This window comes from Thunnus thynnus, chromosome 9 (assembly GCF_963924715.1).
Source record: "Thunnus thynnus chromosome 9, fThuThy2.1, whole genome shotgun sequence".
Taxonomy (NCBI): domain Eukaryota; kingdom Metazoa; phylum Chordata; class Actinopteri; order Scombriformes; family Scombridae; genus Thunnus; species Thunnus thynnus.
The window spans coordinates 27,577,278-27,689,059 of NC_089525.1; the positions used below are offsets into that span (position 1 = coordinate 27,577,278).

Below are 111,782 nucleotides of genomic sequence, written 5' to 3' on the forward strand. Positions count from 1 at the left end.
ACATACATGTGTGTATGAGTCACAACAATGTTTTGCAGACTACTGTTACAATTAATTTGTTTCCGTTTGCATGGGAAAATGTTCCTGAACAACACTTAATAGACTAATGTTTTCATGTTGTTAGCTTAGCTGTCTGTCTGGTTTAGCTAAAGTTAGCATGGACACGTTCAATGTTATAGTTGCTGACGAGTTAACTAGCTATTTTTCAGTTTAAGGCACGAATCTCCGTTTTTGTGCACTGTTTTGCAACATGACTTAACAGTACAAGAAATTTGTTGCTTTTCACTGTGTTTGTAATTTAGACTACTTTTGATAGTATTTTATGTATTTAGCCCTGCGATTCATATACATTAACCATCGACTGTATATAAATGTGGACATCATGATAGCTTCCCAAAGGTGAAGTCAAAACATCTCAATCACCCCCTGGTGGTTGGCTGAAGTATAAGTCATAAGTCCCACTCCCTCCATATTAGCGGATGGAACATGAGCCAAACTTAAAAAATCAAAGTACACATCAAATAAATTTTTCATTTTAGGTAGTTCTTATCATGCTGATGTCTGCTCATTTTTCTGATAAGTTTGTTTTTAATTTGTTATTTGTTGATATAGCTGTGACAGCTGCTCTCAAACCTCCGTCACTCTACCGCGCAGACTCTGGCTCCAAATGACATCACACAAGCAAGATGGTAGCTCTTGGAAAGGAGATATTTTGGCTTTGCTTTTGGATAGCGGTAGGAAGTGGAGACGTGTTATCCATATTTTTATACAGTCAATGGCATTAAATTACATTAGCTAGCTAGCTAGGTGGAAGCTCCATCTAACTTAACTAACATTAGCTAGCCAGCCAGTTCCATCAAACCCAACCTGAGGACAATCATTGCTTTATTACAAATTAAGGCTCATAACTTTGTTCTTTTGTTTAAGGTCTTAGTTTGTGTGCACTGAATTAACAGTAGCTACAAGTAGTCATTTGCTTTTTCATTGTATGTGTGTAGCAGCTAGTTCTCTAGCTAGCTAGCTATTTAATTTTACAGGCAACTTAGCTTACCCAAGTGTTTGTTGTTCTGTTAATTCAACATTAAAAGTTAAGGAAAGTATCATTTTCAACCACTTAAATTGAAGTTGGGCATTATTAAATAATAATTGCTTTGTATGTGTTCTCAGGGTAGACTTAACTAAAAATGAAATGGAAAAAATGAGATATTCAAGACTTCTTCATCAACAAGAAATCTCTGGCTCAGAACAAGGACAGTACAGGTCAGGCTGAGAGCACTGAAAGCAACAGTGAAGGTCAGGGTCAGCCTGAATGCAGCCACAGACCTTCACATGTTGAACAAAACTCCCAAGGCCAGGTGACCTCCAGGGGAAAATACAGATATGAAGAAAATGATTTAAAATATAGTTGTATTTATACCACATATTATATAATTTGTTGTTCTGCAGGATTTTACAGTTGTAAGTGACTAAATTATCTACTTTTAATTACTAAATTAAACTGATAGCATTGTGCACTGCGCAGTTTTATAATAGTATGCCTTTCTAAAACATCTGCACTTTATGCTATATTTTAAAAAGTATAATTTAATTAATTAAATTCAAAATATAGTTAATGAAGTGTTAACTATGTCAGTTAATACTTTTAACTGCACCCAGGGAGGAGACCACTGACCCTTATGATGACTATGCAGAATCAGACGACAGCAGCAGCAGCAGGAACCTCCCAGTTCAACCAGTGCCTACATTTGCTGCAACTAAAGGTCCCCAAGGTAAAATATTAATCCACTCAAAGTGTTAATTACCCACCATGTAGCAATATGTGAATTGCTAACCCTTGATTATCATTATTAAAAAATTATAGTAATAAATATTGCAATATGTGAAAATTGACAGTGCTGTAAACAGTGTGATTCTTGCACAATACATTGCACCCACTTCGTCTGCCTTAGGCTACTGTTGGTGAACTTACTAATTGCACATAAGAGCCAGATCCTATCATAAACAAGGGGACATGTCCATCAGCATTTTAATCTTGACAGTGCAAAATGAAAAAGGTCATATGCACCTTCCTTACGAGGTGAAAGGGTTAATGTAGCTAACAAAAGCATGATGAAAATACTGTGTATTACTACAATACAACTGTGCAACATAAGAAAAGTCATTGTTTACACCTCAGTAGTCTAAATATTGAAGAGAGATGTCAGTGGCAGCCTTCATTTTTGTTGTCGCTGTCGGGTGCCCCCCCCCAATTTAACTGTTGTTCCCCCCTGCGCCCCCCACCTGAAAATAATCTGGATCCGCCCATGCTGTCTGCCACAATGGTTTTTTTTGATGATACCACTGTATGGCACCAAAATCAGAAATGTTTAAATCCATCATATTGTGGCTTTAAGTCTTGTGGTTCTACTGTACCAGTCACTGTAGCCAATAGTGGTTTAAAGGGGACATATTATGCTTTTTGTGATTTTCTGTTATTTATATACTGTTATGATGTTGGATATCTATGGTAAACATGGTCAATGTTCCAAGACTTGAGACTAATGTATGTAGAAATGCTCCCTGCAAGTCAAAAGCCCAACCTGCTGTCGCAAACTGTTGGTTTGTGACGTTTTTTTCTACCTTGCAGATGAGCTGATGTTGGCTTGTCGCGCATGCCCATAAACAGCTGTCCTCTCCGTAGCCTTTGTTGCTAAGGTTGTAAATAAGGTTTTTTCCATGTGTTGTTTTTGCGTTGTCCACTCTTATATTTCGGATCAGATTCCGGCTTGAACATGTACGGATGTATTTGAGGAGTTGACATTTCGAGTAACAAACGAAATCGCACCGTCCTACCACTATAGTTTGTTTCATGGTGTGTTGATGTAGCCTCCAGAGTTGGTGGAGGTCTCATGAGGGGCAGCTTCTGGGAACCAATCAGAACAGAATGGGCTCAGTGGGAGGGGGGGCCTTAAAGACACAGGAGCTAAAACTGCCTGTTTCAGACAGAGGCTGAACTGAGGGGCTGCGTAAAGGGTCAGTATAAGACAAATAAGGAGTTTTTTAAATTGTATATCATGCAAACATATTCCAGTAGAGTCCCAGATTAAAAATATAGACCTGGTAATATGCATAATATGTTCCCTTTAAGGTAAAAACCGAGAACTGCAGAAACCTTTGTTGCATGTCACTCTCCGTCTCTCTCTCCCCTCATTTCCTGTCATCACTCTGTTGTCATGTGTCCAATAAAGGCGTTAAATGCCCCCCAAAATAAGTAAAACATTCACTGAAAATCTGATGTTTTAGATTTGGCTGTTAAGATTCAGAATGATTCACCCGTCACTGCAGCAGACAAAGCAGCAAGTATCCCCACACCCTCCTTTAATCATAAATTATGCCACTTGGTGCATAACTAGCCAGGTACTAAGATTCTGTCATTAGCAGCATTGACCGGAGGCAACACAATCAATACAATATTATGAAATCATGTTACACATAAAATGGACTGTTTATGAGCGCAACCTCATCAGCGGCGTTGTTCAGCATCTGTGTGCTCTCATCTGTGACCTTGAGACTTTAGATGTGGCTCAGGAGGGAAACATTTTAAACTTACTGATTTTTTATTTTTTTTAGACCAGCGAATCCAACCACGGTCAGTCGACCAGTTTATTTTTCATTTCAGTTCAGAGTTAAAACATACAGGTTTTAAATGTTAGCTTTTTACCTTTTTTTTTCAAGGCAAACTTCCTGATTTAAAAAAACAAACATGAAAGTTATTTGTTTCAATAGATGACCTGATGTCTTTGTGTTACTGCGTCCAATGCAAGAGTCAGCCTGCTGCAAGAATACTAATATCTCTTGTTAGCACTGAAGATATTTGACCCTAAGCTGCCACAGACTTTCACCTCTTTTTTTTTTAGGATTTAACTGTGTTTGAACGCACAAAAAGAGTCAAAACATGACCAATAGCAATATTTTTGTAATGTAATGCACCACATTTTCTTAAATACAACATAGTGCTGATATGACACAAACTGTTTAGTGATTGTTGTTAAAACTATTGAGCCCATATGCTGTATATCACATTACATATCAAACATTGCAGCTGATTTGTGTAGCCTATATGATCCGTTTTGGCACTGAAACATCTCCTCATTAAAGCCTCTGAAATGCTCAGAATATGGTGTTAATTCTTGATATAAAATATGTTTGGATTCTAGTGTTTTCACATATAAAATATAATGACTTTCTTTATAATTAGTGCATCTATGGACATCTGGACAGGGGAAAACAGAGCACAAGTTTAGTTGACACACACATGCACACAGAGATCTTACTTGAACTTTGCAAGAGTGCAAAACTGAGTGTAGGTCTTGAGGGAACAGGAAACGACTTCCCTCCTCCCCCTTCAATTCTGCCCCCCCTCTCCTCCCCCCGTCACTCCCTCCCTCCTCTGCCTCCTCTCCCCTCCCTCTTCCTCCTCCTCCTCCTCCTCCTCCTCCACCACGCTATAGCAGCGAACTAGGCAGGCCAACTTGCAGAGTGCAGCTCAGCCTCGACAGCGGCTGCTTCCCACTGGGGGTCTTCGGAGAGCATCGCACTTCCATGTGCGCTGCTGTGCCCACTGGATGTTGAAATCGCGCCGTGCGCCTCGCCAGGAGCCACCATGTCCAACCCAACCCACGACCCGTTCTACTCATCTCCGTTCGGACCCTTCTATAGGAGACACTCGCCCTACATGGTCCAACCCGAGTATCGGATCTACGAGATGAACAAGCGGCTGCAGACGCGCACAGAGGTGAGCCGACCGGAGATAACCGCCGCACGGTCCCGTTTAGGTCGCGGTACCGGTAGGAGGGTAGCGGGCTGTGGAAGTCCGGTACCGGGAGGAGGGAGGGGGGTGTGGAGGCTGGACAGGGAAGCTCGGGTCGGTATGAAGGTCCGTCAATCAGGAGATATGGATGTGATGCCAAAGTGCCAAACATTCCTGAGGTGAAAGTAAACAGGCTTCTCTGTGTGGACTTCGCTGCAAGAAATATCCAGTCTTTGAAGTGATCTGTTTCAGTGAGGAGACTTTGAATTTAAATTTAGGTGTTAAAGTAAAAAATAAAAGATGATATCTGGAAGAGATGATTTCACGTGGCCAATTAACTTGTTTAAAATTCGTCACTTGAGATGACTCGAGTGTCAGTACCAACTCTGATACAAGTGACTCACCTGAAGTAAGCATCACTTGTTAAGACAGTTTCATAATTAGGTGAAACTTGTCTTTAAAGAAATATTTTAATCAAGATTTTAAGACTCTTAACTGCACTATAATTAGGATGAACATTTTGTTTTTATTTTTATTTTTTTTTAATTTGACATATTTATAAAGAAAGTTAGCCTGTGTGTAACCATAACCAAGTGTTGGATTGAAAAAAAAAAATGCCTGAAAGAAGTCTGAAAGACTATTCAGGTCTAACCAGGCTGCAGAGACTGAGGCAAAGTAGCCTTTTCACGTGCATTTGATTAATTTGCATATATTTACATATTGTTGGTTTTTACATATTTGCATGCTGGGTTTGCTCTGTTAAAAACTGCAACAGCTCAAACCACACAAGCCCATCAAGAATGTAGAGAGTTTGCCCTCTCCAGTGAAGAGTTTGCGGTGTAACTGTTAAGGCTGCCTGACCTATGATTCATCACTCTGTCTGTAGATGAAGTTTTCTCAATGAAAGTGACCCTGATTGCAAATGAAGATGATCATATAATTGCATAAGGTTGAATTAATTTCATGTCATTTTCCTGATAGTAGTGTGCTAAGCGAGTGTGGCGTAGTGTCATTCAGAGTGAACCTTTGGTGATCCCGCAGTGAATTATACATAGCAAGCATCTGTCTCCAGCATCTGCTCACAAATGTGTAAATCTGCAGATAAAAAGTTCATCCAGCATGTCAAGTTCTCCTCGCGAGGTATCTTCACAGAGATGGAGAGCAGATAAAATGCATCTTGTGGCAGCTGAAGTCTTCACTTTTTGAACTATAACATGTAAGGGCTGCAACGAAGGATTATTTTTTTCATTATTGCTCAATCTGCTGGCTGTTTCTTGATCGACTGATTAATTGTTTGGTCTATAAAATGTCAACAAATGCAAGTTATCCCATGAAGACTTCTTAAAATGTCTTGCTTTTTTTGACAAACTGTCCAAAACCCAAAGATATTCAGTTTACTATCACAAAAGAGTTAAAAAAACGTAAAAAAAAAACAGGGCATATTCAGCAAAATAGTGAATTTAGCCATTTTTACTTTAAAAATGACTTAAATGATGATTTTCCTCACAAAATAAGTGCCGGTTAATCTATCAATCGACTAATTGATTAATCCACTAATTATTTTAGCTCTAAGTATATAATATTGTAAATAATGTGACCTTTGGTTGCTGTTGGAGGCTGTAATTTGATTCCCTCTGAGATACAGTTTTAAGATAAATAAGATAAATTTGTCCTTTAAATGATTTCATGTGAAAATTTTTGCTGTCGTTTTGGAAATCTTATTTTTTTTAAAGACCTCAGACCTCAGCTGAGTTACTGCAGCAGCTTGCAGATGCTGACTTGCGAGGAACTTGCAACTTTAAGCAGACCAAGGCAATGTTGCTGAGATGCAACGGCCCGGTCTGATGCATTATTCATGTGGAGTGGTCCAAGCCCCAGTGGACCTCAACTCTCGTACCACACATACCCAGACACCAAGTGCAATCACGATGCACACACAAACTCACACGCATGCGCGCGTACTGTATGTGTCTGTGCACACAGATATGGCATGACATGCACATGCGTTAATGTACTTCCAGACATATACGGCACAAAAGAAACGGCAGTTGATAATATACGTAGATGATATGAGCACACAAACATCGATTTGTTTTTCCTGTTATCTTCTTAGACTAAATTATATAATTTCCTATTAATATAATTTGTTTTTTGTTTCCGTCGGTGTTCACAGCATCCTCATTCTCCTCTTCGTTTCCTTTCTTTACCGTCTTCAGTGTATAATATGTCTTCTCTTTAGTGATGTGGTTATTGTTTGATTAAAATGCAGGTGGTGAGCATAATGAGGAAGAAGTAGTGTCTTAGAGCGGGAAATAAATGCCTCGAGTTTTGCAGTTTGTTTGCATCCAGATGTGCCATACAGCTCAGTTCAGGCTTTTAACGAAATTATATAGTAATTATCCTCATGAATGCAAAACTGTAGCCATCAATTTACACAAACCTAATGCATGGGAAAACATATCTGAGGCAAAGAAAAAGGTTGTAATAGAAAACTCCCTTTGCAGAGCTACTGTATAGGATGTCTTTGTCTGTTCAGTCTAACTAATACAGAGGAGGAAAACACTGTACATGCTTCATGAAAGAGACGCTGAGGCTGTTTACTTCCTGTTAAGCAAGGTTAGCCGGCTGGTCCCTTAATGATGATGTGCGGCTGAAGGGTCGTCGTGCTGATTCTTTCATCCCTGAGCTGCTGCTCTGTCCATCTCTCCTGCAAGATGACTTAAAAATTCAGCACACATTTAAAACATGACTGTGTCAGTATCAGTGCAGGGTCAGGCCGGCGTTGTTTCAAAACAGGAAGTTTGCCATGTTCCTTGCAAAAAAAAAAAAAAAAAAAAAATCTGGATTCCATTAGAAGAAAAGAGCTGAATTGTCCTGCTGGATAGTTTCTTGAATATTTCATCAAGGTTTTGCTGCTAGCAGCTGTTGCAGATCCATATCCTTTTGTGTTTCATGGAAGTATCAATTTGACAAACTCAGTTTTGAAGATATATTACAGTCTTAACCCTTGTGCTGTGTTGACATTGGCTTTACTTCCTCATTGCTTGGGGTCAAACAGACCACACTGCTGTATATGTAAAAATAGTAATCATGACTACAAACTTCTGACCTTATTAAGACCAAACATGTACAGTAAAATCATCATAAATTATTGTTATGACACCAAATAAGGAAATATTTTATGTTCTATATGTTTTATGAGCTATGCATGAACAAATCTATCATTTTCTTTGCTGAAAAGTCATTTACAGACAAAGAAACGTGCAGTATTTTGTCCTACATAGTGATGTTACTCATATTTGGAGTCAATCGGACCTGAGAGAAGTTAACTTTCTGTTAGACATCGTATGAACAAACTGTCATAAAACCCAAATAACAGAAATAAAAATTGACTTATTTGGGACTTGAGAGGGTTAGTGCTGAATAATAAGTACTGTCAACACCAATCACAGATATAGAGCGTATTAAAATATATTGTTTTCAGCCCTGTAATGCATCACTTTCTGTGGTGGACGTTTGAAATATGTCAGATAAAAAATCGTGTTTATAAACAATTCTTATAAAATTAGGAAAAGTCATGAAGTAACAAGCTGAAAAAACTATGTTAAGTATGTTTTTTAGCCGTTAAAACGGGCTCGGGGTCTCAGCTAGAGACATCAGACATTAGGAGCCTGGGCTTTTATCATCGTTATCTTCTCAAAAATTGGCTTTAAACATACAGCAGCAAGACAGAAAGTATATTTAACTGACCCAAAGAAATATGATATAAAGTGTTTCTGTTAGGTTTGCGTGTTAAGAGATACATTGAAGCCTCTCTTTGACTAAATTTGTTGCAACATTTTGTTTATCCAGTCAAAAATGATTTCAAGCTTGTAAACAGCAGTCTTGTCAGAATTACCACCCAAGTAAAGATGCTAAATATGGTGAAAAGATTGCCATTGTTAAGGATAAGAATAGCTCCGAGCGTACTTAACATCGTGCTTGCTTGCAGGCCATTGAAGCAAAATGACTCACTAGTTTTCATTCTCGTCATTCGGAGCTGTTTTTAACGGGGGGGGGGGGACTGACTAAGCCTCGGTATGAAACCACCTTTTATAGAAGTGTTGAAGGAGTCGACTGAAGTCACTCCTCTGTTAGAAATTCTTCCATTTGTCTTATTCATGAGTGTGCTTTTGAATTTGCTTGGCTGGTGGTGCAACTGCCGCTCGCACTGGCAGGCACAGGACTCAAGGACTTGACACTTGGAGGAGACTTACTTACCCCGAGAGGAAGCTATAGTCTTCGCGAGTATAAGTCACATCTATAGCGAAAGCTTTACGCTGCTAATCCCCCAGGAGTGAAATAACACGTTGTTAGAATTAGACAGAGACATGTTATTCTGTTTTTATCCTTTTAACATCTCACATGCGCTGTTGTTCCATAACCTGGAACTTTAAATGGATAATGTTTGCAGCGTTATAGTCTGTTAAAATCATTTTAAAAGGCAGAGAAATTACCTTTACAAGGAAAAATCCACCCCCTCAGATGCTGCTGTGCCATTATATACAGTTAATAGTCCATTTTGGGGATGTTCAGCACATTCAGTTCAATTGTTTTATGTTGTTTTTCTCATCTGTCTGTTTCCTTCAGCACCTCAGAATGAAAAACTGAAGTGTTTTCTTTGAGGTGTGGGGTGTATGTGTAGGTGGAGAGTGCTATATTGTAGAGCTGCAACTAAGGATTATTCTCATTATCAATTGATTAACCAATCTCCGAAAATAGTGAAAATTGTCTATCCCTGTTTCCCAGTCCGAAGTGACGTCTTCAAATGACTTATTTTGTCCGACCGACAGTCGAAAAACCCCAAAGATATTCAGTTTATAATGACATAAAACAGTGAAAAGCAGCAAATACTCACATTGGAGAAGCTTTAACAATATAATGGTTGGAGTTTTTGCTTTAAAAAAAAGACAAACTATTAACCGATTGTCAAAATTATTTCTAAAAAATTTTCCAGAGAACGATTAATCAACTAATCATTTGAGATCTACGACAGTGATGATGATATCAAGGCTGTAACCAACAATTATTCTCATGAACGATCCATCTGCAGATTACTCTCTAGATTAATCAGTGGTCAATAAAATGGGAGAAAATACTGAAAGGTCACAATATTTCACAATGACAGTTTCCTAAAGCCTGCATCTTTAAATCTTTTGTTTTGTGCAAACAGCAGTCCAAACCCAAAGATGTAAAGTTTAGTATCACATAAGATGAAGAAAAGCAGCAAATCCCTAACCACTGAGAAGCTGAAACCAGAGAAGGTTTGGCATTTTTATTTGAAAAATGACTCAAATGATTAATCAATGATCAGAATAGTTGCTTTCTCTGTTGATTGAATAATTAATTTGTTGTTTCAGCTCCTGATGATATGTGATAGCTCTGTGAAAAGTGTATTGTGATTCTGACACTATGATGTTTATGATTTCTGCCCTCCAATTCCATAATAGATAGAAATATCTAGACATGACCTCATGTTGTCATGAGGTTAACAAAGCAAATAGTTTTATCTTTAGGTGGGTCTCTTCCTCTAAAGCACGCCGAGGGATGGTTTCTTGTTCCTTTCTCAGTAACAATCTTTTCACCTGCCATGCACCCAAAAGCACACATGGAAATAAGGCAGAATAAAAACCTAACAATACAACAAGTCCTGTGTGTTTGTCTGGAATCAGCACTCACCTTTGAACTGATGAGTGTGCTGCAGCTTAAACAGTCCTGCTCCTGTGATGACTCGGGGTCTGTTTCTATCCCAACCTTATTACCTGCGCCATTCATACTTATTACCTGCCTGGCTGTATTTCTGCACCAGGCTGACTGCTATCCCATTACCTTCATTTTACACAATGTGAACCCGCTGTGACCTGGCAATCTAAACAGGCTTTGATGTGGATTTGATGCTATGCATACGGTGTGACCACATTGTTTCTGTGCTGTCGCTTGGGGGGCACTGGCCTCGGCGTACGGAGGCAGCTGCGATGATTTGTGGGGGAATTTGACACTTAAGCGTATGCAAATGAGGCAGCGGATTAACATTCAGAGGAGGAGCTTGGTCGACCTCAGCCGGTGTAAGGCCATTAGCATAGAAGACATTAATATTCAGCGGAAGAGAGCGGGGACACAGAATAATACTGTAAGTAAAACTACAACACAGAGGGTGAAACAGAGGGAAAACAAAAGCATTTTAATGGAGGCGCCATAATAATTCTCAAAGGGCTGCGTTCAGAAACCTCTCCGCTGCTGCTGACAGTGGGTCTAATGATCACACTCTTCCTCAGTGGACAGACATGTAATAACAGTGATTGGCAGGACATTCATTGGATTCTTGTGTCTATTGCACATAGTTAGTCTCATTCTCATTATTCAAATGGACCCACAGACCTGACTCATTGGCTCTACTGTGGAACTGGAGTAACTGGAGTGTTCATTATGGCAAAATCCCTTGTTCCTGTCAGGGGCAAAGTGGATCTGTTCCCATCAGCACTATGTGTCAGATTGACATGAATAGGCTTATGATGTAGAGGTCAAGTTGGCTCCAAGCTGTAAGGTTCACAGAGAGGGATTAAGATGAGCCACCAAGAACACACCAGGAGATTTCTTTTGGTGAGATTCAAAGGAAGTTTTTAGTTCACAAGACATTTAAGCTGTAACTAATGATTGTTTTCATTTTCGATTAATCGGAAGATTATTTTATAAGTCAAGTTTTTGGTCTATAAAATGTCAGAAAACAGTGAATATTGCTTATCCAAACTTCTAAGAGCTCAAAGTGACATCTTCACACAGCTTGTTTTGTCCAACCAACAGTCCAAAACACAAAGATATTCAATTTACTATCATATAAAACAAAGAAAAGTAGAAAATCTTCACATCTGAGGAGCTGGAGCCAGCAGAAAAGAGGGTGAAATGATTAATTGATAACAATCTTTGCTGATTCTCATTCTGTCTGTCTATCCACTAATCAATTAATAGACTAATGGTTTCGGCTCTACAAGCAATCATAGCGAGTATTTTCAATACACATCTCATGTTAAAAACAACATTTCATGCAACTGTTTGATGAGCTTTCAACAACGACAACAACAACAGGAACGAGTCTCTCACACTTCCCATTATGTTGCTGTAGTTTTCCCTGATTCACCCAGATATGGTTCTTCTTCTCCTCCTGAAGTATGAAGTGACAAATAAGAGTGATATTCAAACTTAAACGGAAGCATGCAGATATTTTGCATTTCTTATGCCTTTTAAACATCACTGTCCAGCTGTGTTAGCAAATGTGAATGTGCTACAAAAGTATTATCAGCAAAATGTTCATTATTGTAAGTATCAAAAGTTAAGGTATTTGTTGGGCAGAATGGTCTATTTCAGAGTGTTATATTATTATAAATTGTGGCTTGTCAGGCTGGAACTAATTTTAAATACTGTTGGATAGTATAATCTGTCTTGATGCATCATATTTTATAAGTTGATGATATGCTTTGTATGGAAGATTTGAATCTGCAACGCTATCAGATACATGTAGTGGAGTAAAAAGTACAATATAGAGCTGCAACCATCAGTCAATTGACAAAGAAATAATCACCAACTATTTTGGTTATTGATTCATCATTTTGAGTAATTTTTTAAGAAAAAATACAAAAATGATCTTGTTCCAGCGTCTTAAATGTGAATATTCTCCTGTTTCTTTAGTCCTCTATGATAGTAAATTGAATATCTTTGAGTTATGGACTGTTGATCGAGACATTTGGAGTTGCACCTTGAGCTTTGGGAAACGGTGACATTTTTTAGACCAAGTGATTAATCGATTAATCAAGAAATTGACACATTAATTGATAATGAAAAGAATCACTAGTTGTAGCCCTAGTACAGTATTTGCCTTTGAAATGTGATGGAGTATGAAGTTGCACCTCAAAATTGTACTCAAGTACAGTGCTTGAATAAACTTACTTAGTTACTTTGCAGCATTGTTTGCCCATCATGCAAAACATTTCATAAAATTCACGCCACGAAACTCCAACTGAACTGAGAAACATTTCAGCTTTTTTTTTTTTTTTACCCATCTGTTTGTTAACACTGACATTTTTTGCAGCGTGTGCCTGTGAAACTGGCTGAAAGTAATTACCAGAAAGGTGTTGAACATCACGGTGCCCTTATCTGAACCATTACTGTTGGATTGATCTACCATCAGGGAAAACAAGCCACTGTAGGTATCACTGAACAGGCTTAGAGTGTCTCACAACTGAGTTTTAATCACTTTTTCAATCAAGTAAAACTGAAGGAAATGCTTTTAAATCAATTATTTAAAAAGCATATTTTAGTTGGTGTCAAAGGGCAGCATTTATTTTTATATTGTACTTGTTATTTATACTTTTTTTGCATTCAAAACCAGACTCAGTGATGCTGGAAATATTCACAGCTGATTTATGAATTACTTAGTATTGATTGGGCAGTATAGATTTTAATATTACATATGCAATTATCAAATATATTTTACATTTAATGAGAAATTAAACCACAGAAACAATGGAGAATAAGTCCTAAATAACTCTATAACATTTGTTCCTGTATTTACTTGGCTCAGGACTGACTGAACAGCCTTATTATTTATTTCTCTATCAACCGAGTCTCCAATATGTGCTGTCATTATGACTCACAGCCTTATTGACAATGAAAAGACATCTGCTTTTGTGGAAATGTTGCTCGGAGCTCTTACATTAAAAACAAAAAAACATTTTACATTTTCATAATGCTGCCAGTCAGTGAAAGCAGTGAATCACATTAGCTTCTGCTTAACTCCCTGCCTACATACCCTCGCTAAATTAAAGAATAATACTGCTAAAAGGTGAGCAGACAGGCTGATAGTTTTGAAAAGAAAGAAAAAAAAGTAACTTTATCCTCAGAAAACTGTGGTCATGACTGTTAACTTAGCTGAATAGCTTTCACCTAGTTTTCATTTTATTCCTTAGAAAGCTTCTCTTTGGTGTATAATTACTGAGCAGAGACAGAAAGGACAAAATCTTACATGAGGGTCAGTTTACTGTCTAGGAAAACTGCATATTCTGTGCAAGTTAACATACAACTTAACTTTGCAGCTAAAACACTATCCAAGTTATTCCAAGTCACTTGTGACAGTAATTAACATCTGTTTATACAGACCACAGTGACAAATATCCAGATTTTTTTTTTTTTTTTTTAAATCTCAGGGGTGAAAACAAGTTTGTTTTCCTGTGCACATTACAGGTAGAGTTACAAGTCATACAGGTCACAGCAGACAACATCTGAAAAATACACAAACACATAAAGGAACATGTATTCAAGGAGGAAGATATTGTTGCTCTGGAGCCTGCCTAGACTGAATTAAAAAACAATGTATTTTATACAATTGATCCATTAATAAATAAAAGGCTTACTTTAAGCGATGCACCTGAAAACGCAGCCAATAAAACAAGCAATAAATATGAAATGAAACAATACATATTAAATTAAACCTTACAAATGATGCCAAAAACAGGAGTACACAAGTATCATCTGTCATTCAAAAGTTGTGGGTGCAAAACACCTCAATCATACTGCCGAGCGTCTAACTGGTCACTCAGTACACTTTGAGATGACCTTGAAACTGAAGTATGGTTACAACGCTTCTTCTACCTCCGAAACCTAATCTAGTCAAACCTATTATAGGATCGGCCTTCAGAAATCAAATATTTATTTCAAATCTGACATTCATCTGTGTTATAAGCTCTGTTTTTCCCTCCAATATGCAAGTAATGGGGTTATATTTGCAGGTGTTAGGTTCAGAATTGGTATAACCGAGAGTAACTTTAGGATGCTGTCATTTCATGAGGTTTTATACATTAAAATCAAATATACTTTTGCATTTATTGGAGTCTTTTCAATTGCTGAACATCTTAGTTTTCTGTATATTGCTTTCTAATTAAAATATTTACACAGCAATCACCTATTTTTACAATGCCTTTAAAGAGTTTTAACACAAAATATAAAATATATACATAAAATAATTATATAATGGCACATTGAAACATGATACTATTACACTATATCGTAGCGACATTAAAGATATATAAACAGGTTTGGAATGAATCTATTTGATCATGTATATATTATAAGTCTCTTTTTACTGTGTTGGTTCAGTAATATCATACTGTACATGGGATGCTCTGAGAGGATGTTCCCAGAAAATCATATGAAGAAAGAAAAGAAAAGAAAAAAAAAAAAAAAAGACCTCTGCTCTGGTCAAACAATAAGCGTCAGTCACATCCAGCAGGATGCTCGGACAATAGACCCACCTTTTTCCTGGCCCTTTCCCATGGTTCCTTCCAGGCTGCACTGTCGCTCAGATAACAGAGGAGACAGACGGGGCCTGTAGTCTGTCTATGTCCTGTTGTTCTCTCTCCCCCGATGTGGTTAGAGAGGCCGTCCCATAACGGAGAGGTCACAGGTTGGATCCTCGCAAACAGCCGTCTGTGTGTCCCGCAACAACCTTGGGTCACGTTGAAGGGTCTTTAAGTGAGACGCTGCCTTGTGGATTGTTTGCACTTATTCAAAACTAGTAATGTATCCTCAGATATAAAACATGGTGCCCACAACTGCGGGTTTAAAAATAGCAAATAGGTTCCTAAATTGTACTGCAGCTCTCTATGGCAGAGCTCTGTTTTGGAGCAAGACTTGTTTGAAGGATTGTGTGCTTCTGGCCAACCCTGATAGGGATTGTATCGGGATGTACTGTCTCCATATTTTCCAATGTTTGTTTTCTAATGACAAACTGCTGACATTTTTGGAACATTTTTAGTTAAATTTGCACTTGTTTGATGTCCTTAGATGACATTCTGAATCAGCTGTCATCCTACATTTTTGCTCTGCCCACCTCTACTCTGTTTCACCTGCACAAGGTTGTGTGCAGACTGATAGTTAGCTGGTTGAAGGAGATTTTAATTAGCTTTTTTGGCTGCCACTTAGCCAACTCTTGTAGAAAGCAGTGTAACTCTTGTTTTATGCTGAAAAATATTCAACCCAATGATATTTCATCATTATGTGGTTAAAAAAAAAAAAAGCCATGTTGCTTTATCACCCTGCACCAGATACAGTGAACACGGGGGAGACACAGAGTGCTTCAAGTTAGTTACACCAGGAGCCAGCTACTGCTCTCTGCTGCTTTCTGGGCGTTTCATCATTTTGCTGATCAGCTGTTTGACTCTGATGTAGTTTACTGTTTTTCCTGTGAGATGAACTCGAACTATTCTGCATAAATAGGGAATGGACTACAGAATATCATCGGCTGGGACAGTTTTTTTTCTCATTTACTTATTTATTTTTTGTGTGCATTTAGTCAGAACACTTGCTGAGCATGTTTTCGTTTTTTTTAGCAACTGTTCGGTCCAGGCTGGGATATGAATTCACAGTTCTCCTCTGTGCGATCCAGCCTCTAGGCCAGAATTTATGTTTTGTCCGTGCTCCTGTTGCTGGTTTGAATTTTCCAAATACCAATCAGGATTTAGCAACATTTAAATCAAAACGTGATGAGAGTTGTTGGGGTTGTCTGCCTCTGTCACCAGGCCACTGTCAATCAGATCTGATCAAATCACTCCCATACAGTCCTGAAGAAGATAGATTGGAAGGTGGAGACGGAGTTTTTGAGTGTTTAACTCTTATAGAACAATATCTATGGAGGTTCAAACTTTGATTGACTTTGTTGCTTTGATTAATATGTATTATATTTACAGAGAAATATAGAGACTTTTCATGTATTTCAACGTAGTAAGAAACAGTAACTGCCATATACGGTTGCAATCAGATACTTAAAAAATTGAAATGTAGACTGTATTTTGGTTTTTGACAGTTAAGGAGTAGAGTTAAAGTCATTTAAAACACCTTCTTATCCAAGATATTTACTCTACTTGTTAATTTATCATGTTATTAAAAATTTTTTGAAGATTTTGCTTAGTTTCAGAAATGTATAATTAAAAAAATGTATACAACAACCATACATAAATCTATAAAGTTGTGATAATTAGCAAAGCAAATTTAATTATGATTTTAAAAAAATATGAAGAACCACTGACAAAGTTCTTGATCTTTAGTATTCTTTATAAGCTCTGACCATGTGGATTATAAATAAACCACCACTGTATTCTGTAACGTCCTTTGTGTTCAGCTCTCCTCAGCTCGTCACATTGATCACACTAACGAGCGACAGGTGAGGGTGCACATTAACAAGACTTAACCACGGTGACATTAAAACACAGCACATTCGCTTAAACTGAACAATATCTGTGGATTTGATGAGATCCAGTATCGATCGAGTTTTTTCTTAGGCGGTGGGAGGAAGTGTAGCGTGTGTTGATTTTTTATTGGTCTAATTAGCGCAGTAGTGGGGGAATACAGGTTAGGTTGGGTGTTAGCAGTGTGTCTGAGTGAGAATCCATCCACATCCTCACTTCCCTTTTTTCTTTTAATTTCTCATGGGTGCTGCAAATAATTTTACTTAGCTGCTTTGTCATTCGAGCATTTTATTGTTGTTATTGTGTTACCATTTTCTTACCTATTGATGTTTGTTGTCACTTAACATGATGCCCTGAGGGGTGTTTCATAAAGGTCTGTCTTTACCCTGATCAAGGTGGGAATGTTGTGCCTCACCGTTCTGTATAAAGGGTACAAAACAGGGAATTCGGGGGTATTGTTGTTCCGCCATTAAGCCGGCAGCAAAGGTAGTCACATAGCTGGATCGACGTCTGTGTAAAAGGGGCAGTCAGCATGGCGAGTCTACACACACTAGACGTGCTGTTGTTTTACACGTCATGCCTCTGATTCTGGAAAACCGGCATGCTATCTAAAATCACACACATGGGCTGGCATTGTGCTGGCTTTGTTTGGCATAATGACAGGGCTTCTTTATGGCAATATTTTTGCGGGATCTCTGAATAAAAGGGGCTTTAAATAAACTGAACCAGGATTAAACTGTGTCATAAAGACAAAAAAAAAAATACATATCATCAGACTAATTCAAGTCTAGTTCAAGAACAGACTTTGCAAAACAGACCCAAGACATCAAGCACAGATCACATAGAGTCTCAGTGGAGTATAAAATATTACAGTAGAAATGTTGGAACCACTGCAGATAAAAAAGCAAAAGAGAACCTCTGGTAAACTCAGGCACAAACACAACTCCATTACAGTTGGGGAAAGATGGTTGGGGTTAAAACTACTACTTCATTAAGGTCAAGGAACAACTGCAGTCATGGTTAAAAGAAACTAACAATGACTGTTGGAAGGAAACAAACAGTGGTCTCTCGTGTTTAAGTCCGACCTCCCATCCAGTCACCCTGACCTCCTCCCTCTGTGGAGTTTGCGGCTCTATGATAATGTCACCTGACTTTCTCCTTTCCTCCCGACGGGCACTGAATAGCAGGAAAATTAAATTTCTCAAAATGGAAAGTTCTCTATCAGTTGGATTATGTTACTTGGGTTTGTACAGATGACACGACAGCCTCCATACTGTATGGTGAAAACATTATTTAAATACATTCAGATTGGCTGTCTGCATTTCTTGTATTTTTAATTGAAAAGATTTCTGCGTGTCTTTTTTATTCAATTTTTGTTTGTCTCCATTTAGATGAGATGATTTTTAAGCAGCTGAGGTGTTTATATAACCTTAACACATTTCAGTTTTTACTTCAAATAGCTTGATTTGTCCAAACAGTCCAATACCTGAAGATGTTTAATTTACTTTGATATAAAACACACAAAAGCGGCAAATTCTCACATTTATGAAGCTGATTCTGTTTGGCATTTTTGCTTAATAAATTACTTAATTGATTAATTACTTATTAAAGATGATGTTGATTGATTTTCTGTCAAAGTAATACATTAATTGTTTCCGCTCTGAATATGTGTTGAACATAAATTTGTAGTGAAATTCATTTTTAGGATCTTAGCTAATGCCTTCAGCGGGTGTCGCTTGCAGTGAGTGTTCTGTATTTTGCTCAAGGGCACTTCGGCAGGACAATGGTTATTGCCATAATGGAGATCAATCCTAACCTGACACACCAGATGGTTTGTTACACAGAACCATCTGACAAGTCATCCTTGGAAACTGTTTGGAAAAGGGCAGGCACTTTCAAAAATTACTTGGCAGGTGATTGGATGAACCATCTGTCTATCACCGTCTATCACTGTCTTACCTTACGAGGCAGCTTCATTTGTGCGAAAATCCTCATTGGATGCCGATTTGTCCGAACTACCGTTGTTTCAGACAAAAGCGCATAAATTGAAGCTTGACAAGATGGATTCTCACGTCATCTTGTGATGTCGTGATCTCACAAATCCAGTCGCCTCGCATGGTAAGATCAATCTTGCGACCATTTAAAAGCCAGTATCTCTTATGACTTGGCCACCTTGCTATCCCAGCAGTTTTGAACACTGCAGCAGCTTGTAGCAGCTCCTCTTCATGTGTGTTTCTTGCATTAAAACAGGAGACAAATGACTTTTGTATATTAACCCCCAAACCTAAATCTATACTGTAACACAAACAGTGTCTGAACCGGTTTTGTGACTGCTGCTTGTAACTTCTGACACTAAAAAAAGAGAGAGAATGGGAACCATGCCAAAGTAAATTGGAAGACATGTAATTAAACACGGGAACTTCTTCACTCACTTCATTTATAGGGAGAAAGTTCGTTCCTGGTAAATGTGCAGAGGCTGTTCAAGGGCAATGGCTTTTTTCCCCTCACTGCATTCATTTCTCTTCATTTGCATAATGCTTGGCTGGTGGCTGTAAGGTGGCCAAATGCAGCAACATGTTACAGTAAGTTTTGCATCATATAAAAACGATTAAGACCCAAGAGGGTAAACCTGTGTTGGTATCACTGACTCTGACATGATTAAAGCGATGTTGTCTATGCGGTCTAAAGGAGTGGTTCTTATACTTTGTCATCCTAAGCACCCTTTAATGGATACAGTACCTGCTTGGTAAGGGTTTGTCCTGCAGACCACCAAGTGTGGGGATGTATTTTGCACAGTATTCACAGCACGGAGAAAACAGAGAAACCTCAAAGCCAAGTCAATCTTATGTTTGATAGGAGCAATGTCTCAATGTCTCTCTAACTTTGATTAATGTAGTGATTATTTTTTAAGTAACTGATTATTTGCTTAATCTATAAAATGTCAAAAAATAATCAAAATTGGCAATGACATAGTTCTAGAGTTCAAGATGATCATATTGCTTGTTTTGTTTGACCAACAGCCCCAAAACCCAAAAGGTATTCAAATTACAATGATTTATAATAGCAGCAAAAACACCAAATTCTCAACTGTGAAAAGCTGAAATCAGCAATGATGACTTTTTTCACTTGATAAATAACTTAAATGATCAATTATTCAGTTTTTTGTTGATTCATTTTCTGTTGATCAACTAATTGTTGAATTAAATGAGTGGTTTTAGCACTAATGTAGTAAATTAAATACTAAAAGTTATATAAAACTTATATTAAAATGTGAATACTTAGATCACAGACATTTCAGATGTGAAATGTCCCCCTGTAGAATTGCAGCCACAAAAATCAAGATAATCGAAATTGTGCAGTTGAAGTGCAACTTTCTCTGAGACTTCAATTTAAAAACGTTCTTCTGTCAATGGCCTTCAGACAATCAAACAAAGGCTATCTTACTAAAGATCCTTTCTAAACATCCAGAGTCTTTGCTTCTGTTAAGTTGCTCTGCTCCCCCATAACCTGAAGATGTTTGAATCTTTGGCAACAGTAAAACTTTCTTGGCTCACCAGTCAGCCGGGCCACATGCTATTCAGAATCAGAAAAACTTGATTAATTTCCCTGTGGGGATCAAAGTTTTTCTGATTCTGATTCAGGAGCTGAATGGGGTTTCAGACATTGGTAATTCTCCAAGGTCAGGCGCCAGACACGCCTACACTTCTTGGAGGCTTTTCTGCCATAAGACGCTGGAAGCAACAGCAAAAAAAAAAAAAAAAAATATATATATATAAATAAAAATACAGACTAAGAAACGCTTGCTGGAAAATGGTTCATGTTAAACATAGCAACATTAGTGGATTATGGAGTGTTAGAAAGAAAGAAAAAGAAAACTGAGGTCTTCTTTTATGCTACTGTGTGGTGTGTGAATGCACATAATTTCTTTACAGTAGATAAAGATGCATGCAGTGTACATACTGTACAGCATACTGTATGTGTGAGTATATTTGTGTATAGATGCATATGTACAACACACAGGAGCGTTGTTGTGCGTTTTCATACACGGTTTGTGTTTTCTGTTACCACATTGTTTCATCTGCTTATATCCTGTATGGAAGTTTCTATATGCGAGGACTTAACCCTCAGCTCTGTTGCTATTTACAGAGGATCCTCCCTATGCTGTCCCTCCAATCCTCTGGATTTCCTGTAAATCCCCAGGGCCTGGCCAGCGCTGGTGATTTGTGGTTGGCTAGTGGGCAATTGACACATTGATAAATCCCCCTCAGATGTGGTGCGATCCGTTTGAATCAATAGAGCCTTATCGGCTGACGGCCGTCACGGCTGCGACCGGATGTCGGTTCACCTCGGGTCCCTCGGAGTCGGCCTGATTTGTAGCATTTGACAACAAACATCGTCACGCCACGTGGTTCGTCAGAGAGTCCGCGGGCGTAAATGAAGGCAGGACGTTGTCTGTCAGTGAGCAGCAGCAGAGGATGAGAGACAGACAGAGAGAGGGAGGTGGATATGAAGAGAGACAGGCAGAGACAAAAAAGAGAGATAGAAGGATGGAATACTGCAGATTTCTTTGTTCATAGTAAATATGTCTTTTATACCCTGTAAATGTAAAGCATTTCCTGCTGTAGTCGAGGGATAGAAATTTAAGACAACATCCACAACACCATGAGCCTCCTGTGACGGGTTCAGCTCCAGCCAGAGGATTCATATGGCTTGTGTCCACTGGCCAGGCTTTAGCTGTTCTCCGGCCCGTCTGGCCCGGATCCAGCTTCTCCTCTGTCTTTAGATCCAGGCCAAACCTGGCTGGTCCACGGCTCAGCCAGCCACGTTTCACAACTTGGCGTGATGCTGGCCAAAGCTGCCCAAAAGCTCCAGTTTGGAGGATTAATGTTTACTGACTCTAAATACAACTTTCTATGGATAAAATGGGAAAGTTTTGAGCAACATTTAGCTTTATTAGCTCATGCTATAAATGCGTATTTAATTAACAAAATAAGTGATTTGGAGAAGAGAAATGAAACTGCCAAGTTCCATTTGTTTTATTGTTGTGACTGCTGAAACTAAATGCTGTTCATGTCGCATGAAATGTGCTCGTTATTTTCAGATTCCTCTGTTGTCTGGGTGGGAGGCTTTTCAACAGAGACACAAACTAAACCATATCATCTATGGTTGAACCCTGCTGGGCCGAGCAGAGCTAATGGAGACAAGACAATAGACACACCACTGTCAACTCTTCTCTTTGTGAAATACTTGCTCTTTTTTTCAATTGTTGTAAGCCCAAGCCAAATATCAGTAGACAGCCAAAATGAACCACGTTGAGTAAGACAGAAATTATGATTGTGTATAAAGGGTTAGTTTCAGGAAAATGCTTGGGGAGGGCACTTTGAGAGAAATTATATGAAAATAATAGTAAAGAGTGTGTAAGAAACACACCGTTGTGGAAAGTAGAAGTGACATGAGCCTGAGTGAAACATTGTTCAAATCAAAACGAGCAGGAGGTTAACAAACCCTCATCTGTAAAACTGAATAAGAGGGATTTTAAGGAAGACGGCATTCTGTAAAACAGAGGAGTGGGGGCTTAAGTTAAACACTTTTCATTAAAACAGTAAGAGGAAGCTTAATGAATACTGGAGTCTATAAAACAGAGTGATGGGAGCCCTCAGGATGACAGCACTTGAAAAATTGATCTCTAGCAGTAAATCCGGGCAGTTTATGGCAAAATGGGGGATCACACTTGCTCATGAAATCCGCTAACCTGTTTTAGCAGCAGGGAAAGTTCATCTGAATCATTCGGGTGAATACTGTGTAGTGTTTGGCACCAAAAATATAAATGAAGTTCCTGAAATTAAAGGATAAAACTGGTGTTATTCTTTATTTTTTTTGTCATTGTCAACAAATTCAATGAAAAGACCAAAATCAACAATAAATTTATCCCACTAAGTATTATCTGTGTAACCAAAGCCTGATATAGATGATTGCTTGAAAAGTAGTAAAAGTAGTAATTCCACGCTATAAAATTACTTCATTACAAGACATGCACAAGTTTTGCATGCAAATGTTTCTCAAGGAGAGAAGTGTCAACTATTATAATATCGGATTAATATTACTGATGCATTGCTGTGCATTAAAGTGGAGCTAATTTTACCTACTTTACACTGTTTGGTAATTTAATTTGTAACAATGGATCATATTTTATAAGCTGATCTTATGCTTTGTATGCAAAACAGCTGTAAGATGAATGTAGGGATGTAAAAAGTACAATATTTCCCTTTGAAATGTAGTGGAATAGAAAGAGTGTTTGAGTAGATTTCCTTCCACCATTGGCCAAAAACTATTAAAACACATACTTAAATGATATTTAGTTTTGTCTAGTTCATAGGAGGCAGTTTAAATATCCATAAGTTTGACGGCAAGAGAGTCTTTGTGTTTAAAAATGTTGTATTTGTTTATATACTGTATGTTTGGTACCTAACTGTCTGATAAGGAATTTGTGTAAATTTTGTGTAATATTGTGTTTGAAATTGAATTTACATTATAAAGTCTTTTTGTAGTTTTGCTACATTTGAAAGTGAGTGCGTCTAAGCTAGTAAGTCTGTTGTATTAGCTCAACTCACTGTTATTTCTGTAGCGTTTAAGGAGCAATTAATATCCTTTGGGTCAACTTTGCTTTGCTAGTCTGAAGAAATGCACCATTAGAGTGTGAATTACGGTAGTTACAGAATATAAAGCGAAATATTCTTAAATTAAGGGGGTCACACAGCATTTCATGTGTGACTTTGCTGACAATTATGCTTATGTTTGATGGTGATTGTAGTAAAATGTCACTAATAATATTTCATTCAGAGTTAAATATGCAGACCTGTAGCACTCACTGTCATTAAGTAAGGTTAAAAAGTGGTAGGCTAATTCATGACTGCAGTGTACAGTAAATACTAATTTATTATCAGTATGAGGTTTATGAAGTTCTTGAGATTGATTGGAGGATACCATGCTAGTATATACAGTTAGGATATTAAAGGAAATTAATGTTTTTGTTTTTCTTCTTAGCTCTTACAGTGCATTCATAGAGCTTCAGTAGTGCATATTTAATTTATCGTGAAAGCTTTTATGAACCATTATTTAAAGACTAAAACCATCATGTAATTGAAATGCTATAACATAAATGAGCCACACCATTGCACTCTGACATTCTCCTTCATTACCATGAACAGGGACACTGTAGTTTATTTTGAGTTGATCCCACATACACGTTTCCGCAGCAGGAAATTAGTTGCGAGCACACAAATATGTATTAATCTGATACTGAAAATGGTTGAGTAATGTTTGCTTGACGTAAAATGAAAGTATATACTTAAAGATTTAAGTTTTCAGTTGGAACTAACAGGTACAAGAAGTTAGAAAGCGTTGAAAGTAGAGCTGCAATGATTAATTGATTAGTCGATCGACAGAAAATCGCCAACTTATTTGATAATCAAATACTCGTTTTAGTCCATTTCCAAGAATGCCAAACATTTGCTGCCTGTAGCTTCTCACATTTGAGGATTTGAGCCTTTTCTTTATTCTACATGATAGTAAACTGAATGTGTTTGGATTTTTGACTGTTGATACGACAAAACATTTTTCAGCTTTTTCTGACATTTTATAGACAAAACAATTAATCGAGAAAATAATTGGCAGATTAATCGATAATGAAAATAATCATTAGTTGCAGCCTTTGTTGAAAGAAGGACTAACAAATTGTTGGTTTTGGTCTCTTAATGGGATTTGTTGATAATAAGACAATGTAGAACAATACCAGACTTATCCTTCAGTGCTAACGACAGATACTATTATGTTTGTTATATTTGTGAGCTATTTTAATCTCTGAGTTATATTTTAGTGATGTTTTTTTTTAAATTAATCCCAGCGGCAGAGTATATATATGTATTGAATCGAACAGGATCACCCATCGTTGCACAGTAAGATCGTTAAGAGCTGTGTGTGCGTGTGTTTGTGTGTAGAGTGTCTTGTTCACCCTTCGCTTGACTGTCAATCCCAGGAGTACCCGCCCCCTCATGGTACTGGATTATGTGTTGAACTCAATCTGAATGCTGAGTAGCACCAAAGTCAGCCTCTCTCTGTGTCTTTTTTTTTTTGTCTCTCACTCACCGTCTTTCCCTCTCTCAGTTTTGTCCGGGTGTGCCACTGTTCTCCATCCGTCTTTCTGAAATAGATGTATTCACACAAAACAGACACCACACACCTGCTGATCCTCACAGTATGACACAGTCGGTCAAACAAACACACACTCAGACAGACACACACAGATACACACGGCAGGTCATGCAGTTCATTCCCACTGGACAGCTGGTCAGTGGTGTGTGTTTGACCAACATTTTTCCATTTCAAATAAAGGCAAAGGTGTTTTTGTTTTAAAGAAAAAAAAAATATGTGTATGTGTATGTTGTAGTACCAGCCATTCTCACAATTTGCACACACACATGCGTCATGCTCCTTTAAACACCACATACAGACATGAATATGTGAATATGTGCCAGACAGTACTCTGGCATGTATTCACACATTCATTTGTTTTACAGTGAAGGTTTGTAATGTATTTTTGCTCTGTTCTGGCATTTACACAATTGCACTGAATGACCTAATGGGATCGCTATAATTACCAGACATTTTTTTGCCAGACATGATGTTTCTGATGCAGCTGGTTCGCTTTTTTGATGAAACTTGCATCATTGGCAGCATTTCAACATTGAAAGGCCATGACTGCTGTACCACTGCTATAGATTTTAGAAAACTTTGTACTTCTGTATTTTAAATTATAATCAGTTATATTTGATTATTGTTAAGGTAACTTATTACGCAAAATGCCAAACATTTGTACGTTAAGTATATTTCAGGTTTGGACTCAATCAAGCAATTTGAGGACTCCACCTTGGCCTCTGGAAAATTGTGACAAGCATTTTTTTTTTTACCATTTTCTGATATTTTATAGGTAAAATAATTAATCAGAAACATATTCAAGATACAATCAATAATGAAATCATTGGTAAAAATAGATTCATAATGAAAATAATCATTAGTTGCAGCCCTACTTGGATGAAGAATGTATCCTGTTATTGATTGGCAAGCATCATTCATGGGATAATATTAATTTGAACAGAATTACAGTTATGTACCAACAATGGTAGCATTTTGTAGCACAAAATTAGATTCCTGAAAGTAAAATTTCGAAATAAAAATCATAGATTTGAATGAAAGTAAATATGGATGAAAATAAGTATTCATTTGCCCTTTTATGAACCCTTACAAAAGCAACAAATGTTAATCTGCCAAGATGCCTCATTAATGCTAAAACTCCCTTGTTCTGTGTAATTCATAGTGGAGTCTCATTTCTGTCTGTATCCACAGTCCAGCTGACTGGTGGCCAGCTACAGCACTTCCACTCTAACTCATAATCACCTATTGATTGACCGGCAGGATGAAGGTCCAGGTTCAGGTCCTCCACACCACATCTCTTCCTCTTTGCATCAGGCCCATTGAGTTTGAGACACATTGACCTGCGGGGCGCCCTGGTCGCAGCTTATTGGGCTTGACACTGCTCGATGGTGACAACACTAATTGTCAACATCTGGGAAGTGCTTGCCATCTCTCAGTCCGACGCAGAATGAAACCTGGTGATCTGTCATAATGTGTCACAGGAAATTAGCATCGGTTGAATGTCGGTGCATGAATGGGGGAGGGCAGGGGGAGTGGGGGTCATCCCGCCAACATTATCTGAGGTTGAAGTGTTGAGGGGGAAAAGGGTGAAAGGCTGTTAGTGGATAATTTCAGGGCAAAGAGATTTACATGATTGTGTTCCCTCACTGAGTCGCTGTCTCTGCTGTGATGAGATGACTAGTGCTTCTGTTGCTTATACTACCACTACTGCAGTTACAATTACTACAATTGCTATTACTATACAGTTACTACTGTTACTGTAGGTTCTACTAAAAGTACTAATAGACTGTTAATAACAATAATACAATAACAATAACTATTGTTACTATTGTGTTGTACAGCTGCTAATACTACTCCTAGTCTTACAACCATTGCTGCTCCACCACTGTACTTCTACCTCTACCACTATCACCACTACTTCTTTCAATGCAACTGCTATTACTACTGCAATTGCTACTACTGTTGTTACTATTACTACTGCTACTTTAAGAATACTAACAGCCAACTACTAGCAGTGTTATAACAACAACCTCTACTACTACCTCTACTACCACCAATATTACTAGTATTTAGATAATACTAACCGTTCTGCCTCTACTGTTACTACAACCACTGCTACTAGTATTATTATTCTACTGTTACTACTTATACTAATGGTGCTGTTACTGTCACTGATACTGATACAACTAATACTACAACAGTTACTATAACTGTTGTTGATATTACTACTCAAGCTACTGTTTCTACTATCAGTACTGCTATTACTAATGATACTGTTACTATCACTATTGCTGCTACTACTTCTACTAATAACTACGACTATAAGTCCTGCCACTACCACGATAATAATATTAAAGTTGTACTCCTTAAGAGTTCCGTCCTGGTTGATTTGGCAACACCTGTGGTTACTGTGGTAACAGCAAGTGGGATTTAATACTATAATGAACACTGTTTGAGCTACTTTGTCAGAAATACAACAGAAGGGCAACTTGTATATTAATTAATTATTATTTTAATAAAGGAGTCAGTATTTCACCAATAGCATGGTCTGTTTGAATTAACAGTAAACCCAGTAGCTCTTATGTAGTAAGCAATCTGAATCCAGCACAGGGATGGCAGACTCGGCCACTACCAAGACTTGGGTCGCTGTTGTAGAAAAAAACGCTAAAAAAAATACATAGTGTCAAAAATGGAGTTTGATTCTTTTAAACGGTGAACTCTGTGACAGTTTAAGTAAAATTATTTGATATTGATACATATAACTATTGAAAAATAATAATAAAAAACAGAAAAACACTACTATAGATAATAATGATAATGGTTCTTTTGAAGGTACAAGCTAAAATGATCCTCACCTGTTGTAGAAGGTAGAAGGAGCAGTAGTATATTAAAGCTGCTGGACCTCAACTTGTATTTCAGACTTGTAGGAGCCTCAGGCAGGGCTCCTCCAAAGTCCTGGCTCAAGAAACGTAAAGGCTGTTACCAGGCTTTGGCTTTACCCCAACCTGTATGGGAGGCCTATAAGCCAGCAGCCAGCATCCTCTTTAAACCTGATTTTCATATTTCATTCTTTTTTTAAGCTTTTATATTTTTGCTCTTTTCTCTCTATCCCGTGTTGTCTTTTTGTTGGCTATGTCTTAATTTGTTTATGCATATAATGCATTTGACCATTTTACTATTCATACTGGACCATTGAAGAAAAAGACCAAATAAAACAATCTAAAATAAAGGGAATACTTGCCTCGCACTGCTGACTTCATTTATCAAAAAACAATGTTCTTTTTTTTATCTTGTCTCATACAAAAGCATGCATGGTCACAATATCTTTGTCTTATCAGAATGAATCAATATTGAATTTATGTAAAAAAAAAAAAAAGCAATAGCATGAAAGCAACAACCTGGATAAAGGAAATTCACTGGGTTATTAAATAATAGAGGAAAATCAAGAGTTTCATACCAAAATGAATCTGCAATATGCTGCTTTTAGAGAACAGGAAGGTATCTGAAGTACTTTTACACACTATATTCCTGTAGAATATATTGTTTATTTTATTGTTATTATTATATTTATTCTTGTTACCTACCTACCTACACTGTATATTCTGTATTTAAGAGATGCTGATGCTGATAATGATTCTTTTACAAACCACATATAGTACATTGTCTTCTTTAACCCAGAGAAAGACCTACTTCTGTCTATCTGTAATAATGCCCCCGTTTGTCTTCTAACAGGAAAGTGACAGTTTGTGGTGGGACGCCTTTGCTACAGAGTTTTTTGAGGAGGACGCCACCCTCACGCTCTCCTTCTGCCTCGAAGATGGACCAAAGAGATACAGTAAGACTCCTATAATATTTCAGCAGACCACAGATAATACAATCATCTCATTTTTTTAAATTCTCAAATTTGTGATTTTTAATCAATTCGGCCATTTTTTTACTCCTCTATTTAAGAAGAGCACAATATTTCAGTTGAAACACATTATTCTTTAGCTGAGTGTCAATCTGAAAAAACCTCTAGCTGAGTGGCAACTGAGTGGCACTCAGTTTCATGTGCCTTCGGGCACTTATTCTCGAAGGTTTCTCCTTGATCTACTGTGGCTTGGATTGCACCTCATTTGTATGTCGCTTTGGACAAAAGCGTCTGCCAAATGAGTAAATGTGAATGGCAGTTGGAACAGTTCAAGGCTTGAAGCATTAAATGCAGTGTTTCCCACAGGTTGAGAATGGTGGTGGGTGGTGCGGCATGTGACGGTGCGGCGTGTGACGGGCGGGTTCAGTAGCCCAATAAACTAGTCAAACAAAGGTTTATGAATAACTCTATTTATTGCTGTCTGAAATTATCTAATTTTGTTTCCCAACAGCCTACTGTCTGACATTTTCATTGTTATAAGAATTTGCATCCTACCTATGATGCTCTTTGACTCTCTTCATCTTCTTGACACTTAGAGCTGGGAAACTTTGGGAATCTCCCATCAGAACCGATTCTCAATTCAAAACCAATTCTCAATTGAATGAATAGAAAAGGGGGCTCCTGATCCTCTTACTGGGTGCCAAACCATTCACTGGTATACTTAGTCCACTGAAATATAATATGAAACATAACTGGTAATTAAGATAAATGGTCAGCAACCTTTTTATTATAAAAAGTTAACTGCATTAATTAATGAATTAATTAATGTGAAAGCATGTCAACAAAATGAGGGGGAGTCAGGTGCAGACTTTTACCATTAAGCAAGGTAGGCAACTGCCTGGGGCCCCCAGCTAAAAGCTATAGTTGGAGGCCCCAGTTATAGATTTATTATGATGTTTAGATATGAAAACTACAGTCCAAAGCACTTGAAAAATGCACAACTGTATACTTCTGCTTCAGAGGAAAACATTGTACCACTACATTTACCTGACATTTATCTAAATGTTACTGATACTAATAATACTTACTGCTACTAATAAAATATGATGCATTATTATTCATTAAACTATCCAGCATTATATAAGAATTAAAAGCTCCACCTTGAAGACAAATTAAGTACATGTAAATACATTGAGCTAATAATACCTCTGTTTCACTCTTCACTTTTCAATTAAAATTTGAATGCTGACTTTTACTGTTTGGTATAAATAGTTTTACTTCAGAAAAAAAAGTTTTGAGTACTTCTTCTATCACTGCCAATACTAACATTCCTGTTTAGAGAAACGGTGAAAATAAAGCAAGACAGAGTTTGCCTGGGGCCCCCAAATCACTAAATCCACCCCTGGGCGGAGTGCTCCATTGTGTTATTATTAACGTTATGTCTCCGGCAGTGGAGAGCAGCCTCTCTGCTGCTCCGTTAGCTCCGGGGAAAGACATTGTTGTCCAACACGCTGAGCGGGCGCAGGGTTTTTAAGATGAAACAGACTGAACACCGAGTTATTTTCTTCACTTCAGAGTTGGTTCAACTTGTTTAATGCTGCAGTGTGTGTTGGTCAGCCGGTCTTGTTTGTTACTGCTGGAGTTTGGTGCTCTGCTCCGCTAATGTTAGTCTCTGAGTGATGACATAGAAAGTTTACAATATACTTAACCTTGTACTCGCAAAGGTAATTATTTGGTCATTAAATCAAAATATTTTTGCTACCGCTGCCTTTTTTGAAGATGAACTACAAGATAACTCTAACATGTGCACGCTGTAGACTGCCTGGGTGCTGCAGTGCCCTCGCAGTTGAGTTTTGCCTTTTTCATTCTGTTAACATCACGTTATTATTTAGAAAATCGATTTTTGACATTTGTAAATTGATTCAGAATCGTAGGAGGTAAGAATTGAGATGCTTATGTGGGCTGAGGGTTCGCTGGTCTGTGTGCATTATGAAGTGACGATTGCATGTTTGGGATTTTATCTACCTTGGCCCAAATAGAGCCTATGCATGGGAAACACTGAAATGCCTCAAGTTGAATCATCAGTAGAAAAGATGAGCAACTGCATAAGAAAAAAAAACAGTGTACATAAAAATGTAAGTTACCTATGACCCCCAAGGAGTATTGTGGTAAGAAAGATCCAATCACCAAGCTTAAAATAGTTGCATGTAATACTAGCTAAGATTTCCACTTCATAGAAACATGTTTAAACATTTATCAGTTATAATCAGTTCACTTTTGTCATTTTGGAGAAAGTCAGCAAATATGGTGTTTTGTTCCCAACTGCAACAACAAAGAATTTGCTAAAGTTCTCATTTTCTTTCCAAGAGTTAGAGAACAAGATCGATGCCACCCTCATATCTGTGCGCTATGTATGGAGCTGGAATCGTTTAGTTCAGGGTAGCATTAAGACTGGAAGCAGTGAGATACAGCCTGGCTTAATCCAAAGTTTAAAAAATGCCAGCACCTGTACAGCTCATTATAAAGCATGTTGTATCTGTTTGTTTAATCTGTATCCAAACAGCAATGTATAAATGACAATATGAAGTTTTAGGGAGAGTTACTAACTATAACAATTTTTTAGTAAACTACAGTCACTTCCAGAGGTGGCACACAAATTTTGTGCGGTTATATAAATTTAGGGCTGAAACTAACAATTATTTTCATTATCAATTAACCTATCAATTATTTTCTTGATTAATCTATTATTTGTGTGCTCTATAAAATGTCAGAAAATGATGAAAATGGCGATCACTGTCTCTCAAAGCCCAATAGTGATGCCTTTTAATGTCTTCTTTTGTCCCGACCAACAGTCCACAACTCAAAGATATTCAGTTTACTGTCATGGAAACCAGAAAATATTCACAACTGAGAAGCTGGAACCAAAGAATTTGTAAATTTCCTTCTAAAGATTGACTCCAAAAGATGAATTAATCATCAAAATAGTTACCCATTAATGTAATAGTTGGCAACGAATCAATTAATCAACTAATTGTTGCAGCTCTATATAAATCATTCGTCAAGAAACAGTTGCACCGCCTAACTCTACCACAAATGTTTTAATAACTAAGCTAGTAGTAAGTAGGAATATTTTTGAACTTTGAACAGAGCCAGGCTAGATGTTTCCCTCTGCTTCCAGTCTTTATGCTAAGCTAATCTAGCTAGCTCAATACTTAACGTACAGACATGAGAGTGGTGTCAATCATAATCCTCTAACTTGCAGATAGAAGGGGATACCCAAAAAATGTTTAACTATTGATTCCAGTTAAGTTTCCAGGTAGGATGACTTCTTATATTCTCAAAGGCTCCTGCTCATTTATTAGACAAAGCATTTTTTAAAAAGGTTGCAGGGGCCTGAGTTTCAGGATTCAGGTTCACTTGATAGTGTACACATTGAACTCAAGCTTAGAAACATGCAAACTGCAGCTACAGTATGTGTCTTCAGCAGCAAATGACAGAGCAGAGGCTGTTATTGAGTTTGTGATATTGTCCCCTTCATCTCATCTGCATAGGTTCATGTTTTGATATCTGAAACATATTGAATTTCACACAGACATAGATAAGGACATGCTGCCCTGAAATGAGCAGATGCGTGTAGCGTCTGCTTTGTGTGTGTTTGTGTGAGTTAGTGTGTGTGTATGTGTGTGTGTAATTCAGCTCAGTCATGAAGGAGGAAGAGAGAGAAGAGGGAGAGGGAGTGAAGGATTGTTGTGAGCTGGGTCCTGGTTTGCTTTTCAAATGTAAAAATAAAAATCCCCAGTGGTGTAGAGACGGTAACCCTGTTCCCCCGGGAACGGGAGGCTTAACACCATGGCGATGATGACTCACCGTCAGTCGCAAGCCTTCCTCGATTCACATTCAGGTGCGCTTAGTTACACACATGCACACATACACACACACACAACCACATCATCCAGGAAAAATCCACCGCCCTCATATGTACCCAGCAACAGATTTGACTCAAAAGAAAAACTAAAAATGACACCTTCTGAAAGTGATGTTTGTCTGTGCTTCTCATTGGCAGCAGTGTATATAGGAAACAGTCCAGTGAATCACACTGCAATACCCATTATCAGACAGTATTCCAGTTAGTTATTCCAGTTAGCTATATGGTAGGTAGGAAGGACTTCAACTTAAAAGATTTTTTTTTTTTTTTTTTGAGGGGTGATCCTATTGGTTACCTTACTCAATATGTGATGGCAGCATAGACACAAAACTCATCTAAGAGTTCACTGCAGATAATGAGCTCTCATGCTACATGCTAACATTAGCGTATCTTAGCAACTGGCTTCATTTCAAATGTGAGAAAAACAAGGGAAAACAAACAAAACCATTTTTATAGCTTATGTGAAATACTGTATAAACTGTTTTGAAATGTATTCTATTTTAAGTTATGCATGTTTTCTTTGTTGTTGCTGCCACTTTTTTTCTAAGAGAAAATTTAAAAAAGGAGAAAATGAAAATGTATACTGTCAATGTATAAATGAAATTCCTTTTATAAATTATATGACTGCATATATGAAAAAAGTGCACCAAATATACTATAAAAATTATCCACTTTTTTTCAAACCTTGTCTATAGAATGTGAACATGGTTGGTGATAAAATGCACACAGAGGAATAATATATGTAAATGTAAATACAACAATGTGTTGCTCAGCATGTATCTTAGAGCGTTAGACACCTACAGTATTTTAATATGTCTATATATTTTTTTTAAGGGAAAAAGAAACATCAATACAACAGAACTCTCTACCTTTTCTCCCTGGAGCTTATTTCTTCACCTTTTCTATTATACAGAATCACTCTGGTGGCACAGGGATTTTCTATACTACTGTCTGTTATCAGGAGGCTTTGGACTCTTGTATTCTTTGTTGTTTTTTTTATTATTTTTTATTTTTTATTTTACTGTTTGCAGTCCACACATTTAAGCCTGCTCTGCTGTTGCACTCATTGTTTAGTCACACTGCACAAGAGCATCTGCCTAACATATAAAATGTAAATGTGACTGCCAGTGGCCTTACTCAGAAATAATCTTAGCTTGCAGCCCTGTGAAAAGCGCAGATATATGTAGTTATCGCCGGCAGGTCAGAACAGCACTGACCAGTGGAGATGTGAGGCTGTAGGAGGTGGAAAGTGGTTACCAGTGGTTAAAAAGGCCGACATGTTGGAAGAGTTACAACAAAACAAAACATTTCTCTCTCTTTCTTTCTCTCTGTTTCTTCATTTCTATATGTGAAGGACAAATTTTTTTGTAAAAAGTTTTCCACAGTGTGAATCTGAAGGTTAAAGCGGACTAGTGTGCAAAGATTTGTGGTTATTATTAGAGAGTTAAGTTTAGCTCTACAGTATCACACAACATATGTCATGACATTTGGAAACCGAAGAGAGAATATTTGTATCTTTAAAGATCAAACATACTTAGCAAAATGAGAAGGGCAATGTTTTATATTTGTCTTTGTCTACAGCAAAACACATATGGGTATATTTGAGGTTATAGTCGTTAAAATGTTTACTTAATATTCTATTAAAACAGTCGTAATGTATTTATTATTCCACAAAGGGACTCCTTGTGCAATATATGGAAGTATAAGTGTAAGAACTCCAATCCCTTTTGAAATTGAATTATATATTTTGAGTCATTTTGAGATACAGTAGCTTATACGATAATTACAAGGAAACAATCATTTCACTCCATTCTGAGGTGCTCTAATTTCATAACGTTCAGCAGAGGAAAAATTAGAAAAGCCAATTTACCTAATCTGTTTTTTTTTTTTTTTTATTGCATGGACCTGTGTTTAGGTGTTTTTGTAACTCGTCTCCAGCTGGTGTTCATCATGGCTTCTCAGAGGAAATAGATCATATTGGAAAAGCCTGTGTGTTAATTGTTGGGAGGATGAAAGCATTTGTTTCCTCTATGAGGCCTCTATCTCTTTCTTTTCTATCCTCTTATCCTTTTTTTGGCAACTGAGTTCCACCTCTTTTTCTGCAGTAACATAATATAACATATCATTTTACTAGATGTCTTAATCCAAAATACAATTTTTAGTATGTATTGAATCCAGACCGGGATTAACACAGTGTGGTGCCCTAGGGTGACCACACTTGAAGTTCCCCCCCTCCTCCCACTTTATACATAAAAAAGAGTATAAAGACCATAGATTCATAAGAATTTATTACTGAAGTACAGGCTCAACACACATGCTACAGAAAAATGTAAGACGCAACCAAAAAAACTGACACCGTAGATAGACGTGAGCCTACGAATGCCATACTAGTCCTTACATTGATGCTCCAATCTGAATGCAACACACATCCCAATGCAACTCGTCATGCTAAATATCATTATTTCAATCTTAAAAGGGCCTGTATGAGGACTACATGCCATGCCATTTCAACAGATGAATGATCACAGAGAGCCAGGTGAGGTGATGTGAAGGTATAAGGAATAGCACATTGAGACAATGTATTGCAATGCGTAGGCTATTAGAAAGTATGGTCATTTTGTTTTTCTTTTGATTTCAGAAATGGAAATTAAAGGAATGAAAACAGAATATTGATTTGATTTTCATTTTAAAATCCACAAACGAAAAGGCATATTTGGTTCTCCTGGTCAGAAGACGGCAGATAAAACATTTATAAAGGACCTGATTTTCCTTCTCGGTCTTTGTAAAACAGAAAATGAAATAGTTAACTAATGTATGAACTGTAGCACTCAGGAAAACAAAGGTGTACTTTATTCACACAGGAGGGTGGATTAGTAAAATGGTCTTTGAACATAGTTTCTATCAGCAATAAGTGGACTACTGTTACTGTTGAAATAAACAGCATCTCACTCTCTCTCGCTGCTCTCCATACCTCTGTGATGCTGAAAGACGCACAGCAGTGGCTACTTTTCAACTGCTTTCTTTCATTCTTATTATTCATATTCTTATTAATTAGAATGATTTTAAATAAAAGCTAAATCAAATTCTCTATAAATGTTGTATCTGCCGTTTCTGACCATGAAAACTATTTACGTTTTCTCATTTTTTTCACGTTGGTGCCTCCCAGCACAGCAAATTGGCTGGTGCCCCCGGGCATTCACCTGATGCGATATATGGATAATCCGGCCCAGACTGAATCTCCCAATGCTCGTAGAGATTTGGGGTTAAGACACTTGAAGGATGGCTGATGAAAGTGAGGAGAACTTATACTTTCCCTACTTCATTTTCTCAGTGATTGTGGGATTCAAACCAGCAACCTTGGAGTCACGAGCCTGCATTTCTAACCTCTTATAACCTTCTTTTTTGCTATAAACCATGAAGAATCCCCCTCACTGTTGCTTTAGTCTCTTTGGTAGGCGTTTTGGAACATTTACTCGATCATTTGTTTAGTCATCATCATTTAATAACTGATTAATCATTTAGGTCATATATCAAGTAAAAATGCCCCAAAATACCCTGGTTCTACTGTATCAAATGTGAGGATTTGCTGCTTTTCTCTATTTAAAATTATTGTAAACACAATATCTTTGGGATTTGGACTGTTGGCCAAACAAAACCACATTTTTCCCAACATTTAATTGACTAAATGAGTGATTGAAAAAAAAATATCTTAACATATTAATTAATTAACAAAAATAACCAGCTCTAGGTTGAAGTTATCATGAGGAAGGAAAGTAGCTTTAGTCGGTATAAGGTGTTTGATATTCAGATGTTGCAGGGCAGCTAATATAGACTAGATAGACTTTTACACTGTAACAGTGTTTTCCCCATGGCTTGTTGATTGTTTGTTTCTCTGAAGTGTTAGCTGTTGCAGCTTCTCAGATGTAAGGATTTTGAGCTTTTATTTCATTGTGAATTGATTACATTGGGTTTTGCAGTGTTGGTCGGAATAAAACAAGCGATTTGAGGAAGATGTCAACTTTGGCTTTGGGAAGATGTGATTGGCATTTTTCCACAGCATTTTTACATTTTACAAACAGAACAAATGTTTGATTAATTGAAATATAATCAGGTTACGATTAATCGATCATGAAAATAATCATTCATGACTTTTTAATGGCTGCAGTAACTAGTAAATCCCAAAATTTATTGCAAATGGTAAATGGGCTGCTGAGCCAGAGTCATCCCCCTAACATATGAGCAATTGTACTTTTCTACAAGCCAACTAGAGAATCAGATATTTGTTTCCTGGTAAAATGGTAGTCGACAAACTTAACAGCCAGAGCATGTGATTGCTGAATAATTTTCCACCTTGTGTCACAAATGAAAAAGGAGCCTCAAACTTCACCAGATCGTCTGTTGTGTCTAATTGTAATCTACATGTATCAGTAACAATAAGCATGTTGGAAGACGACATAAGCAGCTTATCCAAACAGACTGCATTATTTCTCGCTGCCTCATCTTGTTCTTGCAAAGATCTGAAGAGCACTAAATGTGAGCAGTGAGAATCTGTAGTCTCAAACATGTCATAATATTTTATAGCGTCTTTGGAATTAAAAGTTATTAATGTCTTGTATTGCCACAACAGTATAGTGCTTTGATAAAGTTAATATTTTTAATGTGCGCTTGGGAATCATATTTCATTGTTTCAGGGAGAGTTTTTTTTCGTGCAGATTTGTGTACCGCTGTATGAGTGTAAAACAATCCTTCATCGGTGCAGGCCAATTATTGTTTTCTACACCAAATATTCAGTAACACTATCTAATTATACCCCCAATTGCCATGGCTTAAACATTCGCCCCAGTACCTTGTCTGGCTATGCAATCTATGAGGCATCTGATGAAAGCTGCACTCCATGATGCAATCAAAGAGCAAGGCTCATTTTAGAAGTAGTTCAAACAAGAGAGGGAAAACTCTGCATGTTTAGTGGGCTGGTTCAGGGCAAACTGGGAAAGTGATTCACAACACATTTACAATTCATCTAGTTATTCTTGCATTGCAGCACGCAATAATTGCAGTGATAAAATGACCGCCGCTAATAATCTTTAAGCAAGCATGAGGACATAATGAGGAGGACCAAAACACAGGGAAACAGCTTTAATACGTGTGAAGGAATGAACCGGTCTGCCTCTGCTGTGAAGTAAGCTTAACAAGGAACACACTTGGTGCTATAAATTAAAACTGGGAAATTTTAAATCAACAAACACCTTATGTGCAGTTCTAAGCATCCTAATATTTATATCCTATCTTAGCCAGGCCCCCAAGTACCAACAACATCATAACAAGAAATTTTAGAAAGTTACTGCATAGATCAGTGTGATTTTATCCTACTTTTATATATAGTATTAGATTATTTCTCTCATAGGCTTTAGTCCAGTTAGACACATATAACATTTTAAATTTTCTGTTTAAATTATGACTCAATGTTGTATTTAGCAGACGACATAATGTGCTGTTTTATATCATTCTATACATTTCCCCTCATGAAAATACTTCTGAGAGGTATTAATTATTTAACACAACATATTGGATCAAACGGTTTTCTTAGAAACAAAAGGAATTTGCAATTTACTGCAGCAAAACTTTAACATGGCACCAATGGAAATGTAGTTCGCATCCAACTACACTGTAGCAGACCTGAGACAAGATAATTAACTTTATAATATAGCACCTTTCATGTTTTGTTATGTGTCGTGTTATGTTATGTGCATATTACCAGAGAAGTAAGGTCTTTTTGTCACAAAGGGTTGTTAAAGCTGCATTAACTGATTTTTGGCCGATAAAGTGCAGAAAATAAGTGGCAGAGAACACATAGCCCTGACATATGCTTGCTTACCTATCTTTCAGCACAGAGCAACATTGTCATCCCTCTCGAGCTAGATTTCTGTGCACCCCCAGGAATCTTAAGTCCAATATTTGCACTCCTTATAACTCTAGTTTGGTCTCCACCAATTTCTGAGAATTATATCTATCTCTTTTGAATGCTAAATGTGCTACTTCCTTAACCAGCTAGTCATTAACTCTGTTTTTCTGCCATTTGGTGCTGGACAAAAAGCTCACACGTAGGTTTACTGGAGCTAATTTGCTAAAAAAAACCCCACAAAACTGTTGCTGGAAATGAGGCAGGTGAGAGTGGTGGGACATTGTTGGGTCATAATTATTTATTGGTTCATCCTCTCACATTAAATTCCACATTTCACTCAAGATACATTTTTAGTTTAGTTTTTAATGCAGTTTTCCAATGCTTTCATTAGTTTGATTACAAGTATCCAGTTCAGAAATAAGATGCACCACATAGCCCTCATTGGCCAATCATAAATATCTCCTTAGCAAAGCCACGTAATAAAGTTTATTTCCAGCTTTAGCCCATTTCTACGGACATCATAACGTTATTGAAATCTAATGTGTCCTTTCATATATTATATTTAAATTATGTTAATAACAAGTCTTAGCCAATAGATTTTAATGATGTTAATGATGGAAACACATCATGTCTCGGCCCCATCATCAAAATCATGTTTACAGACAGTTGTGTGCTGGTCATACTGTATCTGTGTGAAAGAATCCGAATGGAGGTCTGAGATAGAAGGATAAGTCTAGTGCTGTGATCTCCCTTTCTGTTGAATAAAAGATTGACAACGGAGGACTGGTTGGAGCAGGGCTGTATTATTGAATTGGGTGGTAAGATGAAAAGAAGGAGAGGCGGAGTCCCAAAAGAAGGTATGGGAGCGGTGCAGAGTCGGCCTGCACGCATGTTTGTGTGTTCCTGTGTGTGTATCTATGCCTCTGTATCTGTATCTTATTGCGAGTGTTTTCTCTGTTTAAGCGACGGGGAATGTTTGTATGTGTGTATGTGAGTGTTGGTTTGTGTGTGTTGGTTTGAGAGTTAAAGGGGGATCTCAATGCTTCTGTGGAGGGGGTTGTTTTGAAAGGAGGAGGGGAGGAAGGGGGGGGGGGGGAGAACGGTGTGTGCGGAGCTGCTTTACAGAGAGATGGATAGGATGGATTGAAAGTGTAGAGCGGTGATTGGCAGGCGGGATGATGCGGCCCTGGCTCAGCTGCAGCGCTGAGATGTAGGCTGCTGCTGATTGACAGTCGAGCCGAGCCTGGGAACCACAGCGCTGGATCGGCCATAAAGAGAGATGGAGGGAGAAAGAGAGGAGAGAGAGAGAGAGAGAGAGAGAGAGAGAGAGAAAGAGAAATTACAGATTTAAACCAAAATACTCTGCATGTAGCCTTAACATTTTGCTGTGTGTTCTGTTCCTGGATAGTTCTACACTGCCATCTATTGTAAACCACGCTGTTGGTATTTTTATGATATTTGACCGCTGTCAATGTGCTAATCAAGCTTCAATGGATTTAATTGTATTGAAATGATGGAGTTGCAGAGAGTAAAAATGAGGACAAAATGACAGCAAACCCTTTGAAAAAAATACACAATCAGTGAGCCGTGTGCAGGGACAGCACTGTGAATCTTATGTATATGAGCAGGCAAAACAATGTAAGTGCCCTCTTCGTCCCCAAGAGCTTATCAGTTAGTCTGTTGATAATTATTTTCCATTAATTGAGTAATAAATTAAAAGTTTAGTCGCCAGAGTGTAGGTAGATGTCTTCAAATTACTTGTTTTGTCCGTCTTAAATGTAAAGATATTCAATTTACAGTGATATTAAAAAGAGAAACATAGCACATCTTCATATTTGAGAAGTTGGATCAGGTGAATATTTTGACTTAAGTGATTAATCGATTAACAAAATTGTTTTCTGTCTATTGACTAATCAGTCAATTAGCAAATATTCGCAACACTTTTTCAGCCCTTGTTGGATTGTTGTTATTCAGGTCTTTCAAGTGTTTGTCGTAAAGTACTTGAGTTTTTCTTCAAGAAGCAAACCTCTTTCAGAGATTTAGGTGGAAACTCTTCTGAAAGTGTTTGGAGAGGCTGATTGATGAGGCTGTGTGAGTTGTTTGACTTCATCCTGGTGTTCATGAAGCTGTTTTTTTTTTTTTAAATATGCTAATTACTTTTTTTTTTTTCCTTTGCTGAGGGATCGAGGTTTTGTGTTTTTTAACCCTGTGTTATGAAACTCAGTACACTGGCCTTGGGTACAAGCAGCTTTTGAATGACAGGCATCCTGTAAATACTGGCTTTGTGAAGCTCACAGCACACAGGTTTTGATGAAGCTGGGTGATAGTCTGAGGTGCTCATTTCGTTCTGTGGTAACAAAAAGTCTTTGTCTGTCTCAGTCAGTAAGGTGTGACCTAGAGGTTCACACCGCACTGTTTTTTTCAATCCACCGGCTGCCCACTCCAGTAGGATTACCGACCATTACCGGCCGCTCCCGCAGATCCATGATCCCACTTCTGCCTGCTCCTGCAGAGCTTCCGAACACTCCCGCTTACAACATGCTTTCTTGTGAAATTCTGTCTGCCCCGTCCTGCAGGGGCAGTAAGACACATGTAGACCTTATGGATCTTTGAAAATCTAAAGAAATGCTGTGACAGTTACTCATCTATTAATATTTTAATTGAAAATAAGCCTCATTACATTCTTTAAACGTTACAGATTGTGTATCTGCTCTTCTGGTAGTTTATGTAGTTTTTCAGAGCAATGGATACAGACAAGATGCTGGAAGGTCGTGTATCAGAGCAGCTGTTGTTTTTGGTTTAGAAATAGAAAGTTTATTTTAATGTTATAAATGTTAAGACCAAAAGAGAGAAACCAAATTGAATCATACTGTAACTTTATTTGGTGCTGTACTCTAAGGTGCAGAAGTAATACTACTAATGAGCTTGCAGGACACAACAATTTAATAGAGATCAGATCCAGACTGCAGAACGTACATTTTCAAATTATACTACAAAAAGTCCAAAAATAAAAGATATAAATTCACATAACTTACATAATCACATTTTTAGACATTCATGCTATGAGAAAATTCATGAATTACTCAAAAAGCAAAACTAGAGAAATAAGATAAAGACTAAATAGTCTGTCTTAGTCTCTTGTCAAAGCTTTTCAGACAAAGTTAGCAAACTCAAAGACCTCAAATTAAACAACCAAGTTTTTACTGAGTTGCAAAGTTTAGACCAATAAAACTGGCCTCTCCTATTTTCATACATTTGATTTTGTCCTGCACTCGTCCCTACAATGATGATAATGGCAGCTTGTGCCACCTGTATTATAGAAAAAATTTCCTGTGGCCACATGTTGAGTCCAGTTAGACCTGTGAGATCCTGGTCCCGTTGCAGCTTTCTATTTTGACATATAACTACAATTCCACTTAACTAATGCAGTTTGTCTGTTTGCCATTTACTTAGCAGGTCTTGTGAGTCCCCTATTTAGTGTTTCTTAGTAATTATTAAGATAATCAATCCCTTCAAAGTCTAATTGCAGGTTGTGTTTTGCTATCTTACACACTTTTCTAACTTATTTCCCAATGGCCATTAAGCCTTTGAGTTGACCAATTTGATTAAGTCAGTGCCAGAAAAGAGTTTTACTATTTCTGTCTGTTTTTCACCTGGTGATAAACCTGGTTTTATTCCCTCTCTACAGCTGGCCTCCGCTCCTGTCTGTGTGTGGTTTGTGCAACCAATCAGATCTGATGCCACCAGTCTGAGTCAGAGTTGAGTGAAGTGAACATGGCGGCGGCGACTACACATTATCAAATAAAAAGTAACAGGATGTTTATATTAGCAAGGAAGCAAGTTACCTATGAGAACTTACCTATGCCATACAGTGTCCTGGAGAATTAGTGAGGCGGATCAAGTCGGTTCGTTTTAAAGGCAACAATTATAAAAAATAGTCGCTCGATTCCTATGACAAGAGGCAGTGGCACCTTGTCTGTATGTAGCTGACAACCCCCTATCAGGCCCTATTAATGTATTGGCAAGACAAAAGAAAGGAGATACTTACTGTCACATGAATTTCCCCTTTGGTTTGAATTTTCTTCTATTTTTTTCCTTCTTACTGCTTGTTATGTTAAGAAAAACTATTATGATAAGGGCTTAACGATGAACAACATGGCAACATACTGCTCTTTGTGGTTTTGTAGAATTGTTTCCATCATATGTTTTAAGTGCATTCATCATCATTTATTTTCTTGTTGTTGTTTAATTTGTTGTACCGTATTTTAAACATTTTATGATAATGAATATTCGGAGGCAGTCACTTCCATTTATGCATGGAAACAAACCAGCTGCAAATACAACTCTAACTCTGTTGGAAAGAAAACAATTTATATGTTACACCCTGATACACAGTAACTTTTCTTGCCATAAATTAGCAGTTTAAGAGGAAAACCGATGCAATTAAAATGAAGTAGAAATCACCATCAAAGTGAACTCAGAGTAAGCAAGAGCCAAAGAAAGAATAATACCAGAGAGACCGTCTATTCTCTTCTCTTAATCAACCTTTTGGAATCATGCCAATCAATAATGAAGCCTCGAACTGATGTGAATTCAGTTTTCTTTTCTGTTATTCTCATGACGATTTTTTAATGCAGCATGTGTGAATCCGTGGGTGTAAGCACAGTGTGCATTTTATCTAAGACTCTGATGAAAATATCCAGTAGCAGTGGTTTTGTTGCACTGTGTGACCAGAGAAGAAAGAGATAGGCCTTTTAAAGACATAATGTGGTTCTTCTGAGGCTGCTGGGAATGGTAGCCTTTTTGTTCTAAAACAATATCCAATATCTAAAATAATTGACGCCTACTCTTGCAAAAAAAAAAAAAAAAAAAGAAAGAAAGAAAGCCTGCTGGCATGAAAGTAAAGCACATTAGGAGGTACCTGCAATTCATTTGAACAAAACAACACAGAGGACTCCTTCCTTAAAAATATTATGGTGTGCCATTACTTCACTAGCACCAAGTCAATGTTTGTTTATTGAGTGCTTTCAACTAACAACAAATGACACCAAGGACAAATAAAACATTGAAATAACCGTCAGTTTTAAGCGAAAGCACCACCAGAGTTTGTTTGCATATGTGTGGAATAAAGTGTTAGAATAAGCAGAAAACTCTTATTGTGGCAAACAGTGTATTAAGTTTCTGCAATATGCAAGTTCTACATTTATCTGAAAGGGAATTGAACCTGACCTAGTTACTCTGGCAATAATATCCAAGAGGACCTTTTCTTATTGGGATTATGGGCATGACAGTGAAGCAGTGAGCTATGACGTTTAGCCGCTGGCAGGAGGGCCCATAATTTACCATAAAAATGTCCTATTAAGTGTTGCAGACTTTTTTTTTTTTTTACAATAAAGACTAATGGCTAAAACTTTTCTTCACAGTAAGTGCATGCTTCAGAGTGAAGGCACTTAAGTTCTCAGTAACCAAAACACCTAACATGGCAACCAGGAAGAAAATCATGAAATACAACTAGATACGCATTTTGACAAGATCATCATCAACTCTGTCGTAATGTGTCAGAGTCCAGACTGAAACTGGATGGGGACATCCTCATGGCATACCACATCAAAGAAAGGTCCCTGACTTGATCCTGGCCGGGGACTTTTGTTGCATGTCAACTCCACCTCTCTCTGCAAAATACATTGTCTGTTTGAATTTCCCTTTAGAATAAGTTTCCTAATTTCCATGTGTTTCCTAATCGGATGCTCCTATCGGCGAGACGACATAATTTGTCATTGTCTTCCAAAACAGTTACAAGTACATAAAACAGTTTTCCGATCTGACGCTGCTGTGGTTTGGTTACATTTAAGGAACAAAAACTTACGGTTGGGGAACAATCGTGACCATAGTTAAAAGAAACCAATGTCGACTGTCAGTAGGAAAGTCCAAACTTTTGTTGACCCATCCAACCTTCCCAACCTCCTTCCTCTGCAGACTAATGTGCCTCTTTTCCATAGACTGTATATAAAGATGGATGCAGGGATGTGTGACGCCATCCATTGGTTTGCATTGGAGCAGGTTTGAAGCCCGGAGTTGCAACTTATGGTCAGCAGCATCTTTTCTGTTTGGAGCCAGAACCCTTCAAATAAGGTGTTGCCTTTCATGCTCTGGAAACACACCGTGCTACCTTGGACCGACGCAAACGCTAGCTAACTGGGAACACAAAGCAGTGCATGCTTGGACTAACATAAGTTACTTTAGCTTAACTGTGCTAACTGGGCAGGTATCGTAATCAAGGAACATTGTTGTAAGTGCTGTTGTGGAGCTTGTCCTAGAATATGGAAAATAAAACCCAGGAACAGGCTTAATTTTGTCATAAAGACGGATGAAAGAAATGTTGAAAGAGAGATTGCATTGAGTTACAAAAGCTAGTGGAAGAGAGGCTAGCCTGGTGTGATGTCAGGTCTTTAGAGGTCATTAAGTCTATATGTTGTTTTTGGGCATTTGCTGAAATTACTGATGGTTTTTTTTAAAGGTTAAAGTTATTTTGTCTTTATTTGCTGTGAGGTGGTTCTTAGATAGACAGGGAAAACCCAAAGTAGCCCAACCCAAGGCTCCTGCTCCTGTTCTGCAGTCATTTGCAGATTTGTAATGCAATAATAAAGTCTGTATACAGACTACTTGGAGAGTGGTCAGTCGGGTTGGTTTCCAGGTGGCCTGGTTGAGGGTGGGAACCATTGTATGTAGCTAACAGGAAGGGGGGGAACGGCTATCGGAGGGCACCAGCTGTCCGTAAGGATGGGCAGGTCCCCTGGCTTCCTGTTTCTCAACACTCTGTGCCCCGGAGCAAATCAAAACCAGCTTCCCCTTCCAGTTTGAGAAACAATAGATGTCGCACACAGCCCTCCTCTGCTTCCATCCTCCTCTCTGCCTTTCTCCTTCCTCATCTTTTCTCATCTTTTTGTCTTCCACTGTTTCTCCTCTTTGCGTTTCATCTTCCGCTCTCATTTTTTTCCTTGTTCTCCACCCACTTTTCACTTCAGTCTTTTTGTTTTGCCTCTGCCATGTTACCATATCTCTCTTTCTTGTGCTTCTCTTTCTCCTCTTTACCCTCCTCCTCTCCTCTGCCTAAAACTCCTGCTTTCTTTCCTCTTTATCTATCATCCTTTTGCTGGCCACACCTCTTCTTTTCTTATCAGTTAAAGTTTATGTTTGTACAGTAAGTGCATATTAACATGTAGCCTACTATGTGTGTTTTTGTGTGGTAGTTAGATTGTAAATGTACTCAGTACAACAGTTTTTTATTGCCCGGCAAATTGGGCAACACTGGTTTTTTTTTTGACTGTTTTTGTTTTTGTCACCTCATAAAAATGCTGCATGTGCAGCGTTGAGAGGGAAAAGCTAATGATTTTATGAACAATATTTAAAACATACAACTTCTAAAATTCAGATTCTGTGGAATACAAAGAGAGCCTTATTTGGAGACAATGAAATACTGGTCTATCATAAGAGAAGAAAAAACATTATAACATTATTTGAATTTGGTAACTGTGTGTATGTGTTAACTATTACTACATGGATTTTGCTTCTGACTGAATTTACATTTAAAGTATCCTGGGAAAGTCTTCCCATGAGGTCTCTTACTGTACAAATCTGCAATTTGTTTTGCTGAGATGGAATTTGTGAATGTTTGCCACAAGTCATGATGACAAACATGAACTTCATGAAAAAATGAGTGAAGTGCAACACGAGCTTTTAACAGTAGAACATTCCAGAAAGATCAACAAGATGGGCTTTAAGAGAGAGAGAGCGAAGCTGTATCAATAATGAATAGAATCTTCATCGGCACACTGGAGAGTAGAAGAAGAATTCCACCAGGAAAACATGCAGTGTATGTGTACCACTCACACACACACACATACACACACACATACATGCTGATACACAACACACAAACACAGTGAGGCAGTGAAAGAGTGCTTGTAAATGCATACACATACACATTTGCAAACCTTCACAGACACACATATGCACACACAGGTAGACAATCGCAGTCTCAAATGCAGAGAGGGAGGAGAAAATGTGTTGGCATACTGCAAGTACAAACACACACACACACACACACAGAAGTGCACGTTCACAGTGCAGAGTTATTGACACATGGAGAAATCCATATTTATATATAATACAGTGTGGTGGAGACCCATCAGTCTCCATAGTCTATGAAAGGGCCTGCACCGCTTTACTTAAGGTATTAAATGTTTATGTGGCGCTTTTTCATCCCTCAATAACCCGTCTTTCAACACACACACACACACACACACACACACACACACACACTCACACACTCACACACTCACAATGGTAGTAACGCCTTCCCAAATCAAATGAGAAATTCACAAAGTCAAAATGAATTCTTTCATTCTTTTCATTTTTTGTATAATATATGGATTTGACAACAAATGGCACAAACATACAAGGTGTATTTCAGTGCAGACTTCATGGTATTGTTACTAAAAATACAGTGCAATGAATTCTTTCTTGTGCAACTATGCACCTAATTTGCAATAGTAACTTATGCTCACTGGCAATATTTAGTGCCAACACAGGAGGAACTTCAATGTCCTTATAGCTTAGTGCATTGATTTGGCTTGTGACACCTAAAAATGAGGCTACTTGTGACCTCAAGTCACAGGTAGCGAATGACCTTTGTGTGGCCGCAGGGTAATTTTTCTTAGATTGCTGCTTTTGGAGGATTTTTAGAGGCCCTGGAAATGTAATTTCATCAGTTTCATTCAATTTTTATCCCTTTAATCATCCTGTGACCCCTAAGATTTATCTTGAGAGACCTTAAAGGTCCTGACCTCGAGGTTGTGAACTACTAGCTTAGTGAATAGTTGAAGGTGGAGAGGATGGATGGTCATACAAAGAGCTTGACTTTGACATCAGAGGCTGAGATCCATGTCCATGTTTTGGTTGCCACAAGCAGATACTGAAGGGAAACTGAAAGCAAATGTTGCCAATTAACATTTTACAGGTATGTGTAATCGATAGGCTGAAGTAGAAATCACAATTGGGTTTGAATTCTCCACAAAATGTATTCAACTGATGCTAAATACTTTTATACGAACGTCTATGGAGACACTTCACTGTAGTTGCACCCTGGTGGGTAGAATTAATTTATTTTAAAGAGTCCAAAACCACCCCTAACAATCCTGGTTCCCCCTTCTCCAACCATAACCCCCCCCCCACCCCCTCTCACGTGAGCTGCCGAGAGCCTAGCAGGTATCAGTGTCTCTTTTAGATCAGAGCTCAATTATCAGAGGCCAAACAGCGCAAAGCGATGCTCATTACCATTGATTCGGGCTCACCGGGAGTCTGAGTCACACAAGGGCTGTGTGTGTGTGTGTGTGTGTTTTTATTTGTGTGAGCTGTTAATTCACTCTATGAGGATCCTGTGATCAAGTGTGTGGCATCTGGGTTAAGCACTCAACGTCCTGCAGTGTGAGACAGTATTTCACATTTGTCCTTCACAATATGTAGCTAGAGTTTGATATAACTGATGGTGAAAATGATGCATCTCACCACTGAGTTCTGGTATTTTTCAGTGATACACTGTTTGGCCCCCTATTTGCGGTGTGTAGTGGTGGTAGGGTCTTTGTCTCTTCCTCCTGTGCGTGTTGTGTCCTCCCTGCGGAGCTTCGCCCTGGGGGTCGGTGCGGTTAGGGTGGGGGGGGGGGGGCAGCCCCCTGTTGAATTATGGATGGAGGTGAAGAGGGGATGAGGGCTCGCCTCGAGGGGACATACCCCCCTCCATCCCCAACACTTCCGACTCCCCCCCCCACACCCCTCCCCCATCTTCTCTTTTCCCTCCTGCTTCCCTCTCTGCCCAAACAGTCACCATCCACGCGTGGCGTGAGGTTGGATGAGGGTGACTGGAGATGTGTCTCTCTCTCTCTCTCTCTCTCTCTCTCTCTCTCTTTCTGTCTTTCTGCTTTGCTGTTTTCCTTTCTCTCTTGTTACCATCTCGTCCTTATCTCTCTCTTCCTCTCTCTCCCAGATTTCAGTTGGGAAAGTCAAAATGATAGAGGTCCGTTCAGCCGAAACTGGTGTGCAGATGTTGAGAAAAAGAGACAAAGACATACAGTATCTTGATTTTTTTTTTTCCAGGAGTAAATTACCAACAGTACTTGGCTGGTGGAAAACCTGGAAAATGTACAGCAATGTTTGATTAATATATATAATGTTATATGTTAATCAAAGTGTATATTTAAATATGTATTAACAAGCTAATTCAGTTCAATCGCTCAACATAACATTAACATTATATCATCGTATTTCTTGCTATTTTTGTCATCCTGTTCTGTGTTTAATCAAATGAACGTAACCACACAGCCAGTTTTGAAGAGCTGTTAAAGACATGAGCTCTATCTGAGAAGTAGCAACTGTGACACTGAAGTCACATAATAAAATATGTGACATTTTCCAGCATTGTCTGCACACGGAGGATTGTTTGGTGCACTCAGCCCTCTGCTGTTTTAAGACCAGGGAGGAAAGGCTGGTCCACCTTATTCCAGCTTTATGGTTTATTTCTTTTTTTTTCCCTACCTTTTGTTTTTAGCCAGCAAACTTCAAATGAAAGAGATCTGTACAATCAGCATATGAAAATGGGCGAGTATTGAGACATTTGCTTGTCATTATTTCCGACTAAAACAAAGATGCTCTTTTCCTCATCTTTGCATTCTTGTATCTGGTTTGATCTCTGAATCAAACTGCAAAGAAAATTAAAAAAAAATCCCTTTCCCGATATCAGCTTTGTGAGTGAACTAAAAACTCTCACCAGTGTGACTTCTAGGATAATATCAGTCATGATTTGGCATCATGACTGAATTTGAAGATTGGGCTGATTCTACATGCTTGACATTTAAGAGTCTTGATCATAATTGGGCCTTTGTAATAAGAAATATCATACAAAAAAGGAAAAGTAGAAAGTAAACAATAATACAGACATATAGGTATTAGCCAAGATTGTGTATCTGATGAACAGAACGAAACATGCCAAGACATACTGAATGAATAAGAAGGGAAAATATGCGAGGGTGTACTTTTTTGATTAACCCCAGCCCTTAGGGACACGGAAATATGTTTGTTTATGTGTGTGTTTTGTCAAGCTAGCTAAAGCTAAGCTAAGCTAAACTCATTGTAAGAGTGTGATCTAAATAAAATGCAGCTTTTTTTTTTTTTCATTTTAGTATATTGAGACATCGGTATGTCTTCATTGTCACAGTTTGAACACATGATTTGAGTGACAATAACTTTGATAATGGGGAACCTCTGAAACTCAGCATCACAGTATTAAACACCGACCGTTCTTGGCTTTGCCACCCAGCAGCTTTCCTTTTTGAAATGTAATTTTGAACTACGTGAACAGATGTTTCCTCCATCTGAAATGCAGCAGCGTCTTAATGATGTGCTTTGGCTCGTGCGTTTGGACAGTTGTGTAAAAGAGGTTTTAATGAAATCTATTATTGTTTTTCATTCCAGGGGTAGTGAGGGTGGGGGGTGGGAGGGGGGGGGAGTGTTTACCTCACAAAATAGAATACAGCAGCCCCCAAAATGACAGGAAGTACAGAGAGAGAGAGAGAGCGAGAGAGAGAGAGAGAGAGAGAGAGAGAGAGAGAGAGAGAGAGAGAGAGAGAGAGAGAGAGAGAGAGAGAGAGATTGAATTAAAGTTTTATGACTGATGAATATTTCATGTTCTGGGCAGTGATTCCCACATTCTGCTGCATGTTTGTGTGTGTGTGTGTGTGTGTGTGTGTGTGTGTGTGTGTGTGTGTGTGCAGGCCCCACTATGTGTATGTGTAAGTGTTCCTCTAGAATATATAATATTCTCTACTGTATCAGGACACTAGATCTCCTGTACTGTAAGTTGTCTTTCTGTCACTATGCAAAGTCACTCTTACTTTGGTCCTATATCTTTAAGGATGTTTATATGATACTCACATATGTAAGTGTATGAAAGAGTTTTTTAGCTGCTGTAATTGTTCCTCCTATCCATACTGGCTGTGAAGAGACCCTCTCGTAGTGCAACTACACCTTAAAGGATAGAGAACAATCATTTTGTACCAAAGTTTATTCTTTAGTTCAGCCAAAGCTGTTATGAAGCTTCAGCAGTCTGAGTTAGTTCAATGAAGTGCGCATCTTCATCCTTGCTGCTGCATTTTTTTCCCAGCAACAAACCTACATGCAGCTATCGGGAGCTGCTTTTATACTTAACATAAAGGAGGAAAGCAGTTCCTCCTTAAATGCCTACAGAAAAGGCTTTGATTTATAGTTCAGAGTCCGATTTTGCCCATTAATGACACCACTGCAACACTAGATAGATGTATCATACATGATATCGTGCTTTAGTTATATTCCCCACAGTAATTGTGTTTGATTTTTTTTTCATTCACGATGTGATATAAAGCAACTTTGGGAAGGTTTGCTTTGTATCATTACTGAATAGGAGACCAACCAGGAAATTGCCGAGTTACTTTCTTACATTCACCGTGATAGAGAGTGGTGGATGTGGTGAGCAGGAGGTTAGTTTGGAAGGTTTTTGACTTAACTGTGTGTTACTGAAAAGGAGAAGATTACCGAGCCTTTATTAAACTTGCTCAATGTTGGTGAGGAGATACAGACCTGATGTGCAGCCTTTGAGTTGTTTTGAATAAACTTTGGAAGCAGAACTTTTGAAGCACACTAGAATATGAGCCTGATACCTTGGCAACACACAAAGTACAGATGAAAAACACTCTCCGATATCAATGCCTTTACAGTTTCAGCCACACACCATGTCCAACATGCTTCATGTCGTCTTCACTGTTAACAGCCTCCACCGGAAATGTGTAGGAGAAAACACAAGCACCCGAGGCCGATGAGTCACCGTGTCTTGTGGTCTCCTATGTCATTGCTATAGCATCTACATGCGTAGGTTCTGTAGCTTTGCTGTAACCCCTTAACACACAACTGTAAATCTGCCATTACTCAGACTGTTGACGCCACATATTAGCTCCAACTTTTGAGTGCATTCACATAGCGACAGTAGAGTCACACTACTAATGTATTGCTTCAAAGCCGGTATGGATAGGAGGAATGATTACAGAGACCAAGAACTAGTCTCTGTCAATGTACAGAGAGTAGAAGCCTGTGACTGTTGTATTAAGATAAACTTGAAATAATCCAAATCTATCCATTAAGATTCATGTGCATGTTATCTCTTTTTTTTTTGTTTTGTTTGCATCTTTGTTCACGTCCTCTGTGATGCACATTGCGATAATCCTGTTTGTCAGAGGTTTGGCAAACAGTTAACTCGAGTTGACTTAATAAGTTTGCCAATGATCTAATACCCCTCCCTGTTGACCCAGTAATGGTAGCTCATGATGGGTATTTAGATAGAGATATGAGTCGATGAAGACAGACATTTGTTTGCCAAGTAGTGTAGGCTCTGCTCATCCATTGATTAAGCTCACAGATCAATATGTCAGTTCGGTTTTCATCCGTGCATCTCTCCTCTCACCGATCACCATCAACAGTAGCTTACACTGAGCGGTAATAATTGATTGTAATAGTATTTTTAGCTTAGCTTATTGATTACAACACATACTGTAGGTCCAAGCAAGCACCGGTTTGTACACACATCACAGGCTGGAAAAAAAAAAAAAAATCAATACTACCTATCTGAGTCTGTTGATCTACTCTGCTTTTCAGAAGCCATAATCTGTTTGCTTTAGCCCAGTCTTATGTATAGGTTAAGTGATGTCCGACTGGTCCTGAGGGTACAGTGATCGTCCAGTAACTTGAAAGTCAGTGATGATCCTCGAGAGAGTCACTAAATCCCTGCTCAGTCATTTTAACCACTGGGGACTGGAATCACTTGAGAGAGAGCTGAATGTTTTAAAATGTAAAAATGTAGAGCGCAAGTGTAAAGACGGTCCACTGGGAAAACATACACCACTTCAAACACTACACTAGATACATGAGCTTCTGCCAGTGATCCCAAACGTCAGCTTATGTTGGTTCTTCATTTAATGTGACATGATGTGATATTACATCATGATAACATGACATGACATGACTCTGTATCACGGAGCTCCTCCACTGTACAAAAACAACACAAAAATCACATTAATGACATGTTTCCTTATGGTGAATATGGCCACTGTAGTTTATTTTGACTCAGTCCCACATACACTGTCCTGCTGCTGTAAATACTCACCAGCTCACCAAAGGAAAACTAATTTGCGTCTGAAAATAATGCCCAACAAATACGCAATTTACTCCTGTTTGAGCAATCTCGAAACCCATCGGCTATCTCTGACAACGATTAGCCTCTGAGGCAACGGCTAATATTTCGGGGGCTCCAGTGTAGCAAGCAGATGTCCGGATAACTGATAATGGATATCTGGGATATGTTGGCTAATCTCTATAAACACATATATGCATATGAATGCAGATACATTTTTTAAAAAGCTAATAAAAAGCTAAATCATTGTCAGACAATAGCCAATGGGTTCCATGATTGCATTTCAACCAATGCGTTCTGCCTCTTTTGCTCCCCACACGGACTGTTTACCTGCATGCAATCAAAGCCCGCTCAAACGTGATTAGTCAGTACGACTCGGACACTTCTGGTACCAAAACCTTGGCCCATTGCCTACAGATTCTGCATTTTTTGAGTAACTTAAACTAAAAAATACAGTGTCCAGTTGGTTTGGGGCTGAGAGCCATAGACATTTTTGGGAAGTCAAAAAGTATTGAGAGATAATATAGTATAATGTATATAGATAATATACACATAGAAAATCACAGCCTTACTCATCAAGTACTGTAAGCTACACACTGAACTACTCATCAGTTTCTTAAGTCATTCACTGTACAGTGTAAAGAACATAATTGTTCTATTGTCTATACAATAAATGAGACCCTCTATCTTTCGATCCCATAAAGAGCTAAGGAAAATACACAAAACACAATCCACTTTAACGAGGAAAACCTCAGAGAGATCAGGGATCCTTCTTCCAGGACACAAACATAGCAGTTGTTCAATTGCAATATGGAAAAAAAACTGTGTTAAATATTAAATAGATAAAAAGTAAAGAGTAATATAAAGTACATAAAGTATAAATGTAAACAAGTTGTAAAATGTAGACAGGAAATTTGTCATCTGTCACTACTTATTATTCATTTGATACATCTAGTTATATTTAATCATTATGGGTAATGCTGCAAATAAATAAACAGGATTTCTTTATGACAACATCAGAATTACACAATTATTGCACACGAGTGATGAAGTACCGTGATTTTTTATTTTTTTTCACTGGATCAGCCAGTAACCGACATACTAGTCTGTTTTATTTTATTAACAGTTTGAGTTTTAAAAATGAATTTCCAATACATACCTATATAATGGTATGTACTATTACTTTATCCATATGTACTACGCTCCCAGCAGAAACAAATGTTGAAAGAGGAAAAGTCTGTATTGAATAGTGGAACATGAACTATCACACTAAACTTCTCACCATAAGTCCCTTGGTTTTTCCATGACGCCACAAATGGAATTGAACCTCTCACCCTGTAAGTGTTAGTGTCCTCCTCTTTTCATTGAATCTCAAAAAAGAAAGTTAACTCCCAACCCTGTAAGTGCCTTGCTCTACCTATTGAATTCCATTCAAATGAGGCAGCGATTGTCTGATGAATATTTGCAGGATGCAGACATTATGGATCATCCACAATTTCTCCTTGCTCTCCCCCTTCTCATTTCCATCCTTTTCTCTTCTGCACTGCGGAGAGCTGCATTTGCTGCATAATCGCCCACTGAGTATCTCCCGACTTTCTCGCCTCTTTCTTTTTTTCCCCCCCGCTTTTTAATTTGGCTTCATTCTGTGAGCTGTTCTCCACCAGTACAGTATGCGGTTAAGTCATCAACAAGCCGGACAGGTTGGACGAACAGCGCTGACAAGTCTGAGTGTTCTGGGTTTGACTAGTTTCACTTCAAATTGAGATAATGCCATTCATAAAAAAAAAAAGGGTGACATCTTTTCTTGCAGGAATGATTGATAGAACAAAATTAGACACAAATGATGGCGCTTTTCAGAGGATAGTAGTAGCTTTAATCTGTTGCTCACAAAATGATTGCCCTTCAACATAGTAGATTGTCTGTATTTTGCAGATATTGAGTGATGAACTTTAAGTAATGACTTCTAGGTAATGACTTTATTTTAGAGTAGAACTCTCCTTGTGTTTGCTGCCACATCGAGGGTGTTTAGTGACAGTTTGCCGCACATTCTTTTATAGTTATTACTCTTTCATCCAGACATGGTTTTAGCCTCTTACTCTCAACTTCATGAAAAGATTGATACCTCATTATTGGTTCAGCATGAAATTCTGGGGCTGCTTTGACTTGAGAACTACAGTATTTGTGCTTTCCTGTCTGTCATAAAGACCCCTTAGTGCTGGTTTGAAGCATTTATGATTGAATATTTGAGGCATTTAGTATGAAGCTCATGCAGGTGAGCTTGTGGGAAATATTTTCTTCACTTGCAGGCTCTTGGACAAGTAACATGTCAGAAAATTGACACACCGCGTCATAAGGGAAGGCCTAACTGTCATTTCATTTTTTATTGTTCTTTTTTTGTTGAGGAAGTGTTTCATTTTTTTTGAATATTCGTCCCCAGTTTTTAATATATATGATAAATATACAAATTCATAGATTGAAATGTAAATACTCTCTGTAAGATGCTGCATAATAATATTTCTTTAATTAAATGTAACCATTCTTTGATTATAAATAGAAAATCTTAAATTGAAATCTATAAACATAGTAATAGATGGTCTGTTTCCTCAAGAGGGATGGAGGAGGTGACGGTGTAGTTCACTTACTGCATCTCTGCATGTGTACATATATCTATCTTTGTTCATGCATGTGGGTGTGCATATTGTTTACCTAGCTGCCTCTGTACTCCCTAGGTGCATCATTACTGTAAATGTATGTGCTGTGTGTTCGCCTATGTGTGTGTGTGAGTGTGATAGTGGACAACACAGATTCAGCCAGCTCACAGCATACACTGTAGCTATACTGCTCTCCTATACACCATACACACAGACACGAAACACACACACACACACACACACACAGTATGTACATGCCAGCCCATGAATACAATGTGTACACACACAAAAATCTGATTATAGCACAAAATATCAAAAAGTGCAGAAACTTGGCATGGTCCGATTCGTTGTCTTGTTATTCTTTCATAAGATAATTCCTGATTTTACTCATAATTGCTGTTATCAGTGTTAGTTTGTATTTTATTTGGGCAATTCTTGCATGGAAATATTTAAAATTAAAAAAATTTGGCTTCAGCTGTTCAATGAAAAACAAGATTTTTATTCCTCACAGCAAGGCGCAGAGCAAACTATTACTTTGGTATTGTTAAGGAAACTTAATAGTATCAAAAAAAATTTAAACAACAGACACGTCTGGTGATATTCTTTCTGTTTCTCACTGTCAGCAAATCCCATGAAATGATCAAAACCAATATTTTAAGTATTGTCTGTGTATCTAAAGCCTGATATATCTTATTTCTCTGTGCCATTGAGATCCATTGTTGTCCAAAAGTTATTAAAATCACATCATCACTGTTGCCCAGGGTTACATGTTCCCTCATTACCATGAACGCACACAATGTAGTTCATTTTCAGTCAATCTCACATACACCAGCCTGCTACTTTAAATACTCACTAGAGCTCCAAATGTGTGTTAATCCGCAGCTGAAAATAGTCCCTTACAAAAACACTATTAACTCCTGTTGCTGTCTTACAAAATCACTTTAAAATGGCTTTTTGACCTGATTTAAAGATAGACATCTTCAGTAGGAACTAGAGCCTGACCGATACTGGATTTTTGGGTCCAGTCTGACAAAGATATGTAATGGAGGCATGATATTTTACAGTTTAACAATGAACTTTATTGTATAAAATGATGTCAGTGCACTGAAACAGTAAACTTCACTGGCTAGGAATTCAATAATTATGAATAACTATGAATAAAAAAACTAATAGAACCAAAAAAACATATGTATGTTTATATTAAACCTGAATTAAGAAAAAGGATCAAATAAACATAAAATGCTGCCTATATAACTTAAAAAAAAAATTAAATATTGGAACACATCGGATAACATATATGCCGATACTGATATATCTATAATATGTCAATATTGGTCGATAATGTTGGCTGACCAGTCACACTCTAATAGGAACTGATGGGTTTGGGGCAGAAAAGTATTGAGAGAGGGACTCATTCACTGTTGGTTTTGGTTTACAATAAGAAAAATACAGAATAATGCCAGCATTATCCTTTAAATTATGTTTTTTATTCTGTGTTTATCACAAACATGAACACATACATCTGCACATATTGTGACTGTTTGATGTGTACATGTGCTCATAAAAGGTTGATGGATATTACTCTGCATATGTGGTTGAATCTGCTCTTGAAAATGTGTACGGGCCTGTATGTACTCTATGTGTGCTCACTGTGTGTGTGTGTGTGTGTGTGTGTGTGTATGTGTGTGTGTGTGTGTGTGTGTGCGCGCGCCACTGTACGACTGTACGCCAGCCAGCGGCCTTTCTTTCTTCTGACGCCCTGCTCTCGCTTCGGAGCAGAAAAATCGCTCTTTCCGTCTCGCTGGCTGACGTTTCTGGCAGGAGTCCTGGGGACCGACAGGGGGAAACAATCCCAACAAAGTGGCATGAATTAATGTGACTAATTAACACCGCGTTAATTATTTGTAAATTGCATGTTTGGGTACACATTACTTGAGAGGCATATGCTGCTTGTCGTGTTCGCCCAAACAAGTGCCAGCTAATCTGTATCTCTGGAGTGCCCCGCGTCTGAAGACGGGCCAATCAGCACGGTGCAGGAAAAAGAAAACACATGAAGAAGAAGAGGAGAGAGAGAAAGAGAGAGTTAGAGGGGAGTGGGGTGAGGTGGAGAGGATGGAAAAGTAAATAAGATCCCCAACAAATATACTGTATGTCATCTCCTCTTGGCTCTGTGCACGTTTTTTTTTTTGTCCAACTGCAGTTATCCGTCTGAAGTTTGTTCGGCTTGCGCTCTGTTAGCGAGTGTGTAATCTGGCTGCTTATTAAAAGATAAATGATAGTATTTTCAACATGGGGCTACAACATGGGGCTAATCAGGCTCTTATTTTTTGGCACTTGAGGTGAACGACTGTGTTCGTAACTTTGTCTCTTATGTTACTGTGGAGCTTTCACTTCTATCTTCTGAGTTTACTGAGTTTACTTTTTTTTCTTCTTCTTTTCTTTTTTTTTTTTTTTTAGCCATATTTTGGTTTTAGTTAGTGTTAATGTGGTGCTTTTGTGTGGAGTTTGTATTTCCTGTTCCTGCTGGTTTGTTTGGTAGCAGCAGTTTTTGTCACATTTTCTCCTACTTGTTTTGATCTAAAATCTGCACCTATTTCCTCGCCCCCAGTGGATTGTAATTAGTGTAGAAATGATTAGCCAATTAATCGATTGCTCAGTTAACCGAAAATGTATCAACAACAACAAATTTGATAATTGACTAAAAATTATTCATCAAGTGGAAATCTGAACATTCACTGGTTCCGACTTCTCAAATGGGTTTCTCAGTTTCATATAATTCTAAATTCAATATATTTTATTTTCTGGACTGTTGGCTGGACAAAGTAAATCATCTGAAGACATCACAGTGATGTTGATTATTTTCATTAATCTTACCATTTTTTTTTCGATTAATCTTCACAAAGTTAAACATGCTCATCAAAAGTTCTGAGAGTCAAGTCAAGTCAAGTCCATTTTATTTATGTTTCCCAATATCACAAATCACACAACTGCCTCATGGGGCTTTATAATCTGCCACAGGGTGCCATCTTGGAATGCAGTATCCACTTTTTTCTTATTTTGTCAATTATTTTTTTACTAAAAGCAGCTGCATCCTACATGAACTCGCACTTTTCAGTCAAGTTGGAACAGTTTGGCTTGTTTCATATTTTCCCACATGTTTAAAGTGGATGAGCTCAGTTGGAAAAATGTGATGTTTCTGTGCGCCAGTCAGAGTTTAGCAAAAATTTGGATCAAAATTTGTTGACAGCTGTGGGGCTGATTGCTTGTGTTGCCAGCACTCTCATGAACAGTGATAAAAAAACACACCCACACAGTCCTGATTTAGCAGTTTTTTGAGTTTTAAACTCATATAAAATATTAACTGAGAATGTTTGTATGTAATGTTGTAAAAACTTAAAGTCCCTCTCCACTTGAATATTTGTTTTCCTTATTGCTACTTCAATTGAATGTTTGAGTTTCACTTTGTAGAACGATGTACAGTATGTGCAGAGTTTGACACTAAAAGGATGTTTTCACATTTATCCTCTGAAGGGGGAAATTTTCTCTGTGCCCACTTGAAATGTGAATAAAATGAGAATAGCTGGTCCACCTTAAAGGTCAGTCCACCTTAAGTGAGTCTGGTCAGGTTGTCGCTCACTTCAGGGCTACATAATGTGTTGAACTGCTGACACAGGCATTTTCATTATTTTAACTTAACCAGTATGCAGTGTAGGTTGAACAATAGCCAGCAGTAAATTTAGGGAAGGCTTAGCTTTCTCTAGCCTACGTTACCTGCCGCCGCTGAGTGTGCCTGCGAGCATGATTTGTGACATCACAACTAGTTGGGAGCCAAAATGGTGATCCAGTAGGGATGCAGCTTATGCAACAGATGTGGATACATAGACTGAAAATGGACTTTACAGTGAAGTAGGAGACATCTTGTGTCCGGTGGTTGAACTGACTTGAAATGATTTGCACATTCATAGATTCTGGATTTTTCAATGAGGGAGAAGAAAGAGATTTTTAATGGGGTGATTAAACTTTTTTTGTGGAAAAAAGTTTAATTACCCCACATCAGACACAAATACTCACTCAAAGCACAGTATTTTTATATGTCTTAAAACAGGAGGAGGGGATCTTTAATGTTATAGAAAAACACTTGAAATTTGAGTTTTCAGGGGTTTTATTACATCTATAGAAATTACCCACAATGGACCACTCAGAATAGTATTTGCAGTCACATGCAGAATATTTGATAGCTCAGTGAAAAAATTGTGTTCAGTATGAAAGGCTTGAATGGATAGACCGTTGCTTGACTTGCCTTTAAAAGTGCCCTTGATCAAGACACTGAAGCCTGCTGATTTATTGCCAAGTCTGCTCAAGTGTTTGCCTAAAATGTAAATAAAGAGTAGAGGAGCCTAGAAAATATTTGAACTTCAGCCTAGAAACTATCTGAAGAGAAACACAAGACTACTGTGCTTGAAATGATCCAAGACTTGCTAGCATGGCTAGCATTACATGCTTATCTATCACTCTGTCACCCCGGGCTACGCACACTGGGTTTTATTAGGACAGTTTTGGTTGAGAGGACGCAACCAAAACTCCTGCATGGCTTGGTGAGGTGGGCAAGAAGCAGATCTGCGTATCACCTGAGCCTCCCTCACCCACACACACACACACCCTCCCCTCTCTTACTGTCTCTCGCTCCTATTACCCATCAGTGTGTCTTCTTCCCCTCATTGACAAGCCCATATTTTTTTCATCTTCCCTCCTAGTTTTTTTCTCCCTTGCACTCTCTGTTTCTCTCTCTCTTTCATCCCTCGCTCATTTTTTTCTGTCCCAGCCCCCCCCCCACCACCACCCTTCTGCCCCACACACCTCCTCCTCCCCTTCCTCCTCCTCCTCCTCCCCCTCGTCTCCTCAGAGCTCCTCCGCATTAGCAGTCAGCTCCACTCCTAGACGTACTTTGTTTTTCAACTGTGGTGTAGACCGAGCGAGGCAGGGAGCGAGATAGAGAAAGAGAGGATGAGAGAGTGCAGTGCGAGCGAGAGAGAGAGAGAGAGAGAAAGAGAAGGAGAGAGAGGGGGAGAGAGAGAGAGAGAGCATCATTTACACAGTCATCCACGCTGAGCGGACCCGGCAGTTCACCCTCCCTCTCTCCTCTTCCCCCAGCCACTGCTCACGATGCCAAACATTTTATGTGTTATTTAGTCATGCCTGACTTTATCGAATTTGAAAAACATGCCAGTCACGGGTACACTCCCCCCTCCCCCACCCCCCTCCTTCCCCCCTGTACCCTCACCCTTACCCAACCACCAACATCATCCCCATCTCTCTCTCTCTCTCTCTCTCTCTCTCTCTCGCTTTCTCTCTCTCTCTAGTTTGAAACTCTACCATCCAGGTCTGACCTCAAGAGCCTCTTGAGCCACTGTCTTTGGGGACATTGCACTTCTAAATGAAGTTTTATTCCCAGGCTTCACTCCCCCTCCTACTCCTCATCCACACACACACACACACACACACACACACACACACATACACACATCTACTCCTGACCACCCACCCACCCTGGGGGAAGGGGAGAAAGAGCATAATTCTAGCCAACAGAGTGTTGACTCTAAGATGGATTATTTCTGCTTGAAATCAGAGGCCATGTGCTGTTGGATAATGTGGCTGTCCCGATTTTTTTTTTTTTTTCCAGCAGTGTTCTAATGATGGAGATTTGACGGGCAGGAAAATGCAGAGGAGCAGTTCCACTAGGCGAGGAACGAGAGGCTAAAGGAAATCCCAACATGTTCCCCTTTATAATCCCAAAGTCAGGATTTACTGTATGGTTGTTTTGTTTTTGCTGGTATTTAACAGTCTGGTGTAGCTCAGTGGATAGACCGGGTCACTAAACTTGCCAGGATTAGAGGGTTGATTCCCAGTTGAACCAGCAATGCCAAAAAGGAAGACAAAGCTTAGAAAAAATATACTCATGATGTTTTAAGGGCTGCCCTGGATAAAAAGCAACCACTAAGTGGCCATTCAACCTTTGTTTTTTACCTGATATATATATGTTGTAGGATATGCCCCTACAGCTCAATTGGATAGGCTCAAGAACCTTTGGTAGAAGCTGGACATTTTGAAGATTTATCCAAAACTTTATGGCGTCAATATGGTGTTCAGGTGCTTAAACTGACAGCTGGTTGGTTGGAGGTGTGTCCTGTATAGTCGACTGCATGTTCAGCTCTGTAGCTGGTAGTTTGTAATCCTTTTTGGCTGTTTGTTTTCCTGATGAACGCCAATATTTGGACAAAAATCCTAGTTTTTTCAAATTAGCTGAGCTATTCCATAATATTACTGCAGTTGAACCCCCCTGGCAACCCTGTCTCCTAAGATTTCATTTTGGTTAAGGTTGAGGAAAGATCTTGGCCTTACTTTAATACTGATAAAGTCAACAGTGAGTTGAAACATGAGTGAGGATGAGTTTGCTGAATTAATATTTAACTGCAATGACAATTCTCTTAAAGTTTAAAGTAATTGAAGTGCTTTTGTTGCCTAAATCTAACCACACACAGGACCCAGGATGTGAACCCTGCTCTTTGGTGTTACAGTCTTGTACCCTATATACCCACCATCCATCCTGACCACCTCATTACGACTTCTGCGCGGTATAAAAATGTAGCGCTGTGTACAAAATTTTACATCTGAACATAATCCTGTCAGCAATTATGTTCCCTTCAAAATGTAACTGGCAAAACAAATAAGTAGTATATAAACATAATTTTAATTTTTATTGGTTGAGATAAAAGTATAAGCATATTGTGGGCAACTTCCAGCTGTGAAAGTCTGTCAGTTGTGTGTTGTTGCAAATTAATATTTGTGAAGCAAATCTTTCCCATTTAAAAAGGAATCAGTTCAGTTCAGTACTTTATTGTCCCACTGGGGGAAATTCAGCTCGCAGCAGAGCACATATAAACAATCACAATACACACAAACAGTAAAACAATAAAATCAATAAAAGATGGTTTTCGTATAGGATAGCACACACACATAAAATCTGTAAAAAGATGGATTTTGTATAGAATTGGATAAAGTGCTATAGTGCTAAATGTGAGGAAAAAAGTGCATAGGTGCAAGGTAACAATTGCCTTTTGTGCAAATTAAGTATGCATATTGCACTAGGGACAAAGGAAAATTGGTAGTGTATATAGTGTATATATACAAAGTGTAGATATACATAGTGTATATATACAAACTGATTCCAAAAGTTTAGTTGGTGCTTTTCAGAAGAAATAACACAAAACCATATCAGTAGTACAATATGACATTACCTCATCCTCACCACACTTCTTTTTTTTTAACAATAAACTCACATCTGCATGTATCAATGTCTGCAAAGATCTCTTATAATCATATGAGAGATTGGCCACAAGATGGCATGACACTTAAATAAATCAGATCTACTGTAAGAACAGAGAAGGAACATTATAAGTTCACAGCCAGCAGCAAAAATGCCACCTAAGGAACAAACAGTTACTGGTTCAGATCCTCAGTGCAGCTTAGTGAATGAGTAGCAATTGAGGTGCCATTGAGCAAGTCGAGTTGCTCGAGTGGAACGGCCCAGTGATGTTTGGATGAAGTCCGTGGTTGCAGTGTAGCTCTCAGGCATGTATGTGTGAAGCAGGGTGATGCTGAAAGTGAGTATCTGTGTTCAGCAGAAATCCTATAGCTGGAAAAATAAAGGCTAGAACAGGCTCTTTAAGGAGAAATGTGCTGCTGAGATGTGGTGTGGAGATGGTACGGCTCGTTCTGCAGATTGGGTCTGCACAGCTGCTCAACAAGTAACAGAAACTGCAATACTGAGCTCTGCAGTTACCAAAAGAGGCTGCAGTTTTTGTCCCGAGTGAAAGCTGTTTGACGCTGATCTACATATTAAGTTGTGCATTGAAGACAATCTTGCTTTATATTCTGAGTAAATCCTATGTATTAACATCTAATTTTTGACTTTCAACTCACGTTATTTTTACCAAGCACTGAAATGAAACTGTGCCTACACACTGCAGAATATCCATCTTAACAAGTCATGCAATGAAGTATGGACTATAATAATACTTTTCTTTAGAGGTGAAATAATTAGTTGATCATAGATTAATCAATCAACAGGAAAATAATCAAGACATGTGGACTTTGGAGCTTGTGAAGGGAACATTTTAGACATTTCACAGACCGAGCGATTACGTGATGAATCGATATAAATAACCTACAGATTAACTGATAATGAAAATAATCCTTAAGTGCAGCCTACTTCTCTTAGTTAAGTTAATAGCACAGCTGTTCAGTAGATTTTTGTCAGTATGATATGATGTTCTGTTCTGATAATATTAAAAAAAACTTCCTGGACTGTACTCTGGTGGATAGAAGATGTGTAGCAGGATTTGAGCTTCTTAGAGGGAGAGGTGGGATTTTCAGTGATGTTACAGAGGCAGAGAAGCTACTAGAAGTTTAGGTGAGATGGTGTTGCGGTTGAAGACGGTGCGTTGCTTTGTCAGGGATAGATTTGAAATGTTTGATGAGGAAATTTCTGCATGAATTTTCATTTTTATTTGACTAGTGAACTTGATAACAGGCTAATAACAAAATATACAGTATATTTTCATAAACGGTAATTAAAGGTTACAAAAGAAAGGCCATTCAGGACAGGATTTCATGCTATAAAATGCATCCAAGTATTCAGGAATCTGTATCTTGCATCACAGTGCATCCATAATGTAATGGGAAATGTAAGCCTCTCTCTCTGTATCATCCATTCTTCTCCTTGAAGCCGACTAACACAGAGGAGATAGAAACCAGACGAAGCCTGAGGGCTATAAACCACTGAAGACACTCTCTCCCTCCCTGACTCCTCCTCCAGTTTTCATCATGCAGCCTGCTCATTGTCTCTTTAGGCTTCTGCAGAAAGTTTGCACTGCAGAAGTTGTCCATCTTAATAATTCAGTTTAATACTAAAGTCAGTCATGGAATCACATTATTCTGAAAATATGTGAAAGTTCTCTCTTCTTTGCCGTGCGGTCTCTCTTATATGAAGAATATTCAAAAGTGAGTCTAATATATAAAGTGTTATTTCTTAGAAGAAGTGGATTTGGTGGAGAGCACCAAATTCATGATATTGTCAGTCAGTTTCAAGAAAATCTTTCATCTTCAGATGTGTTGGAAAGTGTTGGATTTACCTTTCTGTGTGGAAGATTTATTTGACACTTGTTTCAAGGAAAAATCAGACTCAATCTAGGAGTAAAGGATTTGGGTATTTCTTGGAGAGTGAGCAGATTTCCTGAAGGCTGTTGCACTCAGTCTGTAAGTTTCAGGACAATCCGAAGGTTTCTGTAAAGCTATAATGTGCCTGATGCATTGAGAATCTTGATTCATAAATTGACCTCAGCTGCTGCTTGATTGATATATTCAGCCAGTTTATTCAGAATTTGTTGCTAAAAAATGTTGTCAGTGGTTTTTTGCGAGATTATGGTTATATACATAATGTGCAGCATCATTAGAAAGCCGTTAATGAGACTGAATGAATGCACGATCTGTATTTTGAATGTGAACATTTTACATGCATGTTTTAGGATATAGCAGATATCCCTAAAATATGTAGAGAGAGTTCATGGAGTGCATGGAGTTCATGGAGTTCAACAGGGTAAAAAGCAGAGACTCCTGCATTTCCAGTTGTAATGAGTACAGAGGTTGAAGTCAAATCAATAGACAGCAGACTTAACAATGACTTCTGTGTTCAGATTGATACTATATTATAAAAAGGAGGAAAGAACAGAAAAGCAGAACATTCCTCTCAAAAGTTTAATTAATTTGATATGTTCCTGCTGCCTCCAAAGAGCCTCAAACAGGCAAAAATGTTTATCTTGATTTTTTTTTTTTTTTTTTGTAATTTTAAGCATTTCAGAGTATATTGACAAATTCTCCCCATTTCCGTTTCATATTGTGTCCTCTTTAATCTTTCTTTTTGTATTAATTTGAATATAATTGACTTGCTATTGATGTCATTAGGAGTTAATAAGTTTGTTCATGTTTGTTTACAGTATATGTTTGTGTCCAGTATGATATCCAATATTTGATGTCATATCTTTCTGTGCCATTATTATTGTTTTATAAATCCAGCTTTTGTAGGACTAGCACTAGCACTACAGAAAACACTGTTACTATTATCAGTAACTGTAGTATTATCAGTAGCAGTTCTAGTGGAAGTAGCACAGTAGTAGGTGTAATCAAAGTAGGATATCAATCCTCAATACTTTTTTTGACGTCAACCAAAATGTCTCCGTTGTTGATCAGACAGTTTCTGATTAAAACCATAATTTTGCCATTTTTGGATAGTGTTTTATTAAGGCAAAGATCTTGTACAACTGCTTGTGTTTGGGCAACATTTAAAATTGAGACATTTGACTTCTTTTGTTCAATAAAAAAGTTTTTTTTTTTTTTTTTTAATATTGCTACATGTTCATCTCACTACAATTGAAGGAATAGTTTGACATTTTGGGAATAACACGTACTCACTTTCTTGCTGAGAGTTAGATGAGAAGATTGATACCGTTCTCATGTATGTGCGTCAACTTAGAGTCACATGGCGATTAGCTTAGCTTAGCATAGCATAAAGACTAGAAGCAAGGGGAAAGAGCTAGCTGTCCAAAGTTCAAAAATCCACGTACCAGGCTCTAAAGCTCACTACAGTAATAAACATGTATTTTATTTGTTTAATCCGTGTACAAACATAAATGTAGAAATGGGAGACAGGGTCAAGCTTGCTGTTTGGCCCTGCTTCCAGTCTTTATGCTAAGCTAAGCTAATCTCTTGGCACCAGCTCAGTTCTGAACACAAATGAGAGTGGTATCGATTTTCTAATTTAACTCTTGGCAAGAAAGCAAATTTCCCAAAATGTATAACTATTCCTTTAAGGTATGGAAAAGACATTGTGTTGGTATTTGTACTGGAGCTTAGGGATCGTATCAGCACTAGTACAGAAGGACTATATAGAGCCCTAAATCATAGTGTGAGCAGTAGTAGCCTGTAGTTATATAAAACATAGAATAGTAGTAGTTACAGTAGTGCCAATAGTAGTCTTAAAATTGTACAGTAAGTATTGCAGTAGTAGTAATAGTAGTAATAAGCCTAATACTAGTAGTAGCATCATTATAGTCTATTAGTGATATTGTGGTTGAGGCAGTATTTAATGATGTCACCCTCCTCTCTCTTATCTAAGCCCACTGTCTTCTCTTCAGATTATTTCACGTTTGGTCTCCTTCTATATTTAGCAGCTCTGCCTTCTCTTTTGTCTCCCTGCAGCGATCGGTCGGACGTTGATCCCCCGTTATTTCAGCACGGTGTTCGAGGGAGGGGTCACCGAGCTCCACTACATCCTCAAACACTCCAAGGAGTCTTTCCACAACTCCTGTATCACCCTGGACTGTGATCAGTGCACCATGGTCACCCAGCACGGGAAGCCAATGTTTACAAAGGTAACACCTGACCCTAGAGCTGTCCCACCATGAATAATTGATCACAAGCTATGATAATGGACCTAGAGAGGTGTTTAACTGGTTAAAGATCAAATCCATTTTCACCCTTTGATTCTTTTTTTCTCCCTGTTTCATTTTGTCCCTGTGTTTTCAAGTCATACCTGTTGGCCTTACTGTAAAGTATGAAAAAACTCATCTAATTTGCTGCACGCTTATTTTGCTTTAGCTATTTAGCTTGATAAATTTTGAATGACAGTCTCTGATTTCGGAAGGAGGGGATCTTTCCCAGCACCTCAACAATAAATCCACTTCTTTAGTTAGTAATTGTAATACAGTCACTTTATGACACTATCAATTGATTCTGGCCCCATTCTCGTTACAACACAAGTTTTGCCCTTTTCCAGAGAAAATCCAGTAATTCTGACTCCAGAAAAATGGGGTGTATGAGTCCAGGTTTGAATGCATTTTTTGAATTTGTAAGAGGGGTGTATTCAAGCTAAAAGTGGGTGTTATGTTGTTCATTAAGGCAATAAAAACATAAATAAACTAACCACAATTAACTAACTGCAGTCACATTGACTGTTAAATTCTAGAATTACAGTATCTTTGATATGTAGCTGAAAAATGAACCTTGTGCATGTTGGCGCTAACTAGAGCTTGGTTGATATGGACAAAATCAAATATCACGATATTTTGACCAAATAGCTACCTCAATATCGATATTGTCTTGTAGGGATGACTACCGGTGCTTTCACAAAATATTTACACAATGAGATTTTTGATAAATAATCATCAGTAATGTGGATATGATGACTAAGTAGGTAAAGACAAATTATAGAACAGCTAGGGCAGTCTGGTAAGTTCAGAAAATGATATCACGTTACTGTAATGCAGCCGTTAAAACCAGGAAAACTTATGCTATATCACAATATTACGATATCCAAAATCTAAGATGATATCTAGTCTCATATCACAATATTGATATAATATTGATATATTACCAAGCGCTAGCACTTACCAGTGTTTACACTCATGCAAGAAATGTCAGACATTCTCATATGCACTTATCTGCTTGTTGGCCTTCTCCCAGACCCTAAAATCCAGTGGCATTTCTCATGTTAAAGATGTCGGCAGATTTTAAAGCTCTCAGATACTCCAAAGGCAGTGCTAGGGGACATGAATAAGATCTTTGAAGAGTATGGTTCAGTTTGCACTGCAAGAGACGCACAGAAAGAAGTTAGAAAAGCAGAGGAAACACAAATTGCGCAGGTGAGATAATCCAAACCTGACACCGAGGTCTTCTGAAAGCACTAAAGCTGAGCTCATCTGCTTTTGTCTTTGGGGAGAGAATCCCCCTGTGCCGGAGTGAATATCTGCTTCACTACAGTCTGATCCAGATGGCTAGCTGACTCTTAGTGTTCTTCTGCTGACTGTCTAAATGAATCTGAGGCCAGATACCTTGTCAGCGCCGAGCAGCCGAGCTAAAGGGATTCCATGTTCCCTGTACCATGAACCCTGAGCTACAGCAGCGGACCAGATTGTTCTGACATTAAACAGCTATACGCCCTCTTGTTTTCAGGACTTGACAGTATGCACTCACTCCTTTGTGTGTGTGTGTGTGTGTGTGTGTGTGTGTGTGTGGTGTGCAGAGTCTGAAATTAACTTTTTGGCTGACCTGCCAAGGGCTGTGAGACTAAAAAGAAAATTAAAGAAACATTACGGCAAAAAAAAAAAAAAAATCTTCATTTTAGCAAGTAATTTTGTCTGTTGTGGAGATCTAAAATCAGATTTTCTGAAAAGGAATGAACAAAATATGCCAATGGGTTTAGATGATTGTGCAATTTTCCAATACAAATTAATCTGATCAAGGATTTCTTGTTATCAGCTGCCATTTTTATTGATACTATGGCAGCGATTTGCATTTTTCAGTCTCAGTTTTGTTTTGTTTCTTAATGTTACATCGTATTTTGAGAAAATTCATCATAGTAGGGAAACAAAATCAGGATAAAATAGAACAGTTTCACCCCACCGGCTGACTTTTTTTTTTCTTGTTTGCAGAGTTTTAAGGCTGAATTAGAGACTAAATAATGTGATACAGATGATTCAGTTGTAAGGGGTTCCCACTAGAGCCAGAACGATATTGGGATTTTGAGGCTGATACAAATATTGATATTTGAGAGTCTAAAAAAATTTAGAATGACATATTGGCCAATATTATTTTTCCCCCTGTGTAAACACATTATTGAAGCAAACTTCAAGTTACCTTAAGAAATATCTTTATTATTTCTGTATTGCAATGTCGTCTTACGTATCAGCAGACATATACAGTACGCCTGCTGATACTGATTCATCTGCAACAAGCTAATATCAGCTTCATTCTACTTTACACTTACATACGATGTACTCTTGTGCAACACTGTATAAATAAAACACATTATTATTGACTGAAACCCTTTAATGAATCATAAAGTTAGATCACTTAGAGCACTAAAGTTGCACATGTATTGGCTGTTTCATTCATATTTTATCTATTTTTTAACAGTTTTTATAACTGTTTCGCCATAAATGGTCAATTTCTTGATGTAATATTTCTGATTCAGTGACCCCTATGATATGATTTCGGCTTGATTTTTGTGTCAATAAAGAAATTCTGCACAAAACATTTAGAGGCTTTTGCTGTAAATAAAAAACTTATCTACACATTTTACATAGAAACATTCATATGCACATATAGAAAGATGCTATAATATATCACATGTTGATATTAATTCTTATTCTGTGTGATCATTTACATATGAAAAGTTTTTTTGCTTAGTGCAGTGCAGGACTTTTATATACCAATGTTAAACCTTACCATCAGACTCTGTGTCTTTGTGTTTACATGTTAGTGTATATTTACATGCATGACTGCTTCCATATGGGTTTGTGTCAAGGGGTTTCATGAGGTCATGTCATCGTTTCTGTACGTTTGGAGTAAAGATGATTTGGTATTCATGTAGTGGTTGGTTGGTGGGGGTTGGGCACATGTACAGTGTGTTTGTGTATGTGTGTGTGTGTGTGTGAGGGGACTGTTTGGGCTCTTTGTGCTATCATATCAGTAAATGAGTATGAAACATCCCCAATAACACACACAGGAAATGTCTTTTTATGTTTCTGTTGTTTGGTTTTTTGTAAACAAGGCTCCGCAAACAAGAGGAAAAAAAAAAAACAAAACATAATATATTATGTGTCCGATATTAACCATACAGAACAGAACAGTCCAGGCCTGGTCAACGAAAAGCTAAATTTGATGCTTGCAGCGCTGCTCTCTTTTCATCTTCACCTAAATTGGATGAGAAGAATTAATTCATTAGAAAAAAAAAAAAGAATTCCAATAACTGAGCGTGTTCTCCCTGAGCTCCCAGCAGCAGCAGCAGCAGCAGCGAGCCTGCAGCTCTGGAGGCCCGAATCTCAATCAGCTCTGCCTCGCCTCGCTTTCCTCAACCACCACCCCTCCTCCCCCACATCCCCCACCACCACCACCTCCCCCCCGCCCCCCCTCCTCCTCTCTCTCATCCCCCTGCCTGCCTCGCTCGCTCACTTATTCTCCCCTCGCTCTCTACTCCACCGCTCTCTCTCATCCCCCCTCTTCTTCTCAACCCCCCCCACCCCACCCCCCGCACCCTCAACACACACACACACACACGCACACACACACACACCCGCATCCTTCATCCCTAGAGAAATCATCCCCAGCTCCCAACTCGCTCTCTTGCTCTCCCACTCTCTCTCTCTCTCTCTCCCTCTGCCTCTATCTGTATCTTTTTTTGCCTGTCTCTCTCTCTCTCTCTCTCTCTCTCTCTTTCAAAAATTCAAATTCAAAATTGTCTTCCTGGCATGAGCATATTTAAAGAATAATTCTGATTTGTTACAACGTGGGTCTTATTTTCGTAGATTTAACCATCATTCCTGTCGGTAAAAACAGCACTGTACTCTCCGAGTTAATTGGTGCGACGTGGGAATGCGGTGACATCGGTAAAATAAAGTCAGACTGTGCAAGGGAAGCAAATGGGCAGACAATCAGACAGATTTTTTTTTGGAAACTAATTTTTTGGGGGGGAATTTTATGCCTCATTATTAACGCATAAATAACAGAGAGATGACAGAAAACGAGGGAAACAACATGCAACAAAGGTCCCTGGCCAGACTCAAACCGGGTACATTGTGGTTCACGATTGGTCATTAAACCTCTCGGCTACCCGGCTGCCCAGCCAATTAAACAAACTCCCGGGTTGTCCAAAGATATTTGGAAGGCAAAACAAAGGCGACCAGTAAAATTATTACCCAAACTGTTTGCACACTTCTTGCTTCTTGGTTCAACTTTGACCTACTGTACTGGCCTTAGTTGTGCAACCACAGTTTACCTGTGCAATGAAGCATTATTACTAACATTTAAATGCACTGACTTTTGGTTTTACCTCCAAATGAGGCGGTTTAGATCAGTGGTTCCTAAACGTTTTAAAAACAAGACACCTCTTCATATAGATATTCATCATGTATAGCTTGCTCTGACTTTTGCTATATCTGACTGCTTAGCATCTGGAAAACCCATGAGGAGCATGGGTGCATGAAAGCGTTTTCTCTAAGAAACCTGCAGCTATGAGCCATCATGTCACCAATCTCAACTGTGCACATATAACAGGATTTTCAATAAGGTGTTTTCAGTGTTCTTTCCTTATCCCTTCTGTTTTTATCTTTAAAAATATAAATAATGTAGTCAATGCAACTGTAGCCTTTTTATTTATTGTGCTAAAATGTTATAAAAATTTACATTACATTTGGAAATGAACAAATCGTAAGGCTCCCCAAGGTCCTGTGACACCCACTTTGGGGACCAATGCCTTGTTTACTAAGTGTCTGATTACCTATAATTGCGTTTCTTGTCCTGTCTGACTCAACTGTAGTAAGTCACGATGTTCACAGATCACAGCAATAAAATTGGTGACTACGTTATGATAACTGAGAAAATTATGGCCAAAACTACAAAAATAAGCTGTGACAAACGAAAATTACCTGTAAAGTACTGCATTTCCAAAAACAAAGTCAACAAATGATTAGCAGATTACCACATATCATACTATAATGAAACAAAATCAAATTGTTGAAAACTATTAATTTAAAAAAAAGTGTAAAGTCTAAACGTTCAACAATTAAATGTAATGGAAATGGTGGAAGCAGTGAGATCCAAAAGGAGGCAGTTTTAGAAGGAGCTCAGCACAGTTTCATGTGTAGTTTTCATGTGTTCTCTCCATCTCCACCCCTCGTCTCTGCTCCTCTGGTCGAGTTCGACAGACAAACGAATGGGTGGGACTAGCAGGGTGCTAAGAGTGGGCGGTGTTGCTCAGGTGCTAGTGGACAATGTGTGCAGGGAGGTGTTGACAAGGTGACACAGGGTGCCAATTTGACCCAAATCCCCCAGCTACCCAGCCGCCCCCGGTATCCCAGCACCTCTATTCACTACCCAGCAGGTCTTGCTTTCCCTGGCCAGTGTGTGTTAGCTCAGAGCCCACGGCCCTTGTTACCGGTACCCAGTTGGGGGTTTCAGCATGCTGGGAGGAGAGCAAAGAGCAAAAGGCGAGTTTGTGACACAGTGATCTCAGCTCAAGTGAATTTAATTCCCTGAGTGGATTTTTTTTTAGAAATTGACTAGTGCATGTGTCATCAACAGCCTGTGTTTTTCTGGGCTTTGCCTGGGTTTTTGTTCAAAGTTTCTGCACATTTTCACTTCACCCTTGCACAGTATATACTTATGTTAATGTTATGATAGGAGACCTAGACCAGTGCTGAGTACCCTCACCCTTTAATGATTGTTATTAAGCTTTTGTTGTTGCCTTTTTTAATTGTATTATTATGAGATTTGTGATCTGTTTATATATGTATCTATGATATGACTTATGTGTGCATTTTAGATTTGTCATTGTGTGTCTCAGATGTTCCAGTAATTTAACCCCTTTTCTGTTTGGTTGTTGCAGCCTGCATAAAGATATCGCTTGTTGTATTGTTTATTTGAAGCCAAACAACAGTCTATGACTGAAATGTAGCTGCTTCTTTCATAAAATGTGTGCTGACAGTATGTGTCCACCACTTGTTCCAGAAGGCACCTGTCTCACAGGTGTGCATTCGATTATATTATATATAATTGACGTAATGTTGTGACATATATTGTGCACTACTACTGTATACTTATCTTAAAGACTAAACCTATACTTTTATAATTAAGTTAGATTATTGAAATAGGTCCTCAGCTGTGAGTTAATTGTCAACATACTGTTCATTGTGCGACCAATGCTGGAATTTTGAGGCTGATACAGCTGTTGATACTTAAATTTCTTTCTTAAAGTCTGGCAATGATATATTGGCCAGTATTTATTTTTAGACACGTACTGAGTGGAACATTTTACAGTTAAACAGTCGTTGTTCTTTGATGGACAAACTATGTGATGAAGACTGTTTCTAAATTTCCTGCAACATAGCGTCGCCATTTCTGTCCTGACATTGCTTGTTACTTATCAACCGACATATACAAGATTCGTGCACTGTATATCTGCATAAAGCTAATGTCGGCCAATATATTAGTCTGAGTGATTTATTGGTGTTGCTACTGTAGTAACTCAACATATTTACAGTGTCACACCTCACTTATATGTGCATTAACCATAAATAACAATAAATGTTACAATCCTAATATTAATGTCAAACTCCTCTGTGCTTACAGATACAGAGGATCATGTTAAGTTACATATTATAAGTCATGTCAGTTGCTTCTAGCTATAATTGAGCATTAAGTCAACTTTGATCCTATTTATATTCACCAAGTAGCCATGAATGCTGCATATCTCATAATAATCGATTTAATGACCTTCAGCTCCTCTGTTATTAATTGATTGTCATGTTAAGGAACAGTATTGAATAGTATCTCAGCAGCAGGACGCTGTTATTCTTTCTTGCTCTTTTCAGCCGGAGATCCCCTGATCTCAGCCCCGTTCTGTGGAAGATTTATGACCCTGCTCTTAAATCAATGGGGACTCTCTGTGAAGGGCTGTACCATTTAATGGACCACTTTTTAATTCAAGGGGATTTTCCTCCTTTTAGTTTTCATAAGTGAACACTATTTTGCTATAAAAAAAAATTGGTTTTGGCCATTGTGAGAAATATTAGATTTTAACCAAATGGCTCTCAGTATGGAGAAATACAGTAAATAGTTTTTTTTGTGATTGAATCTACACTGGAATCTGTGGGAAAGGCTGCCTTGGTTGCATTTGTGGTTAATATATCTCTGCACCAGTGCCACTAAGACAAATTCCAGCACATTTATTGCACTTGGCAATTAAAGTGATTCTTATTCTGGTTCTGATTTAGGCGGCTTATTCGTAACCAATTTATTTATCAGTTACGAGAAGCAGAAAGCCTGCAGAGAGAAATAAGAGCAATAGTGGAGGCAATGCTAAAGACACAGTTGGCACAATGGAAAAAGGAATCAATAGTGCAGCATTGTTTCACTGTAGGCTACTGCACCTGGAAAGCATCAGAAGACACTGGCTCATGAGTAAACGCAATTCAAGCTATTTCACTGCTGGTGGGTAAATACCATAAATCTACAGAAAGTACACTTTCAGGAATGATGTAAAGAATTACTTATTTCCTCATACATGCCTAAGTATTTGGTCTTTTAATAGGCTTCAACGGCCCGAGGGGCATGAAACTCATCCACACACATAATAACCATGACACATTTTATTTCAAAGGAAAAAAGAAAAAACACCAAGGTTGCATGTTTTTTTTTTCCACCTTTCAACAAGCAATTGGAGTGCTCAAGTGAATTAATTGCAGCATTCTTTCTTATAATTCAACATGAGCTCTAAACCTGAGGGTCAAGTGATGATTATTTTGAAGCCAATACTGAAACTTAAGTAATATGCATACATATGTTTTAAATACATCAAAATTATTTATTGTTCCTTTATGAGTTGAGACACTTCCTTTACTTCTTGAACTAAATTAACTATTTAAAAGTCCACTGCATTTACACAACGCTTTTTTTTAGCTCAAAGTTGATATTTTGGAGATATGTGGACTTCAAGGGAGAGCAATGCAACAAAGATGTGACTCTTTTTGAGTTTTTATTTACTGAAAGAAGCCTTCAAATCACAGCCACTTTTGCAAAAAAGGGAGCAGTGATGATAAAAGACATATATCACCAAATTTGGAGTTGCCTGGTTTACTCCCACAGTTTCTAGGAAGGTATTGTTTTGGTTTTGGGAGATGTTGCTAGCTAGAAAAGCAAAGGTCAATCTTTTTGCATCCTTCCTTTGACTGTGAACTCAGGGGTCAGCTGCTGGACAAACTGCAATTGGAATTAGACTAAATTAAAAAAATAAAATAAAGACCATTTTTATTGTCCATTAAATACCACGGATTATTTCCAAACATTGCTTTAGTCTAATCCACACTTATCTAGCTCAGACAAGCCCATTATCAGACCACGCAGATCCCAACTATCAAAGGCAAACTAACTAAAACTATCAGCACTGAATTATGTCAGTTATTAAATGAAAGTATTAATTTCCAGAATGCTATATATCTATTTTTATATTTTGTTCCTCATTCAGTATTGGGTTCCCTTTTTAGACTACCATTAGCCAAAACTAACATATAAAAAACTCTTTGATTTTTTTTTTTACTCATAATTTTACTTATTTTTAGATTGTTTAAACATGTTTACTCTGTTTATTTCCATGTATATGATTTGTTCGTGTGCTTTGTGCTTTATCTTGTGTTTCTGTTGCACTGCTACTCCATTAATTGCCCTTTGGGGACAAATAAAGTGACTGACTGATTGATATTTGTAAGTGCACCCACTGGAAGGAGATCATGTGTTTGTCCATGTGTGTGCGTGTGTGTAATATTGTTTGTGCACATTTATGACTGCATGCTCAAGGATCTCTTGTGGTTGCAATCATAAACAATTGTTTAAAAACCTATTTTATAACGCGATTCCTTATGAGCCTTTTGTAAAGCTTAGACTTTCAATTTTTCATCAGTCTTCGCCATTTTACGATATGCGTCACAACATAGCAAAAGAGACCATCATGAGACCTTTTGGAGGACCTGGTCAAGAGTTTGGCAGCATCAGTTTGGACCACTTGTAAACAATCCAGGGATGTTCTGCTGAGGCAAGTGAAAATGGAGCAGTCAAGACGGGATGATATAAAAGCATGAATTAACATTTTCATCTCCGCTTGAGACACAATGGGCCTGAGCTTTGCAGTGTTTCTCAAATGGAAAAAACAAGAGCGAATCAGACACTTCCCCTGTTGAGCAGAGTCAGAGCCTGGTTCATAGTGACACCCAGATTTCTTATGGAGGATTTAACCACTGAGGTAAAAGACTCAAGACCATCCCTTATCTTAGGTACAAGACTAGGAGGGGCAGTGATAAGGATTTCTGCATTTAGCTGTAATACCTTGACTCCACTGGGCCTGGCTGCGTCGCGTTCTGGCTGCGACGCGGTTTTGTTCCTTCCTTCGCGGTCATACCCCACTGCGAGAATTTCATAGGAGTGGAGTGTTTTGCTTTGGCAGAACCAGAAAGAAGAGCGCCACCCTGGAGGGGAGGGGGAGCCAGGGACCAGGCCAGTCATGGCAGCAGTGGTGTCATAAAATTTTGGGATTTTCCACTTCCAAGATGAACGTCTCGTCGTCCATGGTGACAAATATCCTCTGACTGGTTGACTTCTGGCCTGGTGCAACCGGTTATAACATGTTTATGTAGTGATGTGACCGGATGCTCTATGCTGTTGCTTTGTCTCACTTCCTGCCCGACTCAATCTGCTCTGTGCAGCTTGACACAGCTTCCATCAAAAATAGACTAGGCGCATATGTTTAGCGCAGTGGAGAGACGCTTCTTGGACACTTCTGAAACGCACTGCGGTAGCCGCTTCACAGCCGGAGCGCAATGCAGCTATGCTCGATGGAATCAAGCTGTAAGAAATTATCTGCTGTCCAGTTTTTTATAGCATTTACACATTATTTAAAACAAACAATTTAGCTATGTTTTGAGGGTTAAGTGAGACGTACAATTGAATATCATCTGCGTAGCAGTGATAGGAGATACCTTGAAGTGCCTTATTATCTGTCCAAGGGGAGGCATATACAAGGCAAACAGAAGAGGACCAAGGACTGAACCTTGGGGCACACCACAATACTGAGTTTCAGATGAGGAGGCGAAGCTGGCAACAGAAACTGCAAAACTCCTATCAGAGAGGAGCATCACTGCAGGGCTGACCCAGAGATACCCACCGACCAACCAAGATGCAGTGGTCGACCGTATCAAAAGCTGCACTGAGATCCAACAGCACCAACACTAAACATTCTCCTGTGTCACCATGCATCAAGATATCATTCAAGACTCTGAGAAGAGCCGTTTCTGTTGAGTGCAACCAGCGGAAGCCAGACTGAAACATATCAAAGCTATTATGCTCTGTCTATTGCAGTTGTGAGCTGCTTAGCAACCACTTTTTCTAAAATTTTGGCTACAAAAGGAAACCTGGAGATGGGCCTGTAAATTTGAGGTAGAGAAGGATCAAGGTTTGATTTTTTGAGAAGTGGTTGAATAACAGCTTGTTAGAATTGAGCAGGGACACGGCCAGATAAAAGAAAGTTGTGTATTATGGAGAGCACAGCACAACCAATAGAGCCATAGTGGAACAAAACTCTCTCTATATGTACTTATTGTAATCTCAGGAAACACACCATTGCACACAGAGTGAGAACATTATACAGTATCCACATTTTCCGTCGAGACAGCAGAGAAGCAGCTCTGTATTCAGGCTTTTTTGGAGCAGTCGAGCTTCTATTTATTCTTTTTTTTTTTTTTTTTTTACTGAATGTGTTGGAGTTAGCGGTGGAGCACGTGACTGGCAGGGGTAGGTGGGTGGGTGGGAAGTGGGGGATGAGGGTGGAGGGATGTGGAGGGGGGCGGGCGGTGCAGTATGACCGCTAGCCTCTTTCTTGTTGATCCTCAGGAGACCATCTGCGCTGGGGGCATTGATTAGAGTGTGTCTGGTGGGATTACATCTTTGCCGTTGCCATGCCAACTAATCAGCTGATTTTTTTCTCCCTCTCTGTCTGTCTCTCCATTTCTCTCTCTCTCTTTCTCTCTCTCTCTCTCTCTCTCTCTCTCTCTCCTCACTCTCTCTCTCTCCCTGGTTGTCACAGCAACGAAATACGGGAGAAGCGCAAGGGCCCCGGCAAGCGCTGCATTCAGCTAAAGGGGCGAAAAAATGTTTTTTTCCTCTCACTGTTTCTCTGTCTTCTCTCCTCTCTCTCTTTCTCTGTCTGTCTCTCTTTCTCTGTCTGTCTGTCTCTCTCTCCAGCTCTCTCTCTCTCCATACTCCTAATTGGCAACTCTCTGACCTGAAGTTCTTTTGTCTCTGGCGTAAACATACCCCTCTCCAGATTACATTTATTTTCACATTTTAGAAATAGCTGGATGGTTGAGAGGCCCAAGGACAGATGCTCTGAATGAGGGAAGCGAGCAGAGTAAATATTGGGAGCATAATAGCTCGCTCCATGTTACAAAGTCCTTGAACAAATTCCAAAACCTAGAAGAACCCCTTCCAGCGTTTTTATGAAAATCACACCTGGCCAATAAACACTGATTTCTTTTTGTCTCCATCCAAATCAGCTGACAGCCGCCTTCCGGCCAGTTAAAGATTCCTGAAAGAGATATCAGGCTGAGGAGAAATGTAAAATAACACCAACCATGTGATCTTTGTCCAGGTTTGTACAGAGGGTCGTTTGATACTGGAGTTTGCCTTTGATGATCTGATGAGGATCAAGACATGGCACTTTACCATCCGGCAGTACCGAGAGCTCATCCCCCGCAGCATCCTGGCCATGCACGTAAGTGTGACATCATTAACACACAACAAAAACTCAGATCTCAACATTTAGGTGTCACTTTTTGAATCGCAACGAGGGTCTGTGCACCCTGCCAAGACACTTTTTAGAAGCTATTCATGAGCATATGAAATTTAAACGCCAACAAAGCAGTTTGGAGGGATTTTTGCAAACCAATTTATTTGCAGACATCAAAGGCCACCGAGGATAAAAAAAAGGGCCCTTGTCTGAAAAGGGGGAGAGGGGGAAAAAAAAAACAAGGTCGAATGAATAATCTGCTTAATTCCACTAAGTGTAACACACATTTAGTCACTGGAGCCGTGGAGTGTGCTAGCTTGAGCTAGCAATAGGTCTTCTATTTTCAAATTATTTTGAACTGAAACAGCATAATAAAAGAAAATATTTCTGCTGTTGCCAGGGAACAAACATGACTAATTTTTATAAGCAAATATATATATATATATGTATATATATAGACCAACGTGAATATATATACACACACACATACACACATGTAAACTGCTGTATATATATTCACATTGGTCACACAGCTATGCAGTGGTGCATTTACAAGTTTCAAGGGCCCAATGGTCATGCAACCCCCTTAGTAAGTAAATGACAATGAGCCAAGAAAGAAAAATCTAAAGTGCTCTTAAGGCCTTTACACACTGGGGGCGTTTTTTTTCGTGTCATTGATTCGCACATCAATATATTTTTTTGAACTGTTGTTTTGGTCATGAGTACTTTCACACAGAACACGAATATTAAGTGGCAAAAAAGTGATGTAATTATTTTTTTGGAACATGGTCGATTTTTCTGAGCTTTCGCACTGCGAATAAAGGCACCAATCTATTCGCAATCAACGACACGTCACAACTCCTGATGACAACGGACCTGTTGCTCTTGTGTTTTTCTCATCATCATGTATTGTATGACAAAGGACACAGAGGAGTCTATTTCTGTCACGTTTAGTGAAGCATAATCTGCACAGAAAGCTGTTTAAATCACACAAATAGCCTGCTGTATGTGAGAACTTATTTACCGTATCTACACTGATTGATCAAGGCTCCCAGTCTGTCTGTGTGAGCTTGTCTGTTTCACTACAGGCAGATTCCCCTCACTCGCTACGGTGGGAAATAAAATCAATGAATCAATAAATACAAACACTGTCGATTTCTTCTCATAGAGGTGACATGAAAACTATTTTGGTTCAGTAAATTTCTGCTGTTAGTAAGCGTGGTGAAGGCAGTTTAGTCGGCCACACTCCTCTCAGCTCCCCAGGAGCTGCTGCTGACAGACAGCTGCTTCTGTGGACGACACCCCGAACGCAGGTCAGAGATCATCATCATCACTGGATGATGTTGAATTTGTCATTTTTTCTGAAGAGTGAGCTGTTTCAAATTCTTTCACAAATTCGTGTTTCTGTCGCAAATTCGTATCGCTGCCAGTAGGAACAGTTTTAATGCTAAATATTCGTAGGCGAGTATTTGGCATTTTTGTGTCATTTAGTCGTCACATCCCTGGTGTTTAAAGGCCTTTGCATGGGTTTTCCTTCTAAGCAGTTATATGCAGTACAGTTGCTTTCCATGCTGCTCCTCCCATTTGCTTTATAAATAAAACAAGATTCCTTCCTTCAGTATTTTCTATTTACCCCCATGGACTTAAAGGTGTGTGTAAGAAGCAGCTTTGCCTGTATAGCCAGCCTCTTTTTTGGCCAAATCTTCATATGAATTTCACTCACCAATAAATTGGCCCCTCTGGGTATTCACACTAATTCCTGGAGAGTGGAATATTTTGGGTATTGTGGGTCCTGGCCAGATCTTCAGTGGTTTTGTGCGAGTGAGTTCACTCTTTTGATCGTTGCTTGGACTAATGAAAGCAGATACAGACACAGGAAGGCCCACTTTTTGAAGTGAGCCGGACTACTACTGCACTTCTTCACCATCCCTCAAGATTAAGTGTTTGGAAAAGTTTGCTTTTATCCAAGTCTCCAAATGTTTAGAAAGAAGGGAGCTGTAACTGATACTGGCAATGACTGACTGATGAGTGATTCCTCAGATCAAGTTTGTGTTTGTGAGATGGAAAGAAATACTGGAAAGAGTTTACTTAATAATTAAGAGTAAATACAACAACATGATGTAAACACCTACTGACTGTAAGGAAAAGTACGTCCTTTCAACACAGTTTAAAATCGACTCAAATTACTTAGAAACCAAAAACCTATGAGGACAAGAGGAAAGAGTAAGTGTTAGTAAAAAACGTGCAGTATGAGAGAAACATATAGATATGTCTTCCCATGCCTGCTTTACATTTAATCATTGTTTAGGTCTACAAAAGCACTTTTGACATTAAGTAGCTTACCATAAATTCTCAAATAAAAGCTAGCATTCGGTCTCAAATAACAGCCTTGTCACACACATCTTCTCCACAGACTGTTTGTCATCACTTTATTGTCATTGTTACTCTGCTACTGACAAAATTTAAGCTTCATAACAGTGAAGTGATTTCAACTGTCATTTCAGCTCTGTGGTAAAATGTACAACACCGTCATGTCTGCACTTCCTCTAACGCCCACTAGATGCTGACTCCAAAAACTCAGACTGTACTGAAGTCAGTAACAAAAAATTGTCAATCCTATTTTTTCCACATGAAATGTTGGTATTAGCAGTTGATTTTACTGTTTTACTGTTTACTGTTAACATAATAATAAAAAAAGCAGTGGTGGAGGAAGTACTCAGATCCTTTTCTTAAGCAAAAGTAACAGTAACAGAATTTAACACATAAAAGTACTGCATTCAAAATCGTACTTACAAAAACTGTACTTCAAGTATTACAAGTAAAAGTATTTGTTATGTTGATGTTATATGAATATTACTACTAATGCCTTAATGTGGAAGCATCATTTCACAATTTTAAACTAATTTTAACTACTTTATATTTGGTTGGGTACTTTAATCCATACTATTGTGTCATATTTTACAAACTCATGGTATGTTTTGTATGTAAAATGTGTTTTAATACAACTGTGGCTGTCAAATAAATGAAGTGGAGTGCAATATTTCCCTCTGAAATGTCGTGGAGTTAATAAGTAAAATATCATAAAATGGTACCTCAAATTGCATTAAAAAAATACCTCAAAATTCTCCTCATGTACGGTACTTGAGAAAATGTATTTAGTCACAGTCCTCTACTGACAAGCAGCATCCTGACTTCTCTCGCATTAGGTTTGATTCATGTACTGTAGATGCCCACTGACATTGTCTTCGCTGTTTAAACTTCCTATTTGGCCCACCGCCATGCATCTTGAATTCTGAATGTGTTTTTCTAGAGTTTGTACTGGGTTGTTTGTCTTCCTCTGGCCTCTTGAACCGAGCGTCTCTGTTGTCCCTGCACCATATGTGCCAGTATTTACTTGTGTTACTTCACAAATTGTTGATACATCGCTGCACCAGCGCTGCCAAGACAAATTCCCGTACAGTATGTTTAGCCTAATTCTACTTGATGAGTAAAGTAATTCAGATGCTGATCCGCTGGCTGCCAATAATGCACACTAGTTCATTTCTCCTGTCATTCACGTTGGTCTGCTGACGGTACAGAAGAACTCCCTCGCTTCCCTCTTGACTTTCTCCACACAGAGATGCGACAGGAGATAGAATTATGCATTTTTCATGAGGCGGTGAATGCAAGTGTGCTCACTGCTTCTCCTCAGTCTGGGCTCTGTTTTGGTCTGTCAATACCTACAGCTTTTTTATGATTTGACTGCTTATTCTTGGAGTGGCAAACAAGCTTGGTGAATAATCATGTGTCTTCATTTTTTTTTTCCAATCAGATTTCGTTCTATAATTGCCATTTTTGTGTGTGTGTGTGTGTTTTTGTTCATTGTGCAGTTTTGATGGTCAGTTTTTAATCTTTTGTGGCAATGATGCAACTGTCAACGAGACTACATCACTTAGTAGCGACGCTTGGAATAAAAGGCTGGGAATTATTGGCTAGTCTTTTAATAACTTAGCATTATTAAATTAATTTTCCCTGCAGCCCAGACCCTACATACTCTATATGCACTCAGCAACATCATCAAATCAAGAAATGGAATGGAAATTGTGTGTAATTTTTAATTGAACAACAATAAGTAATGTTGATTAATTAGTTTGACAATAGTGTTAAAAATGCTTCCATTTACCTTCTTCTTATCCTTAAATGACAACACTGCAGTAACAATGTTAAGCACTTGCATTTATGACTTGAGGGTGTGAATGTGTCGATTGTGCATATCCAATGCACGCCACTTAGCCTAATTGCTTTTAGATCATTAGTTTTAATTAGTCATATTCAGCTAAATGCAAACATAACAATATACATGCACAATACATAACCTATATGTGCATTTGCCCTTAATTTTCATTTTGCTGCTCTTTCATTTCTCTGCTTCAGGCACAAGACCCTCAGGTGCTGGAACAACTGTCCAAAAACATCACTCGCATGGGTTTGACCAACTTCACCCTCAACTACCTCAGGGTAAGGGCTGTGTGTGTGTTTGTGTGTGTGCACGTGCACGTGCGTGTCTGACAATGTCTATGACTGTCATTCTGCTGTTGTGTTTGCTCTGATCTCCTCAGACTTGGTGCACACAGAGAAACAATTCATGTCCAGTTTTAAACGTTATAATTCATATTACTCATATATTCTGACTAAATCTCTTATATTTATGTATATTTATGTTCTTCATGCAGAATATCCATTTTTTGTCATAGTTAATAAGGTCCATGACATGTTTATATAGCATTCTCTACAATAAGTCTGTGATATTTTATTTCAAATATAGATCAGTGTTTGAATATTCAAGTTTCAATGAGTTGCATTTTCAAGATATGCTTTCCTGCTTTCTCATAATCAGTCTTCAGTTTGTTTAAGGTCATATCGTGACTGTATATGTAACTATTTTTCTCTTTTTTATTTTCATTTTTTACTGGAATTGAAAGCTTATGCTGTTATTTATGTGCCAAACACGTTTTATGACTCTTGGGCGTTTGAAACCTGAGTGTATAATTTCAAAAGTGCATGGCATCAAAACAAAAAAATAAGCACTTATTTCTTCTTTACTCTCTCCGTATACATGTTTTTCTACCTGACCGCAGCAATTTAATTTACGGAAATAGGAAGTATAAGCCGGCTGAATACATTAGTGATTATTTCACAGGGTTTTGTTTGTGTTTTTCAACGCCATAGTTGACTGACAGCTACTATTTCCAAATGGGAGAACAAGAGCGAGAGGGAGAGAGACGGGGAGAGAGAAGAATTAATTGGATACAGAAAATTAGCATAACATTAATGAACGCTCCCTGTTGAGACTCATAATTGTGAAATGGCGCGCGAATCGGGGAACGGCACCTCCGCTGCTTATAATAACTGAGAAAAACAGAGAGAGGGAGAGAGAGAGGGAGCAGGGTGGCTGTTTTTGTTTTCCTATAACAATGATTTTCGATACAAAAAGCAACTGTAATGCCACTGAAAGAGAAAGCACATAATTCAAGTATCTGTAATTACACACTAAAGATTTAGCTTCTGTTTTTTCTTTTATTTAGGTGATTCAGATGGTCAGTGCACAGCGAATAAAACAGGGATCATGCCTTGTTTTCAGACAACACACATTTCATGGATGAGGTTAAGTTGTTTGTGTCCAAACAGTCCCAGCTTTGCATTTGAAGAATGGTTCGTTCTATCGAAATGACTCGCATTGCCTCAGTGGTCTAAAACTGAAATATTTCACATAAAACCTTGTGCGTCTGGCAAATTAGGAATTGGCTGACTTTCCCAGAGCACAATGTGGTTTTATTTTAAACACTACAGAAAATATTAATTCTTAACGAGGGATTGGACTTTGTTCTGAGGTTTTCTTTAATTTCAGTAATAATGAAAATATCATAAACTACATTGCAATGCTATTTGGTTTATTGATAAACATGAGAGTTTTCCCAGGTTTGCAGTTTTGAACATTAATATGTAAGAATTATTTCATTGAGATTTTATTTTGTAAAGCAGTGGTTCTGACTTTTTTTGCTTGTGACCCTAATACTACCTCAGTAAAGCATCTAAGTAATAATACCTTAACAAAGCATCCCTTTTTAGTTAGTTTCATGTGGATACTATTTTGAGGCATGAGGAGATAAAACTACATAATATTTGACAAGCAACAAAGCAAACATTACTGAAAAGTGTGTAAAAACAAACATAATTTGTGTAGCAGAGTTTTGATTTTCTTACTTTCACTCCAGTAATCATCTCTGGATCCCTTAGAATCATCTCATGACTCTTTCTGGGGGTCCTGACCTCCAAGTTGGGAACCACTGCTGTGTGGTTACTGTTATCTATCATGTCACACACTTTGCAAATGATATTTTCCCCCACTGTTATCTGAGGTTGTCAAGGTAAAATACACCCTTTCCTCACATTAAACTGGCAATAATGTGTCTCTGGAAAAGGCCTTTCCCAGCATTTATCAGTCCTTCCAAAAAAGACTGACGGTTTCCTGGCTAAGGGGTTACAACCAGCCTTTTTCCTTCTCACTCACACATACACTCTGTCTTTTTTTTTTCCTTTGGAGTATTTAAACCCTTCCATGTATTGGAGCTGCCGGCTTCCTACTATTCAGCCTGAAAATAGCCCTTGTTTTCAGGCTGAGAGCCAGGGCTTGTTGGCTGAGCTGGGGAGGGATATTACTGTGTCAGGAGGGAACTATCAGAGGAGAACACGGGATTAGTCTGCTACAGGGATGTTCACTTTACCTCGAGCTGCGTGGCATCAAAACACTGCCGTCCTAACAGAGGGAATAGAAACAGACATTACTATGTTTATTCAGGGTAATTTGGCGTAAGCAGCTGAGTCTGTGTTTGTTAGAATGGCTAGTTTGAAACCCCTGACTGAACATTCCTTGTTTGAATATCCATCACACTAAAACATTTTTGGAAGGATTCCTGGTGTTGTAAGGTGATTTGTATAAAACCCTCGAAAACTGACAGATACAGTATCCTTCAAAGCGCTGTCATTGTTTTTTTTTTTTCTGTTCTTTTCAGCTCCAAGCTGCCGTACAGTATGGCTGAAGTCAGGATGAGCATGTTGATTAGAATTGACATCAGAAATGTAAGGGTGGTGGGATGTTGAAGGTCAGATGAGATCATTTGAGCATGCAGTGAATGATTAACAATACTGCTTCCTCCAGTAACGACTGTCAAAGTGCCCTTGAGCAACACTAAACTCACACCTACTTCCACTGCAGCAATTTTGACCTTACATCACATTTTGACTGGGAAACTACCCAAAATACAGGCATTGGCCATATGATTTAAATTAGATTGCAGCTACAACAACCGTTTGTTTGTTAGCAAGACTGATGACATTTACTACATGTTTCTAGTATGTTCTTCTTTGTGGGATTGGTAGGGTAATCACTTCAGCAATTCTTAATGCAAAGTGGGTCCAGGAATAAGGCTGTCCTCCCAAGAAAAACGACAGCATCAGTCATTTCAGCAAATGCCTAATAAGGACAGATGTTTAGGTTAAGAGACAAAGACCTCTAACGGCTGTTGTAATTATGAGTCTTGTCTGTCGGGAGCAAAAGAGGAAGTAGCGGGATGTCATTATAGATCCTTGATGGTGGATAGATGGGTCAAGAAAACATCAGACATTGACATGGGAGACCGCTAATCACATCTCCTTTTCAACCCTAACCCAACGTAGTTATTTCAATCAAACCACGACTGTTTCCTAACCCTAACCATGTTGTTTTTGTGCCTAAACCTAACTTAATCATAATCAAACAACAAATGATTTCATCCTGCTGATAGGGGCGTCAGATCAGAAAACGATTACGTGTGTCATTCAGGGAGACGATGACGTATTTTGTTGTTTAATTTTGAAAACTCATCGCTTGGAATAGTAGGTCTGAGTTGATTTGGACTTGTTCTGCTGGGTAGATTTTTCAGCCCAGAAATGTGATATAAGTTTAAAATATCCATTAATGGAATCTAAGTTGTGGCTGATTGTGCAACAACGACAAGAAAATCTATTCTACACAACACCTGATATGTATTTGTGGCTGCTACAAGGTGAGCAAAGGGCTCCAATGTCAGCAAGTCCTCATACTTGAGCAAACTAATGTGGGTTGTTTCTCAGTTCATGCCAAAACAACACATATGATCTTATGTAGACACAACAGCTTGTGCTCATGGTCACAATTGGGGTAAGATCAGTAGTTTCTTACTTGTTACCCTAAAGAAAACCAAGTAGATGATGACATTTCATTACAGTTTTTTAGTTTGCTGAAAACATTAATTGTAGATAAGTATAAGTATAACTGTCAAATTTTTCAAGACAGAAAAAAAGGTTAGGGAAAAAAACAAAACAGTTAAATCCAGTCAGAGGAAAACACAGGGCAGGTTGCCTGGAGTTTGATCCCAAGATTTCTTCCCCTGTGATTGGTCCAGCACTGTAGACAGACCAGTGATTGTCCAATCATCATCCTCAGATGGCACAGACAAGCATCTGGATGGTTGCTGCTGCTGAAGAAGGCGGGCTGACCAGCTTGTAATGTTATCCAGATGTTATCTGGATAAGCTAAGCCTGATGTATTCAAGATGACAGGCTGACCCCTGGTTCCTCTCAGTGCAAATCACCAGAGATTTACAGTTTTCTCCAGACTGACTATTGTACTTGGGGCCTTTTAACTGGAGAATATTGTTGGAGCACAGTGTGGGAACGAGGAACCATTGTGTGTGTTTGTTGGGTGTGTATTCTCGCATGAATGTATGTATCGTACGCATTTTGCTGTGAGTTGTAAACAGCTCAACAAAATGCTGCTCATATTAAAATGTATCCGCCTGCCCATCTTTCTCTCTTTATCTGTCTTTCTTGTGCTTCTCTCTAAAGCACTTGACAATAAACCTGTTTTTTAAAGGTACTTTATTAATAGTGTCCATAAAAACTAGATTTACTGCACAATTAATCACTTAAAGTCACTCTGTGGGTGATTAATTGAGCAGCAAACACAGCCTTTTTATGGGCATTGTTTGCTTTAGCTTGATAAGAGCCGCAGCAGTCAACAATACACCGTTCTCTCATCAAATGTTGAATAAATCTACCTTAACTGAACGTGTGGTTTGTCCTGTTGTGTCTGCAGTTGTGTGTCATCCTGGAGCCAATGCAGGAGCTCATGTCAAGGCACAAGACCTACAACCTCAGCCCCCGCGACTGTCTCAAGACATGCCTATTCCAAAAATGGCAGAGAATGGTAGCCCCACCAGGTAACTACCTACTATGTACTGCTAAAACATGTCTTTACTGTTCAAAAGTCGGTTGAAAGCAACAGGTGTGGATAGCTTTTTTCAGTAAAACACAGAATTCAGACAAATATGGGACATGGACCAATGTGAAAATATGTGTTTTGGGTTTTATTCAGCAAAGATTTTTATGAAATCTTTATACATCTGCTTTGCCTAACAGTCCAGAGAGTTCTTGTCCCAAACAGTGTCAAATCCAAACTGGATAAATGCAACAGAAAATCATTTAAATTTTATAAAATGTTGTGGATCCAATCTTAAGTGTTAATGTTTCCTTTACAGAGGTTTTAAGTGACTTGCTTTCCTTTAAAAAACAGCTTTGATTCACTTTTAATTCTGTGCCGTCACTCACTTTGTAGGAATATGAATATTTTTTCTCAAGACGGTGTTTTTATTGCATCATTTATGTTTCCAAATTTGCCATTATATGTCCTAATCCCTTAAATATGTTTTGCCTGTCAGGTATGTGAAATTAATCAGAATTCAGGGCTGCCTCTTGAATCTCAACCTCGCCCATCTTAACGGGCCTCTCAGCTTTCTATGATTGATGTTTTAAGGGTGGTTTTTGAAAAGTACCAGGCTTAAATTGGCTGTGCTGTCTTAAGCTGGGGAGAAGTAAGCCGAGTTTTTTTGGACACATTGTAGTGGCTGCAAATTACAGCAATGCTTAGCGAGGCGTGACGAGATGTCTTTAAAAACCAACACCAGTCAAAAAGCCTTTGACTCAGACCTGTGTAACTTTAATTAAGAGTGCGGGGTGTCATCAAACTAGTAGATCCTGCTCCCCGGCCAGCAGCTCCCAGGCGTCGACAACGTTATTCAAAGAAAAGAAAAAACAGAGAAGAAAAAAAAAACATGGAAAGCATTTTATGAATATAAAGTTGTTGGAAAAAGGACTCTGGTATTGATGGTTAATTGTGCACAATGGAAAGAGAACACAGCTTGATATTAAATGCTTTCTGGGTGATGCAGTTGTCATATATATAGCATTATGTTTGATTGATAATAAACAGCTTTATGTGGGATATTGTTTAATTTAAAATGCAGTCTGTGTTATTCAATATAGTTAATTAGGGAGCTCTGGTTTTGAGTCCATAAGTTGGTTAAGTTTTTAAATATTAAGTACAGCAAGTCTGATGTGTCCTTCATGTCAGTCTTCCTCACTTAAGACTGTTTTTCAGGGTCATTTCATGTCATCTATCTATATTTTGACATGCAGTTTGTCTGAACTTTGCAGTTTAGCTTGAATTGTGGTTTTCCTTATTGGTGGCGTGTTATTCCCCTTTTTCCTGCAATTCTTCTCCAGCCTGGAAACTGGTTGGGATTTAGCCAGGAAGGAAGCCACAGGCACATTTATGCTCTGATAAGTCCTTTTGGTGGAAATGGAAGTGATTTTAGTGCGTCACCGGCACAGCATCGAAGGAAACCAGTCGGATAACAGAAATGATTGTCTCTGACAATAGGCCCGGTTTTTGCACACACGTCTGTCAAAGTCAGGAATCAAAAGAGGAAAGATACTGATTTCCCTTATTTTCTTGCCTCTGATTTATAGTTTCAGTTTTGTTTGTATCATGAGTTGCTGGTTGTTGTAACAGAATATGAAAGCATCTCCCTTGGTGTGATTAGTAAGAACCTCGAAAAATGTATTTCATTTTCAAACATCTGTTTGAAGATCACAGCAGTGTTTTCTTGTCTCTCTTGAGATTAAAAGGAATAATGTTTTCTAACAAATGTTGGCAGAATTTGCAAAATCGTGTATTCATAAATTATGCACTACATAAATTATTTTGTAAATACTAGAAACACCAAGATCTCTATTTAACCTGTGTCAGTACTTCATATCTTTTTAATAATAATGTTTTCACTTGTGGTTTAATTGCACCGTCAGGAATTATGTATAGCTCATAATTGGAAAAACATCTTTCATTAAAGCATAAGTTTCCCAATGGTATAAAGTAGCATCTGTTTGGCTTTGAATGTTCACTTTTTTCCCTCACTTTTCTGTTTCTCTGGTCTCATTCTGTCTTAAGTGCTTTTAAGAAATTATTCAACCACCTGAGTAAAATAAAACTAATTTTGGCTCCGGTTTCAGCTGGACACCCACAGAACTTCAAAACGGAAATATTTCCCACAAATCACAAAAAAGGTATCTTTTCTCTTACGATGTCAATTTTCTGTAGTCTGACAGAAAAGCAGCATTCTAGTTGCTCGATGGAATGCCATGAAATACATTTTTGTGTGTTTTTAATGGATGCTCAACTGCATGTTACAAAATATTGCTAATACCTTTCATAAATAACAAACACAGGTTACATGTGCCAGTTAAATGTGTGTTCTCAAGCACCGGCTAACACATAGTGATTAAAACAGTAACACAACCAATCTCATCTATGGTGATGCATCAAATGTGCAACAATGGGTACGGTATAAAATCATATTCAGTAAGACAAACACAAATGTGCTTTCTGCCTCAGCAGAGCAGTTTTAATCTGGCTCATGCTATTGAGGAACATTGCAATCGGTGCAGCGCCGAAATCATTAACAAATTTACATTACGTTGAGCATCAGGGTCCATTGTAGAGCATTTATGCAAATGATACAGGGGTTCTTTCTTACTAGTGCATGTCTTGGGAGATGTTAATTCTTGTGTGGTTTCACCTCTGAAGAAAACAAAGCATGGATCATTGTAGGCTAGTCACTCTCGTCTGTGTAACGTGTGCTTTCGTTTACATGTGTTCTTTTTGCATGCATGCATGTTTACAAATATTTTGTACAATTTTTGTCTGCACGCCTCTGCATCTGTCTGAGCCTGTACTATATGACCTCAAACAGACGCACACCCACAGCACACAGCCCCACACCTTGTCTCCGTCTGTATGCATTATGTTCTTGGCATTGCCTCTGTTTCTCTTTGCTGGTCGCGCCAAAGCTGAGCCTGCCCGACAGACAACCACGAAGAGGAGGAAACGGAAGAACTCAGCCAGCAGCGCCAACAGCAGCGTGGGCACCACCGCCAGCAAGAAACGCAGCCCCGCCACCAACTTCAGCCTCTCCAGTCAGGTACCTGTAAGCATCAGCTCCACTCGGTTTGCTTCCTCTTTTCTTTTTTTCTCTCTAATTCCACATGCATGTTTGCAGGGTTACAAACAGGCACGAGAAATTCCTAATGGTATTGCAGCTATTAGGTTTAATTTATTTGCCCGAATGAGGGAAAAAAAACACCATGAGAGGAGGGTAGAAAGGAAACTCAAACCTGTGCGGTGAGACAAAGAATCCCAGAGGGACTTGTATGAAAACATCTCGCCAAAAGACAAAAGGGAAAATACATCAAATTTCATAAAGAGTGACACAAACGACATTAAAAATCATCAAAGCAGAAAATAGTACAAGAACAACTAAATTTATAAATAACAAGTAAAGTAAGTAAATAAATAAAAGGCTTCCTCTGCAGCTTTGCTGCAGGTAGTATAGTATCACTTACTGGCAATATAACTACTTCCATAATTTTCTACCAGTTTCTCTCTGAGCATACTACATGCACTTCAGAATATGTATGTTTAAAAAGACCCAGTTGACCTCGTTGCTCAACCAAGTGGTCGTAGCCTCAAGGTTTTAAAAAATATATATGTTTGAATCTCAGCACCAAATAGAAAAAAATGGAATGGGGAAAGTCACACTCTGCCCTCTCTCAGCCACCATCCTTGAAAATGCCCATGAGCAAGGCATTGAACTCAAAACTGCCCAGAGGAGCAGTAGCTTGTACTCTGCAGCTCTGCATGTTGTAGAAACATATTAAACAGGGCGCTGCTGTTAAAGAGATTCTCAGCTGACTTTTCCTGGATAAATAAGGGTTAAGATTAAAAAAACAAACAAAGAAATCAAATACTGAAAGAGCTTCATATGTCCAGTAGTTCATACTGCAGCCACTTTTGTAACATTTAGTAATTGAGTGTTAGTGTCTGTCTTGGGGCAAGAGCAGAGGGGGCTTACAAGAGGGTTTCTGTTTTCAGTAACATTTGCAGTTAAAGTGAGTGATCAGTAAACTCTTAACTGCTCCTGTAATACTGCTCTGTGGCCTGCAGAAGAAACTGGACATGATGAGAAGCTGAAACGATCAGTCAGTTCATCTATGATTCAATCAACGGAAAAATAATCAGCAACTATTTTGGTAATTGATTTATCATTCAAGTAATTTTTTAAGCAAAAATACCAAACATTCCCAAATCACGTTTCTAAATTGTGAGGTTTGTTGGTTTTCTTTGTCTTGCGTGATAATACAAAACAAGCAGTTTGATGGCAATTGATGACAAAAAAGGTTTGACCTGTATTGAATTTTTGAGGCAGATATCAACATCCATATTTGAGAATATTACCAAAATTTTCCCTTTTTTGTTGTTACAGAAACACTTATTTGAAATTCATGCACAAAGACCCGATATGTAACAGTAAACTTTACAGTAGCTGTAAATATAAGATGATAATAGTATATTTTGAACAATAACTGTAAACTAAATCTATATAAATAACACTTATTAATACAACACATATAATAACAATATTTAAAACATGAATTAAGATAAAATAAGGACATTTGCCAAAATGTACTATAAAAAACTAATATCTTTGATGAGCCAATATTGGGTGATAGTGTGGACATGTCAATATTTTATTCTGGCATCTACAATAAAGATATTTTTTGTATATTTTGTGTGCATTTCTACTGTAAATTTCACTCAGCAGATGCAGTATATGACCAAAGAAATTACTTTTATCTAATGTTATCCTAAGAATTTAAAGCTGGTTGTGGTAAAAGAATTCCCTAAAACTGTATTTAGATCAATGTCAGACAATTAAACTCTACAGTTATTAGTTTAAGATTAGCTTTTTATGACTGAATGTTCTATCACATCTATTCAATTGTAGAGTAAATCTTGAACACAGTACATTATTGCCTTTAAATGAGGAAACCTTCCATGAACTACATTGCCTTATACCAGCAGAGGACAAATCATAATCCTACATTAAACAACCCAATAACCAATAATCGTAACAATCGAAAGATTAACCCAGACAAGAAAACTTTTTGGAAAATCTAGTCTTATGATTCTCCTCACTGTGTTTCGGGGCATGAATGCATGATTTTGCCACATGTCTCCATAACAGGCCACTTGACACGGTTAGAGGTTAAACAGCCTCTTAAACAGCTGAGTATTACACCACATGCCTGGCACTCCCCTCGAGAATTTGATGCTGTTGCTGTTGTCTGCAGAGGCTCTACCTATTACATACACTGCTCATTAGAAACATACTGTTTTATATTTACACTGCTGCATCTAATTTGCTATTCTGTACCCATGCTGGTGCAGCACTCCAGTGTTTTTGAACATCATTCCAGTACAGCTTAAGTGTGCAGATACCAATACTGAAATTTGTCTATGTTAAAATTTAGCTGGTTGGCATTAATCTGTTCATCTTGTACATAAGACACAACACAGTAGGCAAAATATAGGTACACTATAGAACTTGTATCAACTCAATAAATCCTGTTTGGTTGAATAATTTTAGTACTGGGTTGACTGGTTGTCCTGTTTCTCTAATATTCCACCAGACTGATGTAGTTCAGGCCAGAAAACTTCACTTTGGTGGCTTCTCTCTCCTACACACACACATGCCATACTGTCCCTCTTTTTTGTGGACCACAGTTAGCTGTCTCGTCATCTTTTGAGATTTGTTGCCCTCACTGTCTTCCTTTCCCTTTCACACATATAGACATCACACACACACATATACACACAGCGTGCGCAATTGTTTTCTCTCTAGAAGGCAGTTTGGCTCTGTGCCAGCTCTCATTATCACCGATATCTGTATACACCCTCCACCCCCAGCCCCTTCCTCCTTCACATGCACACACTGTACTCCATCAATACCCCCCCCCCTCTCCCCCTCCACCACCCTCCCACACACACACACACACCAATACACACACACACACACACACACACCACCCGCACCACTCATGCCTTGCATTCACACACCTCTTAAAGACTGGCAGCGTGGCTGGTAACATGCTGGTTACATATGTTGCGCGCCTGCTGTCTTTGTCTGAGAAGTTGTTCGTTTGTGGCTGAGCATAAGCCTACGTGAGCCCAATGACAATAAGGAGTGGACCCTCGCAAAGGGAAGGGGGGGTTACCAGTCACTGGAGGAGAGGAGGTGCAGGGGAAGAAAGGTGGGGAGAGTGGCGGGGGGGAGGGGGGGGGAGGGGGGAGGGTGTTAGTGCACTCATAGAATGAGCAACACTGACCTCTAGTGGACTAAATTTAGAGTTGAAAATATGTTGATCCTTTTACCAAGGCAGGCCTCTAGTCGCAGGTTTTGCAAAATTATTGCTCATTTTCATGCTGAAAGTCAGTGTCAGTCTATGTATTTGTAGTACAAGACATACAGTACTGTGGACTAAACCCTTAATTAACTGTCCATCCACTGTATACAAACAGTAGCCCTTACTCTGAAAATAATTTAAAAAAATAATATTACAAGGTTCCATATGGAACAAGGAAATTGCAGTTGAACACCAGCTAAAAAACAACATCTGTCATGTGACACTAGCATTGAGAGCATGACTCAAATGATCTTAATTCACTATTGATAGGCACAAACAAGAAAGTCTTTATGAAAGAATTTATGTTTGATACTTTTCATTCAATATTTTTTTGACTGATCCTATTAGTATTCACTATGAATCCAAAGCCTGATATGTCTTCTTCCTTTGTGCCAAAGAGCCACACTGTTGCACTGGGTGACATGCTCCGTCATTACCATAAACATCATGTCATTCCCACATACACCACTCTGCTGGAAATACTCACTAAAGCAACAAATGTGTATTAATCCGCTGCTGAAAATAGTCCCCAACAAATGCACTAATTACTCCTGTTTGAGTGGCATTTACTAATACAGGGAAGTTGAAAAGTATTGAAAGATGGACAAATGCTTTGTTAGTTTTGTTTTTTTCATGGTATTTGATGGTACAAGAGAAATATAGAATATCAAGTGTGTTATCCTTAAGTTTTTTGTTTTGTTGTTTTTTTAAATTTTATTTCATATTTTGATTGTGAAATCAAAAAACAAACATACGCATGTCTGCCATTTTCTAACTCTGAATGCACAACTTTCTTGAGAGGGGCTTCAGTTATAAGGTCAGGTCAGTAAACTTACAAAAATATTTTTTGTCCAACCTCCAGACCTCCTTGTCATCATGGTTCAGCCATGTCTTCTTTAGATTCCCACTTGTTGTCTTGGAGGCCTGAGGAGGAAATATGTCATACTTGCTGCTAATCTCTGTATAAATATGCTAATGACACTGCTGAGTGAATGAAGAGAAGCCTCGATGGTTAGCTAGCACGAACGCTAACTCTTAACGAGATGAGTAGACGAGTAGACAGTATTAATTAGCTCACAATTAGCGCTCCCCAGTCCCAGACTAGCCACCAGCTGTTATCGTCGGAGGGATTTTTTTTTTTTTTTTGGCCCAAAATTGGCCAAAGGTAGGTTGACAGGCCCCCTCACAGGAACAGATGGTGAATGCAAGGCTTGTTGGCAATCGGCACGTTTTTAGCTAATGACTTAATTAGCTATGCAAATTGACAAATCAGTGTGGATATTGTCATTTAGTTGAAAAGCTCACCTAAATTAATTAGCCTGATTAAGGCATAGTGGGGTGTAGAAGTGGTCGCTAGGGGGGGTTTTGGGGATGGCTTGGATAAATAAACTGCTTCTCCCCATTGTTGCTCTTCACTAAAGTGTGTGTGTGTGTGTGTTTTGAGTTGGGGGGTGGAGGGGGGATTGAGTGTGCGAAGTTGTCTTGTTTGTTTGTATGTTTACATGAATGCTCACTGGATATGATCAAGTATGTTTGTTCCGAGCATGCGTGTTTATCTACATGGGATATGTGTGACCAGTTGTGGTGTTGTGTGTATGGTTGGTTGTAGACAATACATAGGGTTAATCTGAGTATGCATTCGAGTGCTTTTGTTTGTGTTTGTGTTCAGGTGTATGATTGTGTGTTAGGGTGTGATTGTACAGTAAGCTTATCTGGGGTTGTGTGTTTGTGTGTGTTGCAGAGGAGATGGCTGAGGAGAGCGAGCTCTCCCAAGCCAGCCAGCGTTGACACACATGGCCAGTGAAGCGTGCGCTCCATTTAACTGTACAGCTTCTTCCCAGGTTACGGTGGGTGGCGCTGGGCTTGCCAGCAGGGAGATGCTTAGCCAGTCAAAGGAAGATGTGATTTAAAGACTCATAACCCACAAAGAAATGCGGCCATGATTCAGACCTTATTGATCAGTGTTTGAATCCACAAATTACATTCCAGTGATTATTTGTCCACAGAATCAGATTCACTTCATTCACCGAGGGCAGAGGAATTATTATTATTAGGATTCAAGATTATCAGGATTCCTTCACATCACAAGAGTCACAGATAGCAGTGGATAATTGATAAATCTCCCTCCTTCCCTTCCTTGACCCGCTGTGAGAGGGCCATCTCTGTGAAATATGTCTTACATGATGAGTATTGATTGGGGCGGGTACAGAGCGCTGGGGGAATCCGCTTTCTGTACGGGAAGGTTTCATTTGCACAGAGTGCTTCGAGAGGGGTCGACCGTACGGATAGGTTCACTGGATACACCAGCGTCTTACCTAAACACACACACACACAGACAGACACACTCCAACTGTTATTCCATCGCAAGCAGGGGGTCTGTGTTGAAGCAGGAAGATGCGCACCTCCCATCGTAGGGGGTTTGGGTTCTCCTCATACAGCACAAACAAACACAAGCACAAATAGATCATCAACTATAACAAAATCAGCTGCTTGTTAATGTTTGTCTTTATGACCTTGTAGTAGTTTTGGCCCCCCTCTTTAAAAAGCAATCGATTAAATTCAAATCCTTTTGCTAAGGATGAAAATTCACGAGACGGACAACATGCACATTCATTAATTTGAAGTATTGCAAACATAATAAGATCTTTTTGGATGGGTGTGTGTACACTTGATATACAGATGGTGCTTTGGTCTGAGAATTAGATGAAACAGATATGCATTAATTTCTTCTCTGGTGATTTCTCACTCAGTTTAGCATATTCATTTTGAATCACCCCCAGGCTGTAAATGGATGGTCCTGCACAAAACCAAAAATATGTCACGGTTGCCTGTGTGAAGAATGAATTATTTTTGTATACTAGTTAGAGACAGCTTTAAAAATACATAAAACTAGTACAAACAAAAAAAAAAATGGGTTAATAAAGAAAGAAGCAAGAAAAATAAGGGGAAAATATGAATAACAGACAGTTTTCAAAAATATTTCTGGTATGTAACTTTTTTATTACCTACAGTATATTTGTACCTATCTACAGATTCATACACTGATATGTAGCAGGGTAAGCAATAGGACAAAAGTATATACTTACTTAATTTAAAATATTTTTAAAAATATTAAAAGTACATTTAAGTCAAGTCAAGTACATTTTATTTTTATAGCTGAATATCACAAATCACAAATTTGCCTCAGGTAGCTTTTCAGTCTATACAGCAATGCAACATCCTCTGTCCTTAGACCCTCTATTCCAATAGGGAAAAACTCCTTTAACAGGGAAAAAATGGTAGAAACTTCAGGAAGAGCGACAGAGGAGGGATCCCTCTCCCAGGACTGATAGACATGCAATAGACGTTGTGTGTACAGAATAGAATAAGACAGACAAATTACAGAGATACAGCATGGAAAACAGGATGACGATTATTATTATTAAAGATTTTTAATATATATGAAGAATGTGATCAAGAGGACACTGAGCAACTTCTAGGTGGTGCCAAAAACAATAGGACCTGAGTCATGCGACCTCCATCACCATGGAGACCTGGGAAGAGGACAGACTACACATAGACACAGGGGAGACTCACATCACACCATTCAGAGCAGGAGAGACAAGAAACCACACACACAGGGGAGAAAGAAAGATAAGGTCATCATTCACACAGGAGAGGGAGAAAAATGAGGTGAGGCTGAATCTCCTGCAGGACAAGGAACCGGATCCAAAACCTCTGGAAATGGTACAGACAGCCAGGGGAAGCAAAGTGGTCCCTAAATGGGCGATGGTCCCGCTTTTACATCCAGGCAGAGAAAATAGTTGCTGTTACTTGACCATAGACATTTATTTTTGACCTTGGGAACACATATCTTTTTTAAATATTGTAAATACGAGGTCCCCTTTCTTAGGTATTCCTGGATCTTTAGACAGTGTCAAGCAGCCTTTTTCAGTGAATGCTGTCATCACTGATGTTATTGATATTGCTTACTTAAGAGTATATACACACTTAGAAAGAACACATTTCGTGCGTGGAAAAAAACACTAAAAGCCCCACTGGATAAACAAAAAATGCATCATGGTCAAGTCAAAAACCAGGCTGCTGTTGTACATGAGTTCACTGCCAACATTCAAATAGCAAGTATGTACCACGAGGTGTGCCTCTAAGTGACATAAATATGAGTGTAACAAATAAGGATGCACAGCTAGAACATGACCTTTTAAAAGTACAAGAACATTTGTATTTCTCTTTGTTCTTGGTTTGTGAATTTGTTCTCCTTGTCCCTCTCTCTCTCTCTCTCTCTCTCTCTATCTCTCTCTCCAGGACGTGATGGTGGTAGGCGAGCCGACCCTAATGGGTGGCGAGTTCGGAGACGAGGATGAGCGCCTGATCACTCGTCTGGAGAACACACAGTATGATGCCACCAACGGCCTGGATGACGAGGACGACTTCAATAGCTCCCCAGCTTTGGGCAACAACGCCCCCTGGAGCAGCAAACCCGCCGCCGCCCAGGACAGCAAGCCTGAGAGCACAGCACCCCAGCCCTCACAGTAAAACAAAAGAAGAAGAAAACAGCAGATCCTTGACTCCATGTGGACTGGACTTTTTAACCTCTCCCCATTCCCCTGAGGGCAGTGCTTCTATGCCTCATAACATTGTACTGAATCAGAACCCCTGTCTGCAAACTAACCGCTTGTCCAGCCAAAATATGTCTGTCCTGGATATTTTCTTCTTCTCTGAATCACTGTAACATCTAGCAGAACACTGAGAACTGGCAGCATTGCACAGCAATATCCACATGTCAGAAACAACAAATGCATACAAGGCGTATGCAGTGATAATGTAAAAATAGCAAGGCGTGGGCATTTTTTTCAAGAATACAGTGGAAAATTGGGGATCAAATTCTCCTCCCTGGACCCCCAGATACAAACCTCTCATCTGGTGGAATACGACAGCTGTGATTGGTTGACCTGCAGGTCACAAGTCACCATGCTGACAGTAGGAGAAATTAAGAAGAAAACAACAAACAAAAAAATAGCAAGCTCAACGTGAAGAAGGCAAGGTGTTTTTAACAGCCAACAGAGCCAATGGAAGCATCTAACAACATTGGAGACAAATGAAACATTGTTTGAGGCAATTGCATTTTTATTGGAAATTCAGTCGGCTGTTGGGTTGTTTCTGCTGTTGCTGTTTATTTCTATTTCCAATTCAGAGGAAATAAAAGTTCTCTACCGCCATGGACTCCTTTCAAACAAGGGAAAAATCGTGTCCTTGGACTGTTTTTCCACATTACTGCGATCGTCACAGATTGTGATTTCATGCAAACCAGTTTGATTGTGTTCGTAGTCTATTGGTATTTTTCTTCTCTCAGAATCCTTTGCAAACACGTTGTAATTTTGCCAATCAGTATGTGAACTTTGCCGACACGCGTTGATGCATCAATGTTGATTTTTTTCCCTCCCTCGACAAAAATTTGACTTCTTTCCCTTTAACGACCTATTCCCAAACTGATACTAAAGCCTTTTCCTGCATGATTTTATAGGATTTTTATTTTCTTTGATATATGTACTTTTTAAAAACGCATCAGTCTGATTTTCCTTTTGGGTTCATCAGTTTGGGAACACTGTTACAAGGTTTGTAGCTCTGTAAATAGAGGTGGAATCTATTTTGTCCACTGTAAATCAGCCACTGAAACCAGTTTGGATATGGCAGCTGTTTTGTTTTGTACAGGAGGTTCAGATTTCTGTTGGGTGGTTTGGATGGATGCTGGTTTGCCTCTGTCAGAAACCAAACTCTAATGTTCCTCATCCTCTCTACTGTAGCTAGTGCAGAACCAAAGCCACAAAGTTAACAGACACAGTCACTTAATCATATTTCTTGTATATTCTGTGACATACTGTAGGAAGAGACAAATTTTACATTTTAAAGACGCACAGATAAAATCCCATCCACCCCACAGAAATGGTTTGCGATCCCTGTATATTTGTGTTCACAATTGTTCTTTAATCTTTAATTGAATTGATAACTATCCCTGATCTCTTTTGTTGGACTTTTGGTTTGAAAATGGGCAAGAAGACAACAATGGATGTCTTTATACAATTGGATCTTATGGGTATTTATTTGTGCATTTGTAAGGAAGCTAACACATTTCTAAATATGTTTGAGCCTAGTATTATTAGACACCATTTGTACATTATATAGCAGAGGTGTTCAGTGTCATATCTGATGTCTGGTATGTATGCTTTACCATTATGTGTGCCAATAAACCGTGCTTACAAAGGAGTCAAATTTGGTTTGGAAATGCCTCACGGTTGCATGTTTTCTCTCACCTATTAGCTTTGAGCAGTTTGATATTAAAAAGATGACAAAATAATCTCACCGCAAGGTCCACTTAGCATCTTTTTAAGTCATATCACACAACCTTTCTTAACAGATGACAACTGTTCAAACTCCATCTGTTGAGGAAGACTGTGATAAGATGGAAATCTCCAGAACAGCTGCTAAGTGGACCTCATGTTGAGATTAAAACAATCAATTTGAAAAATCTTTTTGGGATCTTTTGAACAGATGTCAGAGAGATCTGGTGGTTAGTATTACTTACACTGTAGGAAACTACATTTCTCATATCAATTCTCATCTAGCTAATTTTGGTTCTTTAAGGCAGTTCAAGGACTGATTTGTTTGTCCTGGATGAAGTTATCTGACATTGCCAAATAAGTTTTCACATTCAAGGAATTTTGCTTGGTGAAGTGGTGCATAACAATCAAAAAATTGAAGGTAAGAGAAAAATTATGTATCGATACAAAGTGATAAAAATACAACAACCACAAAAAACAGGTAGTATAAATATATAAATAAAATTTTAAGAATAAGTTTAAAAATATATGTTCTATGTCAAGAGAGTTGTAGAGTTTAAAAAATATAATGTACACAAAAGTGACTTGGAATGTGCAAATGTTCACAGTATAAACAATAGGCTATGTGTAATGTGCAAGTGTAATAATACAAAGAATACAAAATAACTGCATTAATGTAACGTGCCATGTTAGATGTGATGAGTTCACAGATGTGATATAAGATTATGGATTTCACATTAATCCTGGGCCTTGTTGATGAGGCTGGCTGCAGTCGGGAAGAAACTGTTCTTGTGGCATGAGGTTTTGGTGAAGATAGACCTCAGCCTCTTGGGGAGTGTTCGAAAAAGTTTATGTCCAGGGTGGGAATGGTCGGTCACAATCTTTCCTGCTCGCCTCAGTGTCCTGGAGGCGTGCAGGTCCTGGAGGGATGGCAGGTTGCAGGCAGTCACCCTCTCAGCAGAGCGAATAATACACTGCAGTCTGCCCTTGTCCTTGGCAGCGGCAGCAGTGTACCAGATGGTAATGAGAGAGGTGGGGATGGACTTGATGGCAGTGTATAAGTACATCATCATTGGCTTTGGCAGGTTGAACTTCTTCAGCTAGCGCAGGAAGTACATCTTCTGCTGAGCCTTCTTGATGAGGGAGCTTATATTCTGCTTCCACTTAAGGTCCTGGGTGATGATGGCTCCCAGGGAGCAGAAGGACTCCACAGTGTCGACTGGAGAGTCACACAGGGTGATAGGGGCAGGTGGGGCTGGACTATTTCTGAAGTCCACAAACATCTCCACTGTCTTCAGAGCGTTGAGCGCCAAGTTGTTTTGGCCACATCAGGACACCTGATGGTCAATTGGCAGACTCACCCCCACCAGAGATGAGCGCAATGAAGATGGTGTCATCTGCAAACTTCATGAGCTTGACTGACTGGTGACTGGAGGTGCAGCTGTTTGTATACAGGGAGAAGTCAAAAACGTGTTTTCCCAGCTTCACATGCTGCTTCCTGGCAGACAGTAAGCCAGTGATGCACCTGCAGGGGGAAATAGACGCATGCAGCTGAGAGAGCTTTTCCTGTAGCAGAACTGGGATAACTGTGGTAAAGGCAGAGCTCAAGTCCACAAATAGGCTCCTGGTGTAAGTTCCTGCAGAGTCCAGGTGTTGCACTGTAAAAAAAAAAAAAAAAGAAAAAAAAAAGTAAAACAATGTAAATGCCATAAAAACACAGTAAATTATTTTTATTAAAATATTCACCATAAAATAAAGGCTGCAATCTGTAAATTAATATAATAAAATATTATAGTTTTTTTTAACAGGATTATTCAATTACTTAAGGGTTTTGAATGTTAAATTACATTAAATTACATTGAATTCTATGTAAAAATTACTACATGTAAAATTAAGGCAACTTTTTTTTTACAGCAAAACTTTAAATTTAATGTAAAAAAAATGTTAAAAAAATAAATAAATAAAAAAAATAAAAAGAAAAGTAGAAAAATGGTAAAAAGTCTGGCAGCAAAAGTTGCCAAACACTTACCATCAAATAATGGTTAAAAAAAAAAAAAAAAAAAAAAAAAAAAAAACCCCTTTTGTTATTCTACAGAGATTTTTTTTTTTTTTTTTTTTGTTAAAATACAAATATTTACTTTAGACATTATCTGCATTTTTATAGTCCCACTGTTGTAAAAGAAGAATAAAAAAAATATAAAATATTGCTAGAATGTTAAACAAATGTATAAATCTGCACAAAAAAATGAAAAACATTGAAGAAATACCTTAAAATTACTTAATTTAAATAAAGGCTTGTTTTACACAGTATTCTTTTGTAAATTCAAAGAATTATCCAATTTATCCTTAAGACTGCCCCATCAAAGCACATATTTCTAGATGTAAAACACAAAAAGATTATGTAAAATTATATTCAAATTATCCTCCTTTAACACCCATTAATGGTATCTTGAGAGCTTTAGGCTTTAATTGTATGTGATTGTCTCATCTATTTAATGTAAATTCCTGTTAAATGGTTGGTTTTATACAAAAAATAGGATCATGCGAAAATGGCTTACAAAAACATAATTTTAATAATCATTACCTAATATAAACATTATTTGAAAGTAATTACAAGCAACTATCCAATATATCAACAGACTTTTCCAATTAATGTATGAGACTTACTGTATATAAACAGTATTTTACAGTAATTACAAGTAACTATCCAATATACTGACACTCTTCTTCAGAGGGATGTATTTTATATATTGTGTGTACTCTGCCATCATTCTTCAGAACCTTCCACTTATAGGCTATTTCAGGCTAAAGAGAGCTATTGTATTTAGGTCTTGATGCACAGCATATTGGTGTTGGGGCTACATATCAAAATCAAATGGTCACAAAATGTATGTTTGTTGTATCCTATGTTCCATCCTGGCTGTTGAGACTGAAATATCTCTTAATGATTGACATTGATAATTATGTCCCTTGCCTCTTTGTTATTATGTAGACATGAATAAATCATAGATGTTGGTATAGTGGTCTGCCAACTCCTAGCAGTAGAGTAGGACTTGTATTTAGCTTAGCAGTTATTTGAAGAGGGGTTAATAGCAGTGCTGAGACAGGTAGGACCAACCATGCCTGTTTAAGCACTGTAGGAGCCAGGCTGAACATGAACTCTCACTGCATGGCCTCAGCCACTCCACAGTTCAACAAGACAACCCACAAGCAAGGGCTCTTCTAAGTATAGTTGGATCAATCAATGCAATAATTGTTACAGATTGTATACAGTTGATATACCTTCAAAAAATATGTATTCGTGCAGTTAAAGCCCAACTGTGGGACTTTTGTCTCCCCCTTCTGGCAATGAGAGTAATTAGAAAAACATGGTTGACACTTGCTTACATAGGCTCCGCCGCAGACTACTCTGTTGCTACTGTTGTGGCTGTACAATGGTGGATACATTTTGCAACCCCTGCAAAATGAGTCATTTCACTATCAGAATTTGATCCATTTGGTCCAAACATTTGAAAGTCTAGAAGAGCGGCACAATTAAATGATTTTGTCCCCATTCAAGTCAGCCAAGAATGTATTTTGTCATATGGAAAGGAAGGAAAAAAGAAGGTAAAAAACAGTCCGTGGAATTACATTAGAATGAAATTACAAACTTTAGACCATCTATTCAAATTAGGAAAAAACTCCCAAAAAACTCCCCTTTAATGGGGGGAAAAGGGAGAAACCTCTTTCTGTAAAGTATACTCTGTATCCCACATAAATAATACTATTTAGGAAACAAAAAAATATTGTATGTCAAAGATTTCCAATTGCATTATTGAAAAAGATCAATTTCTGAAAAACAAGTTGGGTGGGTGGAGGGTTCATCTGTATCATATTTATGGATATTTGCAATTCAATTCAAAACAAACAAACAAACAGAAACATTAAACATTAACAAATCATTGTCGCTAAGCTGTTTGTTACCATGGAAATATATAATTTTTGTTCATTTTAATTTAGAAATGAAGAGGTATTTTTCATTTCTCATTTCATTTCACATCAAGACTTGTGTAAGCAATGTCGCACTGCTTGTGTGGTCATATCGCTTGGCTGGAACTCATTGAAATTTGCTTTTCAACCTGTCACAAAACATCTTAAGATTTATGATTGCATGTGAAATGGTCAAGAGCTTAAAAACAGAATTGTGAAAGGATGAAAAGTTTAACAATATTGAGTGAGACAAATTAATCAGAAAATTAAAAGACCAAAATATGACTCATAACAATGTGACATTATCATGTTATCATGTAACCCTCATATTATGGTCCAGAAAGTAATTTTAAAAGTTACCATATACTTAAATTAAATTCTCATTTAATATTTACCGATACCCCCCACCCCCCAAAAAAGTTTTGGGGGGTGGGGGGTGGGGGTGCTTAACCTATTGATTATATATATATAATTAGTGCAATTACAAATATACTGAAATACACTTTTGTACACTTGACTGTATGATTTTGAGACACCATTAAGTTATAATTAAGTCCCCATCCACTTTAAATATTTTTTTCTTCTCGTTCCTTCACTTAGATGTTTGAGTTCCACTGTGCAGACTTTGACCTTCTGGTGTTATAGGATAAAACATGCAGTTGCACTTTAAAGGAAATGAAATGACTCAGACTGTGCAATTAATTACATTATTGCAATTGAAAATTGAGCATTTTTACAATGCAGTGGACTGATTTAGCCTGGGACTGTGCAATCTACTGTGCATGACATTTGAGGTTACTGTATATATGGTGCATTGATTGAGAGATTGAGAAAAGACCTTGGTTGAAGCAGTCTATTCTATGTACAGTATATAGTACAGTATCTTCTAATCTTTATAGTATACTGCTTTCATACAAGAAAACACTGTCCACATTGTTTTACAGTATTTATTTCAAAAATTTAATTGTTATTTTTTGTTTTCTTAGATGTTCCTGGAGCTGTCTCACCACCATCCACTATTACTGTTCATTTTGTCCAGTACTGTAGCTCCCTCAATTTGTTTTGTGCATTGCATTGTGGGAGAATATTATCCATCAATAGCACACACAAAAATCAATCAAAAGTCAATTTTGTCACTTTTCCATTATGAACACACTAAACACTTAAACCTGCTATATGCTGAATGAGTGATCCAACTGTGGTGAATGATGAATGAGCAGAATACGCTGAATGAAACTTAGTGACTCTTTTGTCCTCTCTACTGCTGTGTTTTTTAGATATATATTGTATAGTCTGAATATAAGTTCATATCTCTATTGCCAGTGGATTGGAAATGTGTTTTACTTCTTTAGGGGAGATGTCAATCAAAGACAGTCTATACAGGCCCACACACTCCTAAGTAGAGGTCTAATCAAGCAAAATAGGCAAAAAGACGTCTGTGGGTCTATCTTTAGGGGCCTTTAAACTGGGAGAAGCAGAAAAATTAAAAAAAATATTGTTATGACTTGGCCTAGGAGAAACCCTGGCACAACAGGAAAATGACACTCCCTCTCCCCAGCTCCCAAGAAACAGCAGCAACAAGGGATTTTACAGCCTTTAAATGTTTATTTTATAGTTGTGGTTTCAGGATGAGTTAAGGGCAAAACAACAAACAAAAGGGAACTAAAGCTAATCAACCTAAAATTACCTATTTAAACATAAAGAAACAAAAATACAAATCACTGACATAACTCCTAACTTAACAGAAACCGGAGGAAAGATATTAAAACAAAAATGCTATCCACCCCTACAGAAACTGGGCTGTTAAATATATTTGCAAAGTTATTTACAATACTGTACACAGTGGGACAGAGAAGCAGAACAACAACAGCAACAACAATAACAATAGATACATGACTAGCAACAACAAACAGCAGCAACAGCAGGAGAAGGACATCCCCATGTCAGCGCGGTCCATGGGGTTTCCTGCGAATGAGAAAGCACAAAGAACTCTGGGGAAGGAGTCAAGTTAGTAACATGCATTAATGGTAAATGAATACATACATATGGAGAGGAGGAGAGAGGAGCTCAGTGCATCAGTGGAAGTCCCCCAGCAGTCTAGGCCTATAGCAGCATAACTAAGGGCTGGTCCAAGGCGAGCTTGGTCGGTCCTAACTATAAGCTTTATCAAAAAGGAAACTTTTAAGCCTACTCTTAAACGTAGAGAGGGTGTCTGCCCCCCCAGACCGAATCTGGAAGATGGTTCCACAAGAGAGGAGCTTGAGAGCTGCCTCCCATTCTTCTTTTGGAGACTGTAGGAACCACCAGTAAGCCTGCATTCTGGGAGCGTAGTGTTCTAGTGGGGTAATAGGGCATAGAACCAACAGCAAGCATGTCAAAAGTAGTTACAAAAAATGACCAGCAGGTGTCGCACTGTGTGAACCTTCTCATCGATAGGTTTGTACACTCAATGTCTCCAAAAATAAATAGAAATGTGGATATGTTGACAGCAAGACAAAAAACAAGCATCTATAGATAGGTATTTATGTAATGACTAATCTACACAGACAGTGCGCATCATATGAAGCATCAACTATTGTGCAGTAAATCTGTTTGGGACATCTCATCCAGGTAGCATCAGTTAGAATCAAGCTCTCACTGGACAGTAGCCTCCATTAGCTGTGATCATGTGCAGTCACTCGATAACTGGCAAAACACACTCAATGTAACTCTGCAGACTGGTTAGAGATTCATCCTACCTGATAGGAAGGGACTGCTTTAAGGTTATTATGGAGATAGTCGAATAATTTCCGCGCACTAATAACATTGTCATCATACATTTGAATATTATATTGAGATAGACTTGAAAAAGTCCAAACCTATCCTTGAATCTACTTAAATTTCAAGTTTGTTTCCCATACAATATGTTATGTCAACATTGTACTGATAGTTATTGACATTTCTGTGAGTGCACTGAGAAGTTACGTTGGTAGTCTTGAAGAACTCAGAGACCCCTCGCACTGATACACCAGATGGCTACGAAGGGCCAGAGTGCATCTCATGTTCATGAGCATTTTGTTCCTAGACTGAAAATGAAAAAGTAATAATTATTACACAAATAATTATACATCACACAGACATCAAGCACAAAACAGTGTAACAGTTCCACCAATGTAATTTCCAAAAAAGAATACAGTTATGATGGTTCTATTTTTTTTTTTTAAACAACCATAGTTGCCCAAGCCAGTATTTGAGAATTATGTATATGAAAATGTTAGCGGTCATGTTTCCAGACTTGCCAGGGTTGTAAAAGTATTATAAAGTGCTATGCAGTGTTTTGGCATCTGAATAGTCTCAAAACGCAATGATCTATCCCTCCCTCAAACTGGACTTCTTGTATCATATTTCATCATCTCACTGCTACCTGAAGCAACATGCCAACACTAATACAGACCATTTTTGGTCTGAACAGGGTTCAAACAGATTTTCAGTCTGGTAATAGCTCAGTACATAAAAAGCACTGATTCTACATATTCTTGAATAATTCAATACAAATATACCACTTCTGATGCAGAGAAAACCAAATTTAAAACATACCTCTGATTGCTGTACAAAGGGCAATGTCACTCAGACAATTTGATCCTGTGGGAACAGATTTAACAAAAAATATGAAATAATTCGTGTTACAGTCCTAATTGCTAATTATTCCAGTTAACAAGGACTTCACAATGAAATGCTTAAGTGACTTTTTAAATACAAAATGTAACTATTTATCTATCTGACTTATAAATACAATACCTGCTTTCATGTGAGTCAGGTGATTTAGTCCTAGATGTGCACAAAACACATGAATATGAACTTTTGATTAGTTTACAAAATAACAGTCAAGTAAAAAGGTCAAATGTAACATGGGCAGGGTGAAGTAGAGCTACAATGTTAAATTGATAAATTTAATTTTATATAATTGTTTGAAATCCCTCACCAATAAAAAAGTTTCAAGTTAAAGGCCAGTATCCACTCCAGATGAGGCAACCAGTTACTGGAGCAGTAGTGTGGGGGAACTGTCGGGTACATGGCTAATAAAATTGAACATTCAAGCACCAACAGTATTTCAGCATACATCATACCGAGATTTCTTTGAAGCTCAAGGAACCTCAGCGCTCATGTTCCACTTCAGCCTAAGAGGAAAGATAAATGACAACAGATGTTAACTTGAAATATATTAAGGACTTAGCATACAAACATACAGTATGTTCAATAGTAACACAGTTCAGTATTCACTGGTTGAGTCAAGCTATTTATATCCAAAACCAAACTATTTAGCATAATTTTTCCCGGTTAAAAAAACTCAGTTTTGACTATTTCAGTATCAAATATATCAAATTTTAAGATCAAAGGAGGAAAGTAGTTCTAGGATTGTTTTATCTGAATAGTTTTTAGAGGCTGTGAAAAAGTGGATGAGACCATCATTTTGGAGACAACCCATTACACTTTGTATTTCTTGTCATACTTGTCATTTGTTTGTTTAACCAGTCACATTGCTGTCACATACTGCCCTGGGTTCTGTTTGCGTTTAGCATTGTTTTGTTACATTTACATCTGCATTTACGGTTTTTATTGTTATTATTTATTGTTTCTTGAGTTATAGATTAGCTTAGTTTGTAACATACCATATTTTTGTATTTATGTTATTTGTACTTATTTTGTTTTATGGTAAGGAACAATGCTGTTGTCGATGTGTGTGTAAACAATGTTAACTGATACAACTGACACCAGTTGTTGGTATCAGGGAAAGGACACCATTGATATAAATATGGTTCTGCCTAGATAGATTTCAGGGCCTATTTAAAGGGAGAGATGTTAGTTTGGGAGAGAGCATAAACAAAAGAGGATGTCAGCGTAGCTGTGTTAAGGTAAGTTTGTTTTGCTTGATTTCATTTGGTCCTCTGTCTCTTATCACCTTCTTTGACACTCTGGCAAAGCTTCCTCACAGGTAAAACTTTATTTCACAGTAAAACGGCAAATAATTGTACAAAGCCAGAAAGGGTTGAAGATATGTTTCATTTTTCTTGTTTCTTATCTTGTCAATTGTCTTTTTGATCCAAAACCCTTTAGGATTTAATTTATTTTTTTAAATTGTATTACATGCAAATGAAGAGATTTGCTTGTTGCCCATTATCTATTCATATAAGAAAATGAACAGAACACTAGGTGAAGGGATGTAAGACCTTAAAATCGTTGTAAAAAACATAGAAATGTAAACATAGAAAATGTATATAGTCTCTGGGCTTCAGACAGATCAAGAAAGTGCACGCAGATTCAAATGAATGTTGCACAATCATTGGATGAATCGATGCTGAAACCAGTGATATTGTTTGAGTTCTGGGGGCGGGTCCACCCAGTGTGATTCATCCAATGACTGCGCAGCATTCAATTGTTTGAATATACGCGCACTTTGTTGATCTCTGTCTGAGGCGCAGAGACTACAGAGACAATTTCTCTGGATTACCAGTAACCTGCTGCCTACCAACTAAGTTAGAGTTGGTGTCTGTGTTCCTCGACTTTGCTGCAGCAACAACTGACAATAATAACAATCAAATAGTGTTATAACGGCACAGTAACAGCAATATAGCATTTAAAAAAGAAACACAATGCAGTAAGATTTACAGTGAGTGTGTGTGTGTTTGTGTGTGTGTGTGTAACGTGTAGACAGGCAATTAGTGGTCATTTTTCATAAGCCTGGTTGTCTCGTGGAAAAAAACTGTCTTGGAGCCTGCTAGTCCAGACTTTGAGGCTGTTGTACCATTTACCAGATGGCAGCAGCTGAAACAATCCATAGTTGGGCTTAGGGTTAGAAATACAGTTAGAATACACTTGGAAAATAATAGCACAACTCCAAATAGTATTTTAATCATGATAATTATTTGAATTTTTCATCCCCCAACGTCCTCCTGAGTTGTTTTGCATCGCTGGCATGGTTTTCCCATGCACAGCCTTCGCATACGGCCTGCATGGTTATTGGAAGGTTCTGGGCCTCAACATCCTCATGATCATATCCAGCCTCACCACCCTGCAGGAGGGCGTTCTCAGCCAGGGCAAAGCCAAGTGGAGTTTAAGGAACTGCATCTGGGTGTTACACTGCATGACCCAGGCCTACTATCTGTTTACCTGGTGTGCGCACTAGCTCACTCATTATATAGATCAGTGGCTAAACCGCACTGTCACGTTGGAACTGTTGCATTACATAGGGCTAGGTAGAGAGAGCGCCATGAAAACTGTAGGAAACTCAGATCATGTCAACACTAACGCACCTCAGAAGCGCTGTTTGTAAACATTTTGGATTTTACTTTATCAATGGCAAAATTATCAATAAAGATAAGGCTGTTTGCTGACTTTGTATGAAGCAACTACTTAACAGTAAAGTTACCACAACAACAAATGGAGTCACCTGTTAGCTTCTCACCCAAGCAAGGCTAAAGAATCAGACC

The 111,782-nt window shown here is 38.4% G+C and overlaps 1 protein-coding gene and 1 long non-coding RNA gene across 6 annotated transcripts; one reads left to right on the forward strand and one right to left on the reverse strand.

Moving 5' to 3' along the window:
* The first annotated feature begins 634 nt into the window (after positions 1-634).
* Positions 635-101,272, forward strand: ldb2a (LIM domain binding 2a). 5 transcript variants are annotated; one of them, XM_067599919.1, is made up of 11 exons: positions 635-734; positions 1,168-1,293; positions 1,657-1,769; positions 29,005-29,107; positions 67,183-67,355; positions 79,175-79,297; positions 83,726-83,809; positions 88,467-88,590; positions 90,719-90,771; positions 91,543-91,692; positions 99,314-101,272. In XM_067599919.1, the coding sequence occupies exons 3-11, from the start codon at positions 1,677-1,679 to the stop codon at positions 99,542-99,544; spliced, it is 1,134 nt and encodes a 377-aa protein (XP_067456020.1). In that variant the 5' UTR covers positions 635-734; positions 1,168-1,293; positions 1,657-1,676; the 3' UTR covers positions 99,545-101,272. The 5 variants fall into 5 exon arrangements, with proteins under 5 accessions (XP_067456020.1, XP_067456018.1, XP_067456019.1 ...); XM_067599917.1 differs by lacking the exons at positions 635-734; positions 1,168-1,293; positions 1,657-1,769 and adding an exon at positions 4,487-4,774 and having other exon boundaries at positions 90,719-90,772; positions 91,556-91,692; XM_067599918.1 differs by lacking the exons at positions 635-734; positions 1,168-1,293; positions 1,657-1,769 and adding an exon at positions 4,487-4,774 and having other exon boundaries at positions 90,719-90,772; positions 91,556-91,686.
* Positions 101,273-108,645: 7,373 nt separating this feature from the next.
* On the reverse strand, positions 108,646-109,473 carry LOC137188799 (uncharacterized). Its single transcript, XR_010929525.1, has 3 exons — positions 109,422-109,473; positions 109,093-109,122; positions 108,646-108,936 (listed from the first exon to the last, which is right to left on the reverse strand). It is a non-coding gene; the product is annotated as an uncharacterized lncRNA (long non-coding RNA).
* Between the last annotated feature and the right edge of the window lie 2,309 nt (positions 109,474-111,782).

Coding starts and splice junctions, on each gene's coding strand:
- ldb2a (XM_067599915.1), top strand. CDS start 4,643: ATGTCCAACCCAACCCACGACCCGTTCTACTCATCTCCGTTCGGACCC. Junction 29,108..67,182: donor AGATGGACCAAAGAGATACA/GTAAGACTCCTA, acceptor GTCTCCCTGCAG/CGATCGGTCGGACGTTGATC. Junction 67,356..79,174: donor GGAAGCCAATGTTTACAAAG/GTAACACCTGAC, acceptor ATCTTTGTCCAG/GTTTGTACAGAGGGTCGTTT.